The sequence below is a fragment of the Gymnodraco acuticeps genome, unplaced genomic scaffold (assembly GCF_902827175.1).
Source record: "Gymnodraco acuticeps unplaced genomic scaffold, fGymAcu1.1, whole genome shotgun sequence".
In the NCBI taxonomy this organism is placed as follows: Eukaryota; Metazoa; Chordata; class Actinopteri; order Perciformes; family Bathydraconidae; genus Gymnodraco; species Gymnodraco acuticeps.
In genome coordinates, this window is record NW_022992248.1 from 1 (window position 1) to 101,898 (window position 101,898).

A 101,898-nucleotide genomic window follows, 5' to 3' on the forward strand; every position below is an offset into this window, starting at 1 on the left:
CCCCCCGCAGCAACACTATATCCACCAGTTAAAGGAAATACAACTAATGTGTTGTGTTATATTAGCTATACAATTGACCACATATGGTGTTCTTAGTTTCCATACCTCCTGTGTTTTACGAGCGACTTATCAAGTCTTGGCAAACGGCATAAAACACGATTAAACGTGATAGTATATAAAACCATGCTCGTATCTACAACCTATAGAAATGCAACACGGCGTCAGTTTAGACGTAATTCTGTCCTCCTGCTTACCGCATCATTTATGAGAAAACATTTCATAACATTATCACAACATATTGGAGGTGGTTTTAAATAACATATCCGTATTTTTTTATTTCTCCAAGTTATGTTTTTGTGTGCACTGAGGAGTCTCAAACAGGCGTTTGTTAAATCATTTTAAGATTGGCTTTAATCAATGTTTGAAAATGAATTCTTCATATATGATAAATGAGAGGTAACATTTTATTTATGGTATTATTTCCACATATTTCTCTCCATTCTTCCTTCTGCCAACGGTGTCGCAGTTTCTCGTCTCTCCCGTTTTTGTGCTTAGTGCGTACGCATGGGTTAGAGTTTGCGTGGAGGACCGCACGTTTTCCCATCAAGTTAGTATTTTATAAATCGCAAACATTGCGTAGAAACTGGCGTACGCCATCTTTTGAGCGTATATCCCTTTATAAATGAGGCCCCTGGTCCGAGCTCTTTTACTCTCAGCTTTCCCTCCAGTCTCCTCCTCTCAAAGGGTGTTTCTGGGATCAAACATCATTTTCCTTCTGCATATTCACTATCTAGTTTTGTTTACACTCCGTCTAACTCTCTCTCATTCAAACGTCAATCACTCACTTTTGTCAGATTTGTACACACACACACACACACCATGTATACATCACTTCAGGGGACATTATATTGACTTACATGCATTTCCTGGAGACTTATCCTAACCTTAACCATAACCAACACATGCCTAACCCTAACCAAGTCTTCACCCTAAAATCAATGATTCCCCTCATGGGGACCACCATTTTGTCCCCATAAGGGAGGCAAGTCCCCACACGTGACTGTGCAAACAGATTTAGGTCCCCACAAGGATAGTAATGCTAGGCCACAGACACACACAAAAGAGAGGAGCCATGACCTGTAACAGTTTATTCAGCATTGCTACTGTAACACTGCAAACAGGCATTCCAACATGACACAGAAAACCCACACTGATAATGGAGCAGGTACACACGGTGGGAGGGGGGGACGTTAATGCAGTAACGTAGTATCAGTACAGTACATATGTTCATGATTGTGATGTCTGTTTGTCGGATAGATTTCATCCCTCTGTATTAAACCAGCCATGGCACAGGCTAACCTTGGTTCTAAAGGGCACTGTAAATGGCTTTGTTAAGATGAACACAAGTACAACTCTAAATAAAAGCTAACAACTCTTTAATGTGAATATTTTTTAGAGGATATAATCCCTTGGGTTAGACGCTTTAACAAAGAAACGGTACATCCTACATACTGTAACACTGGGTGATGTCGTGTTCTACATGTTAGAAGCATGTTTAGGCTAGAGACTACATATGCTTTACTTTTACACACAAACATTGACAATGAAATCCAAGTGATATCAGAAAGACTTGGCTCATATTCCATGTCTCCTCGTTGGGTACAGACAGTGGAAGCCCCCAGCAGAGCGCTGCAGCGTGTCACACACGGACCACTGTTCATGCACAGAACTGCTGTTTGAATATCTCTACACGGAGACAGATGATATCTAACATATTAAAGCTTGTAGGAAAAATGTGGCAAAATGGGGAAAAGCTTGACAATCATATGCAAAATATTCATTGTTTTATGCTCTAAAGTACGCAGGCTGACGGGTGCAAACGCTTTACAACGGCCCAAAACATTTTCATTAGGAGAAACGAGCTGCAGCTTCAAAAACTGAATACCAAAATACTTGAACGATGCGAATATAACAACACAACGTCACCAAGCGCTCCGATCCCAGCTGTGTGCGTCACTTTTTAGTGTCCCCTGGTTTCTGTTGTTTCGAGCTTCTTGCTGTGTTTTGTATTTGCAGTGTTTTGTTTATGCAGCGCTTTTATTAAACGCTGCGCAAGTTGGTGACGTTTTTTCTTCATCTGCACGTGTTTTGGCACATTTGTGTTTTTTAATGTGCATTGTTTTTGAGGCTGCAGCGCGTTTCTCCTTATGGAAATGTCTTGGGACATTAAAGTGCATTTGCACCAGTCGGACACCGAACTGAAGGGTTTTTATTGAAGGAAATGCTGCTGTGATAAAGCTGTAGCATCTTCTCACACGTGGAGCTGACTACGAGGGACTTATTATGCAAGTTCTGCTCTATGATATGATATTAAGTGCATATCAACACTAAAGTGCTGGGCTACTCTCTTATTTTATTCAAAACATTAGAGAATATTAAATATTGTTTGAAATGATGCTCTTGCTGCTTGTATGTGATCGGGGAGAGATGGTAAACATGATCCTGAATTGAACTTTATTCAGTCAAGGGAGTTAGAAGCAGCTAAGCCGGCTGTCAGACTGATTAACAAGGCTCAATAATACAAAGTGTGAGAGTAAGCATCTTCTGGCTGCCTGTAATGGTGAAACACATATATAGTAGCTTCAATAGTTCATTGAGAACAAGGGGGCAAAGCGAGTTTGCCAAACAACATCGCTGGTACACTATCAAGATATGGTTGTCATAGAAACATCAGTGCCAGGACGGTTTTTTTCTTGATTAAAAGGGGGGAGGAGGCTCTGCACAGCGCCCTTCCAGAAGAAGATGCTATGTGGACTCAGGCTCTAATACACACTCTCCCTATCAGTGCAGGGTAGTTGAAACAGGATGGAGCTCCCAGATGATCTGTCTCACTGGTAACCCTAACAACAGTGGACTGACACTGAAGACAGTGTTGCTGCGTCAGTGTTTCTACTCAAGGCAAGCTCTGGGTTTAGGGGACTCTCTTCTTCAGTCAATCTTCAGCACAACTATTCTGCTGCAGGAAGTGGGACTGCTGCGTGACGTTGGGGGGGCTTCAGAGGTCGAAGAGGACCTCCAGCACGGTAGACAGAGACCAGGCCTGGCTCTCACAGCTGAAGGGACAGAACTGACCGTTCTCATTGGTCAGCTCAGGCAGACCCTTCCATGGAGACCTGAGCAGAGACAGAGAGGCGAAGTGATGACAACACAACCGTTAATTCAGCTATCCGTTAGCATAGCTTCCATTCTTTCAGCATTAGCCGCTAGCATAGTTTCCATTCTTTCAGCATTAGCCGTTAGCATAGCTTCCATTCTTTCAGCATTAGCCGCTAGCATAACTTCCATTCTTTCAGCATTAGCCGCTAGCATACCTTCCATTCTTTCAGCATTAGCCGTTAGCATACCTTCCATTCTTTCAGCATTAGCCGCTAGCATACCTTCCATTCTTTCAGCATTACCCCCAGTTTCCACTGGGTCCGTCTGCGCCGCGGTTTTGGTCCGACCTCCTCTAGCGCCATAACCCACCGGACGCGTCCCAGAAGCGTTTCAGAAGCGTAGCGTCGTGCGTGCAGGCTCGCAGTTTTGTTATTGATTCAGGCATCCTGGACATTTGTACTTCTACAAGAAAGTAAGTAGGCTACGTAGTTACATGTTTTATTTATGTGTCTGTTTAAATTGGGTTTATTGTTGTTATACATTTCCTATTTTGTTGTGTTGTAGTCTACAGACACAGTTAATAATAATTGTAATAGTTATACAGGGTTGCCAACTCTCACGCATCTGGCGTGTGACACACGCTTTCACTCTCAATCTCACGCTCTCACGCTGCCCAAACTATTCTCACGCCACAAACAAGATGAACCGGCGATTGTTTTTGGTTAGTTATTTACAATGTTGAGTTGACAGCTGCTCAAGCTGTGGATCCGCTCCCTCCCCGCCCCCACCACTCTTAACAACGTTAACAGACAGCAGAGCAGTGGGAGCCGGTTGGTCAATCCCCGACCCGTATTGCGCATGCGCAGATCTAAGATCCAGTAGAAATGATAAAAAGTCAAAGTCTGCTGCTTATTGTTCTACTAGGCCACAATAGAGTCAAAGAGTATATGAGAGTGAGAGTGTGTTAATTCATGTATTTGGCAGTTTGGAGTAAGTCTGTAGATTTGTTTGTGTGTGTGTTTCATGTATAGGCCTCTCACGATCATTAATTTGGTTGGATACATTTTCCTGGAAATTATTGCGATAAACGATAATATTGTCGGCACCGTTGTATGACCATTTTAGACCACTGACATAATGATAATATATAATAATAATTCAAGTACATCCTTTCAAACTGCTAGTCACATCCTCATGTAAATGGCACTTTATCGAGTTCATTTTTATTTATCGTACGATAAGTCAATTAATTGCTTATCGCGACAGGCACACAATAAAACAGTGGAAACAAACATGTGTTTGACTTTCATTAGTGAATGAAACTGTGTGCCCTTTATATTCTGTTTCCAATATTGTGTCTTTGTATATATTGTAAATATATATCCTATATATATGCTAAGGTCCCGCTACTGACACGATAACAGTCATTTAGTGCGCATATGTGTAATAATTAAACCCATGATATCAATCTCACTCCAGCCAGGTACCCAAAGTTGGCAACCCTGGGTTACATCATATAAAATAGTGTATTTTTCCACTTCCATGATGAAAACCTCGTCGTCCATTGTGCGTATCGTAGTGGAGGTATTGTGATGAAGGAGGGGGGTCTGCTAAATTAGTATATGTGGGGGATGGGCCTGGCCCGGATGCTCACCTTTCCACTTCCTGCGAAGGGGGGCTGCCTGCCCGACCTTATGTTACGGCTGTGCCGTGGCAAAAATAGGATTCATCCTAACGGCCCGTCCACACAGCGGCGTGCGTTGAAGCTTCCAACGCTTCTGCCCATTCACTTTGAATGGGGTGACATCACTTTTAGCCGAACTGCATTTTGGGAAGCGACGTGGAGCGTCAAAAGTTGAGCAATGTTCAACTTTTGACGCCTCGACGGAGGCGTCAGCCAATGAAATCCCATTTATGCAAATCTGCCAGTACAAGCACTAGCCAATCAAACCGCGTGTATGCTGGGAGAGACTACGCAGGTCATTTCCTCATATTCAAAAAAATGGAGGGAAAATTCATTATAGCGGTAGTGAATCACCCGGTGCAGTATGATCAGTCTCTGTTGATCTACCGGGATACAAACCGGAGGAGCGAGGCATGGAGGGAGGTGGCAGAGACAGTGGGTGAATCTGGTAGGTTTTCGCCTGTTTGGGGATTTTATATCCAGTTTACTTCGTTTTAACATTGCTATTGCTTTGTATGTCGGAGGCGGGAGATTCATGTGATTGGTTGTTGGTCGCATTGCTCGCAAAATATCCCCAAGCTTCAGATACGCCCACCTCCAAGCGTCAACGCTAGTGCTGGGGGGAAACGATTATTTTGAAAACGATTAATCGGGCGATTATTTGATCGATTAGTCAACTAATCTGACGATTATTTTTCTGTTGTTCAATTCATAAAAAACGTAATGTAAAAAAAAATTTGTTCAGGATACTGTGTCTCAGGGGATCTTAATATTTAAGAACCTATTAATGTGTTATACCAGATTAACGGAAATAATCTCAGCTAACTGACGATACAATCTGTTTACCAAAACAAAACACAAGTCTCATAAGAAGCATCTAAATGACCCCTGAGCGAAAAATGCTAACGGACATTGGCACAGAACTCAAGATAAAAGTACCCTTATTACTTATCGTAGCTGCACATACAATATATCCGATTAAAGCTGAGACTCCACAGATTATGTAGGTATATAGTATCATCACTGAGTCATCCGAACTCGCGACAGGGGAAGCAAATACAGTCATCACAACACGTACCTTCACAGAGCTTATAGTGAGATCGTCTCACCACCGTAGCTGTCAATCTGATCAAAAGACGTGTTCAATGGCATTAAAATGAGAAAAAACGCGGCTGAATCGGTTAATCCATAGGTTTTTAACGTCTATGTATAAAAAAATGATTGAATTTATAATCCATAATTCCATTTTATGTAAAAATCGGAGAGCAAATGCTAGCTGCTAATGGTAGCCACCACAGCTAGCTGCTGCTTCTGCTAGGCTATGCAGCAGTCTCAGTAAGATATAAATATATAAATATCTTTGCGTTTTGGACTAACTTTAAAATATTCCCATGCTTTTGAAGACCTAGGGCGAGATGTTTTCGTTTGGGGGCTTCGTGCGCAATCCTGTGAGGAGGAGGTGGTAGCCGTTTCAGTCTCCATTGTGTTTGAAGTGCGATTGCGAACTGCTTGTTGCTTTGGGTGACCCACGTGTGTGTAGCGACGCGTCGACGCGGAAATATGTCGTCGACGATATTTTGAAGTCGACGCGTCGCTACAGCACTAGTCAACGCACGCTGCTGTGTGGATGCTCCGTAACCCCTAGTTTCCACTGGGTCCGTCTGCGGCGTGTTACGGGCGCGTTGCGGCTGCGCCGCGGCGTCCGCAAGGATCGCGGCCACTCTAGTCAATGGGTGCTATTCCACCAGACGCGCCGCGTTACGGCTCAGAAGCGTCCCAGAAGCGTCTTGCCGCTGGGCTCCGCTCGAAATAGGATTGAAGTCTATTTTTCGACGCAACGCAGCCGTAAGGTAATGTCGGGCAGGAAGTGGAACGGTGACAGCATCCGGCCCAGTCCCCAAAACCGGTTCCTTCTCCTCCCCCCATCCCTCCTCTGTAGTCTTTCCAGTAGGAGAATAAAGGCCAGCGTTCTCCTTCGGTTTACAGGCACTGTGTGTAAATTATATAGAATAATTATGATGATGAATGCATTTTTTTTACCACTAAAATACAGCCCCTGGCCGTTAGCATTCCTTCTATTCTTTCAGCATTAGCCGCTAGTATACCTTCCATTCTTTCAGCATTAGCATACCTTCCATTCATTCAGCATTAGCCGTTAGCATACCTTCCATTCATTCAGCATTAGCCGTTAGCATACCTTCCATTCATTCAGTATGACTTTTAAAAGTCTCTTTATAAGTGAAAGGGAGCACAGTGTTCGTACCTCTCCAGGTGGGTGTAATGCCGTGACAGAACATTCTTCACCATGGTGACTGTTTTATCGTAGCTTTCTTCTCCCTGCTTCTTGGCAAAGTAGAGTTTAGCACGCAGGAAGTAGCCTACAGGCCACAGCCACTCCTACAACAAAAAAAATATATTAAAATCCTGCTTCACCGCTGGTTCTATGCTATAGTTCAAGGTGTTGGTTAGCTTTAAGCTAACTCTTCTGCAGCTCATTGTCTAAAATGCCCTTATCTGTGTTTTTAGACAGCAGTTGTTATGAAATAGATTTTAGTATGTAAAGTTTTTCAAGGCTTGGGAAGTAACGGATTACGTAATCAGGATACTAAAACATGGTAACTGTATAAATTACATTCAAAAAGATGCAACAAGATTACTTTTTTTTAAAGGTCCCCTATTATATTGTTTTTTATAAATATATTATAAGTCTCAGATACAAAACAAGTCTCTGAAGTGTTTGGCTCCAAACACCAAACAGGTCATTGCAGCATTACCCATAATCCCCTCTGTTTCAGCCCTGTTTCCAAAGTGCTGATTCTCTGTCTGTTACTTTAGATGAAAACAAGGAGCCCCTCCCCACGCCCCTCTGAGAGACATTTGGATACAAAGAACTCAATGGTGCTCTTGGAGGAGATTCAGGTGATAAGGTGGGGGGGGCAAAATCTGATCAGCTCATTTTCAGACAGGTTTTTATAGAAATGGATCAGGACAAAAAGAGTGAGAATATTTTTTCCTGAAACTTTCAGAGTCTCTTTACACAGAGAGAGGGGACACATGTTGATGTATAAAAGACATGAACAAGTGGATTTTGCATAATAGGTGACCTTTAAATGGGGATTACTAGCAGGATAACAATGTTACAATACATTTTGAAATAAAGATCAATATATTGTAGGGAGACATACTATCTGAACTTTCGTTATGGTTTTCATTTAGGCTACTTTCATTCTTTTTTTAAAAGGGGACCTATCAGGCAAAATGCACTTTGTGATCTCTTTTCCACATAAACATGTGTCCCCGGTGTGTCAGGGAACTCACGCAGCATCAGAAAATAAAACCCTCTCTCTTTTCCTCCGTACCCTAATCTCTAAAAACGGGGAACAACGGAGCTGATCCAGATTTGCATCCGATTTGACATCATATCGGCAATGTGGACCCACAGCACTATCAGAAAATTGCTATCAGAAACAATGCCCGACTGTTTTGGACGTAATTTGGTCTGTGTTTACATTAGCATCGCTAACACTCAGAGCTAACCTGTACTGGAGAGAGCATGTGTGTGAAGAAGCAGGAAATACAAAGGAACTCACCTTGTGGTATAACCAGCAAGAGAGAAAGCCTTTGAGCTCCAAACTGTTTCAGAGATAATCCTTGATAATCCATGATATGGCGTTTCATCACGGCAGAATCTGCCGGTAGAATCTCCCACATGAGCTCAGCCCCCTCCTTTTTTATCAAATTCTATTTTTTTTTAAGCTTTATACATAAAATCAGCACTTTTGAAACAGGAAGTGAAGTAGAGAGATTTGAGGCATGGCTAGAATGGGTGATCTGTTTGGTATTTTGAGCAAAACACTTCATAGACATGTTTTTATATATCTGAGACCTATGCTATTGCCTAAAAATAGCATGATAGGTGACCTTTAAATTAAGTAGGAGGACACCTGATTTATTAAACAAAACACTGTGTTTGCTTTTAATTGTGTAAACTAATGCTTTTAACTAAAATGTGTAAACTTTACTTTTCTGTTGGCCTAGCCTTTCATTTCAGATGAGACATTTTTTATACTGAATATCTTGGTTTCTTCTTTTCTAAGGTTACATTGTTCTGTTGAAAAAACTTTGACTTTAATTAAATGTATTATGTCAACAAATGTCACATAACTATATTAGGTTAGTTGAAAGCAATAATATTTGGTTGAACCTAATATTTATATTTAAACTTAATTGTTATATGAATTCTGTTGACATGATACATTTAACTAAAGTCATCGTTGCAGTTTTTTCAGTGCACTTCTTATTGATTTTGATTTTCTCTTGTATTTATTTGCAATATATTTGATAATGAGGCAGTCCAAAAGTAACGGAAAGTAATCAGATTAGATTACTTTTATTTTGTAATAATCAGATTAGGTTACTGATCAGATTTGTCACAGGTAACTAGTAAATGTAAGATGTTATAGTTTTTATTGTAACTTGAACTTAAATGAAAATAAAGATGTATTCAGATGACTATCTGCTCAGTGTCTGGGTGGTTATGATGAAGCTTCAGATAGCCTCTCAGGGTTTCACATATCTGCATTCTGTAAGATTGTAGTGGATTTGGAGTTGTTTGTAATGAGTGCGTCTCACTCACTGGGCCTTGGTGGTAGTTGAAGCCTTTAGCCAGGTTGTAGTTGTCGTTGTCCAGAGAGTTGTCATAGACACCGCAGTACACCATGTCACTATGAAAACACAAATACTATTATCAGTATGAGACTGAATGTATAAGGAATCCTCCTACTGCCATCACTCTTCTTTTAAGCACATGTACATGAATACATTTAAAAGCAGGTGGAGTGACAGTATATCTGCCAAACACCCTAATGAAGATATATTTACTCGGGGTCCAGCGTCTTCATTCCCAGCGGGCCCAGCAGTTTCTTCTCAGCCATCTCAAGGGCCAACCAGGCCTTCTCCACTGTGAACAGCTCGGGGGCCTTCAAATACAGAGAACCTCTCAGCAACCAATCACAGCTCAACACACCGTGAGCCTATACCAGATGTTCTACTCACCACCACCATGGCTATAGTGAAGTTGGGTCTCAGCTGGTAGTCACACCAGGCGTTGGAGGCCCCGTAGCTGTCCTTATAGATGCCTTTCTTGTGCACCAGGTCAGCATGCTTCTCATTGGGGTCACCTGGGTCCCCGGACACCCAGAACCCTGCCTCGAAGGTCTGCTGCAGCTGCTGGTTCCACTGGGAGTACGAGAGGAACTCCTCATTACCTGCAACACAACAACAGGGTTCATACCAAGGGTGTATCTTCAAAGTGTATACATTACAAGACATGAACTGCAATGTCAAAAACGTTAATGTATTTTTCATGTATGAATATGTTATACATTTAAAAGGCAGGGGGATAAGTAAACCTTCTTCCTTAACAGTTCCCACTTTAGTCTGTATGGTGGTGTGTCAGTTCAGGTGGTCAGGATTACTACACAGAAGTGGAAATGAATGTAAAATAATTTCTAGATCTTGACTAGAAGTTGTTTTGATCATAAAGTAAAATACTAAATTGTTCAGTTCCAGATACTGTCTAAATGTTGTATGCCTTTGTAGATACACCATGATCTGTAATGCACGTGTGTAAATGATAAACATTTTGAGAATCTACTTTTTTGCACTAAAAAGGGAACAATTTAGAGTTGTTGTTATGTAGAGGTTATCATGCATTGATTTTACTGGTCCGGCCCACTTGAGATCAAATCTTGCTGTGTGCGGCCACTGAACTAAAATGAGTTTGAGGCCCCTGGTTCATACTGATGGCTAGTCAAACCAAAGGAGTGCAGGACACATTTCATCATGTGAACAAACAGTGAGTATGTGTGTGTGTGTGGTGTGTGTGTGTGTGTGTGTGTGTGTGTGTGTGTGTGTGTGTGTGTGTGTACCATCTCTGTGTACTTTGGCTCCGTCATAAGGGAACACTCCTTTGACATGGAGCTCCACCACCCAGCGGACAGCTGACTTACTGAGACCAACGATCTCCACTGCTGCTCCGTCCCTGCACACACACACATTCACCTCTGTTATTCTGTTAATTATTTAGACTGTAAAACATCAGAGGATAGGGGAAACAAACATACACAGTAATGCTGAAGTAACACTGAGGAAAACAGCAAATCTTCATATCTGATTAAATCCAATACAGGACAATGATCTGATGCAAACTAGCTTTAAGACACTGAGGGGTTTGTAATGTGAGGGACCGTGTGTGATGAATGTTTGTGTGGTACCTTGTGTGTGTGTGGTAGCTTGAAATGGTTCCTTGGAGTTACCTTGGAGTGTCTGTGTGTAATTGTATTTGTGATATCTTGGTTTGTGTGTGTGTGTGTGTGTGTTATCTTGGAGTGTGCGTGTGTATGTGTTATCATGTATTTTCTGTGTGTGTATTTCTTTTTATGATATATTGGATTGTGTGCCAGGGCTGCGCTTTGTCACCAATCCTGTTTGTAATATACATGGATCAGATTTCGAGGCGTAGTCATGGGGGAGGGGGTCTGCAGTTCGGTGGACTAAGGATTGCACCACTGCTTTTTGCAGATGATGTGGTTCTAATGGCTTCATCGGTCTGCGACCTTCAGCACTCACTGGATCGGTTCGCAACCGAGTGTGAAGCGGCTGGGATGAGGATCAGCACCTCCAAATCTGAGGCTATGGTTCTCAGCAGGAAACCGATGGACTGTCCACTCCAAGTAGGGAATGAGTCCTTACCCCAAGTGAAGGAGTTCAAGTATCTCGGGGTCTTGTTCTCGAGTGAGGGAACAATGGAGCGTGAGATGGGCCGGAGAATCGGAGCAGCGGGAGCGGTACTGCAGTCGCTTTACCGCACCGTTGTGACGAAAAGGGAGCTGAGCCAGAAGGCAAAGCTCTCTGTCTTCCGGGCCATTTTCGTTCCTACCCTCACCTATGGTCATGAAGGATGGGTCATGACCGAAAGAACGAGATCACGGATACAAGCGGCCGAGATGGGTTTTCTCCGCAGGGTGGCTGCTGTCTCCCTTAGGGATAAGGTGAGAAGTTCGGTCATCAGGGAGGGACTCGGAGTTGAACCGCTCCTCCTTCGCGTCGAAAGGAGCCAGTTGAGGTGGTTCGGGCACCTAGTTAGGATGCCACCTGGGCGCCTCCCTAGGGAGGTGTTCCAGGCACGTCCAGCTGGGAAGAGACCAAGGGGTAGACCTAGGACCAGGTGGAGGGATTATATCTCTTCGCTGGCCTGGGAGCGCCTTGGGATCCCCCAGTCAGAGCTGGTTGATGTCGCCAGGGAAAAGAAAGTTTGGGGCTCTCTGCTGGAACTGCTACCCCCGCGACCCGACCACGGATAAGCGGGAGAAGATGGATGGATGGATGGATGGATTGTGTGCCTGTATGTATCTTGAAGTGTGTGTTTGCATGTGTGTGATCATGTGTTCTTTCAGAGTGAGTGTGTATTTGGGTGTTACCTTGGATTGTGTGAGTGTGTGTTTTTATCCATGCTACCTTTGAGTGTGTGTGTGTGTGTGTGTGTGTGTGTGTGTGTGTGTGTGTGTGCATGTGTTACCTTGGGCTAGCGGGCATGCCTTTGTTCTTTGCCTTCTCACTTTCTCCCATCTTATCCATCCATGTGCCGCAGTTGAAGCGGTTTCCTCCGCTCACAAATCCGGTATCTGGATCCACCTTCGCCTCCACGTTGAACCCTGAAAACAAGATTCATGCATTTGATGAAACATGGTTTATCCTGCAGTAGCAGCCGGGGTGGGCTTTATCATGCAGTAGCAACGTCTGTCTACCTTCATCTTTCATGTGCATGTCTATCTTGGGTCCAGCGTTTCTCTCTCTGAAGGAAATTCCCTGTAGGTGGCGCTGCAGAGCCTCCTGGATCACATCATACAGAGGCTGCTCCTACACACACACACACACGCACACACACACACACACATTATATATATGGAAAGTGATGTGCTGCTGACCTTTAACTGTGTGTGTGTGTTTTTCAGTTGTACATACCACTTCTCCAGGGGTCAGAGGTTCACAGTCATCAGTAGGGTACATGCGTGTAACAGGGCACTGAAGGATTTCATGCCCCTGAGGAACGTGGGAAGTGTAGTCCTGAAGAAAGCACAAAGGAGGTTAAAGTTTATAAATAAGTACATTATTAAAAGACAATATAAGATCATACTGTATGTGTATGTAGAAATACATTACTTTTCTTTATTTATTGTAGGTAAACAAACATTTAATATAGTTAGGAATAACTTTAGAGGGGATTGCTTGTTGAAAGTGAAATGTATTTAGACCTCCTTCTTTACATTATACCATATTACTACCTGAATGCACTGCAGCCACCACCACACAGCGTCACGGCAGTTGAAGCGAGCACAGCGACCCTCACCCAGCAGGTTGGGGATCAAACCGTGACGCAACGTGCCCGCAAATGCCAGGATGATGTTGCTATGGGAGACCAGGGAGACAGAATGGTTTATTTTAGAGTTAAGTTACTGAAGGGCAGGGCAATGAAGGAGCCTTAAGAGACCGAAACGTGTATGACTGTTGGGCACAGCACAGGACACACCACACACCACATCACACACACACACACACACACACACCACACACACACACACACCCACACACACACACACTACACACACACAGCACACACACACACACACACACACGTCTATAATACACAACAACACACACACACACACACACATCCACACACACACACAACACACACACACTACACGCACACACACACACACACACACACACAACACACACACACAACACAACACACACCACCACAACACACACAACACACACACACACACACACCACACACACACACACTACCCACACACACACACACACACACACACACACACACACACACACACACAAACACACACCACACACACACACACACCACACACACACACACTACACACACACACACACACACACACACACACCACACACACACACAACACACACACACACACAACACACACACACCCACACACACACACACCCACACCACACACACACACACACACACACCGAGCCTCGATGTGTCTCCCAGTGAGCAGCATCAGTCCTCTGAGGGCGATGAAAGTGTCTCGGCCCCAGCACCGGAAAATCCCAGAGGAGAAATGAGGCAGACCTGAAGGATGAGTCAAATCGGCCAATGAGCGTTCACCTCATCTACAGTATTTATGTTTATTTCATTTCACCTTCATCTCCATAAGATAATGAGCTCATTCTTCAATTCAATACACACTTTTATTAATAATAATTCATAATAATTGTAACTTTATCTACAGAGACACCATTAAGCGTCTGTTGCTATGCTACCTGCAGCCAATGAGACGCAGCACTGCTCCTTCTGGCCTGTGACTGGACTGACGCGGTAGGGAACGTTGTCAAGTTTCGTAGAAAGGGGAGGGAGGACAGGCAGGTCTCCAACGCCACACATCTGAACGGACCCCAGTGCCAGGTAACGCACGAAGCTGGAGCCATTCTGCACGAAACTGTTTGAACAAAGAGAGAGAATATAAGCAGCTGAAGGGAGACAGGAAGTGGGGTTGTCCAACATGTCTCTTAACTGCAAAAACTGTTTTAGAATAGTGCCACTACGGTGGCCGGCAGGTGCAAACCTGTTACACTTCCATTAAGGGAAAAGTGCGATTTATGCAACACTTTTAGTAACCGCTGCACATGGATCGTCAAGTTGGTGAAGATGTGCTTTTATTTGCCTGTGTTTTGAAAGTGCAGCACTTTCTCCTAATGGAAGTGTTTTGGCCCATTGCAGCGTGTTTGCACCTGTTGGCCCCCATAATATCAGATCCTAACGAAGCATATTTCCTGTTTCCTACCTGGACATGAGTTTCTGAGATGCGTCCAGAGCGGTAGTGTAGGTGGACACCAGTATGGCATCAAAGTAACAGGGATGAGGTAGCGTGGGATGTGTTTCAGGTAGTTAAACATGGCTGCCAACCACTGACCAATCTGCACACACACAATGTACACACATCAGAAGAAGGTAAGAGCTGGACTTAAACTAGAGGCATGTAGTTTAGTGCATGCATGAGTACTAATCTTTTTACAGATATCCAACTCGAAGATTATTTGCATCCTGTCTATAATCATACTGCTCTACCCTGCATAGCGAGTAGCTTACAGTGACAGGAGGGTTGACAAGTTGTTTTAAAGGCACAGCTCATCTGATTAAGACATATTTTGTCACTTACATTTTTTACTTAAATAGTGGTGTCTAAGACACTCAAAGCTTTGTCAATAAAAAGAAAAACCACCATTAAAATCAATGTTTAGGCTAAGATGACATAGCAGCAGAAGTATGAGAACAGATGCATAGTGCAGTATAGTATAGCTTTAAAAAAATAAAATAGGACACAGATTGCAGTATTTTTTGAACGTGTTGGTAGTGGCTTGTGTCTGCAGAGGTGTTACAGCACCATTGATCATTTAGTTTTTTTTAAAGATATTTTCGAATTACTTAAAGGTGGGGTAGGTACGTTTGAGAAACCGGCTCGAGATACACTTTGTTATATTCCATGGAATGCTCTTAACATCCCGATAGCAATGAATATCTGAAGTGCTTTGACAAAAAATCCATAAAGAAATATCATCAGCCGTAGCTGTAAAAAGCACGACCAATCATTTTAGCCGGCCCGGCTAAAGTAACTGGATGGCCTACCTGCCTGTCAGCCTTCCATCTGTGCACAAACCTATCTCGTGCCCTCATTGGTCATGTGTGCGTTCGTGTGTTGGAGGAGGGGCTCTGTAAGGAAGTGGCAGATTTGTTTTCCGGCTGTGTATTTTCAAATTCTAGCGCACTGGAGCTGGTTTCTCAAACTTACCTACCCCACCTTTAAGTCTTGTAAATACTGTTCCCTACACCTTCATTGTGCTCAACTCTCATGAGATAACATCAAAGACAGATTCCTCAAAACCTGAACAATTAAAACCAAATGTATCTGAAGGGCTGAATACCAGAAGAGACAAATGAAATGTGTCTTTTTGTATTGGTGGTCCTGTAGGCTGCTCACCTGTTGCAGTGGTCCCTCTCTGCGTGTCAGTCTGTTGGCGACAAAGTCTATGAGCCAGTCCCCTTGTCTGAGGTTGCCACACACAGGATGGCCCAGGTCATTGTTGGCACGGATGTCAGCCAGCACTGATATTAGACCTGAAGCGACAAAATCAACTGACCTCAGGCCCTGTGTCCACACGGAATAGGATTCTGGCAGACAGTCACTTCTCCTACTTTTTTTATTTTTTCAATTACAATCACCGCTTTTAGAGGACAGACTGCCTTTTATCTATATGTTCAGGCTACTTTATTTTTGTTCAAGATTTCAGCATGAACACCAAATAGAAGATCCATAGAGCGAATAGGACGGTGAGTGTTGATAAAAGTACAACACTCGCCAACAGCTACAGTGTCTTTGTTAAGATTTGTTAAACGTATGTCGGACACATGGGGCTTAAAACTAGGTTCTACTGTAGCTCCTATAGTGAGCTCCCCAGCGCATATCTGAACAGTAGAAATATTTTCACTTCAAAGCGTTTGGAACGGCCACACAAAGAAGGCGGGACGTTATAATGCAGCTACTTAACTTTACTACCTTGGATGTGTAGTTGTCTTATATGCATTTTATAAAGGTGTACTTGCCTTTTTATATAACATGTTATTGTACTTAGCACATCCTCTTTTGAGGAAATATTATAGTTTATTATAGTACACTGTAAACTATATAGAACACCGTATAGTGTCTCAATTTGAAACTGTGTGCAACTACCTTGTAGTCCAGCATATTTGAGGCTCTCCCATCCTGGGATCCCGTAGCAGCCTCCACCATCTTCCTGTTCCTCAGCGTCACAGCGGAAAAGCAGGATGTTCAGGTCGGCTAACGTCAGCCTGGACATCAGTCTGTGGAACACACACGTTTAACACCAACGAGTGTCATCATCTTTGTCATTCCACACCTCTTATGTACATTCAAGCTGTCCCATTCCATCAAAGGGACATTTACTAGATGTCTTGTTTAATACACATTTATAAAAAGTAAGCACAGCAGTGTAATGAGAAAAATGATATAACAAGCAGACATATGGTTTTTAATTCCTTGTTTTCCTCTCCTTGTCCAAATATGGTACCTACATTTCCCATAATGCAACTCAATGACAGTAGCAGTTGCTTGTAGCAAGACTTCCAATAAATCCGCTGAACTTCACACCTCCAGAGTTTTAATTCTTCTTACAGCCAACCGACACTAGCTCGAGTGACACTTGAGGAAATTCAATCTGAGTTTCTGAGACACTCAAGACTTCATGCAACCTTTGGCACATGTGCATAACTCTACAACATCTGTAGACAAAGTTTGACATGTGAAGTTGAGTCACTGTTTGCCTCTAAACCTTCATAACAAATGTTATAGTTATGAAAGATAGTTAAGGCGGGTTTAACCTTACTCTGTTCATACCATAAGAAAATATTTACAGTGAGTGATGTGTGGACATTTGACTCACTGTGCCAGGGGTTTGGTCAGAATCTCTGGCAGGTGTTCATCTGCTTCACTGCCTCTCCGGTATTTTGGGCTGAACTGAGTCAGATAAAATCTCAGCATCCCCACCAGCTTCTGGGCCTTGGGGTCCAAACTAACCCTGTGAGGAAAAGAGGGAGAGACACAGAAAACTTTGAATTAAAAAGGATTTCATTGCTAACAAACTAATGTTAAAGCTTTCCAAAACCAATGAAACAGTGATAAATGTGCCTTGTAATGTTTGAATGATGATGCAAATACACAGTCCTTATTTCCCTTCAGTGCTGAGGTTTACCTGAAGGCGATGACGCTGCCAGGTGTCAAATTCTGAAAGGTGATTTCCTCCATAAACTCTGATATACCTTTAGAAGTCACTACAGCTTGCTTCACCACTGTACTCTCCTGTAACTACATAAATATACTGAATGTTATAATAGTTTAAATGATCTAATTTCTATCAATAATACAAAAATGGTCAATATTTACCGATATGTGCTCCTTTATTTCCACAGTGTACTCTGGCATGCCGTTGATGTATTTGTCATCCTTCTTATAACTCCCAGCATGCCTTTCCACTGTCCTGGCCTCCAGCACCACTTCCTCTATCTTTCCTAGAGAGAGAGAGACAAAGAGAGGGAGATAGATTATCCTACAAAGATGCAACAACGTAGTTAGATATACAAGTTGGAGATTTGTTATAGACAGGTGATAATGTAATTTCCATACCAGGTATGAACATGGGTGGGATGTTGGTGTCGTATTTGTGTGTTTGGGGGTTCCAGAAGGCCGTCCTGCACACAGCCACCACAGACTGGTGTGTGCTGGGACAGTGGCGAGTCACTGCAACAACATCTGCATCCACCTGGTCCACAAACACCTGCAGGACCAGATGAGATCAATGGATATGATACACATTTGAGTTTTTCCTTATTATATCAACACACATACAAAGTTCATTATGGGTTGAGTATAGCCTTTTTTTTTTTTTTAAATACTCGTACCTTTATTGAAGTGATAGTGTGTAAGGAGGAGGTAGAGGGGATGACTTGCAGCAAAGGGACCGAGCTCCACCGCAGCATGTATTATTTGAGCATATTCCTATCTATTAGTATATTAGATATAATATATTAGTATGTATATTACTATATCAATATTCTAATATTCAAACATTAGACGTTGCATATTTTTGTTAAAAGAATGTTCTTCCACGGTAGGAATTATTTAAGGAGGCCTTGTTTTCATTAGAGGCCAAAATATGTTTATGACTATTCTAAGAATCAGTTAGACAGTTGTTTACCAGGTCTCTGCTCATTGTATTTCCATCACATTATGGATGTACCTATATCAGGCTCTACGTAAATCCTGAGTGCTAATGCCTAGCAAGCTCGTAACTAAACCTTTCCTTATGTGTGGCAAACTTATATCTGGAGAAATGTGTGGGTCAGGCTGAAAGTTCATCTCCTCTCTGCTGCAGCTGCGTCCAGCCACCTGGTGTTCGGTGTAGGTATTTAGGGTGAAAGGTGTACATCCAGTTTGTGATGGTGTCGAGGACAATACCCATAATCTTCCAAAATGTCTCTCTTCCTAGTCACCGGGCCATTCTGAAAGTCCCAAATGATTTCCCCTAATGGTGCCACTAGTCACGTCCAAGGCGTCACAGACACACCCTCCGAGTGTGAGGTCAGTTCTGAACCTGCCCAGTACCGCCTTAATCATACCCATGTGTTACAGATGTCTTCCTGCATTCAGCTATGGACTGGTTATACATTCCTGGGGTTGGAAGAGGAAGTCAGTGGCTCTTGGTTAGAGGAGCAGGCAGCATTTTTTGTTAAAAGTGATTTGTTTAATAGATTATGCTTGGACTCTAGAGCATTTCTATTTGTATTTTATATAATTAACCTATTTTTTCATTTTATTTTATTACCAGTCCTTAAAATGTTATATACTGTGCGTAAATAAAATCCCTATTTTTCTCCCCTCTCTCAACAGAGCTCTGAGAGTGGTTCCTACCTGGATGAAGCCCTGTGAGGCCAGCTCCTGGTGCAGCTTGTTCAGGGCCAGTTTCCCAGCTATGATGCCTGTCTGAGGTCCAACCTCACCGCCAGAGGAGGGGGCTGCTGAAGGGTTCCACTTGGGGTAAAATCGCTCCTCCTTCACAACAGAGATCTACACACACACACACACACACACACACACACACACACACACACACACACACACACACACACACACACACACCACACACACACACACACCACACACACACACCACACACCACACACACACACACACACACACACACACACACACACACACACACACACACACACACACACACACACACACACACACACACACACACACACACACACACACACACACACACACACACACACACACACACACACACACACACACACCACACACACACACACACACACACACACACACACACACACACACACACACACACACTAATGAATGAAATCTGTTCCACTGTAGCAAGTAGCAGTTGTGTGTAATATCCAGTACATGTTAATGATACATTATACAACTCTATGCAGTGGAATCAGAGGTGAGTTTCACATTAATTTAGTTTATTTGTTTGTAAATATTTGTTTGCAAGCCGTGGAATGGGGCTAAAAAATGGTGTGAGCATCCACACCTGTACACATACAATAAAGCAATCTCATGATTCAGGTTTTATTGTCTAATGCACAAAATCTACACCATAGTTGTTGGCAATGAAAATATGTGAAGTCCCGGTCCTGGCCACCAGTGCAACATACACTTAAGACATAGGAAGTCAAATACTGCAAAAACAAAATAGTAAATACAGTGGTGCAAGCAGAAAGCAGGAATGAGTAAACTATGTTCATAAAGGATAGAATAAGATTAACAGAATGTAAAATGAAATACTGTGCAGTAGAATAAAATACTCTTTCTAGCTAGCTATTGATTGATTGTCAGTTTATTTCGATTATAAGCAGCTGTTTCAGCGTGAGCCAAGCTAAACCAGCAAAAATAAATCTTGCAGCTTTTAGTTTTTCACACAATCACAAACAAGAATGAATAATAGAAGGTGATAGTTGAGTATACGATTAGCGTAATCTACAGAGCTAAGTTGGAGACTCTTTAAATCCTGATTTTTACAATTGAATCATTAACGACAAACACATGACACTCTAGCTACAGTATACATAGAGATTTTCAAACTACAAAAGTCACGACTTAAGAGAAAATAAACTAGCATTAACCCTGTTTATATATTTGCATGAATATGATGATATTGAGGAATTCGTCTCACACAAGATATAAATACAGTTACTAATAACTCACCTGATGTGGCATTAACTCATCATATCCTCTGGTGGAGCCGGTAGCACAGCAGGCCATGGACACCATCGCTGAGCTGGGGAGGGAGTCCAGTGCTGAGCGCAGCTGTAACACACAAACATCACTGTACACACCTTTAACACAGAATGTATTGTGCCTACTAAAGCAAATGGTTATTAACATCTTCAGACCAAACCCAGGGACCCACCTGTATGGGACACTCGTTGTCATGGGTAACATCAAGGAACATGGCGTGTGCGATGGAGGACATGAGTGGGCGGAGGCTGGGCTGAACAAAGGCCCCGACCGGCTCCCCCCCGTAGCGGTGGACCAGCCGGCCCTGCTCATGGCTGTCCCCGGCTGACATGGCCTCTGTGGACAGGGAGCGGAGTGAGACATGGAGGGACAGCTTTCACAACACATGCAGGTTCACAGGCACTGCAGTTCAACACAGGCTCACATTAAGGACACATGCTCACCAAGGCTAAGCTTACAATCATGACAAGAATACTCCCTTTTTCCTATAAATGTTTTTTTTCATTTTTCTATTTCTGGCATTACTCACACTATTGGTGCAGTGGAGAATTTGTTGGTATAGAGTCGTGCAGCGATGACGTGTTTTTGTAGTGCAACCCTGAAGTTAGCATCCTAAGGGCTCCCTCAACTAAAACCAGTTGGATCTTTCCATTGGATTTCGGGAATATTGCAGGAAATAAGATCTGTGGCAAACACACGTTTATCTTACGTAGCTACGTTTTGTACAGCAGGATTATCTTCACATATTAACACCACTTAGGGATTTTAAAGAGTAAATGCAATCTCCAGAAGTAAAAAGCTAACATTAGGCTATAAACAAACTACATCACGGCCGTAAATCATTACTGCTAAGCTAAAGGTGGCTAATGTTCGGCGTGATGACGTTGAGTAGTTTATTTAGACACCGTTTTTATGACACATAGAAGCTTCAGACATTCACTAGTGGGGTATTTACTGACATAGTTTATAGAGCAACACATGAAATCTCTCTAGCTTAGACCTTATTTTAGCTGTGTAACCAAAAACACGTTCAAAACAACGATGACTTGAGACAAGGGAACCAGAAGCGGTAAATTAGGAACTCATTTATGGGTTTTAAGACTTATTCCCACACCGCTTTGTTTGCACTTTGTCACAATGTGTGACAAATTGGAGGCAAAACCACTCAGTAAGTGAGAGTTGTGATGGGGATTTCAGGACTACATGGATGACAGCCTTCACTTTCACCTTTTTTTGAACGGGCTTTGTCTCACGTTATTTGTACTGCATGTAACATAAAGCAGCATAAATACACAAACTGTCAACTTTGTCAATATTATTAAATACACTTCATATAAGGGCATGTAGTGTAGTGATTGTGGACGTGTACCTCGTATGAGCGATGAGATCCCTAGCTTGGTGACGAAGACATTATCCAGCTCCTCACTGCCAGTGAACAGCTCAGCCACCACATACAGGTTAGGACACACTGTCCGGGCAGCGTCCAGCAGGAACTGATCACACACAGCAACACACAGCATACAGAGGTGAAGGGCGAGGAGGAGGAAGGGAAATCGAGGAAGAGTGGATATACAGAAAAGGGGGAAGAGAGAAGAAGAGATAGGGAGGAGATGGACAGAAGAGAAGGAGCAAATATAGGAGAAGGATATGGGCAGAGATTGAGGACGAGAGAGGTAAAGGGGTGGGGAGCAGGAGAAAGAAGGAGAAACAGGGAGGAGATGGTCAGAAAAGGAGAGAGCGGAGGACAGAAGGGCAGAAGGATGAGAGAGGGGGAGAGATAGGGAAGATGCAAAGAGAACAGGGAGATGATAGATTTAAAGGAGGAGAGAGAATAGGGTGAAGGCGGAGAAAGGAGAGATAGTGAAGAAAATATGGACAGAGTGAGGAGGAGAAAGGGGGAATTGACAGGGAGGAAAACGGAGGAGGGTGGGAGGAAGGGAAGATGGAACAAAAAAGGGGAGGAAAGAGGAAGGAGAGAAAGGGATGAGAGAGAAAAGTAGGAGGAGAGAGGAAAGAGAGTTAGGGAGAAGATGGAGAGTGGTGGTGAAAGTGGAGGAGAAAACACAGTGAGGAGGAGAGATATGTGAAGGGAATGCAGCCGGTGAGTCAAAGAGCACAGCATGCAGTCACACAGTGCAGGAGTGAGAGAGGAGGAGAGGAGGTGTGATGAGGAAGAATGAAGTTAAAGGAGGAGAGGAGACAGAGATAAAACACTGTGAGTTGGTGCAGAGTATTTGTACCTCGTACAAGGCTGCTAATTCCCAGCCGGTTCACAAACACATTGTCAATGAGCTCGCTGCCTGTGAACAGCTCAGCTATCACATACAGGGCGGGGTCTGACAGAGCGAGCGGCGGCGAACAGCGCCTGGCAACACACACACACACACACACACACACACACACACACACACACACACACACACACACACACACCACACACACACACACACACACACAACACACACACAGCACACACACACACACACCACACACAACACACACACACACACACACACACACACACACACACACACACACACACACACACAACACACCACACACACACACACACACACACACACACACACACACACACACACACACACACACACACACACACACACACACACCCACACCACACACACACACACACACACACACACACACACACACACACCACACACACACACACACACACACACACCACACACACACAACACACACACACACACTTTGTTTACTGCTGCACCTATAAGTATATATCAATGTTTATCTACTTTCCTGGAGGATAATATGAAAATACCTCGGCTACATGTAAAGGTGTCGAGTGGCAATTGTCCAGTCTGACTCCATTAAAGTACTTGGCTGTGATCTCAGTGTATTTCTTCATGTGGGCCCACAGGTAGGGGCAGTCCTCGGGCCCGTTGCCATAGCGCAGTTTGACACTGTCCCCCCAGCACACCAGCTCCCGGCGCAGGTACACGTTGGAGCCTAGAAGAACAAAGACCATTACTGACACAAGGAATCTCCATTTCATCAGGGCAAATTGTTCAATATATACCTGAAATTAGCTCATATTCCATTAAGATTCAATGGGCACAGAAATTATTTGTCCCTTAAGCCCCTGTCACACTGTCCCAAAATTGACACCCGATGGACACACGATAAAGGAAATGTTCAAATTCGGCTCTGATCGTAACAACATTGGGCCATTCGTGAGGGCATCTTAAGCCATCGTATGACCGACGGTGGAGTTTCTCAGGCTCCGGCAGCAACTTCGTGAGCGGCAACTTCGTAAGGCACTCGTGAGGGCATCTTGTCAAATCATGTCATCTTCGTGTTATCATCGGTGCCATCGGGCATTCGCCCTCACTCTGATCGGGGCGAATGCCTGATGGCATCAATGATAACAAGATGCCCTCACGACCTTCGCAAGGTCCTTCGGCAATTTTTTGGCATGCCAAAGATTTTGCCACCGCTCACGAAGTTGCTGCCGGAGCCTGAAGAAACTCCACCGGCGGTCATACTCAGGAATGTCCCGATGTTGTTACGATCAGAGCCAATTTCCTTTATCGTGTGTCCATCGGGTTGTTTTATTGCACAACAAAATCATGTAAACATATTATGTAAATAACCCAATTTGTGTTCTGTGAAACTGAAAAGGATATAATATATTATTTTGAAGGCGAGTTGACAGGAAGTTGTTGTTGCTATGGAAACAACATTACGGAGAAAACGTAATATTTTCTACATATAACGACGGATAAAGTAAAGAACAAAGTCTGAAGATATCAGTACAGTATCATAGTACTTTAACATAATTGTTTTTGTTACTTTCATTGCAGTTGTATGTCTTAAATGTAATGTAAATGTTGCCTTCGTGTGTGGTTCGGGGCCATCTTCGTGCGAAATTCACAATTCCATATTTGTGTGTCCATCGGGTGTCAATTTCGGGACAGTGTGACGCCAGCCTTATAAAAAATGATGTATAATCATGATTGACCGCAGCAGGAACTCTAGTTACAGTATGTTACATGTGTTTAAATTCTATGAATGTTTTCCACTGAGTGTAACATATGAACCTGGCTCAGCAAAGTTCCGCAGTGGATCGTCGCCCATCACCCAACCATTGTGGGCCAGGAAGTGACACGTCTTGTCTGGCTGATCCAGCAGCTGCAGCTCCTGCTCCAGAGTCATGTCCTCATACGGGAAGGTGAAATACCTGAGGAACACAGATGAGGGCACTGAGAAATCTGAGCCGGTTCACCAGATCACCTTCATGTTTGCTCTTTGCCCACTGCGAGGTTTGGTGCAAAGCCTTGGGTGGAAAACAGCTAGATAAGTTTCATATCTATGGTTACATCCCCCGCTAGCTTGTGGCGCTTTATAAACCTGTCATCTGATTGGTTGTGCGTTGAAAGATCAGCGGTAAAGTAAGTGAAATCTGAAATAATTTGAACTTGGAACGCATAGTTTGATTTTGAGCGATGTGTGACACCAAGGGCAACGCTTCTGCCTTGTGCAGAGCTGTTTTACCGCAAGCAACTTAGCACATACAAAAGTATTATTTGTAGTTATAAAGGTTAAAGGTATGTTGGACACGAGCCCATATGTAGGTGCTGTCTTCCTTGATCTCAGGAAGGCATTTGACACTGTTAACCACCAAGTGCTCCTTACAAAGCTGACTCATTTCCATTTTTCTGCAGTTTCTATACATTGGTTTAAGTCTTACTTATCGAACAGAAAACAGTGTGTTTTGGTCAACGGTACCAAATCCCCCTACCTTGTCAACCCTGTTGGGGTTCCACAAGGTTCCATTCTTGGACCGTTACTGTTTTCACTGTACATAAATGACTTGCCCAATGTATGTCCTGAGTTGAATGTGCAAATATATGCCGATGATGCGGTCATCTTTGTACACGGGAAGAACACTGAAATTATCTCATGTTGTCTCTCAAAAGCTTTGGACAAGATTCAACACTGGCTGAACAACATATGCTTACAGTTAAACGTAAAACAAACAGTATGCATGATGTTCAGTAAACGACCAGTCAAAATAGAAGGATCCAACGTGTTTTTAAACGGAGTAGAAATAGAACTAGTCTCCCAGTTCATGTATCTTGGAGTCATATTGGACTCAAACTTGACTTTTAAGAAACATATTAAGAAAGTATCAAATACCATTAAATTCAACTTGCAACATTTTAAACAAATTAGAGCTTTCTTAACTGTCAATGCTGCAAAGTCATACCTCCACTGTATGATTATATCCCACATTGAATACTGTTTTACAAACTGGTCGTTTGCTTGTGCCACAAACCTGAAACCGATAGAACAGCTGTACGAGAGAGCTATCAAGGTGTTTGACAGAAAGCCTTACTCATCCTTGAAAAACACAATTTCTTAAGTTTTGACAATTTGAAGTCTTTTAAAAGTACGTGTTTTTTTATAAATGTTTACATGGACTGGCCCCCCCTCCCTTAGGGGAATTCATCCACAAAAAACACACTGGATGCTGCACTCGGTCAGAAACCAGAGGAGACTGGTGGACAAACTGTCCTCTCCATTAAAGGCAGCTTTTTGTGGAATAGCCTCCCAACTGAGATACGGGATTGTCCCACTCTCAATAGCTTCAAAGGTCAACTCAAAGAATGGTTGAGAAACAACCAGACGTGCAATCACCGCTAAATGCACTTTAATGCAGGGGTATCTCCTCTTGCACTTTATGTAGCTCTTGCATCTTCTCTGGCACTTTATATGTCGTTGCTGCTATATTCTATTGCCATGGCATAAATACTTTGTTTATGCTGCTCTTGCTCTTTTGCACTTTTTGCATATCATGTATTTTGTTTTTGCTATGTTTGTAAAATGTAATTTTCTTAAATGTTTTATGTGAGGGACTGCGGATGGAAATGAGCTCAAAGGTAAATCTGGCACTGTTACGCTTGACCATTTGTTTATGTTTTAAGTGTTCATCACTGTGCATTGTTCCTGCCAAATAAACGATTCAATAAAATAAAAAAATAGTTAATTGATATGGTTGTTGTGCTTTCCTGTGGCTAAGTGGCTCATTAGCACCAATCGAAGCAACATTTTTACCTACCATAACTGTGTATTGTTTACCAACTGTTTAGTTGACAAAGGAGAAACACACTGTTTTGAGTAACTAAGCATACACACGTATTGGCTTTGACAAAGGAGGTTTAGAAAGTCACAGATATGTTTATATGTATAATTAAAGTGTTAAGATGTCTAGAACATTTATAAGGACTTATAAACGCACATGAAGGAAAAACCTCCAAAATGTTTTTTGGACATATCAATATCGGACATATCAATATCTGCCTCTCTGAAGAACCAGCACCTTACCGTGGTGGAGAGGTGTGTGTGTCCTGATGAACCTGGGGGCTGTGTTGTCTGGAACCTTGTGTTCCTGATAAGGTCTCCCATGGCAAATTGGTCTCAGGCAAGGGGCCAGACTAAGATTGGTTCGAAGACCTCATGAAAGACGAACTAAGAAGTGAGGATAACCGGCCCGGAGGAAGCCCGGGGTCCCCTTCTGGAGCCAGGACCAGAAGGAGGACTCGTCGGCGAGCGTCTGGTGGCCGAGCTTGCCACGGAGCCCGACTGGGCACAGCCCGAAAAGGCAACGTGGGCAACACCTCCGCTTCTCCGTCCCGCGGGCCCACCACCTACGGGAAACAGCGATGGGGTCGGGTGCGCTGCCAGAAGGGCGACAGAAGCTGGCTTTGGGGACGTGGAACGTCACCTCTCTGGGGGGGAAGGAGCCGGAGCTTGTGCGGGAGGTGGAGCGTTACCAGTTGGATCTGGTTGGGCTCACCTCTACGCACAGTGTCGGCTCTGGAACCTTACTTCTGGATAGGGGTTGGACTCTATTATTCTCCGGAGTTGCCCAAGGTGTGAGGCGCCGGGCTGGGATACTCACAAGCCTCCGGTTGGGTGCTTCTTTGTTGGAGTTAACCCCAGTGGACGAGAGGGTCGCCTCCCTACCCCTGCGGGTTATGGGGGGGAAACTCTAACTGTTTTGTGTGCTTATGCACCAAACAGCAGTTCAGAATATTCAGCCTTCTTGGAGACCCTGGAAAGAGTCCTGTATGGGATTCCTGGAGGGGACTCTTTAATCTTGCTGGGAGACTTCAACGCACATGTGGGCAATAATGGAGACACTTGGAGGGGCGTGATTGGGAGGAACGGCCCCCCTGATCTGAACCGGAGTGGTTGTTTGTTACTGGACTTCTGTGCTAGTCATGGATTGGCCATAACAAACACCATATTCGAACATAAGGATGCTCATAAGTGTACGTGGTACCAGAGCACCCTAGGCAGAAGGCCCATGATTGATTTCGTTATCGTATCATCGGACCTGAGGCTGTATGTTTTGGACATTCGGGTCGAGTGGCGGGGCAAGCCTCTGGACAGACCTGGTAAGCCCAAACGTGTAGTGCGGGTGAACAGGGAACGTCTGGAGGAGGCCCAAGTTCAGGAGGCCTTCAGCTCACACCTCCGGTGGAGCTTTTCGGGCATTCCTGTGGAGGTTTGGGACATTGAACCAAAGGGGGCGGTGTTCAAAGCCTCTATTGCCGAAGCCGCGGCGGGGAGCTGTGGTCTCAAGGTCTTAGGTGCCTCAAGGGGCGGTAACCCTCGAATCTCTTGGTGGACACCGGTGGTCAGGGAAGCCTTCCGACTGAAGAAGGAGGCCTTCAGGGATTCGTTATCCCGGGAGACTCCCGAGGCACTTGCAAGGTACCAACAGGCCCGAAGGGCAGCAGCCTCAGCCGAGGCAAAGCAGCAGGTGTGGGAGAAGTTCGGAGAAGACATGGAAAAGGACTTTCGGGTGGCACCAAAGTTGTTCTGGAAAACTGTCCGACACCTCAGGAGGGGGAAGCAGGGAACCATCCAAGCTGTGTACAGTAAGGATGGGACGTTGTTGACCTCAACTGATGGAGTGTTAGGGCGTTGGAAGGAACACTTTGAGGAACTCCTGAACCCGACAACTCCGCCCTCTATGGTAGAGGCAGAGCTGGAGTATGACGGGGGATCAACACCAATCTCCCGGGGGGAGGTCACTGAGGTAGTCAAACAACTCCACAGTGGCAAAGCCCCGGGGGTGGATGAGATTCGCCCAGAAATGCTGAAGGCTCTGGGTGTTGAGGGACTGTCATGGTTGACACGTCTCATCAACGTTGACTGGAAGTCGGAAACAGTACAGAAGGAGTGGCAGACCGGGGTGGTGGTTCCCCTTTTCAAACAGGGGGATAAGAGGGTGTGTGACAATTATAGAGGCATCACACTACACAGCCTCCCCGGGAAAGTTTACTCTAACGGCCCGTCCACACGGCGGTGTGCGTTGAAGCTTCAACGCTTCTGCCCATTCACTTTGAATGGGGTGACGTCACGCTTTGCCGAACTGCATTGTGGTTCCGTCACTTGGCTTTTTTCGCGTTGCTTCGACGGAAGCGTCAGCAAATCAAATCATATGCCAATCAAACCGCGTGCTTGTGTGTCCGGGGCGGTAGATTAATGTGATTGGTTTCAGACACGCCCACCGGCAAGCTTCAACACACGTCACCGTGTGGACGCTGTGTAAAGTACTCGAAAGGAGGGTCAGGCCGATTGTCGAACCTCAGATTGAGGAGGAACAATGCGGATTTTGTCCTAATCGTGGAACGACGGATCAGCTTTTTACTCTCGCAAGGATCCTGGAGGGGGCCTGGGAGTATGCTTATCTGGAATACATGTGTTTTGTAGATTTGGACAAGGCTGAGCTTTGCCACCGATCCTGTTTGTAATATACATGGATAGGATTTCGAGGCGTAGTTGTGGGGGAGGGGGTCTGTAGTTTGGTGGACTAAGGATTGCACCACTGCTTTTTGCAGATGATGTGGTTCTTATGGCTTCATCGGTCTGCGACCTTCAGCACTCACTGGATCGGTTCGCAACCGAGTGTGAAGCGGCTGGGATGAGGATCAGCACCTCCAAATCTGAGGCCATGGTTCTCAGCAGGAAACCGATGGACTGTCCACTCCAAGTAGGGAATGAGGCCTTACCCCAAGTGAAGGAGTTCAAGTATCTCGGGGTCTTGTTCTGGAGTGAGGGAACAATGGAGCGTTAGATGGGCCGGAGAGCGGTACTGCAGTCGCTTTACCGCACCGTTGTGATGAAAAGAGAGCTGAGCCAGAAGGCAAAGCTCTCTGTCTTCCGGGCCATTTTCGTTCCTACCCTCACCTATGGTCATGAAGGATAGGTCATGACCGAAAGAACGAGATTGCGGATACAAGCGGCTGAGATGGGTTTTCTCCGCAGGGTGGCTGGCGTCTCCCTTAGGGATAAGGTGAGAAGTTCAGTCATCCGGGAGGGACTCGGAGTTGAACTGCTCCTCCTTCGCGTCGAAAGGAGCCAGTTGAGGTGGTTCGGGCACCTAGTAAGGATGCCACCTGGGAGCCTCCCTAGGGAGGTGTTCCAGGCACGTCCAGCTGGGAAGAGACCGAGGGGTAGACCTAGGACCAGGTGGAGGGATTATATATCTTCGCTGGCCTGGGAGCGCCTTGGGATCCCCCAGTCAGAGCTGGTTGATGTGGCCAGGGAAAGGGAAGTTTGGGGCTCTCTGCTGGAACTGCTACCTCCGCGACCCGACAACGGATAAGCGGGAGAAGATGGATGGATGAATATCTGCCCTTATAAGTATAAGTAATCATTTTGACATGCACATTTTATTAGGATTTGTAATGCTTCTGTTTAATGGAGATATTACTGAGTTGTAAGACGTGGCTTTATGCTCAATACTTTAAATGAATGTACACTGATCAGAGACACATATATGCATGAATCTCAAAAGCTCCAATCCAATGCAACACATTGCTAATGTTTTTTCCCCAGTTGGAATTGATTTATATATTTATAATAAATAATATCTTGAAATAAAGTACCAATCACATTCACGTTCCTAGCTTTTTACACCCATCTCTTTAAAGGTCACCTATCATGCTAATTTTAGGCAATAGCATAAGTCTCAGATATATATACAAATATAAAAAACATGTCTATTAAGTGTTTTGGTCAAAATACCAAACAGATCACCCATTCTAGCATGCCTCATATCCCTCTATTTCTCTTCCTGTTCCAAAAGTGCTGATTCTGGGTATAAACAGGTCTCTCTTGAGAATGAGACCCTGTGTCTCAATGAGATTTTCACCTGTATAAATAAAGGCTAAATAAAAATAAAGGTTTTTATTTTTTATTTAACTGAAAACAAATAAAAAGAGGGGGCGGAGCTTATGCTGGCTCTTCCGGGACCTGGCAGATACTGTCTAAAATGCTGCGGTGATGAAACGCAAGGATTATTAGATCAAGGATTATTAGATCAAGGATTATTTCTGAAACTCAAAGCTCAAAGGCTTTCTCTCTTGCCGGTTATACCACAAGGTGAGTTCCTTTTTATTTCCTGCTTCTTCATACACATGCTCTCTCCAGTAGAGGTTAGCTCTGAGTGTAAGCGATGCTAATGTAAACACCGACCATATTACGTCTAAAACAGTCGGGCATTGTTTCTAATAGCAACGTTTCTGATAGTGCTGTGGGTCCGCCGCCGATATTACGTAATATCGGCCACAAATCTGGATCAGCTCCGTTGTATCCCCGTTTTTAGAGATTTGGGTACGGAGGAAAAGAGAGAGGGTTTTATTTCCTGACGCTGCGTGAGTTCCCTGACACACCGGAGACACATGTTTATGTAGAAAAGACATCAACAAGTGCATTTTGCATGATAGGTCCCATTTAACTGTTACCTGGTAATCAGAGGGTTTTTCTTGTTAACAGGACCGAGTTTGGGTCCGTGGTCTGCCAGATGCTCATACACTACGTTTCCCACAATGCAGTTGGCAGCCTAGAGGAAAGAAGAGGAGCAACATAATAAACACCTTCTATCGAGCAGCCGCAGCATACTGTACTTTGTGTATTTTAGTAATGTGTCTCCAAATACACTGTTCTCATGCTGACAGTGCACCTTTTGGGTCGTTAGTATACAGGTGATAAATCTAAATGACAAGTCCAGTATCTATATCAGCAGCTCCTTCTAACAGGTGTCAGGTTTGGCTCCAGCTGCCGACCATGTGCACAAACATGTCTGTATGTACAGCCTGGTCGTATCATGCTCTAGCACTGCTTCATACTTATCATTATATTATTATTAATGTCCATCAGTAGGTACCCCCATTACCTGTTCATGATGCTGGTGCATGATCTGGTGCTGTTCTTCATTCAGAGCGTCCAGTTTCTGTTTCAGCCAACCACAGCACTCCTCGATGTGCTGAGGGGTGGAGCTACAGAGAGTTTCTTTATTTTTATTATGTGACAAAAGTATTTATATATATATATATATATATATGTATATACAGTTTATATAATGTATAAAGTATATATAATATCTCCAAAGTTATGCAATCAAAGGATCATTAAGAAGCTGCTTCATCTAACAAAAGCAAAGCCGTAGGAGGTGAGCTAATCGCAGGTTTGTTTCAAATTTCAATTATCATGTCCTTTCAGCAGTTAAGAAGAAAACCTTCATACAAAGCCCTTCAGAACAATAACAATAGCAGTTTGTATTTTGTAGTCGGACCTGTGAGGCACAAAGGTCTCCAGAGCAGAGTCCATGTCCAGTGTGTTGCCATAACGACGGTAACTCAGGTCCTGAATGATCTTCAGGCTCTTCTTCCCCCCAGTCTTGCCCTGGTCTGGCTTGGTGCCTAAAAACAAATACATGTCTCTTAGATATCATCCAGATCAAATGTCTCTGTGTAAGCACGCCAGCAGCTTGTTGTCACAGAACAGCAAGCGTTGCTGCTCCTTTTTGGAGTACTTTTGACACAATAGCAGTACAAAAATGCAGAAAGGTATCAGATAAATCCATAGTGTATTTATCTGATACCTTTCTGCATCTTTTTACTGCTATTTTTTACCTTTCAGGTTACTCATCATCAATAAACAGAGATGATTGTGACATCTTAATTTGTATTAGTGAAAACACTGTTAAAATACTGCAGTGGCATTTATAAAAACTAAAGTGGACAACCAGGGCTTGATGTTAATTAGCATCAGGGCAAGTAAACATTTTATTTTGCTGATTTAATGGTTTGCCTCTAAGGATAAGTGAGCCGCTGCTTAGCATCAGACTCTCGTTTAACAAGCTATGAATAGAACAAAGATGCCGGCAACAGCACTAGAGCCAGCATACTTTTACATCTAAAGCCCCGGACACACCAAGCCGATTTTGGCCGTCGATGGATGTCAGGCCGACGATGAGCGTCCTGTCGCCCTACTCAGATTGGTGTGTCCCGCACCGTTGTGTCTTTTCGGCCATGCCAACACCTTTTTGGCCGATTGCCGATTCGACATGGCAATCGGCCAAAGGCTATCGCTCAAATAAATCACTCTGAGCCAACAGAAGGGCAAGTGTTACATAGGGATGTCACTATGTTCCTGAAGTAAATAAAGGAGTCCGATTGAGGCGTTTCAGGTAGTAATTATGACCCGTTATGACCTTCCTGACTCTATCTCTAAGCAGCCTATGATGACATGAAAGCATTGATAAAGCAAGTATCTAAATAAAAAGAGTATTTGTTGTTATGTTCAGTCCTGCTAACATTGGTAAAGGTCTGTATACAGTCATCTGGCAGATCAAATATGCCTCTATTTGAATCAATACAGTTGTTTACAGAGACATGTGTCTGAACTCTTCCTGTGTACACACTGAGTCCGCTGCTGCTGTGCTGCTGTGCTAACATGAAGGTTTGCAATAACACTGATCTCCAGCACTGACCGTTGAGCAGCAGGGTTCTGAACTGCTCCACAGCCAGGTCCACTTTGATCTGGAAGAACTCCCACAGTTTGATCTCAGGAAACAAGTCCTCCCACAACACACTGCGGATGGCCTGAGAGGAGCAAACACACACATGATCAATATTATTAGATCAGCCATTATTACTTTAAAAATTGTAACATGCTAGTGCATTTAACATTAGAAATAAATCATAATGCAAACACACATTTTCACAAGTTGTTCCAATAATGTGTTCAGTAACCGTGAAATATAGCAGCTGTGTTATTTGCTTTCATTTCATTCCTATATTTTTTAATGGACCTACATCAGTGTCAGTAGTGTGGAATCCTAATGAAATCATGCAGTCCTTGTAACATGTTCAGCAAAAAGAGTTAGCCTGAACTATCGATACATCCTTTAACAAAGGAAAGGAGATAATGCTGTCCCACAATACCTTGCAGCAGCAACATTTAAAGTGATGCAACAACTGACCGATTGTGGCCGACAAAGAAGGATCATGTAGGTTATGGTGCTTATTCAGCATTTTCCATCTCATGCCAAATCTTACGAACGTGCTTATATATTTGAACTTTCATCAATATCTTAAACCAAAAGCAGAAATATTAATATTGGGCTAATTATAGTAAAAATTGTGAAATCATGTTTCAGTGTTTACTGAGTTGGGTGGTGCTTATTAAGCTATTCTTTTTTTAATGCAACATGGTTGAATGATGATTTAAACACTATTAGATGTGTAGGCCAACAAGTAATGGATATTTTTGCATTAAAGTACTATTTATCAAAAAAGCTTCCTACAATAATTGAGATCAATTAATACCAAGTGGACAGGATGATGAGCACCATTACCTTTAAATCAAATGTTCGTATTTTACAAAACTTGGTATTTAAGTTATATATCCTTCACTGTTGTCCACCTTGAAAAAGCTAGCTAGTTTGCCACAGCAGACGAGCATCAATTTAATCTGCTGGCGCATCATAATGATGTCTCCCAAAGTTGGTCCAGTCTCTTTTCCTACATCCTGATGAATTCTCCTTTACATCTTTCCTTAACCCCATGAGATTTTTCACTGAGGATAAGGAAAAGTGGTTAGAAAAATGCATAGCACCTGTTTTGTAATCTATTCAACCACAACCTGTATAGTTCCCTTTGAGCATGATGTGGTGGCATCGTAATCAATCAGGCTTTACTCATCACTGCTCATTCATGCAACAAACAGAGGAGATGTTTTTTACACTTGAGCGGGACATTTGAACTTTAATGTGTAAAGGTTCTGTTCAATTTTTGTTAAATATATATGGCAAAGCATGAGGTAACGACTACATTATGCTCATGTGATATACAAATGTGTATCTTCTACATTACAGTCATGAACATAGTGTACTCACAGTCAGATGGCTCTCCTTGGTGATGTCAGCCGGAAGTCCTTTAGCGGCGTAGCGTCCCTCTGCTATCCTGGTGGTCAGATGCCAGATGGCTCTGTCTAAGACCCAGGCTGGGCGCAGGTGGGGAGAGTTCACTAGGTTGTACCCACACTCTGGGTGTTCTTTGATCCACACACTGTTAGAAGCTGCAAAGAAAAACAGAAACACTAACTGTCTAAGGTATTATGAGTGCTTGAAGTGCAACAATGTTGAGGATGAACCAGAAACAATACATGGTGGGAATAACTTCAATGAAGAAGAAGGGCGGTGGTGGCAACTGGAAGGTCACCAGTTCAAGTCCCGGAAAGACCAAGTGCTACCGAGGTGTCCCTGAGCAAGGCACCGTTCCCTACACTGCTCCCCGGGCGCCGTTCCGGCTCGGTTCGCTGACGGCCAGCACCGCCCATTATATATATATATTTTTAAACGGCATCATATAAAGTGCACCTATCATGCTATTTTTAGGCAATAGCATGGGTCTCAGATATATAAAAATATATAAAAAACATGTCTATGAAGTGTTTTGCTCCAAATACCAACCAGATCACCCATTCTAGCCATGCCTCATATCCCTCTACTTCACTTCCTGTTTCAAAAGTGCTGGAGGGGGCTGAGCTCATGCGGGAGATTCTACCGGCAGATACTGCCGTGATGAAACGCCATATCATGGATTATTAAGGATTATCTCTGAAACAGTATGGAGCTCAAAGGCTTTCTCTCTTGCCGGTTATACCACAAGGTGAGTTCCTTTTTATTTCCTGCTTCTTCACACACATGCTCTCCAGTACAGGTTAGCTCTGAGTGTTAGTCATTGTTTCTGATAGCAACGTTGCTGGCCCTAGGGCCGTGGGTGTAAAGCCAGCCTACATTTCCGATATTACGTCATATCGGACGCAAATCTGGATCAGCTCCGTTGTAGCCCCGTTTTTAGAGATGTGGGTATGGAGGAAAAGAGAGAGGGTTTTATTTTCTGACGCTGCGTGAGTTCCCTGACACACCGGGGACACATGTTTATGTAGAAAAGACATCAACAAGTGCATTTTGCCTGATAGGTCCCCTTTAAGTTGCGCTGACAGGCGACAGAGGTCCACAGTAAGGTCAATTGAATCTGTAAATGCAGAGGACTAAAGGCTACTGACCCTGCATGAACATCATCCCCACTAGCAACTCAAAGCCTGTTCAACCCTTTAATTGTATCATGATCCACACAAACTGGAGTATATCCAATGTCTAGGTGCTCATTTAAAATAGAATTGGAAACTGTAATATATATTACGTGAGATCTTGGACAAACCACTTATACTCTACACACTTTGAAAACAGTCTGTTTATATATATATATATATAAGTGATGGTTTATAGAGTGGCCTTGATAAAAAGCAGAGAGCATTTCCCTAGGCAGAAGCACTGTTCTGGTTTGTTCTATTTGCGGCTGTTAACCATGTAAAAAAAGAATGCACACAAATAAATGCACACAGTCACTCACCAGTATGGTTATAGACCACATCTGTAATACACAGCATGTTCCATTCATTCTTCAGCTTCTCCACCAGCACCCCCACGTCCTCCCAGCTGTAGCCCTTTCCAGCAGGGCTGAACTCTGGGTTCAGGCTCAGCTGGTCTGCCAGGGAGTAACAGGACCGGGACTCTCCCAGAGTCTGCAGAGGAGTGAAGTGGATCATGTTGTACCCTGAGAGAGAAACCCACATATTATTAATACCCCCAACAATATTTATTATGTGTCTCCTGTTTGCTATTCAAGACTTGACTGCATAAACACTATGGCTAATTCTAATGCAACCACTAAACCCTCCCCCTCCCCCTTCTACTTTGTTTGTGTGTTCCCGTGTTGGGTCCGCCACACTAGTGGGAAGTGATTAAACCCTTCAACATGAAGAGTTACAAAAAAGAAACGCCATTTAAGATTTTTGGAGTTTTATTTAAGTTATTACTTATATATTTAGTCCAAGAGATGCTGATTCTAAACCATAGGAAAAGTTACAACAGTTCCTGTTTCTGCCGGAGGCAGGGCGGGTTTGTGCCAAACTTGGCACTGTGTTTGCACCCTCCACCTGAAAGAATGAGCCTCATTCATTAATTCAGTCTGCATGGGTCTTGATTAACCAGCTGCCCTACTGTACCTGACCATGTGTCCCTCATTGAACACGATGTGTACTTACAAAATGTGCAAAAAAGATTCCATGGTATTTTTATACTTGTACCCATGTCCAGCCTAGGAAATGTTATGTATTACTAGAAAATATTTCTAACATGCTATAATCATTTTAATAATATTATAAAATATTAGAGGGCACTGTAGAGAGGACAGTACGTCCCCAAGCTCACCGCTGTACACACACACTCCACCTTAAAGAAGGCGCCTCATTCAGCTGAGTGAGACTGCACAGACTTCAGTCACAGAGTGGGAGTGGGTAGGGGTCGGTTTAGAATTGGGTCTTCGTCTCTTGTAGACACACAACACATCTGACCTCAGATATTTGAGTTCAGGATTGGCACTAAAATAACAAGCTGTTTATAGAGATGATCCTGTGACCTCTCAGTTCAGCTAGAGGCTCACAGACAATGTTAAGCAGCTTAGTTACCTATTCCCAATTTTTTTTTATAAATATAGACACACACCGGACTCCTTGGCTACTCTCAGTCTGTCCGCCCAGTCGTCTAAGTGTCCCAGACATTTGGACAGGTAGGTCTGGATGGTGATGCAGTCCAAAGGGAGGACGTGATCGTCTGCTCCAACATGAAGGACCGGGTCCACCACGATGTATCCTCCTCCAGACCGCTCTATGGCTCTGTGGGAAATAAATGTAAATAAACACACTATCTAGTAAAATACTGGAAAAAGAAGAGATGGAGTAACACTTGTAACTACCACTAAACAAGAGTACTTTTTTCTTTCTTACAATATTTTTATTGAAGTTTTCAAATAAGGACGTGACACTAACATACATAAAATAAAAATAACAAACATTACACATACATACATGGTCAGTCTAGGTGGCAGATACAGTGTAAAATCAAATGAATAGGCATGCAAATAAACATAGGTCACCCTTAAAAAAGAGATCTTTTGATCTCAAGGGGCTTTCACCTGGTTAACTAAAGGCTACAAACAAACAAACAAGGTCAGTATACAGATGATACAGGACAGAAATCACTTCAGACCATTCTTTTTCAGAGATTTCCTCTTGTAAATCAAGCCTCCAGCTTTTAAGTTTATCTTCTGAAGATGCAGGTGACTTCTCTACAAAGATTTGATAGAGCAGCGATAGCTGGCCTCTACCAACCACGTGTTTAACTGTAATGTCTTCCAACATTGAGAGAGGTGGCTGAGTAAGTGAGCGGTTTTGAGATACAGAGATAAAATGTCTTATTTGTAAAAACTTAAAGAAGTGCTTAGAAGGAATATCATACTTTTCTTGTATTTCAGTAAATGACATTCATTTTCCATCATTGTACAAATCGGTAATCCTGCTTAATCCCTTGTTCGCCCAAGTCTTAAAACCAGCATCTTCTCTACCAGGTTGATTGACTATTGCCCCATATGGGGGTGAAACATGACAGTGGGGGTGTCCCCTATATATCTTTGGACCTCATGCCAGATGTGTATAGTATTTCTTAGAAAGGTTTTTTTCCCTAGCTTCTTTGGCTCAGAAGAATAAAGATAGCTACTGAGCGATAACCCTTGAGCTGAGCATGCTTCAATCTTGACCTACGCTGGAGCTCCCTCAGGGGAGAAGTAGCACATGGCTGCTCTCAGTTGTGCTGCCCAATAGTACCAGCGTAGGTTGGGCAGTTTTAGACCCCCTCTGTCATAAGGCAATTCAAGTAGGGTAAAACGGAGCCTAGAGCGTCTATTATTCCAGATAAAGTTGGTAAATATTTTCTTACATTTTTGAAAAAATGACTCGGGTGGGGGTAAGGGGATTGATTGAAACAAATAGAGCAATTTGGGTAATGTATTCATTTTTAAGATGTTAACACGACCGATTAAGGAGATTGGCATTAAAGTCCATCTGTTAAGCGATTCTACCACAGAGTCTACAACAGGGTTATAGTTGGCTGGAACCAGATCATTCATTTCAGGTGTGATTTTTCAGGTGTGCTGCCTCTCTTGTTCATTTAGATAAAGTATTGAGGATTTATGCATATTTATTTTGTAGCCTGAAAATTCCCCAATGGTCGTAATTAGTTCCAACAGAGATGGTACAGTGTGCAACTCGATTTTGAAAGGATAACAACTGGTGACTGTTTTTAGACTTCTCTGTTTCAGTGTGTGTACTCTGTATCAATGCTCTGTAGTTGATCTGACTGAAATTGTGATTTTAAATCTCAAAACCGCTACAGTATCTGTCAGGCAGAAACTTGGGACAAGTAATTTGACTGAAACCTTAAAACTGAACTAACTGACTGCTAGGGTTAACTTTGATTTAAACATTTGTAGAATACTAAGAGCTTTATTGAGTAGGTGTAACTGTATTAAGGGTTAAACTCATAACTTTATAACTTAGGGTTTAATGTAATTGACTTAAAAGACAATAACAACTCAGGAGGGAGCCAGTCTAGATTTCCTTTTGAGGGCCACCAGCTGCAGAGTTAACTAATTAAAGGGACGTGGCCCCACAGCTGTGAGAACTCAGCAATCAGGTGTCCATTTTAGGTGGCACTTTCCTGGAGCGTCAGCTTCAGCGTCAGACATTAGAGTCCTGCGGGAGTCAAAGACTGACAAAGACATTAGAGTCCTGCGGGAGTCAAAGACTGACAAAGACATTAGAGTCCTGCGGGAGTCAAAGACTGACAAAGACATTAGAGTCCCGCGGGAGTCACGAGGGAGGCAAAGAGGAGGCAAATCCTACTTTGATTGAGCTAAGTATCGCTGGTGTTTTATTTTATTTGGTTGTTTAGCCCCTCATGCTATAATCATGTGTATTTTCTCCATTCCTGTTCATGTGTCTTCTCGCAATTATCACTGGCCCCGTGTATCTCGTAATCGATATAACCGCCCTGCTCTCGTCTATCCCACATGCTCCACTGAGATCCAACATCTAGTTTCAGGCGGCCTGTGGAACTGCCAGTCAGCTGTTCCTAAGGCTGACTTCATCTCTGGCTACGCTTCCCTGCAGTCTCTGGATTTCCTTGCTCTCACTGAGACGTGGATTACTCCATCCAACACATCCACCCCAGCAGCTCTGTCCACAGCATATTCCTTCTCCCATACACCCAGCCCCACTGGCAGAGGAGGTGGCACTGGTCTCCTGCTCTCTCCCAAATGGAGCTTTTCCCTCTTCAAGCTACCTAACTTCATTCCTTCCACCTTTGAATTCCATGCCGTCACAGTAACCCATCCTATACAATGAACCATTGTTGTTCTCTACCGTCCACCAGGCGCCTTGGGGGACTTCTTGGTGGAATTAGATCATCTCCTCTCACACATCCCTGAAACTGGTCCTCCCGCTGTACTTCTCGGAGACTTCAACCTCCAGACAGCTGACAGATAGATAGCTGAACTAACATCTCTGTTAACCGCCTTTGCTTTCTCACTGTCTACATTCCCACCAACTCATAAAGCTGGCAATGTCCTTGATCTCATATTCTCAAGGAACTGCACTACTTCTAACCTCTCTGTAAACCCACTCCACACATCCGGTCACTTCTTCATTTCATTCTCTCTACCCCTTTCCAAACATAACAAACTAATCTCTTCTCATCCTGCACCTGTCCGCCGTAACCTTCGTTCCCTCTCCCCCTCTACCTTTGCCTCATCGGTGCTCTCAGCCCTCCCTTCCTCTGATTCGTTCCATCTCCTGCCTCCAAACTCTGCTGCAGAAACTCTCCTCTCTACTCTCTCATCCTCTCTGGACTCTCTCTGTCCTCTCACATCTCGGCAGGCTCGTCAGTCCCCTCCTGCTCCCTGGCTAAATGACGCACTGCGTGCTAATAGAACCGTCCTTCGGGCAGCAGAGCGGAAACGGTGGAAATCCAAACACCATGACGACCTCCTAACCTATCAGGCTCTCCTCTCCTCTTTCTCTGCTTCGATCTCTCAGGCAAAAAGCACTTTCTTTCAAGATAAGATCCAATCTTCCTATTCCAATCAACTATTTTCCATCTTCTCCTCCCTCCTGGACCCCCCCTCCTCCCTTCTGTCAAGCGACTTTGTTAACCACTTTAAAAAAAAGGTTGATGATATTCGCTCTTCTTTTTCTGACTCACCTTTACTCACCACTGGGTCACCAGACCCTCCTTTCACCCACACACTGACCTCCTTTTCCCCTCTCTCTCCAAGTGAGGTTCTTACCCTCATTACCTCTACCACCTGTCCTCTGGACCCTATCCCTTCAAACCTCCTTCAGACTATCGCTCCTGATATTCTACCGTTTCTCACCCATTTCATCAACACTTCTCTAACTTCTGGTCACTTTCCAAACAGTCTCAAGGAGGCAAGAGTAAACCCTCTCCTAAAGAAACCCACTCTCAACCCGTCTGATGTTATAAACTACAGGCCTGTCTCTCTCCTCCCGTTCCTGTCTAAAACACTTGAACGTGCTGTCTTTAAACAACTCTCCTGTTATCTCCATCAGAACAATCTTCTGGATCCGCACCAGTCTGGTTTCAAGGCAGGTCACTCCACAGAAACTGCCCTCCTTGCTGTCACTGAGGAACTGCACACGGCTAAAGCAGCCTCCCTCTCCTCTGTCATCATCCTTTTGGACCTGTCTGCTGCATTCGACACGGTGAATCATCAGATCCTCCTTCACACTCTCCAAGAACTTGGAGCTTCAGGCTCTGCACTTTCCCTCATCACCTCATACCTCAAAGACCGCACCTACAGGGTGACTTGGAGAGGGTCGGAGTCCGACCCTTGTCAATTAACTACAGGGGTCCCTCAGGGCTCTGTTCTTGGTCCCCTCCTCTTCTCCTTGTACACAAACTCGCTCGGATCTGTCATTAGCCCGCATGGTTTTTCATACCACTGCTATGCTGACAACACCCAATTAATTCAGTCCTTTCCCCGCTCAGAGACCCAGGTCGTCGCACGCATCTCTGCTTGTCTAGCTGACATCTCTCAGTGGATGTCTGCTCATCACCTCAAGCTCAACCTTGACAAGACTGAACTGCTTTTCCTTCCGGGAAAAGATTGTCCCACTCTTGACCTAACAATCAACATCGGCACCTCAGTTGTTTCCCCGACTCAGACTGCAAGGAATCTGGGTGTGACCCTAGATAACAACCTGTCCTTCACTGCAAACATCGCTGCTACAACCCGCTGCTGCAGATACACGCTTTACAACATCAGGAGGATACGTCCCCAGCTGACCCAGAAAGCGACGCAGGTTCTGGTCCAGGCTCTCGTCATCTCACGCCTAGACTACTGCAACTCCCTCCTGGCTGATGTACCTGCATGTGCCATCCGACCTCTGCAGCTCATCCAGAATGCAGCGGCTCGTCTGGTCTTCAACCTTCCTAAATGTTCCCACACCACGCCCCTCCTCCGCTCCCTCCACTGGCTTCCGGTAACTGCTAGAATCCACTTCAAGACAATGGTACTTGCGTACCATGCTGCGAATGGATCTGGCCCTTCCTACATCCAGGACATGGTTATACCGTACACCCCAGCACGTGCACTCCGCTCTGCATCAGCCAAACAGCTCGCTGCACACTCGCTGCGAAGGGGACACAAGTTCCCATCAACAAAAATACGTGGGTTTGCTATCCTGGCTCCAAAATGGTGGAATGACCTCCCCATTGACATCAGGACAGCAGATAGCTTACACACCTTCCGGCGCAGACTGAAAACTCATCTCTTTCGACTCCACTTCGAGCAATAGAACTATTAACAAAGCACTTATATACTAATAAAGGACTGGCTTACCTAAAGCCAGTTGAGTAGCACTTGAAATGTTTTTGCTCTATGAAACCTGATGTACTTATATGATTCTGTTTTCTTCAAGTTTGTATTTTGTTGGTTGAACGCACTTATTGTAAGTCGCTTTGGATAAAAGCGTCAGCTAAATGCAATGTAATGTAATGTACAGAATACTCAAGATTTGATAAAAAAAGAACAACATCGTCCGCATAAAGTGATATTTGATGATCCAAGTCACCTACTGAGATCCCAGATATAGATGGAGAGTCTCTAATAGCCATGGAAAATGGCTCCATTGCTAACACAAACAGCAATGGGGAGAGGGGGCAGCCCTGACATGTAGATCTGTACAATGAGAAGGATGTAGAAGTAATATTATTTGTCACCACTTCAGCTGTTGGGTTCTTATATATCGTCCTGATCCATTTGAGAAAGCCTTCGCCTATTCCAAACCTCTCCAACACTTCAAACAAATACTTCCACTCAATTCGGTCGAAGGCCTTCTCTGCGTCTAAGGACAGCAGTGCCATGTTAGGTGACCCTCTTTTTTCATAAAGAATATTTAGTACCCTTCTAACATTATGAAAAGCTTTCCTTTTCTGAATAAAACCATTTTGATCATCTTTAATCATGGAAGGCAGTAGTTTATTTAGGCGTCTCGACAACGTTGCATAAAATGTTGCTATCTGTATTAAGCAGTGAGATTGGTCTATACGATGCACAGTCAGTGGGGTCCTTTCCTGGTTTTAGCATCAGAGTGATTAGTGCCCCTCTAAGAGATGGTGGCAGGTCCTCCTTTTCGTATGACTCCAACAGCATATCCAAAAGTGGTTGTAGTAGCTTATCTTGAAATTGTTTATAGATTTCTATAGGAAGCCCATCTGGACCAGCCGCCTTTCCCACCGTCATGCTGGTTATGGCTTCTGAAAGCTAGTCAGTTCCTATGTTATGGTCTAGTTTTCCTTTTGAATCAGTTGAAATAGTGGGGAAATCTAATGAACTTAGAAAATGTTCCTGTTGGCCTGAATCTTCATGTTCGGATGTATAAAGTTTTTCATAAAACATTTTAAAAGCATTATTTATTTCTGCAGGGTCATTTGTTAATTTACCATTTGTTTTAATGCTGTTGATAGCCCTTTCAGATTGCAATTTTTTAATACGCCAAGCCAATATTTTGCCCGCCTTTTCTCCCTGATCGTAGAAGCTTTGTTTTAATCTTAGTAAGCTAGCAGCTGTCTGGTTACTCGATAATTCACTATATTTAGTCCTTAGGACCAAAAGTTCTGGGGAATCTTGGGTAACAATCCTATCCTCCAAATCTTTAATACAACCCTCCAGTGAATTTAATTTGGATTTAAAGGCGTTGTTCTGCGAGCTAGAATAGCTAATAATCAGCGTAATTTCTTGACTGGCAGCAAAAACAACCAATCACAGCAGTGCTTCTCTGGCTGGCTCTGTCCAATCACAAACAAGAAGTGTTCTCCCTAAAGGAATACCCTTTCCGTCCAATGTGAAATGCTGTGGTGTTTTGTGAAATGCTGTGGTGTTTTGTGAAATGCTGTGGTGTTTTGTGAAATGCTGTGGTGTTTTGTGAAATGCTGTGGCGTTTTGTGAAATGCTGTGGTGTTTTCTGAAATGCTGTGGCGTTTTGTGAAATGCTGCGGCGTTTTCTGAAATGCTGTGGTGTCTTGCACTTCAGGGCCACCGTAACTTTCAGCACAGAGCATCGACAACAATTCAAGAAGCTAAAACATCAACTGCCTAAAGCCTGTATTTCTTCAGTTTTCATCAATACAATAATATTGCACAACTGTACGGGTCTTACCCATATCCAAAGTAGTACTGATAGGACCCAGCAATCTTGAGGTCCAGAGAGCAGAACTTATCAGAGTCATCCTTCCTCCCTGTTGGGTAGCTCCACGCCAAAACATGGAAGAGGTTTCGTTTAAACTGCTGTCCTTCAAGAGGATAGTTGGTGTGCACCATCACCCTCTTCCCCTGAAGGCTGGGAGCCAAGCGGAACTGGAGCTCGAACCCTGAGGACACAGAACATTCTGGGATGTATTGCTTTATTTCAGCACATGGTATTCATGAAAGACCAATGTCAGGACCCATTGGCTATCAGTCTGAGGATGATTAAGAGGGAAAAGTCAGGGGATTTTGGGATACCAGATATCCGGGCCCAGACTCTATCTTCTTTGTGCTTCTTATTGTTTACAGCCTGATTTGAAATGTCAAGATTCAAGAGTAGAGGGGGGAGCCCGACTATACGAAACAGAAACTGCATTCATATAACTTTTTTTGGAGATCAAAGGGGCCGTGTTCAGCTCATCTTCAGGTTCATATTAGTGTTTCCACTCTGACATGTCTCCATGCTTTAATGTTCAAAAAGCTCTTTATTCTTCTCATACTGCCTGTGCTGCAGCACCTCTTTTTACCCTCTGTCTGAAACCAGAGCCCAGTCTGCTCTGATTGGTTAGCTGGCTCTGTTGTGATTGGTCAAACGCTTAGAGTTTTTTCCGTATTTCCTTTATTTTTGCACCACCATACACCAAAGCAAATTCCTTGGATGTGTAAAACGTACTGTACCGGGCAAAAAAAAAAGATTCTGATTCAGACCATTTACATGCACAAAAACCTATATAGCACACCACAGGAAAGGGAACACCTGAAAAAGCACAACAGGGCCCCTTTAATAAAAGACAATCTCTTATGTTTAATTGCTTATAGCTGTGCCAATAATGTTTTTGTGGATTCTATAGAATTCTCTTGTCTCAACATCAGTAATGTAACATGCAAGACAATCTCTCCTTCAAACTCACACACAGATCTCTGCTGCTCTGTTCATTAACTATAATGTGGTAACTACAAGTTGTTACTGACTTCTATGTTACTAGGGGCATGTGTCACATTAAAATCCTGCTCTAAAGACACTGAATACAAAAATAAACCACTTTCTGAGTTCTTATACTAAATCCCTGCAATATCCGTTGTAAAGCTCCATTTCTTTTTCATATATTCAAATCCCGCTTTTTTCTCATTTCTATTTCTTGGCTCTTTCATGTTGTTTTTTTTCACTCAACCAAAGCATATTCTACTTGCATTCCTTCCTGATAAAAGTCCAATACCAATTCCCTGCACACTTGCTTGGGGCCATTGAACTTCTAGACCCTTACAGTGCATAACCTGAACTCACCTTAAATCCACCACCAATATGTGTTTATGTATAGTGGAACAGACGATAAACATAGATCTAGTAAATGAGTTGCTTGAAGCAGCATTACCTTGTTCCAGTCTGAACAGGGTCCTCTCTAAATTCTCCTTTTCGTTGAGCATTAGGACTCGAATTTGCTTCAGGTGTTGAGGCAACATCTTCAGAAGATCTCCCAAGTTAAACAAACCCTGGCCACCTGAAAGAGAGGAAAACAAAGGTTACTGTAGTTATAAACATTCACCATGAAGCACTTTTTCAGATCTCAGATGCTGAGATATTTTTTCCCCTTGTTTTCAGTGGGTTTTCACACATTCATTCAAAAAAGTGTAGTTTTTTCTGGTGCCTGTAACTCTAGTACAATATTTTGTTATGGTTAAAACAAGTTGGGGTTAAATGCTAATTTAAAATAACCTATTCATTTTTGAAGTTCTGTTAGGGCAATAGTTTCAGACAAGACAGACAAATGCTCGGGGGGTCTTCTTCGCTGCTTTTGGTGTATTTTGTGGCCAAAGCACAGCGCCACTTACAGGCCCGGCATATATACTACAGCGTCTCCAGCAGGTCGAGCGGTCTCGTGTGGACGGATACGTTTATTGAGCCGATTCCGTGTGGACGGAAGACTTTTTTGATATCGACCTCTGTTCGTTTTCGTCTCCGTGTGGCCGGGGCCTTAATCGCTTTGTGGTCAAGCTGCTGCTGTTGTATTTACCAAAAGGTGGAGCAAAACACACAGCTACAAACTTACTCAGGGTGGAAGAGTTTGAAATCAGACAGAGGTGGAAGAAGTACTCTTGTGTAGGAATACTCTGTTAGAAGTAGGGGTGGGCGATATTGAAAAATATAATATCACGATAGACGATATTGATCACGATATTTTTTCATGTCGGTTATTATGGTTATTTGTCAAGTTACTTAACAATACAACCACCTACAAGGTAACACAAACTAAAATAAAAAGGAGTCACAGACCAGAATACCATTTCAAGCTGGTTTTGATTCTGCAGTGAATCCCTGAATGAACAATTCAACAGGAATGTTGATATGGCTTCCTCAGTGTTCAAGTAGGTAGGCCTACACAACACAACAACTACACAACTAACGTTAACACTGGTTTCTTCACCAAGTGAAGTGCACTCTCTTGCTAAATAAAATAAAAATATTCAAGGCACAGTTTCTCAGTATAAAAATGCACTTTCTGCTTTAGGCAGCACTAGCAGTGATGTAACATCAATACACATGAAAAGGAGAGTACAACATAACTAAGTAAAACCTCAATGAGGAAAAGTCAGTGCCAAACAATTAAAATGTAAACTTTAGACTTGAAGTGCAATCAAAGACTTTAACATAACTGAACATCTGTTTAAAAAAACACAATATAAATACCTTAATGATAAAATAAATTACAAGCCAACAGAATCAATCAAGACAATAAATGAAGTGCAATACTGTCTGAATCCTGACAGCTTGGTTTTTACTAACCGTTATCAGTATGTAGTTACTTCGGCATCATTTTGAAACGTGTATTACAATTAAATCACGGTAAAATAGGTTAATTTGGTCGTAGTTTCCACCACAGTATTTACATGGATATAAGCCCCGCCCCCTCTCCAGCGCGTCCTGTTTGAGTGACAGGAGTAAACACAGCTGACAGCCGCGGTGAAACTCCAGCGGTTAGGGTGAGAATATTCGCATTGCGTCGGTTGTGAACGCAGCATAATGCAGTTCAGAAACCACTGTTCTGACGCTTTTAAAGCAACTTCGAGATGTTAACAGTATCAGGGGCACGCAGGCCATGGTAGCCGTAGGACATACAATTATTTTTCGGGGCTTCACCGCCAGACCGAGGGGCAATGACGTCATGGCCGCCGTGAAAATCCTACCCTGGTGCACTATCACGATAGATATGATATCTCTGAAAAGGCATATCGTGGAGACCTAATATCGTCTCGACGATATATATCGTCATATCGCCCACCCCTAGTTACAAGCAAGCCGCAAACTCTGGGGAAGAGCCGGGACGCCAATACGGAAGTGCCACACACTGCAGTTCATATATTGGCCGATAGGGACTGGCTGCAGAAAGGAGCAATTTCCATAGACCCCCATTACATTACATTACATTGCATTTAGCTGACGCTTTTATCCAAAGCGACTTACAATAAGTACATTCGACCAGGAAGACACAACCTTGAAGAATACAGAATCATATAAGTACATCAGGTTTCATAGAGCCAAACATTTCAAGTGCTATTCAACTGGCTATAGATAAGCCAGTCCTTTAACAGTCCCATGTTAAAATGCCCAACTTTACAGCAGAAAAAAACATGTTTCTACCCATGGATGCAATACATATTATTATGAATATAGTTAGGTTCCACCTTCATGATTATGGAACTGTGAATGAATTGTTTTCTAACACGACCCTTTTATTTATATTAGGTCTTAAAGTTTTTGCATAAATTAGGGCGTGGTCACACTGAGTGACGGCTCTGTCAAGTGACTGCTGCTGCTAGCTTCTTGTCTCTCTGATTGATTGATTGAAAAGTGTATTAACAGCTTGTATATTGGGTACAGTACAGTACAGCTCAAAACATACAATTGTTAAGGGGATGCAGACCAGAGAAAGACTTTCATCTTGTTTACATCAGGGTCCCCCATTTCCAATTCATCATATCATTTAAGACATATAAGACATATTTGACATACAGATGGCTTATTTACAATTTACATACAGGTGGTTTTTTACATACAGATTGCTTATTTACAATTTTCATTTTAGATTTCGTTCTAATACATCCTAACCGGACATTTAAGACATACCAAGTCTACAGATATACAGTTAGTAACAGAGTCTAAAATGCGAGTATATACATAGATGGGGGGGGGGGGGGGAAGCTGTCCATTGAACGACAGGTTGAGATTTGTACCATTACCGGGGCCAGTTTTGCAATGCTCTCCCCCGAAGGTGCTCTTTAAGAGAGGTTTTGAAGGTAAGTATAGTTTTACTTTCCTTTACAGTTGTGGGAAGAGTGTTCCACCTTGATGTGGCATAATTGCGAAACGTGTATTCCCCCTTTTTTGTGCCAAATCTGGGTTTCACATGATTTGTGGAGCTCCCTCTGGTGTTATGATCATGGTATTCCTTGACCTTTGGGAAGAATTTTGACATGTACATGGGTACCATAGAGGTGTAGTGGATCTTGTAGACCAGGCCCATTGCAAGTAGCTGTACTCTGTCATCTACTCTAAGCCATCTGCTACCTGCTCCGTGAAGCTACAGGGACTCTGCCTGCTCAGCTCATCCAGGGAACACAACTTGAAGCCGGCCGTGGTTGTTTGTTCTTCATGCTTATATATCGGACTATTGTGACTCGCTCTGCGGTTAAAACAGACGGTGCATGAATGCGGTTTTGCGGTAAGTGAAAATCGAGTACTTATTTATGTGTTAATGATTTTAATCGGCTACGTAATGAATGTTAAGGCTTGGTTTAATGCAGGGGTACTCACATACAAATCTTAAAGGTCCAAAATAAATGTTTCAATAAGACAAAGGTCCGTTTATTACGGTCATTCAAACTTTTAAACAATTGCAACAAGATTCTTAACACAAGGTTGCAAAAACAAAAATAATCTGTATGCAGCAGTTTTCATTGTTATTGTGTCTCATCCATTTCATCAACACTTCTCTAACTTCTGGTCACTTTCCAAACAGTCTCAAGGAGGCAAGAGTAAACCCTCTCCTAAAGAAACCCACTCTCAACCCGTCTGATGTTATAAACTACAGGCCTGTCTCTCTCCTCCCGTTCCTGTCTAAATCACTTGAACGCGCTGTCTTTAAACAACTCTCCTGTTATCTCAATCAGAACAACCTTCTGGATCCGCACCAGTCTGGTTTCAAGGCAGGTCACTCCACAGAAACTGCTCTCATTGCTGTCACGGAGGAACTGCACACTGCCAAAACTGCATCCCTCTCCTCTGTCATCATCCTGTTGGACCTGTTTGCTGCATTCGACACGGTGAATCATCAGATCCTCCTTCGCACTCTCCAAAAACTTGGAGTTTCAGGCTCTGCACTTTCCCTCCTCACCTCATACCTGAAAGACCGTACCTACAGGGTGACTTGGAGAGGGTCTGAGTCCGACCCTTGTCAATTAACTACAGGGGTCCCTCAGGGCTCTGTTCTTGGTCCCCTCCTCTTCTCCCTGTACACAAACTCGCTCGGATCAGTCATTGGCCCGCATGGTTTTTCTTACCACTGCTACGCTGATGACACCCAATTAATTCTGTCCTTTCCCCGCTCAGAGACCCAGGTCGTCGCACGCATCTCTGCTTGTCTAGCTGACATCTCTCAGTGGATGTCTGCTCATCACCTCAAACTCAACCTTGACAAGACTGAGCTGCTCTTCCTTCCGGGAAAAGATTGTCCCACTCTTGACCTAACAATCAACATCGGCACCTCAGTTGTTTCCCCGACTCAGACTGCAAGGAATCTGGGTGTGACCCTAGATAACAACCTGTCCTTCACTGCAAACATCGCTGCTACAACCCGCTGCTGCAGATACACGCTTTACAACATCAGAAAGATACGTCCCCAGCTGACTCAGAAAGCGACTCAGGTTCTGGTCCAGGCTCTCGTCATCTCACGCCTAGACTACTGCAACTCCCTCCTGGCTGGTCTACCTGCATGTGCCATCCGACCTCTGCAGCTCATCCAGAATGCAGCGGCTCGTCTGGTCTTCAACCTTCCTAAATTTTCCCACACTACTCCGCTCCTACGCTCGCTTCACTGGCTTCCGGTAACTGCTAGAATCCACTTCAAGACACTGGTACTTGCGTACCATTCTGCGAATGGATCTGGCCCTTCGTACATCCAGGACATGGTTAAACCGTACACCCCAGCCCGTGCACTACGCTCTGCATCAGCCAAACGACTCGCTGCGCCCTCGCTGCGAGGGGGACCCAAGTTCCCAACGGCGAAAACACGTGGGTTTGCTGTCCTGGCTCCAGGATGGTGGAATGAGCTCCCCATTGACATCAGGACGGCAGATAGCTTGCACATCTTCCGGCGCAAATTGAAAACTCATCTCTTTCGACTCCACTTCGAGCGATAGAACTATTAACGAAGCACTTTTATACTAATAAAGGACTGGCTTTTCTAAAGCCAGTTGAGTAGCACTTGAAATGTTTTTGCTCTATGAAACCTGATGTACTTTTATGATTCTGTTTTCTTCAAGTTGTATTTTGTTGGACGAACGCACTTATTGTAAGTCGCTTTGGATAAAAGCGTCAGCTAAATGCAATGTAATGTAATGTCTGTGCTTGACCCCTCAGAGTCACAGTGTAAGAGCTGCACAGTTATGAATAAAGGCAGCTGCACCCTCTTTCATTCAACATTCCCATTATTGCTTTATAAATGTCTTGTCCCCTTTTGTGTCCACTGAGGTTCATCAGGCCCAACACATCTTCAACAAACTCCCCCTTTGCCTCATCATAAAAACTCACAAACACCAGCAACTGAGCATTGTCAGTGGTGTCAGTGGACTCACCCACAGCTAAGGAAATGCACTGTGCATTTTTTATTCCATCACAAAGCTGATTAATCAAATCACCAGCCAGTATTTATGTTCTTCTGGTTGCTGTGGAATCTGAGAGGGGGATTTGCTTGATTTTACCTGTTATTTTCTCTTTTTGTTTGTCTTCACATGGTCTCCATCACTTCAGTCATGCATTCTTTTATACTTCAGTTATTATCCAGTGGAATGTCCTTACCTACTGGCCTAGTTAAATCAAAGTGGTTACTTTTTTTTGGCTGGGCAGTGTAGACTAGGGCTGTGCATCTTCACTGGTCTCACGATTCGATTCGATTACGATTATCCTGTCAACGATTCGATTCAATTCGATATCCCGATGCATCACGATTCATACCAATGCGTTGCATCCTCAATTTTCTATATTACTGCACATGGCTTATTTTTCATCAATGCATACATGCAGTAAATACATAATGAACTCTCTTTTTATTATTTAGAAAGTGCTTCAGAAATCAATAACATAAATGTCTTGACATTCATTTATAAACCAAAATAAATGAATTGTATAGGTCTAGCCTCCCTATATCTGTGTGTGAAATTGTTCCATCCTCAAAAACAAAAAACTAATGCTTCTGCAGTCTAGCTGCAGCTTCTAGCAACGGTCTTCTGTTAAAAAAAGGACACTGAATGTCCTGAATGTGGCATCACACACAGGACTTGAGTCTGAACACAGCAGACAACAGGAGTATTTACAACAGCATAACAACTCAAATACTGCATGTGGGTGCACACTTACATTCTCTGTCTTACTGTTACATAAATCCCATGAATGTATGAGATTAAGTTAGCTTCATTATATCTCAGTGATTAAGTGAATAATAAAGTTTCTATCGGGTCACTATCAGCCTGTCACTCATTATTTTCAGGGAGGGGGCGGGGCTTAGAGGAACAGAGGAGACGGTGATCGCGGAAGCTTTTTTCCTCCTGCCTTCACAAACTTTACACACGTATATATCGTCTGAAAATTGCTAGAGGACATTCATACTTTGCAATCCAAGACTTAATTAAATCCACCAAAAACCTGACATGATTGTAACGCGATTATTTTTGAAAAACATAAATCCCTGTGCCGCAGCGACACGGAGTGATTCAGAGCGGGTCCTTCTGCTGTTGGTTCTGGACTGGTGGTGTTGTGTTGGTGGATAAAGCAGACTGCTCCGTGTTTGGTGTTGCTGTGCCGCTGTCACGTCTGTTCCCTGATCTCTGCGTCACCGACCGATTTGATATTAAAGTGACAGAAAAAAAAAACGTTATAGTAAAGCCGCGGCCGGAAAATCAGGAAGCAACGTTACTACGCTATAACCGATTATCTTCCGTCACTGCATCGAGACCGAATCGTCCACGTCCGCATCGCAATGCATCGTAGAAACGATTATTTTCAACACCCCTAGTGTAGACACACCGTCTTATTTGACTTTCTCAGGACATAAAACTGTCTTTTGGGGGCAGACCCCCTCAAAGAAAAAAATATATTTACACACGTAAGGTCATCATCTTAATAGTTTTGTATGCTCATCCGTGAGCAGAGCATCAAGTTGTCTATTACAGCTGAATGCGGCGATTACCATTTTGTTCAGCAAAACGCCTCAGAAACGTATTAAGATCAACAGCTTTAGTGCGTTTTGATTCAATGCTGAGTACAGCCAAACTGACCGTCTCTTCTCTGTCAGTGTAGACCGCAAAAATCTCATTCCTTCAGTGCTTGGGTCCGAATGCTTCTCGTTTTGCGCCGTCCCGTTCAAATGAAATCGCCGCCAATCATATTTCCACGCTCGCGCCAGGACCGGGGGAGGGGTTACATGACGTGCATATTGTGCTGCATTCACTTGCACTCGGACATTAGAGACTTTCTCTCATAAATGTCCGATGAGCCACAACTTGTCTTTCAAAACAAAGCTGCCAACTGGGGTGGCAGCTGGGGTGGCAAGGCCTATTTTTAGGGTGTCAGTTGCCACCCCGGTAGGTGAAACTAGGCTACTAGCTACAGTACAGATGGAATTAGATGAGCTGTTAACTCTCGCTCTGAATTTTTTTTTTTAAACTCTCGCTCTGACTCAGACAGGTTGAAAGAGACGAGACACACATTTTTCCCACCCGCATTCCGCGAAGACCCGCCCTACTGTGCCTCTGATTCGCAGATTGTTTGGGGGGGAAAAACCATGGAAAAAACACTGATGGGATGCTGAATGTGATTGGACCAATGCGTTGACAGACACACACATACAGTGGAACAGGACATGCAGAGTGATGTTTGCAGTCTATGGACATAGCGGATCATTTTGACTCGTTGCGTTGTGGCGATGTCTCGCAGATAACACAGATAATACAGATAATACATATGAAAAGTATAATTTGCTCAGAGTCCAGAGACAGTTGTGGTTCGGTCCGGATCCGGACCAGAGTCCGGACTTTGAGGATGCCTGGTTTAATGTGTAAGCGAGTGGTAGCTACATCGGTGCTAACTATGCTAATCGTAGCATCCAAGTTAAAATCATAGACTGTATATATAAAGGTTAAAACGAAATAGACAAGTGTTAAGCGTTAAGTGGGATAATACTGTTGAACAAACAGCTGTTTGAGGTTATAGAATAAGGTCATCCTTGTAACTTAGAGAGATATTTTATTATGTAGGTATAACTGTATGCATCGCTAAGGTTAATTTAAATTGGCTATGCTCAAGTATGTAGACAAGCTAATGTCGAAGTAGTGTATGTGAAATCAACCTCACAATAAGATGTGTGTATATTACAATTATTAATGTCATATTTCAAGATGATTACTTAGATATTTCAATATGGTTGGTTGAGCTGGAGTTCATTATTGAGCTTACACGTTAACGTCACAGTCATCTGAAGAACGAACCCAAACCTTGTTGTTTTTATTAATTGCATTACCAAATGGGTATCAAATAAACAGTAAGCATTGGTAACACAACTTCCAATGTTACAGTAAAATAAAAAGGCCCCTGACTCGGACAATACACAATCCAACATGTTCAACAGAAGAGAATCAGTTATATTGTTTGTACACATGGTACTTTACATATATATCTGTTTGTTTAAGGTGTCCAGGTGATGCAGACAGGCTGGACCAGAGAGTGAGAGACAGAACTGGACTCCTCACAGCAGTGAACTTCAGCTCAGGTACAAAGACTCTATTTTCATACTGTACGAAGAATCAAGAAAGATATTGGTTTAAATGAATGAAGTATTGACTTTAATACACTGATATACATTCCATTAAACAATACTAGATACTAGATCACCTACACATCAGTTAAGTTGAGGGTTTTTTCCATGCAAAAAGTTACATTTAGATATTTAGCAATATGACTGTCAGCTTTCTAATTTAATGTATTGAAGGCAAAGATATTAAACACATACTGAGAACTGCTACTATTTATCTCTCAATATTGTCTGTAAAAAACGTGGTAAAAGTGATTCTTTCAGTGAGACAACAGAGCAAGCTTCTACAGTTGCACTACGTTTTGATAGCAGTTAAATATTATTTTGATAATAACATATATTTCAATGTTGATGAACTTCATACTGTTCATTCATAATCTGATCGTCTTTGTAGCTCACTGTTGAAATAAAAAAAAAACATTACAATAATAAAATAATTATATCTACAGTCCCTAAACACACAAACACACCTCTTTCATAAATAACACACTTGTTCTGCAATAATATGTTTTATGTTTCCTGTCATTTTTGTTAGGAAAGGACATGCCTGAAAGACAGGACATTTTCTCCTTCTCTGAGGGTCAAGAAGAACATCCAAGAGGAACATTAAAAGCTGATGTTATGAGATTTTAAGACCAGTACAGGACATTCACCAAGAAACTACTTTTATTGTGAAAACAGTCAGCTGATCGAATGCAGCTATTTCCACATCTACACTCCATCAGCTGATTATTTCTATTTGCCTCGCTTTATGAGCTTCACATCACTTGTGCCTTGTACCGCAGAGTTTGCAACGTCACAAATAAATGGGGCCAATCTTCAGTCAGATGTGAATGTGTAATCTAACATTTTCAGTAAGAATAATGGACAAAAGGAGTGAAAATACAAATACAATTTATTGAAATGTGAACCAAAAGTTAATCAAATGTTTTAAATAAAAAGCACATATGGACAGAAGGTGTAAACCTATTAAACACATTTAGTCAAATAAAGTGACCGACTAGGCCTGTGCAGTTGGTATCAGCTATGCCCAGCATGGGCTCCTCCATCAGGCCTGGTCCTCCTCGCAGAGGAAAGACCCTCAGTCCTCTCCAAACCAACAGACAGGACGTCCATCACACTGAGGTTTCTCCCTGAAGTCTCTGCAGCTCTCTGGACACCAGGCTGTCTCAATCCGTCCACACTGAATATGAGAGGGGGAAAATGAAAATAATAAATGCTTTAGACAATAAGAAATATAAAGTTGACTGTTGAGTTGCTCAGTTTTTTTAGATTGTCAATACTATTACTGTATAACTAATATCTCAGGTTAAGAGGCACATTCAAATAAAGATTGGTCTTTAAATACATGTTGTCTTTTGAATTGTTTGTCTAAAGTCAAGGATCTAGAACTGGTACTTAGTTTTAATGATAGTCTGGTTATTATGCTGTTTGGAGGAGGCATCACAGGTAAGAGCACTAGCTAGCTACCATCACATGTACCTTAGCTTGACTTAAATGTATTAAACGTGTAATTAAGTGATATCAAAATATAAATAACTAATGTCATGCAAACATATTAATATTTTCTTGATTCCAGTGTTGAATTTAGCACAATTGCATACAAACGTTAAGGGATTTTAAGATTCTGAAGTATTATGCTAAAAACTCAATAACTTAGATTATTATTTATAGTTTTGCTGAATAGTTTCATGTCCGCTTACCTTAGAAACGTAAAATGCCACGGCAGTGTGCAGAGATGGGGAGCATGTTAGCTTAGCTTGGTAGCTTCAGCTAGCTCTGGAACTTCCAGCTCGGTGGCAGCAGGTCCCGCCTCAGCTCCGCCTCTTTGCCCTTATTTGGAGCAGGCTGGAACAGGCGGGAGTTGAACTCTGTCGTCACTGTCGAGCCGTTAGTGGCCGACTCCGCCTACTAAGGGCTTCTCGGCAACTCTGCATAATCCTATGGGTGACGTCACAGACCCTACGTCCATTTATATATACAGTCTATGGTTACAAGTCAAATGTTACTCAAGTAAAATTAGAAAAGTATTAGTTATAGTTAAAGTACCAAAGGTAGTCATTGTGCAGATTGGTCCATTTCAGAATAATATATATGATATGTTTTATAATGATTGATCATCAAAGTGTTCTCAAAGCTGGTAAAGGTGCAGCTAGTTTGAATGACTTTGTATACTGCAGGGTAGCTTGTGGATTTACTCCAGGTGGAACTAAAGTCTGATTCAACACTTGATTATATTTCACATCATTCATCCACATCTGTAAAGTAACTGAAGGTATGACATAAATGTAGTGGAGTAAAAGTACACCATGTACCTCTGAACTGTAGTGGAGTAGAAGAACAATGTAGCATAAAATAGAAATACTCAAGCTCGTCTTCACCCTGCCTAGGTTAGGTCTAAGTCTGCTCCCTTGACCGAATCAGCTTCAGGACACTGGTACTGGCCTGCTGTGCTGGGATGAATTAGGCCCTTCCTACATCCAGGACATGATTAAACCATACACTCCAGCATGTGTACTTCGCTCTGCGTCAGCCAATCGGCAAACTGAGTTGGACTGTTCGAGGTGCACATACTGTACTTACATATTGTAGCCCACTTACACTACCTCACACTTACTGTATTAAAAGCTACCGTACACAATATCTGTATGTATTTAGTACACTGTGCTTAAGTATTTCTTGTACATTTTCTGTCAAAATGATGCTGTGACGAAACGATTTCCCAATTTGGGATTAATTAAGGATATATCTATCTATCTATCTATCTAGCCCTTACAAATAAAACACCCATGCTTGCTATCATGGCCTCAAAATGGTGAAACATCTCACCATTGATATCATGACTGCATAAAATCCACACACAACTGCACCTTAGCTAATAAAGCTATTTTAAAAAGTTGCTGCACTTCATTGATACCTACATGACATGCTATGGTCTTTGTAGCTAGTCAGCTAATCGAAAGACACCACCTTGTTTTTGATTGATATTTTCCATTGAATTAGCCGGCCATCCAGGTTAATACATAACTGCTGTTCTTTAGTTTGACTCAGGTTTTAGCTGTATGGATGCAGAGGTATAGCTTATATATTTGTCATTATGTGGAGCATAACCAGGAACTTTAGAGAGACAGATGTGCTAGTGACAAATTGTAAATGCCTAAAGAAAAGCAATGAAGTCTGAAGTAATAGTAGGCTGCAACAAAAGTGTGTGACACTGGTAGGCAGGTTGAATTTCTGCTTTTGACAGCTATCACAGTTCAATCTGAAATTTGATAAAGGTGCCGTTTTTTTAAACAACAGGAGCTCCAAATGGGCACAAGCATCTGTGACAAAGTGGCTCACTTAACAAATCAAAGAGGAACTATTGCGAGTCAAAATAAAGCAAATACATGACTGAGATGAATTGTATTTTTGCATATTTGCCAAATATTACTCACATGGCAAGAAGAAAATAAGGGTTAAATGATAAGAAAGGTAGTTTAGGCAATGACTGGATTGAGACATGCATTGTGCAAACTGTTGCAACACAGCACAGGAAGTTAAAGGGGACCTATCATGCAAAATGCACCTTTGGACGTCTTTTATACATGAATATGTGTCCCCGGTGTTCCAGGGAACTCACCAAGTGTCAGAAAACACAACCCTCTCTATTTTCCTCCTTCGCCAAATCTCTAAAAAAGTGGCTGAAACGGATCTGAAAAAAACGGATCCAGATTTCAACACTTTCCTACGTCACAAAGAGACGTGCTCTGCTTATTGGTCAACTCTCCACCTATCAGGGGAATGAGCCACGGCCACGTGCATTGCCGGGATCAATACCAACCATCCGGGAGCAGGCCAGTGAGGACACATCCAATTTTGAAGCTGTAAGTTTTTATTTAGCGGTGTTTTTCCTGATAAAGCTATCTCTAGCTTGTAGTATGTAGCATGTAGCTTTGCCGTATCAATGTCGCCTCAAACCCAAATAGTAATCGGTTAGGTGTTTATATGTTTTTGTAACATTTTATATTGTACGCTCCGCAGTCTTTGCTTTGTCTTTTATTTTAATTATCAGGCATTTGCTAACATGTTCAGACATACTGCCGTAATGGCCATCTGTGTGAAGGCTGTAAAGCCACGCCCTAGCCGATAACACAAGTATTTATTCTCCTATTTATTAGTATTTTGTGTCCTCTAAAATCATATTGAGTAAGTTATAATAACAAACGTAATCTTCTGTAGGTAAGTGCCGTTTTTTGCAGCGTTATATGTAAAAGCTTTTGTGATTGTAGTCTGTAAGAACGATCAGATATCATCGATCTGTAAGCTAAGCTACGCTACGCTAATGAGACATGCCGTTTTTTGCAGCGTTATATGTAAAAGCTTTTGTATGTTTACTTGTTTGCGCACATGAATATAAATGGGGGTGTGTGAGGATACAACACTGTGTGTATGTATGCGAGGGGACACACACACCACGAGTAAAACGGAGCTAAATCCCCGTTGGTATGTTGTTGTTGACAAGGCCTTACCTAGCAACAGGCTAATTAGTGGCTAGCACTCATTACAGTCAGTCTACTGAGCTCAGCCCCTCTCCAACATATCATCTGTATTGAGTCAGAAACACAGCATGCACGTTACGGTTCAAAACTAACTCAGATTGGAAAAGGCTAAGCAAAGAGCTTTGCTAAATAGAGAGTTTTAAGCCCCATCTTTTGGGATTTCAGACGATATTTATCCAAATAGTATTTTCTCATCCTGAATACTAAATTGAGATGATTTTGTTCCAACTATGTTTTCTTCTTTACAGGCCAGCACCTCACATACTTACTAATTAGTGACAATTTGTACATCCTTTGCTATTATTTACATTTTTTTTTCTCATGGCGGAAATGAAAGACTGTACCTGGCAGCCCTGCACTACAATGAAAACGCTGAGCGTGCACAAGCCACTACATCCACTGGAAACCCTCTGTATAAACTGCAGTTCCCAAAGGCCAGGAAGGGAGAATGCAGAGCAAAACCAGTAAAGACTGACCCCACATTCCGTAAGTGTTTAAAATATTTATTATACAACTATTTACAAATATAAAATTAGAAAGAACTTTCAGTTTTTTACATGCATATACTAATCTAAACCACATTTTTTGTTGTGCTTTTTTTTTAACATTGCACAGGCTACGTGGCCAACTTGATGGACCTCATCTTCGACCAAGTCTTTGTGGACCCTGCACCATTATGAGCGACCTGACAGGGACGAGGTCATCGCCGGGTATGCTACACGGTTCAATTTGGCTGCTGTCTGAACCCAACATCGACATTTTGCGGATCAGGAAACTCCTGCCTCCTTGAGGACAACGCAGACCGGAATCACCACTCTGATCCTGCGTCCAAGGAAGCCCCAGCACCAGCTCACAAAGCTTCTGTAGGCTAGATACCTGTGACGCCTGAAATCATTAAAAAAAATATTTAGTGTAATTTATACAAAATACAAGTACATTTCGTTTTTTTTTTATGGGTTCAAAGAACCGTTCATTTTGACAATAAAGTTCAGAGTTGATATCAAATGTGTCGTGATTATTCATGTTTGGATGGGTAAAGAATATTCTGATTTCAAAAGCATAAGGTTGTGTGTGGACTTTTTTTGTCGTACACATGGGTGTGTTATGCCATTGCTGTGTAATAATATATATATATATATATAATAGTACATGTACAATGAAAGATTGCATAAAGCCATATACACCAGTATTTATTTCCATGAACAATATTAGCATTCGTTTTACACTTTCAGTCAAAACAAACAAACCACTCACTGCTCTATTTGCCTCAACTGTAGTCCACCATGTTCAGCTCTGTAAATATTAAATGCATTCTGCAGGAAGAACACATTCAGGCACACAGGCTCCAATCCAGGATGGTCCACCACAGGTTACAGAGTCCTCAAGTTCCTGCATCCGTCTTGACACCTAGTGTGATAAAGATATATTGAATGACATGTTAAAAATGTATTCTCTAAACAGACAACTTAGTGAAGCTATCAAAAATGTTACCTGTGGTATCTCCATGCAGCACACATTCTCCGTTCAGAAGGCATCGTGGCGCAATTTGCACATGTACACCTGTAGAAAGAAGTCAATAACTGAGCTTTTAAAAACACATGAAACTACACACACACTGCTGACAACTGAGGTGTTGTTGGAGTTATACTTTTTATCACCCTAAGTTATTGAACTTTCCAACGGTTGTTGCACGATGTTGGAAGAAAAGGACTAAACTATTAATAAACGCAATGAGGCCATTGTATATATGCTGAAAATATGAATGTCTCCCTTTATAAATATATATATGTATCGCTGTTTTTGCGTTACAAGCTCTAAGTTATAAACTGTACACATAGCATTCTTGCTAATTAGCCAAAATATGAACGGAATAAGTAGCACGCATCGTAACAGAGTAAAATAAATAGGAACAACAGCTTGTCAACTAACCATTCAGAAACGTCCTGCTGCAACCGAGATGTTTCCACCTCCACCAAAACCTCCGCTGCTTCAGGGTCAGTCTCTGGATCAAATTGATAATACGCTTGAACACATGCATTGCTCTGAGATGACATGTTTATTCCACACTCGTAATCACAGCAAGCATGTTAACGTGACTCTCACCGGCTCATGCCCCCCTCTTCTGCAGGGGGCGTGGTCAGCTGCTGCTCAGAATTTTCAAAGACAGGCTTGGAAAAGAGCGAAAATGAGCGAAACGAGGCATGGCTAAAAAATGATCTGTTTGGTATTTTGAAAAATAAAATGTATAAATATACCTTATATAGGTATGGTCATACACTATATCATTTAAATATAGCATGATAGGTCTCCTTTAAGTAAACACCTTTGTAAATGAATATTTAACAGGCACAATTTCACAAAAAGGACCAAGATTGCAACAGATTTTTCTGATCTGTGGAGGTTTTATATTTGAAAAACATCATACATCCATTATGTGAATAAGCATTAGAGTAGATGATGAGCAGGTTTGCATGCAGTGTCTGTCATTTTGGTGCACTTTCAATAACAAATGTTATACAAATGTAAATATAGCCAATACCATTTCCTTTCCATAGTATAAATATCTCTGATATCTCTGATATGTCTGTACTCTTTACTTTTGTAGCAGGAGTATTTGTTAGTATTGTTTCCTCCAGCATGCAGTCAGAATAACAAAGTGTTTACATTGTGCAATCTGGTGTTCAAGGACTACAGTTGCATTTTCAGATTACTGTAACATAAATTAGTTACTCAATGTGCTTTTAGAGAATGGGACAATTATCTGAATCATAAACAGGCATATTTTCAGACACTCAAATGATTAGAATCCGACTGCACAGCAGTGGCGCCAGCAGGGGGGGCCTTGGCCACCCTGATATATTTGTTGGCCCCCCCACCATACACACCGCCTAGCCAGTCATGTATGCGTAGTAGTTTATCTGATATTTAACAACAAATACACAGCCAACGAGTCGCTTGATTTGAGCTTCCAACGCGCATACTGCAGCCCCTCCCTCTCCCTCTGCTACCGCGCGCACCACTCTGATACTCGGCGCACCACTCTGATACTCGGCGCACCACTCTGATGCTCGGCGCACCACTCTGATGCTCGCGCGCACCACTCTGATACTCGGCGCACCACTCTGAGATTCGCACAGACAGCAGCAGGTTGCAGCAAAACGTTTCTTTCTACTGACTTCACCAAAATCCACCAGACTTCTAGAAGGTAAGTCGTATACGTTCGTTGCCTGTTAAGCCCCACAACACTTAGTCTTTAGTGTGTTAGCTTTAGGTAGCAAAAAACGGAGCTATGCTAACCTTTAGCTGTTATTCTGATCACAATGTGTGTTCAATGGCATTAAAACGAGAAAAACCCTGGAAGAGCTGGAAAACAGGCTCGGGGCTCAGTAAAGGCTGGCTTGACTTCAGGTATAATTCGTCTGTAAACACACTTTGGCGGCTATCCTAGTTAGCGTTAGTTTAGCTTGCTAAGGTAACGTTAGCTGATGTCGGTATGCTGGGCTAATGCGTAGGCTACTATTAATCACTGCTGTGTGTAATGTCAATTTGCAGAAAATGAAGAGAAAGTCAACAGACATCTCTTCTTATTTTAAGAAGAAGATGAGTAAAGGAGAGACAGAGCTGGCAGGAGAGCAGCAGCATAGGGCTAGTGAGGAGATGGCCATACATGGTAGAAAGTACATGTGGAACTCTGTTTTGTAAAAGTGAAACTAAAACCTAAATACAGTTTTATTAATGTGATTGTGACCTTTTTAATCATTAAAGTCTTCTACACACTTTAGGTCTGCAGCTCCTTCAAAATGAAACGAGAATCTATGCAGTTTTTCCTCTTCTGTGTTCTGAGGTTATGAGCCGACCATTAGTCAAGTTTGTTTTCATAATGTTCTGCATGCTAATTAAAAAAAAGGGTAACCAGTTTGTTTATAAAACAAATGGAATACAAGCTATATGTATTACTCTCACCACAGTGGCCTAATCTAAAAAAAATTGAAATATGTCTCGTCACCTATTTTCTGTCTAATACTAAAGGTGGTGTTTTGAATCATTTATAATGTTTTGAATTTGCTATAAAGGTCAATAATAGATGGTGTTTTTGAGTTCAATCACAGTATGTATTTACCATGTTATACCCCTTGTGTTTTTGGGTCCTGTTGAAATAAAATAGTCATGTTTTAAAACTTGATTTAATAAAGTCATGTCAATCATCTTTGATCCTAGTGTGACACAAACAGCTTTGTTCAGTCTAAAACAATGTATAACCTAGAGACATAATATAACTGAAGAACATGTTGTGTTGCTGTTGTGTATTGTATGTGTTGACAATGCTGAACATTTTGTGCCTTACAATAAAGGAACTTATTTTAATTAAGCTGTATTTGTCTTTTTAAAAAGGAAAGAACAACTAGCATATATAAAAAACAAAACAATAAATCACCAATACATGTATACATAACAAAAAACAAGGTTCTTTTAAATGTTGTTTGAAGTAAAATGTTAACTATCCGTATTATATTCACTTCAGATTAATAGTATAAGAAACCAAAGTATATCAGTAGGTGATTCTCTTTGCCATTGTTTTTAATCTAGTCTATACCTTTACAACAATTACATTCTTGGTTTTGGTGGGCCACCCCAAGATTTTCAGTGGCCCCATTTGGCCACCCCTATGAAAGATTTCTGGAGGCGCCACTGCTGCACAGACATACTGTTTTTATCTGATTTCATTCAGGCAAAACTACATGGACAAAAAGACAGACAAAAATAAACAGCTCAGTAGCATTACAGTAGTTGACACTGGCACACAGGACCAGATGATGCTGTCAGATCTTTGGTTCACTTGTGTTATAATTGGAGGGAGCATGTCAATGCATCCAGTTACTCTGAGCCTGCGCAGTGCATTATTCCAAACAGGACAAGGTCAGGAATCCAGGCGTTAATGTCATACTATCTATTTTTAAAACACCGTTCAGCTTTCTTGGCACACCGAGTTCATACCGACACATAGTGACAACCCGAGAGACGTCAAGATAACGCTAGACAAATGATTCGCCTGGTGATGCAGCAGGACCCTATCAAGCTAGCTACTGTCCCCGTCTGTGGCTGGCTTCCAAAATCCGTTAAAAAAACAGGCCATTTAATGTTACACCGTTTACTAACACACCCTTATTCTCCACATAACATATTGCAAAGCCTTAGTGATACTGTTACTAACCACTTAACAATTCGGCATATGTAAAATTAACCAAAGGCGCTTTATTTTAATAAGGAAACATCATTTAGTACTGGTTCATTTGACAATTCATTTTACAGTCGGCCCCAACTAGAATGCACTGTGGTGGGCGGTGCCGTCAGCTTGACATTCTAATGAAGAAAGTAATGCAGGTCTGGTCATATTGATTTCAAACTTGAGAATGGCAAAGGGGAATACATAATGTACTCATACGGCAAAATGAGATACCTTCATTATTTCTCAGGCTAACGTTGAACACGTAGATTAAAGGACTGTATTTTGAATGGTTATGAAGAGTCGTCTCAAAACAACCTAGCGTGTAGCGTTATTTTCCCATATAAGGAAGTTGAATTACGATACGCAACGTGAAAAACGGTTAGCTTAATTTATGTCAGCTAGCTAACGTAACTTAGCCAGCAGTCTATCTTTCAACCTGCTAGCCACTGGCTGGGAAAACTCTTGGAAGCGTGATGATATATCCACTGTATTACACGACAATGCAAAAACATGTTTGGAAATGATTTCCCACTCACCTGTCAGATGTGTCTTTAGTTAGAGAGTCACAGCAACAGGAGAGGAGACACCTCTGTTCTCCTGATGGATAGCATATGGATAGGACACTGATCTGAGGGGGCGTGGTCTGCAGGCCGGGGCACTGACCTGAGGGGGCGTGGTCTTCAAGCCGGGGCACTGACCTGAGGGGGCGTGGTCTGCAGGCCGGGGCACTCTACAGGGCCGGCCCTAGACTTTTGGGGGCCCTAAGCGAGCTTTGGCTTGGGAGCCCCCCTCACTCTAGCGCGTTATCACTACACACAACACGGAACCAACTTTTGTCTTATGATGTTAGCATGAGCACACATATTGTAAGCATGTAAACACCGTGGACCTAACCTTCTCTAGGGGAGTCCTCACCTCCTCTAGGGGGGTCCGGGGGCATGGTCCCCCGGGATTTTTTTTTTTAAATATTGAAGTTAAAAGCATCAATCTGGTGCACTTTGAGAGCAAAATTAAGAGATCTATGGATACATCTCTCAACACCCATATGAAACAGAACTGTAAACAGATTTTTCTTTATGGATATTTTACAAATCACTTAAACTGTATTCTTGTTTTGTCATATAGTATTTCATAACTGTTTTTCATTTATTCTCTCTGGCTGTCCATCTCATAATGTTCACAACTAGCTGTCAATAGGAATATCATTCAGAATAATTATAATTTCTTGCAAAAATCTGTCACAAAAAGAGGTTGCACATTTAAATGCAGGTGTTGTTATGGCAACGTCAGTGGCCAAACAGCCACATTTACTGCTGCAAATACATTCAAACATGCTGTTGACACGTAAAGCAGTGGCAACTATGCCACCATTTCAGCTGACTTTTTCTCAGAAATACTGTCACATAACATCCATATATTTCAGTGCTAGGTTGATGCTTAGCTAAGCTAACTATGAAACACTTTAACTGACAGGACTCCGGATCAAATGTGTACTTTAAGGTAGCTTCTAGCTTCATGTCGAACAGTAAGTCAACATTTCCCAGAGAGCTTTCTTTGAAATCACCAGCTAAAAAACATTACATTTAGATTGTATGACAAAGTGTTTATTAAATATATCTGGCTAGCTATAGCTACTTGCTAACGGTTTAGCTTCCCCCCGCGATTCAAAGTAACGTCAACGTAGCTGTAATTTATTATTTATATTTATTTATGTTCGCAAAACTTGGAAGTTTACTGACATTTACATACCTTGTTTACCTGGCTCAAGTGGTGGCTCTGGGGTTGTTGTGTGAGCCACCACTTGAGAATTGTCGTATTTTTTAAGAAAATGTTTTCTTATGTCCATCTTCAAAAACTCTGAGTCCGACTGACAGTTTATTTTAAACATTGTCACAGCTCACAGGATAGGTACCTGTCAGCCAATAAGACAGATGTTTATTTCCATTCAACTCTCTGGTTGGTCTGGTGTCTTGCCTCTGTTGCATTCACTGAACACGGGAAATTACAATGCTGCCGTCCTCTCTTGCGTCATGATGAGGTTCAGGAAAAGCACGGTTAATGTATTATATTATTGACTCAATAATATAATACATGACTTTGAGACTAGGCAATCTAGGCATATTAACACTATTAGTTAAACATACTTATCACGGCGACTATGTACTGAGATATGACATTTATTTATTTTTTTGCTAGGGGGCCCCTTATGGCGCGTTTCCACTGCAGCGGGGTAGCCCCGTTTAAGCGTCCCTAAGCGTCCTCGCTCTGGCCTCGGGCTGCCTCGCTGGCCGGCCCAGGCCGTGGCGCATTTCCATTACAGTTTAGGACCTGGGGTAGCAACGCAGTGTAGGCGGGGCGATCGGCTTTGTTTTTGTTCACATTTCGAGTTGTTCCGTCGAGCTCCCGCTGGATTTGATCATCCCCAATGAGATGTAGGAACGTCGTCACCTCCTCGGTCGACCACGGTGTGCTTTTCTTATTAGACGTAGCCATTTTTGTAGCTCATCCGTTTACAAAATGATGTTTATAAAAATGCTGCAAGCTTGCTTCTAGATATATATGCGATGCTAGGGATGAACTCGCGCGCAATCTTGTGATGATTCTCTCTGACCAATCAGCAGTCGAGAGTGTTGACGTCACTAGTTCAGCCCTGGCCCTGGTCTGAGGGAACCACGATTTGATGAGGCCGGAAAAAGAGGGAAAAAGTACCCGCTGGCCGGTACTAGGCTATATGGAAACGCCACCAAAAACTGGCCTGGCCGCTTGAGGACGGTTAAGGACGCTTAAACGGGGCTACCCGCTGCAGTGGAAACGCGCCATTAGTGGCTGCAGGGCCCTCAGCGGCCACTTATGTCGCTTAATGGGTCGGGCCGGCTCTGTATATATATATATATATATATATATATAAAGGCATTTATATGCATTTTGTCCTCATGCGCCAACAGTGGCGGTTCTAGACCAATTTGACTGGGGGGGCCACTGGGGGGCCAGTTATTTTCTGAGGGGGGCACAATAAATGCAGGACGAAAAAGAGAACTAGACAGTATGAAGTAATTGCGCATAAGAAAACAATGCAATCCAGTTATTGGTATTTGTTTCAGTACACTTATTTATTTCAGATATATCTTATAGTTATTACTGTTAGCTTCAGCTGAAGTTATAGTACAATTTTTGCACTAACACCATATCATATTTATATAAAAATAAAGGCAATGCACAGTTACATCTCTACTTTACATCTACAATTACACGGATGCAATAGTTTAACTCACCTTCAATTATCAGTGAAAGTGAGTGCACCGCTCTAATGGGTCCTGAGTGCACCGCTCTAATGGGTCCGACTAGAATGACGAATAACGTTAGTTCCGCCTATTCCGTCATTCAATAAATCGTGTAATAAATCATACATTTTTCATTTTTTTCACTTTTCATTTTTAGGGGGGCCACAGGGGGGTCAGAGGTCAGTGTTAGGGGGGGGGCCCGCCCCCCCCCCCCCTAGAACCGCCCCTGTGCGCCAATGAGCAGCTCTCATAGGAAAGAACGAGACCCCGCCTCCCACGCTGTATCTAGTTCTTATTATACATCCATGGTGTAAGGGAAACTTCTGCTGCAATGGAGAGTCAGGACTCAGAGAGACACGAGGAGAGTTGGAGCTTTGATGTCAAACACTGGTAGTTTATTACAAGCATCGGCTGGAGAATTCATATCACAAGTCACAGCAGAAAAAGGTTCTGACTGCACGGGTGGGTTGTCATGTCAATTCTGATCAGCCTATCTCTCGATAGACCTTTTAACTAGTTTACCGAGAGCTAATCAGCATATTGGGGGAGGCGTAAAACATCTGTGGAGCTAGAGGAGATTATCAATCACTTGTCAGTGGTGTTTAGAAGCCAGTGTTTAGAAGCCAGCGTTCCCACAGCGATAAACCATTTTGTGACCGAGAGTTGAACTGGTTTATCAAGATAGCTGGAGCCTCCCATTCCTTAAGAGAGATAACAGAGCCAGGGTTTGGTCGTAAAATGTCAGCAGGCAATTAAGGTTAAATATCTTAGGAGTAAGGAAGAATTATTATTTGACACTTAGGAAGAGAGAAGAAATATTCTCTAACAGTCTTCTCTTTTTATCATCTTTGATAACCTGAAAACATTAGTCTAATAATAATTTGGTCAATACTTAAATCAATAGGCGTCTTCAGATTTGAGTGTGGTCTCACCGTACATCAATTTACATCACAAAGTAGAATAAGATTGAAACATTCAACCACAATGATTGATACAGACAATCACAATAGAAAATCATCTCTCATCAATGTTTGGATCATCTGTTGTCAAAAGCACAATAATGAACGCACATAAAACACAGACGCATAATAGCAAAAACATCTTCTTTAAAATAATATGTTTTAACATGTAACCATTAGCTGATATCACTTATCAAACTATCAAATCAAAACCAGCGTGCAGTTTAAAGATCTAGTTTAAGGCAATCACCAGTCAAATGCATTTAAAACATAGGATCATAAGAGATCCAGGTGAGGTATAAAATCAAGATCATAACAGATCCAGCTGAGGTATAAAATCACAGTTAAGGTATACAATTCACAGTGGTGATTTGATCAATTCGTAATCTGCAAAGTTACAGTGTCCTCAATTTAGGATTACTTTACGTTTACTTCATTACATATTAAATCAAAAGACTATGGCATGATAACATAATTACATTACTTCAACTATCAATCATCATGTCATTTCAAAATCTGAAGGGAAAATTAAACAATTCTCAAAATGTTTAACAATCTGAAAAGGAAAAGTTAGGCAAATATTCAAAGACTTTTGTAAAAACCTGGAAAGGAAGGTTTAAACGTTTAAAACTTGAACCATCATTTTAGGTCTGTCTGTGCATGGGTAATACGTTGAAGAGTAGTGTTGTTAAGCCTGATTGCTGGACAATTAAGGATAGTAACATTATCTGTTATAATTAGGGCCGGGACTCGATTAAAAAAATCAATCTAATTAATTAGAGGCTTTGTAATTAATTAATCGAAATTAATCGCATTTTTAATCACATATAAATATTTGACCTGAGAACAGTGAGAAGCAATTTTTTTCACATGGATTTTAGTATACCATTAGGCGCATTCACACCGCAGTACTTTTCCCACAAAGGTTCATGAGAATTTAGTTCATGAGAACTCTTTGAACCTGGGGGTGGATTAGGCAAATGAAGCCGCTGACGTCACTTCTTCTTCTTCTGCTTTGGGTTTACTGGCAGGCCGCAAACGGCGTATACTGCCGCCCAAAATCCCCGGCCGGAAGTCCCCGGCCGGAAGTCCCCGGAGTTGGGGACTGTAAATTGCCAGAACGCCGACACCTCCTCATCTCCACCGCTCCCATGTTTTATTTTGTGTTGCCATAAGTTAGTCTCTCTGCGTTTCTGCGCTGGGCTAATGCTAATGCGAGGATAATAAAATGGCGGCTTCACAAAACTTTTGGGAGTTTTACGGGGCGTGGTCGCCAAGCCAATCAGACATATAGCTATTTTCTCACAAGAGAGCCGTACGAAAGTCCCTGCTCTCTAGCAGCTCTCTGCTCTCTAGCAGGGACTTTCGTGGGGGTAAAAAGGTTCTCATGAACTAATTTTAGTACCAGCTCTTTTTGGTGTGAACGCGATAAAAGAGGCTAACATCCACGCTAGCTGCTATATGTTTTGCATTGAGGTGATACTTGAGGCTTGATGTGCTGCGGTGATATGCGAATTCCTTTTTGCATAATTTGCACACAACCGTGCTCTTATCGACGCTTCCATCCGTCCGTTTTTTAAAACAACATTTCCCACTGTTGTTCACTGTGGTTTGTTGTTGTCTGAAGTCATGAACGTTAGTTGGTGCTCCAGTATAATCGGTACGCCTGAAACTCATCCAGTGAGAAACGTTCCGCGGTGCAAAAATAAGTGCGATTAAAATGCGTTAATTTTTTTAACGCGTTAATGTTTGTGTAATTAATTAATCTTAATTAACGCGTTAAAGTCCCGGCCCTAGTTATAATATTAGAAATATCTTATTGTTCAATACCTTATAATCTGAAAATATCAATTAATTTATTTTGTTTAGTGTGAAAGTGTAATCTGATCTGACAAAATATATTTATCACCATTATTTAACACATGTCTGTTCATCGGAAATATAAGAACAATCAATAATTGTACATCTGTAAACATCTGGTCATTCAATTCAAATGTTATCTTTGTACAAGAGCTGGAAGAACATGTCCTCCTGACTCGTCCTCCTCCTCTCTTTATGACACAGAATGTCTGGTGTGTAAAGGCATCCTGATACTGTAGATTAGCACTGAGGTGCTGATTGACTCAAAACTCTTCTTCATCAGAGCGCCATATTTCAACCCCCCCAATTGCTCTGCTTTTGTGGCTCATTCAGTGAACACTGTATGATCCCCCAGTGAAACAGAGGCTCATCTGCCTGCATTCCTTCTGCTATCTGCTTGAGAGCAGAGCTTATTCCAAGTGGCACATCCAGATGCTCCCCCCCCCCCCCCCGTGATGGGAGAGGTTAGGAAGACATCTGCTCCTCCAGGAAACATGGAACCTTGTAGGAAGCCTCTGAAGCCATCGCTCGTCCTGTAGAGTTGTCTGCCTGAGCCCACCGAGCAGAAAGATGAAGAAGCATCCCATCTCCTCAGAAAGTTGAAGATTAGAATCCTCTCATCTCGAACGACCTCGTGCCTCCTTGCCCGTGGATGGGGGTGCTCTCTGCAGCCGGAGAGTGTGATCCTCTCTCTCTGACCCTTGGCCTTCAGAGCTGTCCTAGTTATTGGGTTAACACTTGATAGGGATGTTTTCCTGAGTGCAGACAACTCAAGGTAATGGATTAGCACATTATCATTCAATTACAAAAATAGGATAGGCCCCTCAGAATTATTTGGGAGCCTTCCTGACACATGCACATGCATACATTTAAAGGTGGGGTAGGTAAGTTTGAGAAACCGGCTCCAGATACACTTTTTGTTATATTCCATGGAATGCTCTTAACATCCCGATAGCAATGAAAATCTTAAGTGCTTTGACAAAAAATCCATAAAAAAATGTCATCTGTGGAAGCCGTAATACTGTAAAAAGTACGACCAATCCGTCTAGCCGGGCCGGCTAAACGGATTGGATTGCCGCCCTGTCTGTAAGCCTTCCATCTCGTGCACGCACAAATGTATCTCGTGCCCTCATTGGGCGTGCATTGCAGCAGTACTTCAATGACTCGCCAGCAACAGGCGACCACTTTCACCATGGCAGAGTTAGGTTCAACATCGTCTACTGGTGGCAAAATAAATAATGTAACGGAGCAAATTAGGAACAAAAACAAAGTGGAAACTCGGAGAATTCAAACCAGAGTCAATATCGGAGTTGCTTTTCAACGATGGCGACTACTGATGGAACACACCTATGGGGGTTATTCCCTATCTTTATTCAAGAGCGTGGTATTTAAATTTGAGAGCATACTTTATGTATTTATTTCCCTCAAACCCTGTCCTCGCACTCAAATAGTGCCGGCTTGCACTTAGATTTGCTCTGCTTCTGCTCAAACTGTATGCTTGCTGCTTACAGATTTTTTCTGCTCTCAGATTTATTCTGTGCGCGCTCGAAACTTTTGTGCAACAATCCTGTCAAAATCCCTCAACCAATAGGAGGACAGGTATCCTTGTGGGTGCGTTCGCTTTACTTATTACAGCGTCCCGTAAGCGCGGTTACTCTTTGGTTTGTCTTTGGTGCGATGACAGGGTTTGAGTGAAGGAAATCAATAAAGTATGCTCTCAAATTTAAATACCACGCTCTTGAATAAAGATAGGGAATAACCCCCATACACACCGAGTTAAAATCTGACGCCGTGGTCGCTCTTTTTCTCTTGGACAGGTAATTATCTGTTTTGTATGGTTTACAATTCCCCTGAACTATAATATAGCCAACCTAAGTCGTGTGCGCGTTCATGTGTGTTGGAGGAGGTGCTCTGTAAGGAAGTCTGAAGGAAGGGGCGGATTCTTTTCGGCTGTGTACTTTCAAATTTAGTGCACTCGAGCCGGTTTCTGAAACGTACCTACCCCACCTTTAAGGTTTGTGTTAGTCATTTTAACATGCAATAATCATATACTCATCAGTCCAAAGCAGAGACATTTTATTTTAAGTTAAGGTGAGCTAGTCCCTGTGGATATAACCCCTTCTCAATGATTCCAAATGTTATATTAATTCACCATTTACCGTTTGATAAAAAGATTAGTTTATCAGAAGTACATTTCCTCTTCCATAAAACATAGGTTTGAGAAATGAATGTTCCAATATGAAATCAATTACTCAATATAATTAGCTAGCTAGTTTGAATGACTTTGTATACTGCAGGGTAGCTTGTGGATTTACTCCAGGTGGAACTAAAGTCTGATTTAACACTTGGTTAGATTTCACTTCATTCATCCAGATCTGTAAAGTAACTAAAGGTATTAAATACATGTAGTGGAGTAGAAGTACACCATGTACCTCTGAACTGTAGTGGAGTAGAAGAACAAAGTAGCAAAACATTTAAATACTTAAATAAAGTACAAACCATCTGTTATTCCTCATTTTAAAGCCGATATTCCGTGGAGTCGGGGGGCTCGGATCCTTGTCACCTTTTTCATACCTGATGAGTTTGCATCCCTGACAAGACTAGCTTCATTACAGGAGTGTTAAAACACCCAAACATGCACACGTATCTTATTTTAGTAGAGATGAGAGGACAAGGTCTAATGTTGTGAACGAAATGATCAAGTCAAAGCTTCAGTATTTTATCTTATGTAGCACATTTAATTCACTAATTCATCTTGAATTACTAATAACTCTAAAAAAGGCAACAAATATACAAAGTGGATAAGGCAAATACTCATCCAAAGTGTGTGTGTGTGTGTGTGTGTGTGTGTGTGTGTGTGTGTGGTGTGTGTGTGTGTGTGTGTGTGTGTGTGTGGGGGGGGGGGGGGGGGGGTGTGCGTGTGTGGTGGGTGGGTGGGGGGTGTGTGCCTGTGTGTGTGTGTGTGCGTGGGTGTGTGTGTGAGCAGCTTGTCTGCCCAAGGTTTAAAACCAGCAGTGAGAATGTTTATGAGAAACAATTCGTAGCTTATACTGAACTCGAAGGAAACTAGACTGGAATTTTTTATTTTATTTTATTTTTTAAGAAATCAAAACAGCTGGGTGAATACTCTCTTTATGGTATTGAAATTGGGCCAAGTAGAACCCCTTCATGAATTTGTGATACTGATCTCTGTCAAAGTGATACTGATCTCTGTCTGTTTCGGATTTGGAAGTCTTATGATTTATTGTGTGGGCCTGTGAATGAGAGGCCCAGGGAAAACAGGGGGTTACGTATTCTAACCCTAGTTATATAAGCACAGGCGGAGCCCTCTACTGGACTCTATGGGTACTACTCTCTATCATGCTGTGCGTGCTTTCACCTACTGAGTTTTGTTGGAGATTTGGAGGGATAACTGGTCCGCTTTCAAATCTCCGCGCGTTCCTATGAAGCTGGTTATAATAACAGGAAGGAATCCATATCTAACAGTACCGTTAACATATCTACTTAATGCAATATGACAAGGCAATACAATCATTACAATACAACTGAATATATTACAGTTTATATTGCAATGCTTAAGGAGTAATGCCGGCTTACTCCTGCTCTAGTCCGCATACCTGCAGAGCTACTTTCACCCGAGCGCAGCATGTGAAGAAGAGGGCCGAGACGCCAGGGATCCACCGGAGATATACCAGAGTAGAAGGAGGGGTTTGGTGTTAGGGTCAGCTGGTCATCTTTCAGGTCATCTCATTGGGAGACGCAACGCAGCAGGAAACCAAACAGGCTCACTTTACAACCAAAGGTCTCAAGGGCCTGCATACCTAACCTCCCCACAGAGCCATAAAACCCTGTTTAATTCCAACCAGCCCAGAATGTTTATAGCCATTTGTGTCCTTACATTTATGAAAGGATAAAACAGAGAATCATATAAAAACACAAACACAGGTATTGTTTTGAACAGTATTCACTTAACTTCTACTGGTGATAAGCACCAGAGAAACCCAAGAGACCTCTCTTAAAACCTCACAAACACTGCAGCTAGATCTAATTTGAATGCAAATCAGGACTGCTCTCCCTTCCCCATCTTCCTTTGTCCTCAAAAACACATGTCAACAGGCCCCAAATGCAGCTCACAGTTTTACCCAAATTATTCCCATTTTAAGCTTATCCATAGTTTGCTAACATGAATAAATACAAATATAACTCTACAGTTTACGTAAACGTAGCCAGCCAATCGGGGCGAGCCTACCTGAATGCGCGCGCAGGCCCACAGTATATAAAGGCGGCCCACTATCCTATACACTCTTCAGCGAGCGGACTAGGAAAGACAGGGCCCCCAGGTAAGGGCCTCCGCCTGTGCTTATATAAACTAGGTTACAATACGTACCCCCTGTTATAATTTCACACAGGCCTGTTCCTCCACAACATCGACCCACCACAACCGTCCCTGACCGGCTTTGGCTACAATCCATTGCATCCCCCACACTTCCTCTCATCTGGTTGTAACCGTAGAGAAGTTGGGGCCGCAATTTGGATAAGGCACACTCACACACGCTTACCTCGTGTAGAGTGTGCATGGAAAAGATCTGTGCGGAGACTCCGTCTGGAGCCTACCGTGCACCATGTTCCCCAGGTCCCTCAGGACCATGGGAAAACATAAGTGCACCACGTCCCCCACACTCACACATGCTCCGTGTAGAGTGGGCATGGACAATAGTGAGGAAGGCTCTCCCAGCCTGCCTCCAGCCCTGTATGGGGCTGATTGCGCACCATGTCTCCCGAGTCCCTCAGGAGCATGGGAAAACACAAGTGTTTTATGTCCAGGGGGGGGGGGGTCAGACACCTGCTGACCCACAGCCACCCCCCCTCTTACCAGTCATGCGTTGCCTCGGCAAGCACAGACGACGAGAAGGAGCCAGACATGTCCAGGCAACACATCCTCACTCCCAGGTCGGCCTATGTTGACGTTATGTCAAGTCCCCTGTCGGCTTTTTCCAACGCAAGGGGGGGGGGCCTTAGCGTCCATTTTCAACGGAAGGGGGGGGGGCCTTAGCGTCCATTTTCAGCTTTCCGGGATGTCCATATGCTTCTATGGACGCTCATGGAAGCACGGCGTTCGTTTGTGTCGGCTGCCCTTAAAGGCAATGTGAGCGTCCATTCCCATTGGATAACGAAGAATTGTACACCCGGAAGTAAGTGTTCCCCTTACTGTCGATTGATTTTACAGTGATATCTGCACTACTCATCGACTAAAAAACACCGGATTATCCTTGTTAATTACACAACATTGATTGGTTTAAATTGTGTGCAATGCTTTTGTATTTTTCCCCTTCGATTCGGAGAAACAAATATTTTTTCGGAGTAAAGGATGGCAGAAGACACTACACTACCCAGAATCCCCAGCTATCGTTTGGACTACACCATGTGCTCTGTTTGACAAACCCCGTGATAGTCCTCAAGCTCTGTGATTGGAGAGTGTGCTCCGAGGGTTACGCCGAGCCTCGAACAGCACTTGAAATGGGATGGAATCACGGCAGACTGTCCAAAACTGGATTTGAACGGGTCCACCGCGTCCCCCCCTCCCCCACCCCGTCCCCAGAACTACACATGCTGGCTATTCTGTTTCGCAACATGTTCTCTATCTATGGCACGTCTCTACTGGGAGTTGTAGTTTTAAAAGACGTTTTCGTATTTCCCATAATAAGAAGTTGCCAGTATTAAACTGTGTACATCCCTGGAGGTTTAGGGGATAGGAAACACTCACATTTAAAACATATAATTAAATAATGGGTGAAAATTGCTTGTGCCCATAATGGGCAGCATTAATATATATACACACATGCCAGCTAAGGTCAGAAGAGCTTTATTTAACAGCTGGTCTTATGTTTGTGACCCCTGTTGTTAATTGATAACATTACATTACATTAATTGATAAGCCTGAAACATGCACTTGTCAAGGTTCAGAGGCACATTTTGCAAATATGGCAGTAGCCATCGATCAGCTTAAGATAAGATATACTTTATTGATCCCAAGTTGGAACATTTGCGTTACATCAGTGGTGTTCATTTGTAAATCATTTTGTATAATCACACAAATTCTGTGTTTTATATTCAACAATTCTGTGTTCTTTATTTATTGATTGTTCAATACCTGACAAGGCCGGAGATGAAATATCTACATACATCTTATAAGAGTATAATACATTATGTATAATATCAGTTAAAATAAGTGCTTCAACATAGTTAACATTGCTGGAGGTACGCACAAATATTGATAGATGTCTTGTAATGCACTATTGAGGAACCTGCGACCCAAGTTTTTCATTCAATGCATAACTACACCATAGTTGTGTGGGGTGGGCCTATATGATATGTCAATAAACCTTGAAAAAAATCATGAAATCTTGAAAGGGATGTGCAAAATAGTCATTATATACAGTCTTTAATTAACTATTAGTAGAGAATAACGAGTAATGAATATACTTTATAGGGATCCTATTAATATCTAATAATTAAAATAATGAAATTCAATAACATGCTTTAACCACTAGGTGTCCCTTTATATCAGCTGTGCACCTTTATGGTGTAAATACAGCCTATCTACCAATTGGATCAAATATAAAAGTCAGCCGAATTAGTGTTGATACTGCAAGGAGACGTATTCTGTGAAAATAAATGTAAGATGTTGTTTAATGGCTGATATATTTATGATCCACGTCACGTTTTCAGTTCCTCATGTTTGTCTAGAAGTCTTCTCATCAGGGCTCTATAAATACAGAACTACGGCAGATATGTAATATTTAATGCAGCCGAACCGTGTATTACAATGCCGTTATGTGATGACTTTCAAAGAGAAAATCAAGCACACTCGGAATAAAGTATTTTTTAATTTGTTTTAAATGTTATCGGTCTGTTTCCGGTATTTGTTAATGACGATGTGCTCTGAGATGTGAGACTGGAATTGCACAGGGGAAAATAACGTAGGCTATCTTTAGATGCGGATTTTGTTAAACTAATACGTTTGCGCTGTGGACCAACACTATACATTGACGGGGAAGGGGGTAGCAATAAAGATAACACCATTAAACAGTTACACAACATAACAGAAATAATATCGATAGCAGCGTCCCTAGCAACCACCTTGGTAACAATGAAAACCTTATGGACGCAATTTCCTGAAGTAATCTTCGTAATAACTAGCAAACTAAAGATCATGTACATCCACTGCACACATAATCTGAAATAACAACTCATATTTCTCGCATCAAATGACATCAAATCGCATTTTAATGGCCAAACTAACTTTAAAATAGGCATTTTACACCGAGAATAAAACGAAGTTCGGCCATGTTTTTTTTTTCTGCAGTGAGAAATTTGAAGATCACGTGATGTCAAACAGAGCACATGGTGTAGTCCAAATGATAGCTGGGGATTCTGGGTAGTGTAGTGTCTTCTGCCATCCTTTACTCCGAAAAAATATTTGTTTCTCCGAATCGAAGGGGAAAAATACAAAAGCATTGCACACAATTTAAACCAATCAATGTTGTGTAATTAACAGATTAAGGATAATCTGGTGTTTTTTAGTCGATGAGTAGTGCAGATATCACTGTAAAATCAATCGACAGTAAGGGGAATACTTACTTCCGGGTGTACAATTCTCCGTTATCCAATGAGAATGGACGCTCACATTGCCTTTAAGGGCAGCCGACACAAACGAATGCCGTGCTTCCATGAGCGTCCATAGAAGCATATGGACATCCCGGAAAGCTGAAAATGGACGCTAAGGCCCCCCCCCTTGCGTTGAAAATGGACGCTAAGGGCCCCCCTTGCGTTGGAAAAAGCCGACAGGGGACTTGACATAACGTCAACATAGGCCGACCTGGGAGTGAGGATGTGTTGGTCCAGGAGATAACATTTTATGAAGGAGCCTGGCATAGACCAAGACGCCGACGTGCATATATCTTCAACACTCACGCTGCTGAATAAGGCTGTTTGACACAGCCCGTGTAGAATGCGCACGGACCCCAGTGGGGAGGGCTCTCCCCGCCCGTCTATAGGTATGTGTAATGCACCCGCATAGCCATCCTGTTAGGCGCTTCTTGAAGAGAGCTTTTCTAGCCACACCATCCCCAAAGCACACAAACAGCTGTTCAGTGCGTTTAATGGCAGCCGTGCGCTCTACATAACATGCTAGCACACGCACTGGGCAGAGGAGGTGCAATTTAGCTTCCCTGGCCTCAATATGGGGTGGAAGATTAAAGCCACCTAACTGAATAGTCCTTGACCTGGACGAACTCCTTAGGCTCTTAGGAGTAAAGGAGGGGTTCGGTCTGAGTGTCGCTCCGCTACGGTCACCCCGGATCAAAAGGCAGCTTGGGTGCACCGACAGAGCGGTCAGCTCGGACACTCTTTTGGCCGAAGTCAAGGCAAGTAGCAATGCTGTCTTCCATGACAGTGCTTTCAGGGAGGAGAGCTCCAGGGGCTCAAATGGTTCTGTGACCAGAGCCTCGAGCACCAACAGCAGGTCCCACTGTGGGGCGGAGGCGTGCACTACTGGGCGCTGCCTCCTGACCCCCTGCAAAAACCGCGACATAAGCGGCTGACTGAAGGCTGACCTGCCTCCAAATCCCTCATGGCAGGACGAAATGGCTGCTGCATCAATCAATCAATCAATCAATCAATCAATCAATCAATCAATCAATCAATCAATCAATCAATCAATCAATCAATCAATCAATCAATGTTTATTTATATAGCCCAATATCACAAATGTTACATTTGTCTCAGTGGACTTTACAGTTTGTACAAATATCAGTATGACAATACAACACCCTCTGTCCTTAGACCATTGGTTCTCAAACTTTTTCTGTCGGGAAAAAAAAATCCCCGGCCCCCCCAACACAAATAGTCACGTAATGGTCCAAGTTAACATTTATTAAAATACAACAATATGAACGTGAGCATTCCTTTCAAAACAATAAAAAAATCACTTTGCTAGAACAGTGATAATAAAACAATGCTCTGTGTTGTCAAAACAACATAATACAATTGTGAACAATAAATTATAATAGTTTGCTACTTTGCAATCTGTGCAAAAAAATGAAAAGAAAAGAAAGACTGATATTTGGCAAAAAAGTGTGTCTTATCACAGCATTAGTGGCTGCAATGAGCCTGTTTTGCACTGCACATCTTTTGAAAACGTGGTTGCAGGCTTGATACTGCCACTCTCAAGTCATGCTCAATGTTGAGCTTTGATCTGTACTTCGTTTTCAGAGAAGCAACAGCTGAAAAGCCAATCTCACAGAGATAGGATGTAGCGAAGGGGAGAAGGATGCCCACAGCCCTCTGCCCTATGAGTGGATGCTCCTTCTCCACACCAAACCAGAATTCAGTCAGTGTCTGAGCTCTAAACCTCAGCCTTAGGGTGGAGTCAGATGTAATGTCGATGAGTTGGTCCTCTTCTGCAGAGCTGAAATCGGCAGGTGCTGCAGATAGATAATGTATTTGTAATTGCATATTAAATACAACACATTTCAGTTTTACAACAATCCATACCAGTTAGTAAGTAGCTTACAGACAACATAAATGAAATGAATGTACAGCACAAATAGTCATAGTCATAATTGGTCAATAAAATAAAACACCAACCTGCTGCATTGAATGGATCCATCACCCAGTCATACTGAGCACTGTTGTTTGGGAAGTATTTTTTGAACAATACCATCAGGGAAGAGATGTGTTGCTTGAGACAGGGGATCACTGTGGTGGCTTCAGAATCACTGATTTCTGCAAATTCAGTCAGATTCTCAAAAGCATCAGTATTTCCTTGATCAAGGCGCCTGCCCCACATCTCCAGCTTTCGAGTGAATGCACTGATCTTGTCTGCCAGGTGAGGTATGTGCTTGTCTCTGCCTTGAAGTTGAATATTTAATTCATTCAGCTTTCCAAATACATCACTGAGATAGGCCAGTTTCATCAGAAATCTCCTCCTCCAAGAACACCCGAATCTCCTCTGAGCTCAAAGACTCGCGACAACACTTTCCCTCGCGACAGCCACCTGGCCTCGCTGTGAAACAGCACAGCGGTATGTTCAGCTCCCATCTCATCACAAAGTGCAGAGAACAGGTGCGCTTTCAGGGGTCGGGTTTTTATAAAATTGACCACGCTAACAACTTCAGTCAAAACCTCGTTTAGCTCGGGGCTAAGCTGCCTTGATGCTAGAGCCTCTCTGTGAATGATGTAGTGAAATATTTGTATGTATTCATGTTAGCAAACTATGGATAAGCTTAAAATGGGAATAATTTGGGTAAAACTGTGAGCTGGATTTGGGGCCTGTTGACATGTGTTTTTGAGGACAAAGGAAGATGGGGGAAGGTGAGAGCATGTCTTGATTTGCATTCAACTTAGATCTTGCTACAGTGATTGGGGAAACCTAAGGTCTGAGGTGTTAGGGATATTTGGGGCTGCCAATCAAGGAGGTCCAAATGGGAGGATCTGATAACTCCTCCCATTGTCAAAGAGTATAAACACAGACACACACGCGGTGTTCAGCTTCTTTCCTCTGGCTGGCTCCCGTGCAGGTAAATTCGGGATCCCAAAGATAAACTGTATTGAATTTGTACTGTATTGATTGTATTGCATTGTCATATTACCATTAAAGTAAATTATTGTTTACTTGGTGGCACTGGATTCCTTCCTGTATTATAACCAGCTTGATAGGGACGCGCGGAGATTTGAAAAGCGGATCAGTTATCCCTTTAAATCTCTAACAATGACACAGTGCGTCCATTGTGCGTTGGGAGAGACCCTCTTGATAAGTGCCTGCAGTCCCCTTCTGTTCCCTGACATGGTCTGTGCGCCATCCGAGCAAAAGCCCACACAGTTCTCCCATTTCAGTCCGTGTTCTGTCAGGTAACTGTCAAGAATCCCGAAGAGCTCATCAGCTGTTGCTCTGCGTTTGACATACTTGCAAAACAGCAAATTTTCACTCAGTGACTCGGAATTGAGAAAGCGAACATAGCAAATAAACAAACAGTCTTTATTACTGTCAGTAGCCTCGTCCACTTGTAATGCAAAACGTTTGTCTTTTAGTTTCTCTGCGAGTTGTTCTTCAAGATCATCTGAAATGTCGCATATACGTATCGACACTGTGTCATTGGACAGGGGGATATCCTTCAATTTTGCAGCGGTTGTCTCATCAATCATAGTTGACACCATATCAAGAGCAGCGGGGAGTATGAGATCCTCGGCTATTGTGTGTGGTTTCTTGCACTTTGCAATTCTGTATGCAACTAAGTATGACGCCAATTGTGCTTTGCTGTTCACTGATGCAGCTTTTACCATGCGATTTCCCTGCTTATGGTATTCGCTTAATTTTTCCTTGAAGAAGTCGAGTGGCTTCTTGACGTGACTGGGGTGTGATGTCTCTATGTGTCTTCTTAATTTGTTTGGTTTCATACTGTCCGCTGCGAGGGTTTTCAGACATAAAACACACAGGGGTCTCTCCTCACCTCCCACCACATTCGTTGTGAAGCCAAGAGCAAGATAAGATTCGTCATATTTTCTCGACTTGGCTTTGGCTTTGGGTTGAGTAACGTTACTGTCACACGTGTTTGTCTCTGAAGCATCGCCAGTTTTTCTTCTCGTCCCTGTCAAATATTTCTCCATTCTGTAGATTCCTTTACATTTAACTTTATTCTTCTTTTACCTTCACCTTCCACCCTCAGCATGTACCTATGTCCTACAGCGCCCTCATGCGTTTCGAAGTGTAACTACACGAAAAAAAAGTTTATTTTAATTTTATTTTGTCTCACCTGAGCACACACACACACACACACACACACACACACACACACACACATACACACACACACACACACACACACACACACACACACACACACACACACACACACACACACACATACATACACACACACACACACACACACACACACACACACACACACACACACACACACACACACACACACACACACACTTCAGGGGACATTACATTGACTTACATGCATTTCCTGGAGACTTATCCTAACCTTAACCATAACCAACACATGCCTAACCCTAACCCTTACCCTAATCCTAAACCTAACCAAGTCTTCACCCTAAAAATAATGATCCCCCTCATGGGGACCTCCAATTTGTCCCCATAAGGGAAGCCAGTCCCCACACGTGACTATGTAAACAGATTTACGTCGCAACAAGTATAGTAATGCTAGACCACACACACACACACACACACACACACACACACACACACACACACACACACACACACACACACACACACACACACACACACACACACACACACACACACACACACACACACACATAGGAGCAGGACATCCTCCTCAACCTGTCCGCCATAAAGAGGACGGATACCTGAACCGTAGCGTCCAGCTAGCTTAGCGATAAATACACACATCGTTGTATTCTCCTCCCCCTGTCGGCCCTAAAAGCTTCAGAGGGCGGATACCTGAGCTCCATAGCGTCCCGCTAATGTGAAACACACACACACAGCGTTAGCGGGACACTCTCCTCCCCCTGTCGGCACTAAAAGCTTCAGAGGGCGGATAGCTGGGCTCCGTAGCTAGGGTTGCCAACTTCCAGAAATGGAAAAAACGGGACACATGCATGTGTCCCCCGCGTGCGCAGATTTTCGGGTTTCTGGCGGATTTAGTTACTTTTTTTTGTTACTTTATTTCAGTTTTAGGGTTAGGTTAGGGTTATGTTATTTAATTATTTTGGGGGAGCCAGCCCCTAGGGTTTGAAAATGTTTTTGGGGGTCAAACCCCCCCAAAACAGACACAAGTCTTTTCTTTTTAGAAGGGCCAGGGCCCAGAACCACATCCTCTCTCTCTTCTCCTCTTTCATTATCACCTCCACCGGCAGCGCTCATTTTCCCGCACAACTGAACAGGCTGACATGCCACACACAAACAATGATGCCGCGCCCGCGAAAATACACACACACACGTGCGAGCATTGTGCTTGCCCTGTCAACTGAGCGGTCCTAGCGCCCTTCGCATACAACACACAAACACACCGGCACGCAGCCAGACACACTGCATTGCGCGCAAACAGAAACATATATATATTTTTTCCCTTTACCGGGAATCCGGGACAAACAATGTCCCGTACGGGACACGCCCCTTTTGGCTCAAATACGGGACGGTTGGCAACCCTATCCGTAGCATCCAGCTAGCTTAGCCGTTAGCTTAGCGATAAATACACACAGCGTTGTATTCTCCTCCCCCTGTCGGCCCTAAAAGCTTCACATGGTGGATACCTGAGCTCCATAGCGTCCCGCTAATGTGAAATACACACACACAGCGTAAGCGGGACATTCTCCTCTCCCTGTTGGCCCTAAAAGCTTCAGAGGGCGGATAGCTGGGCTCCGTAGCATCCAGCTAGCTTAGCGATAAATACACACAGCGTTGTATTCTCCTCCCCCTGTCAGCCCTAAAAGCTTCAGATGGCGGATACCTGAGCTCCATAGCGTCCCGCTAATGTGAAACACACACACAGCGTTAGCGGGACATTCTCCTCTCCCTGTCGGCTAGGGTTGCCAACTTCCAGAAATGGAAAAACGGGACACAGGTATGTGTCCCCCGCGCGCGAGCGCGCGAAGATTTTCGGATTTCTGGCGGATTTAGTTACTTTTTTTTGTTACTTTATTTCGGTTTTAGGGTTAGGGTTATGTTATTTAATTCTTTTGGGGGAGCCAGCCCCCTAGGGTTCGAGGGGTCAAACCCCCCCCAAACCCTCAAAATGCATAGAAAACTATGCATACCTATAACACAATGGTCTTACAGCTGCATTAGGCTACTACATCTCATTGTACATCAGCATGTTCAAATCGGATAGGTGGGCACTAGGGAAATCTGGGCACCTCGATGTACAATTGGCTATTTTGTCCAAAATGTTAAAAAATAAATATTTGAAAAATGGTATTAAGTAATGCAAAGTATACATGATGTGAACATGCACGGTACATCATTATTAGACTTAATGTTATCCATCAACCAACCATTTTCCCAGCATTTTCCCATCAATCAGCACACACACACACACACACACACACACACACACACACACACACACACACACACACACACACACACACACACACACACACACACACACACACACACACACACACACACACACACACACACACACACACACACACACACACACACACACACACACACACACACACACACACACACACACACACACACACACGACCCGAGACAGATCTCCACTCACGGGCTTTACCCAACTGTGTTTTTCTGTTTGTTGTAAGACACAAGTCTTTTCTTTTTAGAAGGGCCAGGGCCCAGAACCACATCCTCTCTCTCTTCTCCTCTTTCATCATCACCTCCTCCACAGGCAGTGCTCATTTTCCTACACGGCCACACAAACAGTGATGCCGCACCCGCGGCCCACCGGAGAAAATCTCACACACACATGTGCGAGCATTGTGCCTGCCCTGTCAACTGAGCGGTCCTAGTGCCCTTCGGATACAGCACACAAACACACAGGCACGCAGCCAGACACACTGCATTGCGCGCAAACAGAAACATATTTTTTATTTTTCCCTTTACAAGGGAAACCGGGACAAACAAAGTCCCGTACGGGACACACCCCTTTTGGCTCAAATACGGGACGTCCCGGCTAATACGGGACGTCCCGGCTAATACGGGACGGTTGGCAACCCTACTGTCGGCCCTAAAAGCTTCAGAGGGCGGATAGCTGGGCTCCGTAGCGTCCCACTAGCTTAGCCGCTAGCTAAAGGTAAACATAGATGGGTACATAGAATATGAATAAATCGTCACCGATGTAGAGGATATATTTTTTTATTCACTTTGAACTCGGCCAAATGGAGTTTAATGCTTTGGGATTTAAGTTAGGCCACATAGTACGTGCATGGGTTTGAAAGTATAACGTGCTAGCCTGCTGTAATACATCGTATAATCAGGCACACATTTATGAGAGATTTAACAATGGCCAATTATATTTCTTAAATAATATGTAGCCTATTCCCAGAGCATAATTCATGGGGCAACAAGGCAAGGGCGGCGGAAGCGGGGGGACCAGGGGTCCATTAGCCCCCCCACTTTACGGCCCTGCCCCACATTTTCGCAGCAGCGGATGCCGCGGAACACTGTACACATCCCGTTTCAATAATTCCCCTCTACTCTAAAGTCGCATCTAAAAAGAACGCCATCTGATCTAGCTGTGTATATTTTGTTATTTTTGATTGTTATATTCAATCTCATAGCTACAGGCATTTTTAAGCTTGTAAAGGAAAGAACACAGCTCGCCTCTCACTCGCCACTCTGCTCTTCCACAGCTTCCCCTCCCTCCGGCTGAAATTATGAATGTAAGAGTATAGTAATCATAGATAACACGGCAGGGTCCGTTACAGTTTGTTTTCATCTGATTTCAATTAAACAAAGTCTTGGCTTTCAGAATATTAAACTTGTTTCGGCAAATTCAGATGATAAATATAGCTTTGAAGCTTTTAACGGCATAGGCTAATTACAAGCGGAGAACGGAGTAACTTGATGTCACAGCAGGCATAACAACAGCCGGTGTTTCCCTGAGAGTTTTCCCCGGGAAACAAACGCAAAAATACACAAACACACACACACACACACACACACACACACACACACACACACACACACACACACACACACACACACACACACACACACACACACACACTCGCGAGCTTCCCCCAGACCAGTAATCAAAACGAAAATATCTTCCCTCCGTACTACTTTGATCATTTGCTCCGCTAATAATCAATCAGATCGATCCAGAGAAGAGGAAACTTTAAGGCCTTTTTCTCAAAATGATGACTCGGTGACAGTCATTATATAATGTGATATATTTTGCTTAATATTGGGAGTACAAAAACAATCCTGATATCATTAGAAAGCTATGAATCTCCTCTTTCCAACAGTGTATACAACTCAAAATGTGTCTTCGGGTTAATGCGACTGATTTCGATGGAGCAGCAGGTCACTTTGCATTAGGTAAAATACAGCAGGCAGACATAACAGGAAGAATATGTACATTTTAATCCAATCAAATAGGACATTGTCTCACCATTCAAATGTATCCATGTACATTATTTTGTTCACATTATATATGCTTCCGTTAGGCAATATTATAAGGAATCATTCTGTAAACTTTCATTGTTATGCGGATGATACTCAACTATATTTATCAATCAAGCCTGATGAAATTAATCATCTAAATAAAATTCAAGACTGCCTTAAGGACTTAAAAACGTGGATGACCTTAAACTTTTTGATGTTAAACACGACCAAAACTGAAGTTATTGTACTTGGCCCGAAGAATCTACGAAACAAATTATCTAAGGATATACTAACTATGGATGGCATTAATTTGGCCTCCAGTGAGACTGTAAGGAATCTTGGTGTTATATTTGATCAGGATTTATCCTTTAACGCCCACATAAAATCAATTTCAAGGACCGCCTACTTCCATCTACGTAACATTGCAAAAATCAGGCATATCTTGCCTCAAAACGATGCAGAGAAACTAGTCCATGCATTTGTTACTTCAAGGCTGGATTATTGTAACTCCTTATTATCAGGGTGTACCAAGAAGTCAGTCAAGTCGCTTCAGCTGATTCAAAATGCTGCAGCTCGTGTACTAACCAGAGTTAGGAAAAGGGACCTCATTACTCCTGTTCTGGCTTCCTTACACTGGCTCCCTATAGAACACAGGATAGAATTTAAAATTCTTCTTCTCGCCTACAAAGCCCTTAATGGGCAGGCGCCATCTTACCTCAAAGAACTCATTATACCCTACTGTCCTACTAGGGCATTGCGTTCCAAGAATGCAGGGTTGTTGGTTGTTCCTAGAGTCTCTAAAAGTACAATGGGAGCCAGAGCCTTTTCTTATCAAGCTCCACATTTGTGGAATCAGCTTCCAGTTTGTGTTCGGGCGGCAGACACCCTATCCGTTTTTAAGAGTGCGCTTAAGACCTTCCTTTTTGATAAAGCTTATAGTTAGGGCTGATTAGATTCAGCCCCTAGTTTTGCTGATATAGGCTTAGTTTGTCGGGGGACATCTTACTTCTTCCTTCTCTCTGTGTACTCTCATGTTCCGATTAACCCAGCTTCCCCAAATGTCTTTCTTTTTGGTGTCTATATACGCCGGGATCCGGAGTCATGGATGATCCTGCGCTCCTCTGTCCTGGATCGCGAGCCTTGGATCTTGAGTCGTGGCTGTGGTCCTGGATCATAGGTCCTGGATGGATATCCTCGTGGATTCATTTTCCTATTATACACACATGCATTTCCAAACATTTGGACTACCTATGTTGCAAATGTATTATCTTTTCAATTTACACACGGCATCTATTGCACGTCTGTCCGTCCTGGGAGAGGGATCCCTCCTCTGTTGCTCTCCCTGAGGTTTCTCCCATTTTTCCCTTTAAACTGTGGGTTTTCTTTGGAAGTTTTTCCTTGTACGATGTGAGGGTCTAAGGACAGAGGGTGTCATATTGTCATACTGATATTTTGTACAAACTGTAAAGTCCACTGAGACAAATGTAACATTTGTGATATTGGGCTATATAAATAAACATTGATTGATTACAACCAATAACAAAGCTTAGATGTGTTTATTTGTTACGTTATATACGTTGTTCTGCAACTTCTGTGTGTGTCAGCCGTTAACCTAGATAGATAAACTTGCAAACATGTCAGAAGAACCGGCGCATAAGAAAACAAAATACAGTCAAACTAAGCTGAAATTCAACAACTTGAATGTCACATCCCTGACATCTGCACCTCCAGAGCCTGGCCCTTTAACCATAGAACCAGCACAGCCAGATGAACTCCAGCAGCAGCTCTGCGGCCGCAGAGGCTGTCAAAACCGCCGCCGGCATCGTTGAACCGAAACAGGCTGGTTCCGACTGCATGGAGGTTTGTTCTCGGGACATTGTGACGGGCAAATAAAAGCTTATTTGGGCAAAGAGAAAGGTATTTCAATGCAGAATGGTACAAAAACAGAGAGTGGTTCATTCTTTGCAAAACCACTAAACGAGCCTTCTGTGAAATATGCAGATGTGCTGCTGTCAAACGGCTTGTAACTTTCTCCAAATGTGGAGATGATAGCTTTGTAAATACCGAGTTAATAACTGGAACTTTTCACAGAGCTTACTTCAGTCAAACACCAGTCAACATTCAGCTTGTCAAACAAGAGCGTAGCAGGAAAAAAGAAGAGATGGAATGAGCAACTGCGCTGTCATATGTGTGGGCTGGTCTGTATAGTTTAATTTACAGGAAAGGAGTGAGCAGAGGGTTGAGTTGTCCATTCTTGTTCTGTTTTCTCTGACTATCTTCCTCCTGAACACCCTCTCAGACTTTCATTTGCTCGCGCTACTAAAGATACACGTTACCATGGAAACCAAACAATGGTGTAGCTGTATTGAAGTCCGAGTGGAAACAGTAACATTTGGTGCGTTATGTTAGAATGAAACAAATCAGATTTAGTCAGAAATCGGGAGAAATGCGGGATAAATATGACCCCGGGAGGAAAACGGGAGTCTCCCACTAAAATCGGGAGGGTTGGCAAGTAGGCTATGTCAAATACACACGCACTTTTTGGCCCCCCCCGACTTCTGAAATGAATCCGGCGCCGCTGCAACATGGTGAGGTGTAAAATGTGTTTTAATATCATAAATGTTACGCCAGCAAACTTCTTGTACGGACTTCGGCAGTAGTGAAGACTCACTGAACGAATTAAGTACAAAGACGAATCGTTCGCGAACGTGCAAATCACCAGAAGTCGTTCGCGAACCGGTGAACGAATCAGTGAACGAATCTTTCAAGTGAACTGAATCAAAAGATTAGTGTCCCCGAAGGGAATCGGAATTCCCATCACTAGGGTGTAGCCGCCTTTATATACTGTGGGCCTGCGCGCGCATTCAGGTAGGCTCGCCCCGATTGGCTGGCTACGTTTAGGTAAACTCAGTAGGTGAAAGCACGCACAGCATGATAGAGAGTAGTACCCATAGAGTCCAGTAGAGGGCGGAGCTTGTGTGATATAACAACATCTATCTTGGAAATGCAATTACTTATCTTAAAGAGATTGCAACATTATACTCCTTTAAACAAATTGCTCAATTCATTTAACACATTTATTATGCACACAAAAAACCTCAACAAATATATTGATCCTGGCTTAACCAGCGACCTTTACTCTATTGTTCATAAGCTCAGTAGTTTAACAACTATTATAATTGTAGTAATGTCTGTAGACCAATTGTACTAGAAATAATTTGAAACAGTTTAATAAAGAATGTTAAACTATATTTAAAACTGTAATTGAACTTCAACTTATATCAATTATCTGATTCCAGTGGCCAGTTGGAATAGACAATCAACAAAGTTTCTATTTTGCAGCAACAGCGCAAAAGGTTTCAACAACAATTAGTATTATGTCTGAGTCTAGTTCTGTCTTATCTGCTTTGTTTCGGAATGTGTTCAATACATTACTTTTTTTATTAATTATTACCATACAATACATAGATTAAGAATAAATGAAACAATTAATACAACATTGACCTAATTGAGCAGACATATTTTTTGCAACCCTGATCTCCTCAGGCAGGTAATTACGACCATTTTTCTCAAGTCATTTACTTTTGGTGAGATAACTAAAGTTTAGTTCATTTTACCCTGGCTATGGACTGATTCATTATTAGTTGTTACAAAGCATACACAAGACGGCGGGTAGACAAACCAATATAGAAACAATTAGACAAACAAACATGAACTCGCAATAAACACCAGCGCGACAGCAAAGTTCATTCAGCTCAATTTAGTCCGAATTAGGAGGTTTTCAGAGGGGGTAGGGAATTATAGAAATGGAGCACCTACTCGCGCATCCACCCTTGTACAAGTGCTAAGATCGTGCCTGAAGACCGTCCAAAAGCGATAACTAGCTTATCCTCTTGCAACACCACTACTCTATTCTAGTGGCGCTATGATCCCCCGACCAGGAGAACATAGACTTTTTTCCACTACCCTTTCTCTCCAAACAACAGCACAGTTAACTGTAGTCCTACACGACCAGCCTATACACCCACCATCGAGTTCATCACAACGATGAAACACAGTTTTGTTCTGCACTTGCCTGCCACTGCCCACCCGTGATCAATTAGCCTATAATGTTATGTATGCACCCCGGACCGCCACCAGCTCCTCCAGCAATGTAGGGAACGCTTTCCAAGCAACGTAGGAAATGTTCCTCCAGCAGAGTAGAGAGCTGTGGCGCATCGGGTGATGCACGCACCTCGCGCTGCCCCGGTCTTACCAGCAATGCAGAAGACGGTCACAAACAACGAGTGCTTTTAGACCATCCCGTTTTTAATAGGGACGGCGGTGGTGTGAGTTAAAGCTTTTAGACAAAAGCTGTGACTTTTTTCCTCTCAGCTGCATGGCTGCAGCCACCTAGACAGGGGGGATATTTACACACACCCCCGCGGCTGCTGCTGGAGCCGTGCTGACAGAGGCGATGGGGGGAAATATCTCGGGCTGCTTATTTTTAACTGCTGTGTTTGGCCGCTGAAACCCCCAGAATTCGGCGATTTGTCCAATACAAATCTTTACATTGCTTTCATACAGAAGCTCCACTTTACTGATGTATTTCTTTAAGGTTACTCTGAACATAGGCTGTTCCAAGCAGCTACACAGAGACAATCAGCCAAATGTTCATTAACCAAAAAACAAAACACAATCGCTCAGTTTCACAGGTAATTTTAGGATACCGTCAATCACAGATTCTGGTAAGGCAATGTCCAAATGTAGATTTGAAATTACACTTACCAGTCTCTGAAGATGTGTTGGTTTCCTGCCGACAACGCCAATTTGTAAGGGAAACTTCTGCTGCAATGGAGAGTCAGGACTCAGAGAGACACGAGGAGAGTTGGAGCTTTGATGTCAAACACTGGTAGTTTATTACAAGCATCGGCCGGAGAATTCATATCACAAGTCACAGCAGCAAAAGGTTCTGACTGCACGGGTGGGTTGTCATGTCAATTCTGATCAGCCTATCTCTCGATAGACCTTTTAACTAGTTTACCGAGAGCTAATCAGCATATTGGGGGAGGCGTAAACATCTGTGGAGCTAGAGGAGATTATCCGCCGACTAGAAATACTCAATCACTTGTCAGTGGTGTTTAGAAGCCAGTGTTTAGAAGCCAGTGTTTAGAAGCCAGCGTTCCCACAGCGATAAACCATTTTGTGACCGAGAGTTGAACTGGTTTATCAAGATAGCTGGAGCCTCCCATTCCTTAAGAGAGATAACAGAGCCAGGGTTTGGTCGTAAAACGTCAGCAGGCAATTAAGGTTAAATATCTTAAGAGTAAGGAAGAATTATTATTTGACACTTAGGAAGAGAGAAGAAATATTCTCTAACACATGGGTTCTGCCGTAATAACCCGAGTAAAACGGAATCAGTACAACATTTTACCAGTGGCGAACCGTGCCCATCACAACTGGACCTTCTGTAGACACACACAACCCCCGCCGCCACCGCCCCCCCCCTCCGCGGCATTATAATGTCGTCTTTTCACTGAATTGTCGTCTTGAAAAGGGTACTCACAACAATTCCGCAACAACTTCATCTTCACCTGTTGCACTTGTAATTTCAACGTTAAAAACAATAAAACGGCATGAATTGCTTCGTCGCATTCATCTAGATCCTCTGTCTCGAGCCAGTGAACTAGCGGGCCTTCTAGAATACCCTGGAAGCTAGGGGAACTCTGAAAGAACACGCCCATTGGCTACAAATCAATATATGATTGGTTGATCAAACTGTCAGTCCAAACGTACGCTCTCATTCAGTGCAACGGCCAGGGCATTCTATCAAGGATGTAGAATACCTTGGTTGAAGGATATTCTACCCAGAGACCCAGAACAAGGTCTGATTGGTTGCTTTATTTTCTAACACAAAACCACTGAAATGCGTAGTGCATGGTCCGAGAAGGACAAACAAATCAACGTAACACTGTAATATTACAGATCAACAACACAGATACGATTCTCATTTATTCATTTTATATACATTTTATTACATTTTATTTATATAATTAAATCGATTTTTTGTTTGTTTTATCTGAGTGTTCCAGGGTATTCTCTGAATACCTTGAAGGCCCTGACGGTTCGCCACTGCATTTTACATTTAATAACACACGCATACAAAATGTATTTATTAAAGCGAGAGATGTGTGCTCATTTAGTGTAAATATAACAGCCTCCATTATGGGCTTAGATATGTCTCATAACTATTTGTGTGAAAATAAAAATAATGTGTGTGTAAATATGTAAGGGAGGCTGTGGCTCAGTGGATTGTGCGTTGGTGTTCGGATCAGAGGAGCACAGGTTCAAACCCCACTGCAGTCAGCATGTCGTTGTTGACACGTCACCCCAAATTACTCCAGTGGGGATTGCCCACAGTATTGAGTATGTAAGTCGCTTTGGATAAAAGCGTCTAACAAGTGACATGTATGTCATTTGTAAATGTAAAACACCATCCACAAATGCATTTAAAAGATTTGCAAACTCACAAATACATTTACAAATGTAAAACGGATCTGCGAATATACCCCAAATATTTTTACTAGGGCCGGGACTTTAACGCGTTAATTAAGATTAATTAATTACACAAAAATTAACGCGTTAAAAAAATTAACGCATTTTAATCGCACTTATTTTTGCACCGCGGAACGTTTCTCACTGGATGAGTTTCAGGCGTACCGATTGGCAGACTGGAGCACCAACTAACGTTCATGACTTCAGACAACAACAAACCACAGTGAACAACAGTGGGAAATGTTGTTTTAAAAAACGGACGGATGGAAGCGTCGATAAGAGCACGGTTGTGTGCAAATTATGCAAAAAGGAATTCGCATATCACCGCAGCACATCAAGCCTCAAGTATCACCTCAATGCAAAAACATATAGCAGCTAGCGTGGAAGCTAGCGTGGACGTTAGCCTCTTTTATCGCGTTCACACCAAAAAGAGCTGGTACTAAAATTAGTTCATGAGAACCTTTTTACCCCCACGAAAGTCCCTGCTAGAGAGCAGAGAGCTGCTAGAGAGCAGGGACTTTCGTACGGCTCTCTTGTGAGAAAAGAACTATATGTCTGATTGGCTGGGCGGATTGCAAACCACGCCCCGTAAAACTCCCAAAAAGTTTTGTGAAGCCGCCATTTTATTATCCTCGCATTAGCATTATTAGCATTAGCCCAGCGCAGAAATGCAGAGAGACTAATTTATGGCAACACAAAATAAAACATGGGAGCGGTGGAGATGAGGAGGTGTCGGCGTTCTGGCGATTTACTCGGAAGGCTTCAGTAGAAGCTGCTGGGACTCCCAGCAGCTTCTGGCACGGCCTGGCCTGGCCTGGCCTGGCCTGGCACGGCCTGGCACGGCCTGGCCTGGCACGGCCTGGCCTGGCCTGGCCTGGCCTGGCCTGGCCTGGCCTGGCCTGGCACGGCCTGGCCTGGCACGGCCTGGCCTGGCACGGCCTGGCCTGGCACGGCCTGGCCTGGCACGGCCTGGCCTGGCACGGCCTGGCCTGGCACGGCCTGGCCTGGCACGGCCTGGCCCTGGCCTGGCCTGGCACGGCCTGGCCTGGCACGGCCTGGCACGGCCTGGCACGGCCTGGCACGGCCTGGCCTGGCACGGCCTGGCCTGGCCTGGCACTGGCCTGGCCTGGCACGGCCTGGCCTGGCCTGGCCTGGCCTGGCACGGCCTGGCACGGCCTGGCACGGCCTGGCCTGGCACGGCCTGGCCTGGCCTGGCACGGCCTGGCCTGGCCTGGCACGGCCTGGCACGGCACCTGTGAGGTGGGATGGATTATCTCGGCAAAGGAGAAGTGCTCACTATCACAGTTTTTTTCAGATTTGTGAACAATATTTGAGAGAAATGGTTATTTTGTGTTTATAGAAAATGTTTTAGATCTTTGAGTTCATCTCATGATAAATGGGACCAAAAACAAAAGTGTTGCGTTTATATTTTTGTTCAGTGTAGTATATATATATTGCAATAGTATATTATAACAAATAGACATTTCAATGGAATCGTGGTTAAAACGTAGCAATACTACAGCAGGGAACGTGGACAACGGAGAAATAAAGAAAGCTAAAATGGAGTCAAAATGCCGTCAATATCAGGAGGCGTATGCTTTGATGGGATTCACGTCCACAAACGGCAACCCACCCCAGGCATTGTATTTTTCCTGTGGGGAAAAACTAGCCAACAGCTCAATGAAACCAGCGCACCTCCAGAGACAACTCAGCACCAAACACCTGTGTCACGGGTAAGCCACCGGAGTTTTTCAAAAGAAAACTTGCTGAGTACAGATCCTCCCAAGAGATTATGCGAAAAGCCTCCACAACATCAGCCAAAGCGCTGGAGGCATCGTATGCGGTATCATTGCTCATCGCTAAAGCCAAAAAGCCGTTCACGATCGCTGAGGACCTGTTACTCCCAGCTGCTGTTGTTTTGGCCGAGACGATGCTGGACAGAAGTGCCGCGGAGAAGTTAAAAACGGTGCCTCTTTGAAATGACACCGTTTCACGCAGAATAGAACGAATGGGAGCAGATATTGTTGAACAAGTTGTGGGAAAACTTGGCGAAGCATTTTCACTCCAGCTGGATGAATCGACCGATTTCAGCGGTAAGGCTCAGCTCATTGCTTTCGTGAGATACGTGGATACTGACGACATTTATGAAAATGTGCTTTTCTGCAAGGCCTTAGAGGGGAAAACAACGGGGGAGGACATTTTTAATGTTGTGAATGATTTCTTTATTGAAAACGAGCTGGACACTGGAGAAACTGCATGAGTGTACTGACGGAGCTGCCTCAATGACGGGCCGATTTAAAGGGTTCATGGCACGTATTAGGGATAGAAATCCAGAAGTGCAGTGGAATCACTGTGTCATACACAGGGAAGCACTGGCGGCCAAAAAGCTGAGTCCTGTGTTGCAAGACTTTTTGAACAACAGCATCAAAGTGATTAACTTCATCAAGTCAAGGCCACTCAATGCGCGTCTGTTTCACCGCCTTTGCGAGGACATCGATGAACACACCCAACTACTGCTACACACAGAAGTGCGCTGGCTCTCTCGAGGGAGGATACTGAGCGGGCTGTTGGAGCTACGATCGGAGGTGCACACCTTTCTGTCAGAGCAAGGATCTCCCTATGCCACACTGTTTGAGGACACAGATTGGCTTGCAAAGCTTTGCTATCTGGCAGACATATTCAGCAAATTGAATGAGCTGAATGTGTGCATGCAGGGCAAGAACACCAACATTCTGAACCTGTATGACCAGGTGGGTGGTTTCGTAAAGAAAGCAGAGTTGTGGAAACGGGCATGTGCACCTGCTTTCCTCAGGTAGATGCTTTCCTCTCCAGTGAGGATGTGCAAAGCGCTCCAGTCAAGTCCATTATAGAGGAACACTTGGCCAACCTGATAGTTAGTTTCAAGTCGTACTTTCCTGACTTGGAGGAGAAACCTGCACAGCTTGATTGGGTAAGAAACCCATTTCTTCTGTCAGAAGCAAACAGAGAAAAGCTTCCTCTCTGTCACCAGGAAAAACTCTTGGATGTGTCATCTGACCGCAGCCTAAAGATGACATTTGAAAACTCCACTCTCACGCAGTTTTGGGTGTGTGTGAAAAAGGAGCATCCTGAGCTGGGAAAAACAGCTTTGGAGCAGCTACTGCCCTTTGGATCCACATATTTGTGTGAAGCCTCCTTCTCTGCAATGACTGATCAAAACAAAGCAGAGAAACAGACTGGGCCTGGAAAAGAGTCTGATCACTGCTGTGTCCTCTCTGCCACCAAGGTCCTCAGTGAAGGACAAGCACACGTTTCACACTCAATTGAGTGCTCTTAATATTACTTGTTAGTGTTATTGCAATTTATAATTTATTTATTATTACAATTGTTTGTTTTTTTTGTCAATGTTTTGACACTAAATTGTGTGTTCTATTTTAAAATGCAGTTTAATGCACCTACAACTCATTAATAGTGTCATTGCAGTGTTATTACGTAGTTTTTTTGTAATTGCACATTTGTGTTACAATGTTTTGTTTTGTTTTTAACCCTTTCATGCATTGTGACTGCTTATTTAATGCTGTTTTCTTGTTTATGCATGGGGTTTTGGATGGTAGCACATCAGGCACCACATTTTATTATAATATTTGTGTATTGTATTTTATAGTTTTTGAATAATATAACATTTTGTTCATTGGTTCGTTAAACATATAATTATTACTTAAAAATCTGTTTTACATTTTTTTCGTTATGTTCTTTGTTTGTTGTAATTCATGGATGAAGGAGTTCATAAATCACACACTGATGGAACATCACTATATTGTAATTATTTATATAGGCTTTTTCTATCAAACATGTTCGGGGTCGGTCAGGGGGTACTTGGCTGAGAAAATGTTTCAAAGGGGGTACATTACTGAAAAAAGTTTGAGAAGCACTGCTCTAGCCTACGGAGCGCTTCGTATTTACGTGATACGCACTGTTTGGTTGCGTTGCTCCAGCAGCCTGCTAGAAAATTAGCTTACAAGCTAACTCAGCTGAAAAGGATCCAGACACTTTACTTTTACATTTTTTGGAGATCACCGTCGGAGATTAAATAAAGAGAACCATGGCCAGATAAATAAGATGAAGCTGTTGCTTTAGCCCCCAGTAATGTTACATTAGTAAGTTAACAAGTACATTATAGCTGATGTAATTTAATAATATTATTTCATATTTAAAATAAGTCTTAATTTTTCTGTACTAATAAAACAATATGTGTTTTAAATGAACAAAAGCATGTTGTATAGATTGATTGTTAACAATATTAGTGTTCTAATCTTAATAGCTGTGATTATAACAGTTTATATTCTCCTTCTTCCCCTAACCCAGCCCAGATGATGTCCCACTGACCCCAGGTCAGCACCTCCAGGTCCAGCAGCACCGCTCTGCTGAAATACACAATTAAACATCTTTCTATGACCTATTTTTTGTATTAATAAAATTAAGCTGAAGACAGTTGAATGACCTAGAGATATCCTATTATTCCACTGCTTATGTACACATGTTGGAAATAATGGTTACTTCCTCAGTAAATGAAATAAACAATGTGTTTAACAATTACAATTTAATATTGTTTTTTCATCTTATCACAAAGTAGAGGTAAGAATATATCCATCCTCTCTCTGCAGCTTCATGTCTTCTATTATTATAACTTTCATCATTAAGACAGAGGAAATCAATCATGTACTTTAACATCACCAGCAGTAACACAAATATCAGCAAAAGTGTGTTTATTTGTATTATATGTGCAGCAAGTATATAGAAGCAGCTGTTTGGGGAATCAGACAGACTCAAGCTATAATCGTTAAATATCTATTAAAAGAAAGGACACATACAAAATCAAATTCTGAAACTAAGACACAAGTCTGTAGGACGGCAGTAAGCAGAGATCTGGGTGGAGGATGTTCCTGATCGCCGTTTTGCTTTCTCCAGCACCTCGGGGGGTCCAGGTGGATGCAGCTCTGTCCTGATGATCCTCTGGGGTTAGGGGTCCTTCTCCAGCACCTCGGGGGGTCCAGGTGGATGCAGCTCTGTCCTGATGATCCTCTGGGGTTAGGGGTCCTTCTCCAGCACCTTGGGGGGTCCAGGTGGATGCAGCTCTGTCCTGATGATCCTCTGGGGTTAGGGGTCCTTCTCCAGCACCTCGGGGGGTCCAGGTGGATGGCAGCTCTGTCCTGATGATCCGCTGGGGTTATGGGTCCTTCTCCAGCACCTCGGGGGGTCCAGCTGGATGGCAGCTCTGTCCTGAGGATCCGCTGTGCACTTTTCAGATTAGGGGTCCTTCTCTAGCACCTCGGGGGTCCAGGTGGATGCAGCTCTGTCCTGATGATCCACTGTGCACTTTTCAGATTAGGGGTCCTTCTCCAGCAGATACATTTTTCCAGAATTGTCCTAATTACAGAGAAAAAAGTGAATTAATCATATTAAACACAGGGTTGCAAAACTATTATTGCAAAATGTAACTAAGCATTTCAGACAAACAATTCTTAAGGGATCATTTAAAATGATGTACTGTTCTGGTTTCTAAAAAACTAAAGAGATGAAATGACAGTCACACGTGCATCCCTTAGACAGCACAAACTAACATCAAGCAAAAGGCTGCTGTCTATTTGTGATTGTCTTATTATTATGGGATTAGGATAAATTAAATAGACTTTAACCTAAATAAAAGATGATCAAATCTGGTGGAAATATTTAAAATAGGCTTTTCTTTTAGCTCTACCTCAAAGCAGCATGAGCTGAATAAAAAGGTTGTAATTTTGTCCCAAAGTTTAATAAACAGTAAAACATTGGAACATGTCAGAAAAATAAATAAAGCTAACAGCAGCTACACGTCAGGGTAGCATTTTATAAATCCCACCGTACTGTAGAATATACCGGTCTAAATGTTTTCACTTTGGTCTATTTATGTAATATAAAGTATAACTTATCTATAACAGAGCCAAGATCTCTGTATGACTTTAGTAAACTTCTGAATTGAATAAAAAAGAAGTGTAAACAACAGTGCAGTACGTCCAGCTATAGCTGGACATATTTATCCGTATTATTTAACGAAAATGTACGTTTTAATGCCCCTTGGGTTTGACGTGTGTGTCGTCAGTTAATTTAAAGTAAGTTAAAACCCAATACTCACATTTATTAGTGATTCCTCCGCTCGCTGCTGCTTTTAAATCCACTCTGCTGGGGAGACCGGAAGCCATTTCATTTGAAAAAAACTCCCTCTTCCCTGCGCGCATTGCACCCTGGGATATGGTAGGCCGCGGAGTGTACATCAGATGTATCCTTCAAATTGGGGAAAAGTAGGATGCATTCGTGGGCCGCATTCGGAGGAGTCTCGTCTTTTAAAAAAAATTGGGACAGCCTTCTTTCGGCGGAAGTGACGTGTGCGGTCTACGAATGCACCCTTCGAAGTATGCAACCCCTGAATAGGCTACATGCACTAGGGTCTGAGACGTACTTCCGCCTTAGCCGTTATACTGCTCGGACGCTTCCGGGTTGCTTCTGGTCTGCGTAGCTGAGCGTCCACAAATGTTTTACTGTTTAAATCTGTGGTTTAAATATGAGTCGACGGAAGATTTTCAAAACGGAGCATTTGCAAAGACAAGTAAAGAACTACTCCGAGCACTGCTGTGTCCCACTTTGTACGGCGTCAGCTAAATTCAACGGCGTCCTAAGTTTCCATGGCTTTCCGACCGAACTCGAGCTGCGAAGACTGGTTAAAATAGGACGCGATAACTTTACAATCTCCTCTCACTCCAAGGTCTGCAGTCGTCACTTCGCTACGGATCAACTAATAGAGCCAAAACCCCTTGATGGCCGTAGGAGGCTTGTGAAAGGTGCTGTCCCAACTCTGTTTGAGTGGAATCACTTCACTGCTCAAACACCGCGGGCTAGTGTTTGGGAGAGAAGGGAGCGGCCCACTGAACCAGTCTCTCGGGAGGAGCAGGAAGAGCACATCGATGTCCGTGACCATGATTACTGCTCAACCCCTGAACCAGCTTCACTGGACATGTCCTCTCAAGCTACAGAAGACAACTCCAAAACATTGGAGGATCTGCAGAAGCAACTGCAGGAGTTAAGAGTCCAGCGAGAGTTTTGCTTACAGCGGTTTGCTGGCTCCGACGACAACATCCGATTCTATACCAGGTAATGTTTTGGCTAAATTCTATCCAAGTTTTTGAGATGGGTTAGCTTATAAAGAATCCTGTTTACCTGCCGTTTGACTGCTGACTATTTGAATGCAGTGTTGGAATAAGTAGGCTACTCAACTTAACTGAAGTATAAGTACAAATACTATGGTTTGAAAATACTCCTGAACTGAACATGTAGAATCATAAATCATGTGTTTTCATAAGTAACTAGAAACTATGAAGGTTAACTAAATGTGGTGGAGTAAAACATACTAATACTAACAACATACTGATAATACTTTACTACAAGTGGAAATCTTCAAAACCTTACCAAAGTAAAAGTACATGTCAATATCCACTGCGTTTCTCCCAGTTGCACACTTAAGAATGAAGAGTAAAAGTAGTCATTCTGTGTAAAATGTTCCCTGTATGTTTTAGATTATTATTACTGCTGCTTTAATGTAGTTGTTACATGTTACTGCTGTATATTACTATACCTGCACCAAGTGCCTTCTTAATCAGTCTATTTGAATTGTAATGTATTCTAGCAAACAAGAGGAAAGCATTAGCCCATGTGTTACAGTTAACGAGTCAATTAATGACTGACATGTGTCTTTTGTGTACAGATTCCCGAGCTATAACCACCTGATGGCCTTCTGGTTTTTGATTGAGCCTTCCATTTATAAAATGGTTCGTGTTACAAGAGCGATATCAGCTGCCAAGAGGAATGAAGAAGTGGTTACACACGCACGTCCATCAACGGTAGGCTACGTTTCTTTTAACACACAATCTAAACAGAAAATGTTTCTCCAACATTTCATTGCTTTCGTGTAGGCTAAAAGGCTATAGTACTCAATCCTTTTTGAATACATCAGAGAACTAAAACAACTTAATGTTTTTCCCATGGTGTGCTACACTCATGACATTAATATAGTACCCTTTTTTTGTTTATCTTCCAGAGACAGCTGCTTCAGCCAATTGACGAGTTCTTCCTTTTTCTCTGCTTCCTGTCGGTGGGTTTGAAAGAGAGGGACCTTGCAAACCGCTTCAACGTACACCAGTCCACTGTGAGCCGCATCATTGCAACATGGACGAGTTTTCTTACAACTTTATTGGGGTCACAGTGCATCTGGCTTACACCTGCAGAAGTTCAAGCCCACCTCCCAGAGGCATTCAAAGATTTCCCAGACACACAGGTGATCCTGGGACACCTCAGCTCTGTGCAATCACAGAGCTGAGGTGTCAAACACCATCCTCACTCCTCCTC

The 101,898-nt window shown here is 42.9% G+C and overlaps 2 protein-coding genes and 1 long non-coding RNA gene across 3 annotated transcripts; 1 reads left to right on the forward strand and 2 right to left on the reverse strand.

The window, feature by feature from the left end:
- Positions 1–1,131: 1,131 nt before the first annotated feature.
- Positions 1,132–65,380, reverse strand: LOC117540022 (glycogen debranching enzyme-like). The gene is given in 36 exon segments (XM_034206410.1): positions 1,132–3,173; positions 7,104–7,237; positions 9,477–9,564; positions 9,722–9,819; positions 9,896–10,107; positions 10,771–10,883; positions 12,420–12,555; positions 12,649–12,760; positions 12,866–12,967; positions 13,186–13,309; positions 13,922–14,024; positions 14,216–14,391; positions 14,737–14,812; positions 14,815–14,869; positions 15,931–16,067; positions 16,681–16,811; positions 17,411–17,545; positions 17,720–17,832; positions 17,911–18,035; positions 18,151–18,301; positions 19,435–19,590; positions 20,764–20,865; positions 20,969–21,132; positions 22,166–22,289; positions 23,600–23,787; positions 24,879–25,018; positions 31,602–31,699; positions 32,033–32,135; positions 32,432–32,558; positions 33,632–33,743; positions 35,039–35,220; positions 36,561–36,764; positions 37,715–37,884; positions 44,785–44,995; positions 46,244–46,369; positions 65,254–65,380. Coding segments are annotated over 35 exon segments (4,608 nt in total). The 5' UTR covers positions 46,332–46,369; positions 65,254–65,380; the 3' UTR covers positions 1,132–3,055.
- Positions 65,381–98,214: 32,834 nt separating this feature from the next.
- On the reverse strand, positions 98,215–99,755 carry LOC117540021. The gene is made up of 2 exons (XR_004568104.1): positions 99,635–99,755; positions 98,215–98,892 (listed from the first exon to the last, which is right to left on the reverse strand). It is a non-coding gene; the product is annotated as an uncharacterized LOC117540021 (long non-coding RNA).
- Positions 99,756–99,778: 23 nt separating this feature from the next.
- Positions 99,779–101,891, forward strand: LOC117540020. The gene is made up of 3 exons (XM_034206409.1): positions 99,779–100,647; positions 101,258–101,393; positions 101,591–101,891. Exons 1-3 carry the CDS (start codon positions 100,061–100,063, stop codon positions 101,867–101,869), a joined length of 1,002 nt encoding a protein of 333 aa, XP_034062300.1. The 5' UTR covers positions 99,779–100,060; the 3' UTR covers positions 101,870–101,891.
- The last annotated feature ends 7 nt before the right edge of the window (positions 101,892–101,898 follow it).

Bases quoted from the DNA above. Each gene is read 5' to 3' on its own strand.
- LOC117540020 (XM_034206409.1), top strand. From the start codon at position 100,061: ATGAGTCGACGGAAGATTTTCAAAACGGAGCATTTGCAAAGACAAGTA. The intron at 100,648-101,257 runs GTAATGTTTTGG...TTTTGTGTACAG, and splicing joins AACATCCGATTCTATACCAG to ATTCCCGAGCTATAACCACC. The intron at 101,394-101,590 runs GTAGGCTACGTT...TTTATCTTCCAG, and splicing joins CACACGCACGTCCATCAACG to AGACAGCTGCTTCAGCCAAT.